Genomic DNA, 144,179 nt, shown 5'->3' on the forward strand with positions numbered 1-144,179 from the left:
GATTTTTTAGAAGTTGTTAAAACTATAAATTTTGATGACCTGACAAATGAATTTGCAAAGTGAGCCAGAAAAATATTATAATAAATCAAGATACCACATCAATAAAATGTTAAATTTTATTATATGAAAGTATGACACCAAATGTTAATAATATGAAATGAAAGCACCAAAATACATTTTTTGTTGTTACTCCTATTATATTTTAGAAGTAAAATATTTTAAAGGAAAAAGATCTAGGTATTTTAGTACCTTTATACTTTTTCCCACTTTTGAACAAGGGGCCTCCTGATTTGACACGGTGTGAAAGGAACCATTAAGTTCAGCAAGGGAAAATGTCATCAAATACACCTTCCCTTAGGTATGCAATGTGCGGGTGACTGGCCGCATGTCAAGCTGGCACATGCAGAATTTCACATCCTCTTCCTCTGGCTGTGTGAGAAGTAGGATTGAGACCCCTGTTCAGTTGAGGAAATCCCTTTTGAGGGGCAAAATAACTTGCCCAATCACCCAGCTTCTCAATGGCAGAGTCTGGAGTTGAAACTCAGCTATAGCTCTAATTGCTACTACATGGTGCCTCCTGAAGAATGTGTTGTTTTTCTTTGATTCCTAAGAAATAGTCACCTTAATTAGACAATGTTGCTCATCAAATAGCCCTCAAGGTCACCCTGAACTGTGGCAATTGAGGAGGTTGGATGTAGTTCCAGTGATGACCAGCAGGTGTCACCATCATTGGTCAGATGCAGCGTGCAGGGTCTGCATTGTTGGACCTGGGACTGCCCCGTATTGTTCTTAGAATGCCTTTCTTTTCAACAATTTAAGGGCAAAAGAAAACATCCCAGACAATGAACACCACTCCTTCTTTCATTATGGTTTCCTCCCCACGTTTGGATAACACTTTAGTCCAGGGGAAGAAATTATATAGACATAGAGCTCATGACCCAAAGGAATATAAAGAATTCCTAGATATCTAAAAGAAGTGCTTTAATTAAAAGGATATTTTTATAGGTAATGACTATAGAGGGAGACACAGAGGGGCAGTGCTGCAGACCTCTTCAGCACTAAGCTGTTCAAACACAGATCTCATTTACCCCTCGTCTTCGCACTCTGGGAAGCAGGCCTGCCAGAGCTGACTTCAGTAAATTTTGAGTAAATGGATAATGATTAACTCATATTCATGTCTTTGCCCTTTCAATTCTCACAGGCATTCCATTTTGACAGAGAGGTAAAGTAACTCACCCAAGTTCCTGTGGCCAGAGTGGTGGAGGTGACCAAACCAGTGTTTGAGGATGGAGACAAGCTTCCCTGTGTTGTGTTCTTTCAGGCCAGGCCTCGTCTGTGAATGGAAAACTGAGCAGAATGGAGGCCACAGAGGAGCAGAGGAAAGGCCATGAGAGCAGAATTTATCTTCCCCGGGTGGGCAGGCCATTGGAGGCCTGGAAAGTATCTGGGGTGTGTAGCTGTGTGCAGCAAGGTGAGGTGGCAAAGCACCACCTTCTCACCCAGAGACTGAGAGCAGCACTCTCAGTGGGAATGGGTGTGTCCAGGCCATCACAGGCCATCAATAGATTAAAGCCATCTCATTTATCAAGGAACATACTTGGGTGAGAAGCGGTGGGGAGACAGCGTGTCCGCCTTTATTACTGAGCAAATCCTGGGTCTAATCTCCCTGTGGTGTGCAAGGAGCAACCACAAAGGGTCTGCCCTGGCAAATCTCCCCTTCCTAGTGCAGAGGGACCCTCAGATGGGCCCCTTTCCTGAATTTGGCATTTCCCTTTTCAGTTAGGGACTCGGGAACTCATTTGTCTTTCTTTTTTTTTGATCCTCACCCAAAGATATGTTTATTGATTATTTTTAGAGAGAGATGAAGGGAAAGAGAGAGAGAGAGAAACATTGATGTGAGAGAGAAACATTGATCGGTTGCCTCCCATATGCACCCTGACCCGGATTGAACCAGCAACCTAGGTATGTGCCCTGGCCAGGAATCAAACCCACGACCTTTTGGTGTACAGGACCACCCTCCAACCAAGTGAGCCACCCAGCCAGGGCCTTTTGTCTCGTTATAGCACCTGGCCAGCAACTAAAATATGTTGCCACGATGAGAAAGGAGAGAGCAGCGCAGTGTCCGCAGGCTCGCCCTGTGTCCATCTCCAGCTGCTCTGCACCCCGAGGCCCCATGTGCCTCTCCTCTGTCTGCACAGCTGGCTTCAGTGGATTCTGGGCCCAATTCCTAGCTGCTTTGTCTCTGAACTCCAGACTGGTCTTCTTTTTCCATCTGGGCCAGAGCATACCATTGAGCTGTTGTACCTGAAGGGAGAGCCACCAAAGCTGGCGTGGGCAGGGGACAGGTGTCTGCATTACAGCATCTGACCCTGAGGTGGTGATCCTGCTCGGGCTGTGAGGACTGCCCTCAACCTCTTCCTCATGACTTCAGGGTGGGACTATGCACCTGCCAGGGAAGCTTGGCAGGAGTCGGAATTGCACCCCTGAGGCTGGTAAGGAAAACAGCAAATCCCAGTCCTGCCCTGGCACTCTGGCTGGTGTGCCAGTCTCAGCTGGCGCTGCCCCTCTCCCCCAGGCTCCTCCCTCCCTGTCTTTTCTGGTCACTGGATCATTACAGATCCTGTTCAGCCCTGCCCTGCCCTGGTCAGCACTGCCTGGCCCTGGGACTGCCCCTTTCTTGATGTGTAGCAGAATCCGCCTTCCTTCGTGTGTAGTCTCCTTCCTGCTCACTCTTCTCCATAAACAGAGGCCATGGCTCCAGATATGAAACCTGGGTGTCTGCTCTTTAAAAATCCCTGCCCTCTCCACCAGCAGGAAATGCAGTTCTGGGCACTGAGCCAGTCTTTGCAATTGTCCCTGCCTTGTCCCAGTCACCCTCTCCGGCACTGGGCCTCTCACTGGCCTCCTGATTCCCTGACCCTGTGCACAGCCTCAGCCCTTCGGCCCCCTGCTGCTCACGGTCTTCATGATTGCTCCCAGGCTTCCCAGTTTTTGGCCAAATCGTTTCCACTTTCAAGTCTGAACCTCACCATAGAGGTGACCTTGAAGGCTACTTTCCTGAAAAGATTGAGGTCACCTGACGTGAGATTTTCCAATTCCTCCCCATTGGCCTTACATTTTCTCTGCCTTTTCACCCATCCTTTCTCCCTCTCTCCCACCTCAAAGAACCACCTTCCCAAGGCTTGCCTTTGTGCAGGCTCTTCAGGTGGAAGGACACAGGTTTTGAAGTTTGTTTGGGGTTCATAGTGGTTTTTTAATTATTATTATTTTTTGAAAACCATTTCAGCACCAGAGACCTTTATTTTTGTTCTCTTGAATGGGTTCACAGGTTTTGAGGTCTGTTTTGGGTTCAAATCTTAACTTTACCATCTGTGATAACCATGTGTCCTTGGGCAAATTATTTGACTTTTCTGGGCCTCAGTTTCCTAACCTGTAAAAGGGGGATGATCCTGTCCATTTCCTAGCGTGTGTGCATAAAGCATCATACACTGTTTTTTTAAAAGCCTTGACAGTATAGACCTTCACTGCAGCAAGTGTTCTTGGTCCTACTGCCATCATACATCACTCCCTGGCACCTGGGACTGCTCCATGGATTTGAGCACCTCATCTGCTTCCTGGCTGGTGAACTTGCCAATTAAGTGAACCTCCCTGAACTCTAATCATCTTCTTTAAAAAATAATTTAAAAAAAATATTGACCTCACAGGGCTGCTATGAGAGACAGTGAGACTCGGCTAAAGAAAGCACATCTCTAGTGCCTTTGTGTGTGTTTTCTGGGCCCTGTGTCTGTATCGTCTGTGGTCTATGGAGGCACAAGTATCCCATCCTCCAATCAGCATGTGTTGACTGAGCACCCGCTCTGAGCCGGGGCCTGTTTTGGGTGCAGCACTGAGGCTGACATCCTTGGTTTTCACCCAATAGGCACACATCCCTTTCTTCCCTGTGGCAGGCTCCAGTTCGTGTTCACATTAGGGAGTAGGTGCTGCAGACACATGGGCTAGTTCTCTCCAGGGGAAACCAGGACTGAGCAGATCCAATCCCCATCACCTTATCCCACTTTTGGTTAGGATGGGCCCCTGGCCTCATCTGGAGAATCATATTAAAGGGAAAGGCTAGGCTTCTGGAAAAGATTCCAAACACACATGAGGGAAAAGTCTTTTCTTTCCCTTCTGACCTGTTAGAGCTGCAGCAGCCAGGCTGCAGTGAGAAAAACCCAGCCAGGCTGCAGTGAGAAGAACCCAGCCAGGCTCAGTGAGAAGAAGCGAGGTGTGGACCCAGGGCTCTGACGCTGGCACATTTGTGTGGAAACATAGATGTCCTGATCATCTAAGTCACTTTCCATTGTTTTATCTGCCACATGCAGCTGAAAACATGCTGCAAGCAGTGATCAGATGGATCCAGTCCCTGCCCTCATAGAGCTCACATCTGTCAGTGGACAAATAGAAAATAAACAAATCAACAAATAAATCTTATTGAATAAAGAGGGAATATGCAAATTGACCACCACACCATAATGGTCAAGACGGCTGCGCCCATGGGAGAGGCAGGGATTCCGTAACACAAGATGGCTGCGCCCCTGGCAGAGGCGGAGTTCCCATAACAAGCCTTAACAAGCAATCAGCAGGGACCTAAGGCTGCACCGCCCACCTGGTGGGGCTTGACAGGGGACCTCAGGCTGCACCCCGCCCCCATCCCAGTACCAGGCCAGGGGACCTCATGCCACACCTCCTGCCCTGGCACCAAGCTGTGGGACCTGAGGTCATGCCCCCCGCCCTAGTGCCAGGCTGGGGGACCTGAGGCCACACCCCCCACCCCAGGGGAACCAAGACTGTTTTCCCCGCCTGTCAGGGCTTGATGGGGGACCTCAGGCTGCACCTCAAGGTGCACCCCCCAGCCTGGGCTGGGGGACCTCAGGCTGTGCCCCTCGCCCTGGTGCTGGGCTGGGGGACCTGAGGTTGTGACCCCCGCCCGGCGGGGCTTGATGGGGGAACTGAGGCTGTGCCTCCACCTGGAAGAGCTTGATGGGGGACCTGAAGCTGTGCCCCCCGCCCCCACACCCAGTGCTGGGCCAGGGGGCCTGAAGCTGTGCCCCCCACCCGGTGGGGTTTGACAAGGGTGGGGTTGGCTGGGTCTGGATCTCTCCCAATGGGTTGGGGCTGGCTGGGTCTTGGTCTTGCATGATTTTGAGGTGCCGCAGGTGTGCAGGGACTTGACTCTGGGTCCCACAGTGCACCCCAGACTCTGACAGGAAGAAGATTTTCATATACATTTTATTAATTTTCTTTCATCTCTGACACTTCTATTATAGAGAAAGGGCAAATAGCAATATTAAAATATTTTCTCTAATTAATCTCCTTTTAATGTGCACGAATTTCGTGCACCAGGCCACTAGTACTTAATATTAAAGTAAAACATGACCATTGATGAGAACTAAAGAAGGCAAGGGGATTCAGACTGATGAAGGCTTGCTATTTAAGGGACAGTCTTTCTAAGAATGTGAATGTGAACAGAGACCTGAATAAAGTGAGGAAGTAAGTACATGAAGACCTAGAACATTCCAGAGAGACAAAACAGCATGCGAAAGGCCTTGGATCAGGAACAAGCTGGGCCTGTTTGAAAAATGGCAAAATACCTATCTGAGTAGAGTGCAGGAAACAAGAGGGAAGTGAGGTGGCCAGGATTGGACAGCGCTCTTTGAGCCATGTAAGATGGTCAGATTCTATGGGATTGGTGTGATGGGAACCCCTGGGGAGATCTCAAACAAGGTAACATCATGATCTGCTCTTGGTTTTAAAAGAACAGCTGAGGTTGAAACGGCCCCTGTGAGGTTGAGGCGGCCCCTGTGAGGCTGGGACGGCCCCTGTGAGGCTGAGATGGCCCCTGTGAGACTGAGATGGCTCCTGGGAAGCTGAGAAAAATACCACATGAACTCACTCATTTATGGATAATGAGGACCATTATAGACTGATGAACAAAAATGGATACAGAGGCAGAGCAGCATTGAGCCGACTGTCAAACTACAGTGGGAACCCTGGGGAGGGTTGAGGGTGGGGTAGGAGATCAACCGAAGGACTTATATGCATGTATATGAGAATAACTAATGGACACAAGACACTGGGGGGTGGGGGAAGCCAGGGGAATGTCAAACGGGGGTAAAAAGGAGACATGTGTAATACTCTTTGTAATACTTTAAGAAAAAAAATAAAAAAAATAAAAGAACAGCTGAGCTGGCTGAGTGGAGACTGCGCTGGGGAGGACCGTTGTTGAAGCAGGATTAGCCAGGAAGGATGTCAGTGGCAGGTGAGAGGTGATGCTGACTCCAGGGAGAGAGCGGGGTGGTGAGGAGGAGCTATCATGTCTGGTTTGGCTCCCAGGCAGAAGAGGACTATGTTTTAAACAGGGCTTGCCAACAGGTTAGATGTGAGGTATGAAGGCCTGGGGGAATCAAAGACAACTCTTGGTGTTTTGGGCTGAGCAATTGGGAGGATGCTGGTGCATTTATTGAGATCAATGAACTGAAAAGGGTGTAGGGTTTATTTTTTCAAAGGAGAGGATTTAGAAATCAACATCCTCTTTCAGATAAACTTACATTTGAGTTGTCTATCAGACCTCAAAGTAGAGATGTGTGGCTTTTAGATATAAGAATTCAGTTTATTGAAGAGGTAGGGGTTCTTTATACCAAATAAGAATATGGAATTCATCAGCCTAGGAATGGATGGCAGCTCAAGCTATGGGAGTTAAGATTTGTGAAGTAGGTACTAGCATCTCCCTTTTACAGCTTAGGAGACACAGCATGGAGAGGGCCAGTGACTTGCTCAGGTAGAGTCAGTATGAGGCAAAGCCAGGATTTGAACCCAGGTGGTCAAGGTTCTGTAACGCTACTTTTAACCACTACACCACCATGTAGCTTATACTCCCACATGCAGGCGAGTGTTTCAGTGAGCGGCTATATTAATGTAACCAATGTGACAAAATGTAATGGCTCAGGAAATATATATATTCTTTTTTAATTAACATCTCAAGGAAAATGTTCTATGTGGGTGGAAGTTTGGGTTCCGGGCTGAAGAGGACTCTGTCATCTATGTTGTGTGCTGCCAGGGTCCCTGAGGTTATCTTCACTGCCAGTCCTGTGGGATGCACATATCCCATTCACTCACATTCCATTGGCTGGACTCTGCCACATGGCTCCACCCACCTGCAAAGGACACTGGGGAGTGGAGTGTGGATGATGCCCATGAGAAAAGGGAAAACAGATTTTGGTGGATGGCTAGCAGGAATTTCTGCCCCATGGATCATAGACTCTAAACTGGATAAAAGGAAGTATAGGGGGTGGGTGGTGAAAATTAAAAAAAAACATGGTAGGGTCCATGGTTGGAAGGTCTTAATGGGCACAAAAATGTGTCAGAGTCAGGCAACTTGAAGGAATAGCAGGCAAAACAGGAGTTGGTGTGATGTCTGTTGTGCCCAGATTTCAAGATTCCCAAGAAACCACATCAGGGGGCCAATTCGATGCAAAAGCATAAGAATCTGTATTTCAAGTTAACTTGGGCTCCCCATCCACAAGGCTTACCGACACCAAAGCAAACCAAGTGGCTGAGCGCGCCAACCCCGCCCAGGGACCGGTTATATGGGGGGGGTTGGAGTAAGGGAGGAGAAAGGACTGTGCTTTGCCGATTGGCCAGGCACAAGTCGATGTCCCGTTCCTGGGTGTGGCTAGCAGTCTTAGACTTCCGTGAAGAAGCTCCTTGCCCAACACGTGGCCAAGGTAAGATGGAGGACGTAGCCCTTACCCTGGGGGAAGGTGGAGGGCGTAGCCTTCGCCCTTTCATTCCCCCCTTTGTCTTGGAACTTCCGGCTCAATCATGAGACGGACTGCACTTTTATTCCACCGTTGCTAGAGGCCCGTACTGGGCATATTTTAACAAATGGTCTGGTGGAAGGAGAAGAAACCATTTTAGCTTTAACAACTTCTATTGAAATATGATTTTTTTTTTAAAATTTCTCCATGGCTATCAAAAAGCCAAATCAAGATTAATTTATCTACTGTCCTGATGTTTGCATAAATACAACAAGAATGGTAACTGACTACCTTTGCTGGAATCTCATGGTTGAATCTTAATGTGCCCCGTAGGGCCAGGAAGCCACGCCACCCAGCTGCCATCAGGCCCGCCTGCAGTATCTGCTGAGTTAGGTGAATCCCTCACCTGTAGCAACTTCACCTGAGCCCACGCTCCAGGTTTTAAGGCCCATCTCAGTAGCCCTCCTACTTGTTGCGGCCCAGAGCATGTGGGGGCTCCGCAGGAATGCAGAGGCATCCCTACTGCTCCCCTTTTACTCTTACCAACCGCCAGTGATGGTAGGGCATCGGCCTGACACTTCAGCGCCAGCCATCTTCAGGGCTTCCAAGCAGAATATCAGGCTTTCTTCGTGGCATTTTTACTGGCTTCGAGTCTTTAGAGCTTAGATAGGGCTCTTTAAAACATGATATTCCAGTCAAAGTTTTCCGTTAATAAAATCACTATTAGGAACCGGTCTTATTGAATCTATGCAAAGAAACGTATTGCCATGTTAGCATTGCCAAATTTTGGAGGAATTACATAAGAAGAAAGACATACTGATCTACTCTAAGATTTTCTGACTTTTCTTGCCAATTCCTTTTAATTGTTGGCATTAAACTTTCTTTCTATGCATAATCATGCCTCAGATCTTCTATTCTAAACAGGCTTTTTTTCAGACTACCCCTGACATGGGCATGGTCACAAAGGCCTGCAAGCAGTATACAGGCTGCCAACTGTTAGCTGTCTCTCAATAGAGACCAAAACCTGATGGGCACCATTCCTGCCCATTTGGGCACCTGTCCTCTTGGCAGCTAGGCACCCTTTACTTTTGGGGGTCAACTCATATAGTACCCTTCCAGGACAGCCAACATACATTCAAACCTGCAAGAGAATTAAAGGTTAATATAATACATCAATACAATGAAACATAATATAGGCATCATGGCCGCTTTAGGTAGCCACATCTTCTGCTACTAAATATGTGATTCTATAAATTGTCCTTGTCTCTTTGGAGCCATGTCCATGAAGATGCAGGCATTATTTAAGTCTATTCAATGTTACCAGCATCAGGCAGGTCGAGCATGCCGTAGCTTGACGAAGTCTTTCCGGATCATGGATGGGTCCGCTGACCGGACGTGGGTGTGATGGACCCAGGTCACGACGCCGTCTATCTTGAGAGCGGTGGGGGTCGTCAGCATCACGGAGTTGGGTGTAGGGATCTTTCCATCGAGGCTCCAGGTGGTGCCTTTTGATGTAGACCCAATCTCCTGGTCTGTGCTGATGAGGAGTTGGGGTTGGGCCAGTCTCCTGGGTGGCGCCGAGGCGCAGCCAAATGTCCTCGTGCGCCCTCTGGAGCCCTCTCAAGAAAAGAGACAATTCTTGCAGCAAGAAAGTCAGGAATGATAGGGGGTGGGGCCTGACCAGCTTCATTCTCGCCTATTTTTATAGATTTCAAGGTCCATTAAGTCTTTGCCTTGAGGAACTGTGAGCCCCATCCTTAAATGTCCCAATCAGACTAGAATTCCAAAATCCCAACCCAGCATAGAATATCACATAGAAAATCAAAGTTCCCAGTAAACAAACAGACAGAGGTGTTTACAAACATATTTACACCTTTTCAGTGAACAAGTATCTTTACAGTCTTGGGCTCTTGAGCAGATAACAGGAACACCGCCCCCAAGTCCCCTGATGGGGACCTGACAGGAACAGATGTGGGGCTCTTTCCCACATCCCAGGACAGGATTCTTGATCTATGTCTTATTTAGATAGAAACGGTTTTTATCACAAATAAACAAACAAATCCAAAACCAAGAAAATCGAGGCCAGAAGTACCCTCTGATGTTTTAGGGGTACCAAGGAAGGAGAAGTTAGGCAGTGTCTAGCTCTTCTCACAATCCACCACCAGTGACCAGTTCCAGCTTACTGGTTTACCATTCATTTAACATTTCTTTCCTCCCATCACACCAAAGCCATGCTTTCCAGTTAAAATTTTTAGCCTTAATTTTTAGGTGACATGTAAATAATTAACATTCCTCAGATTGACAATATATTCAAATTCAATAACAAGGATATATATTTAAGCATTAAGGACAGATCAATTTACAGAAGCAGAGACAGCATGCAATTCAAACCACAGCTGTGGGTAAACACATTATTTAGATCAGTATGAAGCCACAGTTTCTATCTGACTTTAGAAATTGGATTATTACTATCAGTCCCTTTTAAAGACTTTGATTTAATCTTTAATTGTCCTTAGTTTAAGGAAAGCAGAGTTTTTTAGATTTAAGAGATTAGAAAAATGACTTAGCCTTTTTTAAGGAATACGAGCTCTATTGTTGGCCCTTATAAAGCCAACTGCTCAGAAACATTGGTTTATTATACCACTGAAATTATATTAAGACCGTGATTGCTAATTAAGCATTAAAAATATCTTCTTAAAAATAGTATTAAATAAATCCGCGAGGCAAGAACACTTTCTGCCCCATTCACATTTCCGTAGTAAAACTCCGCCTTAAAGCTCCACCCCTGAAATTCCATCCTGCCTCAGTGAGAAGACATTCCTTTTTGGCTAAATCAGAGGGAGGGGCCTTTGCTGTTTCAAGATGGCGGCCCCCAGGGGAGCGGCAGACCATGCGGCCAACATGGCGGCTGTCAAGGCTTGCAGCCCAAAATGGTGGCTGTACCAATAAGCAAAGGTATTTAGTTACCACAATAATATAATTTTTTCCAATTTAATTCAAATATTTCTTTGTCAGGTTCATCTCTGCCATTTTTAAGGCCAAAACAGTCTCGGGTTTTTATTCTGTACTTTCCCTTTACACGTGCACAGAAATCCCAGATGCATTTTAAAACTTTCGTAAAACTTTTACATTTCTAGCTGGGGCGATCTCTATGGGAAGAGACCGGCTCGCATCCAGAGCCGCAGCCGCCCCCGGCCTCCCGGGTGTCCGGCCCTCAGGCTCTGCGGGGGACCTTCCCCCCGGACCCGACGCCGACGGGGGGCCTCGCTGCTCCCGCCTCCCGTGAGCGACACGCCGGCCCCGCTCTCCCGAGCTCCACCTGGCTCACTCATTCGCCACAAGCCGCCGCTCATGGAGCCGAGCGCAGGCCCAAGCTGCGGGGCTCGGGCTGCCCGGGCTGCCGCCGCCTCTCCCGGCCTCCGGCCTCTTCCAGGCTCCGCCGCTCGGGCTCCGGCTCCGGCCCAGCGCCCGCCGCCGACCGGGCCGGAGGCCGAGCCTCCAGGGCCGCAGCCGAGCCACCCGGGCCCGCGGCGCGGCAGGGCTCTGGGGCAGCCGCGCGCCGCTCCTGCACGCCTGCCCCCGACTGCAGAGCAAGCGGCTCCTGCGGTGTGCGCGGGAGGGCGGGGACCCCTCCCCTGCCTTTACATTCACATACTTTCACCAGACATTCATTCAGAGTTTAACAACTTCCCAACTCCTGAGGGAGCTCTAAAGCCTCCCCCAACAGAAAACAGAGAAACAGGCACAGACAAACAGGGCCCAAAACAGCCTTCCACTTCCATGGAAGAGACAGACGATGGTTTACGCCAAACCGGCGGGAACTACCCACCTCGTCTCAGATTGGGGTTTCTACAGACCTTCCGCCTTTTCGGAAGCAAAATTACACCCCTACAGATACAGATGGAGGATCGAGGCGTCCCCCGACTCCTCCCGCCCTTTGACCTCCATGTGCGTCCACGGTCAATGTGGGCGAATACAGATTTCAGAAGTGAGCTCACACAGAACAGATAAAGCACACAGAACAGACAAACACAATACAGAGACACTTACCGCGGCCATGCAGATTCTACGAATTGGGGGAGTCCCTACATGGTCTTGGGAACCCCGGGCGAGCCCCCAAATGTTGTGCCCAGATTTCAAGATTCCCAAGAAACCACATCAGGGGGCCAATTCGATGCAAAAGCATAAGAATCTGTATTTCAAGTTAACTTGGGCTCCCCATCCACAAGGCTTACCGACACCAAAGCAAACCAAGTGGCTGAGCGCGCCAACCCCGCCCAGGGACCGGTTATATGGGGGGGGTTGGAGTAAGGGAGGAGAAAGGACTGTGCTTTGCCGATTGGCCAGGCACAAGTCGATGTCCCGTTCCTGGGTGTGGCTAGCAGTCTTAGACTTCCGTGAAGAAGCTCCTTGCCCAACACGTGGCCAAGGTAAGATGGAGGACGTAGCCCTTACCCTGGGGGAAGGTGGAGGGCGTAGCCTTCGCCCTTTCAGTCTGAGTCTAGGATGTTTGAAATGAACATTTGGAGGTGATGCAGTTACTCGCAATGACGAAGGCTAAGGTGTGAACACAGGAGTGGAGGGCTGCAGCATGGGGAGGCAGGCGCAATGGGTGGAGGATGTGCTGAGGCAGCAGAGGCCGCAGAAAGCCTGAGCTGACTGCCAGTGAAGAGCAGCGGGGCCTGGCTTTTGCAGGGCCCAGGGCAAGATCCAAATGGAGGCCTCAGTCTAATATTTAAGCTATTGGTTAGACCACCAGCTTTAAATACCTGTCTTCTTACTTTGACAGATGTACCTTCATCACCTCCTAGAAGGTTAAGTTTGAAATGAAAGTCTGTCTCTGCATTTTAGGAGAAGGGCTGTCCGGAATTTCTGGCCCCAGGCTGTGGGCCGCTCCTCACCAGCTCCTCCCATACCGTGTGGGGCTCTGTCTTCACATCCATTCTCTAGCCACACCCACAGAGAGACAGAGGCCTGGGAGAGACCATTGCAGGCCTGGCACCAGGCTCAGTGGGGGCTGAGCAGGGCACCCGGACAAAGCCCAGCAGAGGGACACAGGCTGGGTCAGCATGAGCCCTTGCCCAGGGACTTCTCACCCCCTGTGGAGAGGTGTCTTCAGAGGAGGGTGAGGGGTGCCCCCGTCTAGGGTCTAGGTCTCAGTGGGGACTTCTTAGGAGCCAGTGGGGGATGGCAGAAGCGATAGCAGAGTGTCTTGTCCTGTTAAGTATCTCAAAGGGCTCAGGGTTTGGAGGGAGGATGTTGGAGAAATGGTGAGAGGAGTGTGAGGCCGCTGCCTGGACCCTGTGGAGGTAGGTGAGCCAGAGGCAGAGGCAGGTGAGCAGTGCAGGATGGACAAAGCTGCACATCCTTTGCGTAACCCCCACTCACACAGGTGCCGAATTCGTCCAGCACCAGAAGGTCTCCTTCGTGCGGCCCCTGTATCATCATCCCCGTTCCCACCATCCCTAACCTCCGGAAACCGCTATCTGCTTCCCATCTCTATAATTTTGTCATTTCACGAATGTTATATAAATAGTCATATGTAAGTGACCATTTGAATTTGGCTTTTGAAATCAGCATAATGCCCTTAAGATCCATCCTAGGTTGCACGTACCAGCGGCTCATCCGTTTTACTGCCGAGGAGCGTTCCATGGACCAGGCACCACAGCTATGCACTCACCGCGGGCCGTTTGGGTTGTGAACAGCGGACTGTTATAAGTAAAGCTGACAATCACATATACATTTTTGTGTGGACAGAAGTTTTCACCTCTGAGATAAATGCCGAGGAGTTTAATTACTGGCAAAAATATTTTCGTTTTCTAAGAAACTGTCAAACTGTTTGCTGGGGTAGCCGTTCCATTTTTATATTCTCAACAGCAATGTATGAGGGGTCCTGGATTCTGTTTAGAAAAATAGAATTATTGTTTTAGATTTAATTAATTTATAATTTATGGTAATTTAAACATTGGGCATATCCTTGGTATAAAGCAGAAAATAACTGGGAATCAGTTTTAGTGTTGAATTCAACTTGTTTATGTGTCTTGTTCAGGAACTATACGCAGCTATGAATAAATATGGCTCTTGAAAGTGAAACAATTGAATTATTAAAAATATGCAAATTTATTTATTTATTTATTTATTGTTCATCCTCACCCGAGGATATTTTTCCATTGATTTTTAGAGAGAGTGGAAGGGAGAGAGAAAGTGGGGGGGGGGGGGGGGAGGGAGAGAGATGTGAAAGAGACACATCAATTGGCTGCCTCCCACATGGGCCTCATAGGGGTGGGGATCAAATCTGCAACCCAGGTACTTGCCCTTGACTTGGAATCAAACCTGTGACCTTTTGGTGCATGGGCCAAAGCTCTATTCACTGAACAACTTGGCCAAGGCTGAACATACAAAATTAACATTTTTAATACTTAATTATGGGTTTCCTGGCTTTTATTGGGTGAATGAAGTCTTTGCTGTGGTAACTGGCAGGTGCTGCTGAGTGCTAACCTTTGTAAGGGAGGAGGTGAGGGCAGCATGCTCCAAGCTGACAGCTTATGCCTGGCTGCTGGTGACCTGTGTGCTGCTCGCTCTCTCTCTCTCTCTTTTAATTAAAGCAAACTTCATTTATTATGGAGGAGAATCCAAATTCTGTTGCTCTCTGTTCTATAGGGAACCAGCCACATGACGGGGCAGTTTGCTTTCTGCCTCTGGGACTCAGTTTCTTCAGTTGTACGTTGTTAGTCTGAACAGATGATTAAGTAAAAGTTACCTGGGCATGGCCCTCTCTCAGAGATTCCAGTGCAGCAGGCCTGGGTGCTGATGGGGACTCTACATTTTATCAGGTTATAGTTTGAATCTGATGAGCAGACAAGTTGGGGAGAAACAGCACAATTTCTGTAAAATGTAGGCTGAAATCTCTGTAAAATGCTGTACTAGCTAGTGTAGAATGCATGGAGCTCTAAGAAGGAAAAGGATAGGTTGTGTAAAACATCATGTAAGGTTTACTAGTTTTTTAAAAAGGTGATGCAACACAAGTGTGCACAGGATAAAAGCCCCCAATTGGACAGTAATTTCCCTGACTAAATAATCACTAACAACTAAATAATAACAAAACTCTCTCCCCAAAGCAACCACCATTAAGTTTCTAGTGATTACTTACAGATAAATATAATACAGACACATAATATGTGTATGTAATGTAAGCATATATAAAGGACATGTTTGTATCTGTTTGATAGATCTACATTATGAGGAATCATAAGGGCAATTCCACACTTTTTATTTTTAAAAGATTTTCTTGGCAGTTGCCAAATGCCAGCGTGCACAGGTACACCTCCTCCTTCGCGCATCTGTGTGGTTGGCTGACCACTGTGTGAACCACCACTTATTTTTCCGCCCACACTTGGTGGACACTTTGGTGTCTTTGGGTGTTTCACTGTTACAAACATACTGCAGTGAGCATCCTTTTTTATATGCTTGGGTGGACTTTTGCAAGCATGTTCATGGGGTCAGTTCCTCACACTTGGGTTTGCAAACGATATGTGCATTTATAGTTTCTTTTTAATCCTCACCGGAGGATATGCTTATTGATTTTAAAGAGAGAGAAGGGAAGGGAGAGAGAGAGAGAAAAAACACACATCGATGTGAGAAAGAAACATCGATCGGTTACCTCCCATACCCATCCCTACTGGGGATTGAACCCACCATCTCTTGGTGCATGCTATGACACTCCAGCCGAGTCACCTGGCCAAGGCTGTGCAGTTGTGGTGGTTTTTTTAAAAAAAATTGATTTTAGAGAGAGAGAGGAAGGGAGAGGGATATATATAGAGAGAAACATCACAGATCAGCTAGCTCCTGCTAGCTCCTGCTTGATCTCCTACTGGGGATCAAACCTGCAACTGGGCATGTGCCCTGACTGGGTGGGAATCAAACTGGTGACCTCTGCCAAGCCGTGCAGTTACAGTTGTAATGAATATTCCAATGCCCTCCAAGAGGTTGCACTAACCTGCGTTCCCGCTGATGGCACACGGAACTGTCACTCACCATGCCCTCTCCAGCCCTGGGTTTCACCACAGGTCATAATTTTATTTTTTGGTCTGATACATGAAGTAAAATGTATATTTTGTTTTTTTTTAAAAATGCCTCTCTGTTTTGAACTGCTGTTGACTTAAAGGGCTCCGAAGATCTATTTTTTCACTCTCCCTCCACCGAACTCGGATCTGTTGCGGGCTGTGGCCCTCTAACCCTAATTTCCAGAGTGAGAGTTTCTCTTCCTCTTCAACCACGTCTCTCCTTAAAAAAAAAATAAAACACCACACAAGTCTATTGCAGCATTACTGACACTCACAGAGCACACATATATGTACCACCGGATGAGTTTGGAGATAAGTATATGCCTGTAAAGCTATCACCACAATCTATGCCGTGAACAGATTGATCATGTCCGAAAGTTTCCTCCTGTCCTCTGTATTTTTATTACGGCTATTACTTTGTGCGTGCGTGCATGCGTGTGTGCATGTGTGTGCGCGTGCATTCCTCTTGCTCCCATGGCAGCCCAGGCCCTCACTCCTCACTATGACTTTGCATGTCCTCTTCATTAGGTGCGGGTCTAAATCTGACTCAAAGGGCCGGAGGACTGTTGCAGGAATGAAACCAAGGCTCCACTCGTCTCCTTACTGGGCTCTTTCTTTGATGGGACCAGGAGATAAAGTGACGTCAGTGTAAGAGCCCCTCCGAGCTGCATCCCGTTGCTTCTGCGGCTCCTAATCCGGCTGAGCTCTCACGGGCTGTGTCACCATCACAGCTCTGAGGACGGGCTGCCCACCCTGGGAAAGGTGTCCATGGTGAAGGCCTAGCCGAAGCCACGGAAACTTCCAGATTCAGCCATTGACACAGGACACAGGTACTCCTTGACATCATTCACTTTCCTCCTATCAGTCTGGTCAAGAGAGGGGTGACCTCACCCACTGGGTCTGGGTGCCCGAAGGAAGGCTCGCTCGGCTGGGCCAGGCCCTGTGCTCCCCGCTCTTTGGAGGATGACTTGGCCCAGGTGCTGCGACGGCCCGACAGTGCATTTGCTTTGAAGCAGAAAAGAATGGTCTCCGCAGAGACAGCAATTCTTGTCTGAGCCCCTGCTTTGTTACGCAGCATCTGTTCAAATTCAACAAATGTCGCAACTTTCCTCAGACTCCGTTTCCTCCCTGTGAAATGGAGGTAGTAGTGCCCACAGTGCACTGTTGCAGGTACATGGGGTGACATACCAGTGTGTAAGGCACTTACGCATGCTTAGAGCTTAAGAGGAGCCCAATAAACGACAGCTGTCACCACTCTCAGGAATGGTGTTGTGGTTATTGCTTAAAGAAAGTCAGTGGTTAAGGCAGGGTCTCAGGCCATGTATAGTTGACTCCAGAAATCAATGGAAAAAATATCAATCATTCACCTAGTTTTATGCAAATGCTTAGAGGAAAGAAAGAGCTCAGTTGAGTTTTTTAACAGTTTAAACAACTTTTTTAAAGGAACAATTGAATTTAGAGATAAAATGTGTATATACGTATATCCTGCTAAATCCTGTGATTTGCTATCAGCTATAACTGAAACCAATCAATTAGTTTATCCACTCAACAAGCACTTACTAAATATCTCCTGGGTGCCAAGCCAGGTGCGAGGTGCTGGGGCACCTCTCTCTGCTCATCTTCCAGGTGAGTAGGAGCCAGCGAACCCTACCTGCCCAACTCATGGGGTGGCAAGTGCTTAAGGGGCCCAGGCTCCTGGAAGAGGTGATGTTTGAGAATGGTTTGAATGCCGGATGGGAACTAGCAGGAGGTGGAGGGGAGGAGGAGGGGAAAGGCATCCCAGCCTGAGAAAAGCACACACGAAGGCCCAGAGGCATGAATAAGTAAAGCATACTCTGGGACTAGCAGGCAGTTTGAGTATGGGATTGGAGGGAGTGAAGGCTGGAATGATGATGGATTTACTAACCTATGGAAACAACAGTGGGGATGTAGACAGCCACTAAGCAGGTACTGCCAGCACTGTGAAACCCCCAAACATACATACATAAGTTCATTGACATTTCATTGCTATGAAGGATGTGCATTGCATAATCACAATAAGACCTACATTTTATTGAAAATTCCATCTAGCCAGTTGATTCACACAGAATGCATTCATTGATTTTTGCTGAACTCTTGTATTGTTAGTCAGCCTATGTCTGCAGTTGATCAATGAGTGTAGTTCCAGCATGAATGTTCGCTGATACTTTTGTTTACATTTATAAGAAGAAAGTTAAGCAATGAAAGTGAATGTGTTAACTTTACTCATCTATCAATGACACGAGTGATTTCTTTGCTAAACTGGATTTTTTTTTTTTTAGAAATTCCCATCTTGCTTTTTTTTAAAAAAAATTATTCTTTATTGATTAAAGTATTACATATGTCTTTTTTTTTTTAATTCTGGAAGAATATTTCCTCAGTTTTTGTGCTATTCACAATGTAACAGTACAGGCATGACACACTTCTAGGCCTAATCTACACTATTAATGTTTTCTTAAGTCTAAACAATCAACAAAATAACAAACCAAGCCCTGATTTGTAGCTTTTGCCAATTTCTGTGGTGTAAATACTCCCACTATGGCCAATTCCAAGCTCCCAATGTGATATCACTGAATACAATGTTGGAAGAGATATGCTCTAGCAACATTATATAGCATTCTCACCATATACATGCAATTGAGTTAATAAGCTCAAGAGCACAGGCAACCAACAGTAAAATGTAATGAAATAATTACGAAATGGTGAGTTTTGGGTATATTGTTACTATAATTTATTGAATTAGAAGTTTCTGTAACAGTTTTTTTAATGGCTATGTTTAACCACCAGCTTGCAAAATTCTGGAGATTTAATAATTGGCTCTCACTGGATGACAGGGGCCTTCTTCAGTATATCACAGATCCAAGAGGATTTTAAACAGGAGATGGGGATATAATTAGTGGGGATGGGAGAAGGGAGGACAAAGAAGGGAATCCTATCTAATAATAGAGAAACATGGTAATTAGCCGTAACTTCGCTACCCTTCCCATTGGCTAATCAGCGAGATATGCAAATTAATTGCCAGCCAAGATGGCGGCCGGCAGCCAGGCAGCTGAAGTGAACATGAGGCTTGCTTGCTCCAGTGACGGAGGAAGCCAAGGTTCCCAGCCTGCCGCCACCTGGCTCTGAGCTCCTGAAGCAACAGCTCCAAAAGATACAATGTTTCAATTATAGAAGCTAAAAGATGGCGGTTAATTTGCATATACCAGTTGTGAGGGAAGACTGAGGACAACATGGAGGCCAAGTGGTACAGAAGGGAGCTAATTAGAGGCCTCGAGGACAGAAACGGAGCCAAGGCTGCGGAGGTGGGAGGCGGGAGGTGGGAGGGCAAGCCCAGCCACAGCGGCTGCGAGCTGGAGGGGCAGCGGCTTTGGGGGGAAGGGGCAGCGCCTGGGAGCGGGAGGGGAAACCCAGCAGGAGTGGCTGGGAGCGGGAGGGGAAACCCAGCAGGAGTGGCTGGGATCAGGAGGGGAAACCCAGCAGGAGCGGGTGGGAGAGGGAGGGGAAACCGGCCACAGAGCCTGGGAGCAGGAGGGGAAACCCAGCAGGAGCGGGTGGGAGCGGGAGGGGAAACCCGCCACAGAGCCTGGGAGCGGGAGGGGAAACCGGCCACAGAGCCTGGGAGCAGGAGGGGAAACCCAGTAGGAGCGGCTGGGAGCAGGAGGGGGAAACCCAGCAGGAGCGGCTGCGAGCGGGAGGGGAACCCGCCACAGAGCCTGGGAGTGGGAGGGGAAACCCGCCACAGAGCCTGGGAGCGGGAAGGGAAACCCAGCAGGAGCAGGTGGGAGAGGGAGGGGAAACCCAGCAGGAGCGGGTGGGAGCGGGAGGGGAAACCCAGCAGGAGTGGCTGGGAGCGGGAGGGGAAACCCAGCAGGAGCGGGTGGGAGAGGGAGGGGAAACCGGCCACAGAGCCTGGGAGCAGGAGGGGAAACCCAGCAGGAGCGGGTGGGAGCGGGAGGGGAAACCCACCACAGCAGCTTGGAGTGGGAGTGAAGCCCGCCTCAGTGGGTTACACTCCCCTCTCTGCTTCGCTCCAGCCGCTGGAAGCCCTATTCTTGCAGGAATCTTCCTGCAATGGGCCTCTAGTCCTATATAATAAAAGCCTAATATGTTAAGTGTCTGGTCACTGGTCAGCCATTCAACCAATCAAAGCATAATATGCTAATGGCATGCTAAGGCCATTCAACTGCTTGCTATGACTTGCACTGACCCCTAGGGGGCAGACAGTCGACCAGTCGACCAGTTGCTATGATGTGCACTGACCACCATGGGCCAGATGCTCCAACCTGTAGGTTAGCTGGCTGCTGGTGTCCAGCCAATCAGGACTGAGTGAGACGGCCGGACATGCCCTGGAGCCCTCCCACGGTCCCTCCCTGGCTGCCCAACCTCCTGTGTCCCTCCCCGCTCTGATCATGCACTGGTGGGGTCCCTCAGCCTGGCCTGCGCCCTGTCGCATTTGGCCCGACAGTGGAATGACCGGTCGCTATGACAGGCACTGACCATCAGGGGGCAGACACTCAATGCAGGAGCTGCCCCCTGGTGGTCAGTGCACTGCCATAGAGGGAGCACCACTCAGCCAGAAGCTGGGCTCACTGCTGGCGAGTGCAGCGGCAGTGGCGGGAGCCTCTCCTACCTCTGTGGCAGCACTAGGGGTGTCCGACTGAAGGCTTAGGCCTGCTCCCCAGGAGCGGACCTAAGCCATCAGTCGGACATCCCCTGAGGGCTCCTGGACTGCGAGAGGGCACAGGCCAGGCTGAGGATTGCCCCCCCCCCCCCAGTGCATAAATTTCATGCACCAGGTCTCTAGTTAAGTAGAATACCCACTTCTCACTATGGACAAATATTATCACTCACCAAAACTGGACATACAGGAGTGGATTCAGGGATGCAAGTCAAAGTGGACTCTGAAAAGACCATCAGGAAGCAGGACTATCCATTTAAATGCAGAGCAGAGAAGGATGAGGGCCATTTTCAGGCTTGAAGAGAAGTCATGACACTTCTTCAGATGCCTGCAGACACGGTGCTCACTCCTGGTCAGCAAGACCCTGTGGGGTGGAGGTGGGGTCATACTTTTTGAATTCCCAACATCTAAACCTTGAGCCCTGGCACGTTGGCTCTCAATGGAATTTATTTTGGCTAAGTTACTATGCATTAATTCTTTGATTCTTAAAATAATGTTTACTTTGCCCTTCTATAAAAGAAACGTACTGCTACTCTCCACAACAAGCATGACAAATTCAAAGGCTAACACGGGCCAAATAAACGAGGCATGCGGCCCGCGGGCCATGAGTTTGACATACTTGCTCTACAAAGTGTAGTTTGAGCCTAAAGGAATATCTGGAAAGCGATGTAAACCTTCCTGGAGAGACCCTGGGGGCCTGGCCCCTGCTGCCTCTCTATCAGTCCTGCTCACTGACCGGATGTTCTGGAGGAAGCAGAGCACTGCTCAGAGGGGCCTGCGGGGCCAGGGGCGTGCTGCTGGAGGGTCAGGAAAGCGTGGGCCAAGGGCACAGCCTGTGGGAACTCAAAGGAAAACAGCCTGTGACGCTTTCTCTCCTCTCAGCCCTCGAGTCTCTGGCCCTGGTGATTGCCCCTGCCCCTCACATCACCCCCTTTTGCATGCGCTTTCCACTCACCTTGTGTCAGGCCACACAAGCCCGGGCACTGGGCAGCTGTTCTGGCTTACGGCCTCGGCTTATCTTGAGGTAAGTCCTCCATTAAATCCTTCCCTCTGAGCTGAGAGTGTGGTTACCCACATTCCCTGGAGCACTGACCAGCTTCAGTTAGGGGGTCTCCTTGGTTAACTAGCACAGCAATTCTGCCTTTAAAGCGAGGTGGCTGCAGCCATTGCCTGCCTTTGACTGGTTCTTCCCAACCAGCTGATGGGCCCTGGGCAGAGATGTGCTGAGGAACCAGCAGTGATCTCGTTGGAATGCAGATGCTGACTCCCGAGGCCTGGGGGTGCCTTTCCAACAAGTTTCCAGGTGGTGCCAACATGGCTAGTCCGAGGGACCACACTGAGTAGCAAGGACTGGGGTACACAGCCTCGCCAAGGCCACCAGCAGCCCCACTGGTGAAGCCATTTCTGCTCTCAAGCCTAGTTTTGCAGGTTTGTGCTGCCCTGTCCCCTGCCCTCACTGTATCCTCAACATTAATCGTGTGAGTAGCATTTATTGAGAAGCTGTGGTGTGTCAGTCACAATAGATGAATAAAGAGAACAAATAACTCACCCAAGGAGGACAGAGCAGCCCAGCTGAGCTCAGAACCTGCCCTCTCAGCCAGGAGGCTTTGCTATTTCCATTTCCTTCCTGGTTTTGTTGCTTGAGGCGAGTGTTTTCAGCTGCTTTCCGCCCAGACCTCTGCTCCCTGAGGCTGTCTGCTAAGTCCCCTTCCCCATCCTTGGTCTTCCTTTTCTTCTGGCTTCTGGCAGCTCTATTGCTAATTGCCCTTTCCCCTTGTGTGGCTGGAGGTCTCCTTGTTCCTGCATTTCCTTGAGCTAAAATGGCTGTAATAGCCGATGTCCCTGGAAATAGCGCAGGTGGTGAAGGAGAGCAGGATGGAGATGGAAAGGGCCCGCTGGTGGGGAGCTGGTGCTAGCCACACGGTCAATTTTGAGCCTCGCCCATCAGACTTACTTTTCCGTAGATGAGGGGGTGTAAAAATGTGCCTGGCTCGACAGGACACGTGTTAGACATTTTGAACAAGGGTCATTAAAGTATTTCATGCTTTCGGGTGGCAGTGTCATGTTGCATGATAGTGGGCCTCAGGGCGCAGGCAGCCTCTGATGTACGCACTTGTTACCGATTCCAGGCAGGAGTGTGGCCACACAGCGTGGGAAGGACGAGGGGAGAGGGGGCAGTGGCCCTGCAGCATGGAGATCAGTCTGGTGGGTGCAGGGGTGCAGGTCCCATAAGCTCTAAGCCTTGCTCAGGGTTGGGAACCTGAAATGACCCCATGGCACGCAGAAAGCCACTGAAGGCTTTAATGTGGAGGGAATGACACGATCGGGGTTGTGTCTTAGGAAAAGTTCTCTGCAGGATGGAGGAGGGACTGGGCCAGTGGCAAGGCTGGGAGCAAGAAGACTACTTGTTAGAATATGGGTGCTCCGGCTGGGAATGGTGGTTAGGCCAGGCCGGTGGCAGTGTGGCTGGGAGGGTGGATGGAGGGAGATTTTGGAGATGGTGATTCAGAAGGTGGGAAGTTAAGGACAGGAGAAAAGGAAGACCTGAAGGTTTGGCTTCAGCAGCTGGGTAGATGGTCAGTCATTTATTTGGGTAGGGACGAGGAGGAAGAGGAGGAGGAGAAAAGATGGTTTCAGTCCTGGGCACCCATGGGGATTATCTAATAGCACTGGGAACACCAAGCAGGACTCACCAGAGATGCTGGAGTGAAGGTGCACCACCTGGGGGTGATGGGTGGCAGTCAGTGACTTGCATGTCTAAGAGGAGAGAGGCCAGGCAGAAAGACCACCAGCATCTGGCGTTTCATTTTTTCATGTTACAAGTAATGCCACGGCACAGATCTGTCTGAGTGCACACCTTTGTCAATTAAATTCTCAGCATAGCTTCCCGAACAGGAATAACTTGATGGGAAGGGTGGACATCTCTTAGCTCCTGGTAAGTGTTGCCAAATGGCTTTCAAATCGGCTGCACCAGAGTAGGCATCCCAGCGGAACAGCTCACTGCAGCCGCGTCGCACCGAGAGGGCTCAGCACTGCCGCTAGCTTGATGGACGCTTTCCATACGCCTTAATAATGAGTTGCAGTTTCTTTTATTGTTTTTGTTAATCTCACTTCTGTTTATATACTAGTGTTGGGACCCACAGATAGTTCTCTCTCTCTTTTCACAGAAATAGTCACTTTCAGCTTGATCTTCATATCCCAGCCGGTTGTACTCCACCTGTGGGTGTTTCAGCTGGTACTGCACCTGTGGGTGTTCCAGCTGGTACTGCACCTGTGGGTGTTCCAGCTGGTACTGCACCTGTGGGTGTTCCAGCTGGTACTGCACCTGTGGGTGTTCCGCTGGTTCCACTGCACCTGTGGGTGTCCCAGCTGGTTGTGCTGTACTTGTGGGTGTCACAGTGGGAAGCAGCTTCTAAACTCAGGAACCTAGGAAGTGAATCTGGTGACTGAAGCCCAGACAAGGATCTTGACACTGCATTTCTCTCCCTCCAACCAGTCGAATGTCATGTGGGGAAATGCCTTCAGTTCTCCAGCTCTCAGCAACTCGCACAGGTTTCCTTTCAAGTGCTAGAGTGAGGGCCCTTGAATTGGTTAAGCTCCTTACAGAAGTGAAGGACCATCTCTTTTCTAGGCATTCTTTTTATTTTTTTAAAATTTATCTTTATTGTTGAAAGTATTACAGATGTCCCCCTCCCCCTTTTTCCCATTGACCCCCTCCCCTCCCAGGCCTTCACCACACTATTGTCTGTGTCCATGGGCTTTGCATATAAGTTCCCCAGTTAATCCCCCCACCCTCCCCTGTCTTCCCTCTGAAATCTGCCAGCCTGTTCCGTGCTTATGTCTCTGGATCTATGTTGTTCATCAGTTTATTTTGTTCATTGGATTCCACACCTGAGCGAGCCCATGTGATACTTACTTTTAATGATCTGCTTTGGGTGGATAGGTTTGGCTATGAACCTGCTTCACCTCTAGAGGAAACATTTAAACAAAGTGTTCGTTTTGTGCGTTTGTGACCCCTGAGCCACTTCTCAACCTGCATTCAGTTGGGACCCACTAAAGGCCCTACCATGCCTGAGTCCCTCTACCAGAGACTCAGCTCCCAGCTGTCGCTATGGGGGCGGGGAGGGTTGGGGTGGGGGAGAGAGTTCAGCTCTCTGTGGAGAGGGCCCTCCCAGGCCTGTTTGACTCCTGGGAGGAGGTGGTAGAGCCCGTCTTGCTCACTGCATTCACTGATGGTTCCCAGCACACTCACCCGCTTCTTTCACCTTCCCCTCTCCCTTGGGGGGTCCGACCAGTGACACGAATGCATGTTCCGTGGTTGCAGGCAGAAAGGTGCCGTTTAGAAGCGAGGCCCTGTTTAATGTAACAGGCCAAGGGGAGCATCCGGAGGGCCAGGCCAGAAAGCTGGCCTGCCAATGCCACTCCCGAAACTTTAAGTAGGAACAGTTACTTTACTCTTTCATTTTATTTTATTTTATCAATAGGCTTTCCTTTTAGAGCACTCTGTGTATATGCCCTTGAGGCCCATGCAAGTTGTTATATGTATTAATAGTTTGCTTTTCATTGCTGAGTAGTATTCCATGTACAGCTGTACTGCAAACTGTTGAGCCATTCACTAGATAAGGGCTTTTGGTTGCTAACAGTTTTTGGTTATTATGAGTCAAACACAAATATTTGTGTTCAGGTTTTTGTGTGGACATGTTTTCATTGCTCTGGGACAGGTGCGGGAGTGGGACGGCTGGGTCATGAGTAAGAGTTGTTAGTTGTTCTGAGTGGCTGTGTCCCACAGCCCTGCCTGACGCATCAGTTTCCTTCATCCCCACCAGTGTTAGGCGCCATCTCTTCCCCGCTGTGACGGCGGGCAGTGCTGTTGCATCCTCCTGTTACAGTGAGCAACAGTGAACATCTTCATACGCTTACTTCCAAATGTATCTCTACTTCAGCGAAATGTCTCTGTATGCCTTTTCCCCATTAAACTAAAAAAATAACAGAACTTATTCTTTTCAGAGCACATTAAGGGTTATAGCAAAACTGAGTGATAATGGACAGAGATTTCCCATAGCTCCCCACCTGCCCTTGGACGCGCTTCCCCATCACCAGCCTTCTCCATCAGCCTGGGGGATGAACTGCTCCGGCTAATGAGTATCATACAAGGAGTTTTCCTGCCCTAAGAACCCTCTCTGCTCCACCTATTCACCCCCTTCTCCCCTCAACTACTACTCTTGTAAGTGTCTCCACAGTCTTGTCTTTTCAGGAATGTTCTCTAGTTGGAATTACACAGTATGCATCCTCTTTAGCTTGGCTTCTTTCACTTAGTGATATGCAAGGAAGTTTCCTCCATGTCTTCTTATGGTTCGATAGTGCATTTCTTCTTAGCACTGAATAATGTTGCCTTTTCTGCATGTACCAAGTTTACTCACCCATTTGCTTACTGCAGGAAACCTTGGTTACTTGCAGGTTTTGGCGATTAGGAATAAAGCTCCCTGGGACATCTGAATGCAGGTTTCTGTGTAGACACACGTTTTCAACTCCTTTGGGTAGATCCCAAGGACTGCAATTGCTGGATCATATGGTGGGAGGATGTTTAGTTTTGTAAGAAACCACCAAGCTGTCTCGCAGTGTGGCTGCGCCATGTGGCCTTCCCACCAGCAGTTAATGGCAGGTCCCGGGGCTCCACATCTCTGTCAATGTTTAGCGTCAGTGTTCTGAGCGTTGGCCGTGCAACAGGGGTACATGCTTCTCCTGCTGCTGTCACTTGTGCTCCCCTGATGACGTATGACCTCATCTCTTCATGCGCTTCCTTGCCACTTGGATATCTCCTTTGGTGGTGTTATAATCATAGTCCTTTATTAAGTTGGGTTGTTTGTTTTCTTATTGATTTTTAAGGGTTCTTTGTATGTTTTGCATGGCAATTTTTTATCAGACGTGTCTTTTGGAAATATTTTCTACCAGTTTGTGGATTGTCTTCACATTTTCTTCTTTCTTTTTTTCCTTTTAATTGAATTTATTGGGGTGACACTGGTTAACAAAATTATACAGGCTTCAGGTGCACAATTCCACAGCACATCATCTGCACACTCTATTGTGTGTTCACTACCCTAAGTCAGGTCTTTGTCCATCACCATTTACCCCCCTAAACCCTCCTCCACCCCAACCCCTCTCTTCGCAGTCACCCCACTGTTGTCAGTGTCTATGACTTTTTCTTTTTTACTCAATTCCTTCACCTCCCCTCACTCAACCCTGCCACACCCCCAACAGCTGTCAGCCTGCTCTCTATCTATAAATCTGTTTCTATTTTACTTGTTAGTTCATTTTATTCATTAGAATTCATATATCAGTGAAATTGTATGGTACTTGTCAGAAATTCGTCAGCATAATGCTCTCCGGGTTCATCTATGCTGTCCCAAAGGGTTAGATCTCCTTTTATATGGCTGAGTAGTATTCCATTGTGTAAATGTACCACAGCTTTTTTATCCACTCATCTACTGATGGGCACTTGGGCTGCTTCCAAATCTTGGCTATTGTAAGTAACCTTGCAATGAACATGGGGGTGCATATATTCTTTCAAGTTACTGTTTCAGGATTTTTCAGATAAATTTCCAGAAGTGGAATCATTGGGTCATAAGGCAGTTCTATTTTTAAAATTTTTGTGACACCTTCATACTGCTTTCCATGGTGGCTGCACCAGTCCGCATTCCTAGGAAAAGTGCAGCCAGGCTCCCTTTTCTCAACACCCTTGCCAATACTTATTGTTTGTTGTTTTATTGATAGTAGCCATTCTGACAGGTGTGAGGTGATAGCTCACTGTGGTTTTAATTTGCATTTCTCTGGTGATTAGAGCATCTTTTCATATGTCTAAAGGACATTTGTATGTCCTCTTTAGAGAAATGTCTATTCAGGTCATTCATCCATTTCTTAATTGGATTGTTTGTTATTTTGGTGTTGAGTTATATAAGTTCTTTATAAATTTTGGAAGGTCATGTTGTTTACTGTTCTATTCATAGCACAGAGCTTAAAATATAATAGGTCCTTGATAAGCATTTGTTAAATAAGGGATGGCTGAAGCAAGGGTGTGAGGACAGCTTGCCGGATAAGTTCAGGGCCACTGCCCCAGGGCCCATGCCAGGGAGTGGCCCAAGCTGGACACTGGGAAGCCTGGGCCCAGGTGAGGCTCCTAGGCTGGGCCAGGCTCAGGGGAAGGAGGTGGGCACTGGAGGCCAATAGAGAGTCCCCAGGAGGCAGGATGCACCACATTGTGGACTAAGGGGAACCTAAGGAAGCTCTGGGATGGGCCATGGGCCTCAGATGGAAAGGAGACTCTCAGGCAGTAGAGAACCATGGGGGCCTCAGGGAATGAAGTCAGCGCAAAGGACTCCGCCCATGGAGGGTGAGCCCTGGAAAGGCGCATGGAGATGCACCCATGGCTGAGGCTCTTCCCGAGCCTCCCTGGGGGAGGACAGGGCTCACTGTGTGGTGGGACCCATCCATCCTTCAGCAGTTAATGACCCTGTTTAGTCCACGGTGCAGTGGTACCTCAATCACCAGACTGTTATACAAACTGGAAGAGAAGCCCAGAGGCATCGCCATGTGCAGTGAAAGGCTCCGGGTGACAATTTCATAGACAGAGATGAGCACAGGTGAAGCATCCGGAAAAGTGACCGACCCGCAGGCGCGTAGTAAGTACCTGTTGTCCTAGAGCTGTGGTTCTCAAAATTCCTAATGCTGCGACCCTTTAATACAGTTCCTCATGTTGTGGTGACACCCAACCATAAAATTATTTTCGTTGCTACTTCATAACTGTAATTTTGCTACTGTTATGAATCGTAATGTAAATATCTGATATACAGGATGTATTTTCATTATTACAAATTGAATATAATTAAAGCATAGTGATTAATCACAAAAACAATATCCTATCTAATAATAGACAAAGATGGTAATTGACCGTACCTTCACTACACCGCCCATTGGCTAATCAGCAAGATATGCAAATTAACCCAACCAAGATGGCGGCCAGCAGCCACGCAGCTGAAGCAAGCAGGAGGCTTGCTTGCACCAGTGATGGAGAAAGCCAAGGTTCCCTGCCTGTCGCGGCCTGGCTCTGAGCTCCAAAAGCAACAAAGTTTCAATTATAGAAGCTAAACAAACCCCAGATACCTGCTTTCAGCAGGCTGTGGCCACAGAGCTGGAGCAAGCAGGAGCCTGGCTCTCAGCTCCAGTGACGGCAACAAAGTTTCAATTATAGAAGGTAAATAAATCTCAGAATAAAAAGAAAAAGAAAAAAAGGAGAGGCTGGGAGCTTCAGTCGCCGGCCAGCCTGAAAATGGCCCTCAGCCCTTCACCCAGACTGGCCAGGCACCCCAGTGGGGACCCCCACCCTGAAGGGGGTGTGACCAGCTGCAAACAGTCATCAGCCCCTCACCCAGGCTGGCCAGACACCCCAGCGGGAACCCCACCCTGATCCAGGACACCCTTCAGGGCAAACCAGCCGGCCCCCACCCATGCACCAGGCCTCTATCCTATATAGTAAAAAGGTAATATGAAAACTGACCCTAACAGCAGAAGGACTGGGAATGACTGGTCACTATGACACACACTCACCACCAGGGGGCAGACGCTCAATGCAGGAGCTGCCCTCTGGTGGTCAGTGCACTCCCACATGGGGAAGCTCTGCTCAGCCACAAGCCAGTCTGATGGCTGCCAGTACAGCGGTGGTGGTGGGAGCCTCTCCTACCGCCTCAGCAGTGCTAAGGATGTCTGACTGCAGCTTAGGTCTGCTCCCGCTGGCAAGTGGACATCCCCCGAGGGCTGCCGGGCTGCCAGAAGGATGTCTGATTGCCAGTTTAGGTCCAATCCACCGGGGAGCAGTCCTAAGCCAGCAGGTGGTCATCCCTTGAGGGGTCCCAGACTGCAAGAGGGCACAGGCCGGGCTGAGGGACCTCCCCCCCCTCACCGAGTGCACAAATTTTTGTGCACCGGGCCTCTAGTGTAATTATATATCTGTTTTCCAATGGTCTTAGGTGACCCCTGTGAAAGGGTCATTTGACCCCCAAAGGGGTCGCGACCCAGAGGTAGAGAACCATTGTCCTAGAGGAAGTACCAGTTGGCTGTGAAACGGAATTTTCACTAGGACACAGAGATAACAATTTTAATGTGAGGGCGGGGGGTTGAGAGAAGTCCCTGGAGTTTCCCCAGTACTTTGTCTGCATTGAAGTACAGGGGTGTGGCTAGAGCTGCTGGAGAATTCAGAGGCCGGTGGTTTCCAGGCCTCGATGCCAGCCCACCCCTGGGAGCAGGTCCTGACACTCAGCTGTGACACTGGGTGTGGGACAGGGGTCTTGTATACAGAACAGTGAAAGGTACACATTTTCTCCTGCGGTAGATCATGCATGTGCTTTGGAACAAGTGGGACAGTTTTGGTTTGTTTTGCTTAATGGAAAGGATAAGGAATACTTTGCTGGCACTGACTCCTGGGTGCAAGGTTGTGTTTGCTGTGAAAACTGTCATCCTGACACATCCACAACAAGGGTCTGACTGGGGATGGTCAGTTCCGTGGATTTTTAGATGTTAAACTCCCGGTCTCCCTATCTCCCCTAGAGGGGGAGAAAAACATCTTGGGCATTTACCTGGTAAGCATTTGTTAGTGAGGTTTCGGGATAACTCTCTTTAGACAAGTTTAACCAGCTGATGAAAGCTGTTGGATTCAATTTTCAAGAAAGGAGGTGGAAATGTGATACGTTCTTTCTTTGGATTTGCTTTAAAATATTTTTGTAAGGGTGATGGTTGCAACTGTTTTAAGTTTTATTTGTAAAACTAGAGGCCCAGTGCATGAAATTCGTGCACGGGGGGGCGGGGGGGAGTGTCCTTCAGCCCAGCCTGCACCCTCTCCAATCTGGGACCCCTCGGGGGATGTCCGACAACTGGTTTAGGCCCATAATGCCTAAACTGGCAGCCGGACACCCCTCTCACAATCCGGGACTGCTGGCTCCTAACTGCTCACCTGCATGCCTGCCTGATTGCCCCTAACTGCTTCCCTGCTGTCCTGATTGACACCTAACTGCTCCCCCACTGGCCCAATTGCCCCCAACTGCCCTCCCATGCAGTCCTGGTCCCCCCCAACAGCCCTTCCCTGCCAGCCATCTTGTGACAAAGTGGGAGTGGCCATCTTGTGATGACGTGGGGGTGGCCATCTTGTGGCGGCCATCTTGTGATGATGTGGGTGGCCATCTTGTGACACGAGGGCATGAGGGTCAATTTGCATATCACCTCTTTATTATATGGGATAACAGATACAGAGACCCAACAACAAATGTGTAGCTTAGTGAGTCATTATAAGGCAAACACCTTTGTAACCATCATGCAGGCCCAGGAATAGAATTTTGCCACCCATTCCAGAAGCCCCTCACTACCCTCCGTCTCAATCACAGGGCCATTGCGGTCGGCACCTCTGTAGCACATGCTGCTGTGCACGCATGCATCCTGGTCGCATTTGCTCCATTCCGTGTTTGCCTGGGCCAGCCCTCAGCCCATCCCAGCGGGGCTGCTGGAAGGCCTCCCCTGGGCACTCCCCGGCTGGCCAGCCAGGCAGTGGCCCAGTCTCTACACCCCGCTCTGCCTGGCTTTCAGGCTCCGCAGACTACGTGGTCTGCCCCCGGCTGACCTTGCTTTTTGGGTTTGGAAGTCTTCTTTCCTTGGCCATGCATCTCACATAGAGGCCGCTCCTTTCAAGGCCCCTGAACTGCTACGGCGACAGAGCAACAGCGAGCAGCCTGATGTCCCTTAGGTAAGGCACATGGCGTCTCCTCTGGGGGAGGCCGGGCCCTGGTCATCCCTAGCTTTCAGCTCCCAGCTCCCAGCTCCCAGCTCAGCTGGAGGAACTCAGAGGCAGAATGTGTTTAAAGAGTGTTATTCCCAGGCTTTCCTGCCATCAGTTTATTAGCTCTTAGATGAGAATAAGTCAACATTTCTGTGTCCCGATGTCTATATTTGTAAAGTGGGGTTGATGTGACTGAATCCATTCATTTATTACGAATGTTCAAGAAGTCCTGCGCAAGCTGTGGGTGACCGGTCTGCACACTGGAACCACTGCAGCATGTAGCAAACCCTAAGAAGGACCCAGCAAGTAATCAAGGTGGAGCTTATCTAGAGCATAAGTAAAAATTGATTTAGCTGTAAGGTTTATTTTGTACTAGAGGTCCAGTGCAAGAAATTCATGCACTCGGGAGGTGGGGGTGTGTCCCTCAGCCTGGCCTGTGCTCTCTTGCAGTCCAGGAGCCCTTGGGGGATGTCCGACTGATGGCTTAGGCCTGCAGGGAGTGGGCCTAAGCTGTCAGTCGGACATCCTTAGTGCTGCCGCAGAAGTGGGAGAGGTTCCCGCCACCACTGCTATGCTTGCCAGCCGTGAGCCAGCTTCTGGCTGAGCGGTGCTCCCCTTGTGGGAGCGCTGACTACCAGGGGGCAGCTCCTGCATTGAGCGTCTGCCCCCTGGTGGTCAGTGCGTATCATAGCAACCAGTTGTTCCGCCATTGGGCTGTGATGACCTTTGTCTTGCCTTGGATGCATTTCTGCTTCTGAACAACCAGAAGCTCTCGCAGACATCAGTTTTGATTTTAAAAAAGAAGAAAATTCGAGGAGAGCATGATGTGAGGCAGGTGCACTGCACTGAGCAGGGCACAGTGGGTGTTGAATTGAGGGTTTTGTCCCTTTGTCCTGTCCTTTTGTGGGAAAAGGCAGATCTAGATTCTGCTCTTCTTAGGTGCATTCTGAGGGAGGTGCATTCTGGGATCAGAGAATCAGGCCTTGATGGCTCCCAGGGCTGGCGTGTCTGGGCCCACGTGTCTCCAGGTGAGGTCACACAGTGAAAGCATCAGAGTCCCATTGACAGTGGCCCTGGCTCTGTCACCCGCAGGCAGTGCCCATATTCCATGTCCCTACACCCTTTCCTGTACTGCCAGGATCCCTTGGGTGAGTGCCTGGACTCCTGTGTCTATCACAGACATGGGTGCCTCCCAGGTTCCCTCTATTGGGTCTCCTGGGAGGTGCTCCACCCACAGCATGCTACCACCTACCCTCCGGACTCCGCTAAGAGGCTGCATCCTGAGCCGCGGAGCTGGTCTCAGCGGCCACTGCAGGGCCTGCTGATGAAGCCTGAACATGCACGGAGTTAGTTTTCCACAGGTGAACCTTCACCTACAGAAAGTGAGAGGCGGGCAGGCTGCGAAGGGGCACGCTCCCTTCCTGCTGCCCTGCTGGACCGCTCTGAGATGGGCAGGTCGTGCAGGCCTCCCAGAGGAGTCCTGAGTGCCAGGTGGCTGGCGGGATCGCCCTGCACCTCACATCGGTCTTTGTCTTCCTTTCCCTTTTCTTCTCTTTGCCCTGGGTTTACCGCTCCTGAGGGAAATGCCAGCATTTCATCCTTGTCTCAGGCTCTGCTTTCTACAGCACCTGAGCTAAGACCGATCCTGAGTGCTCCTGGGCCTTCCCTGACGAGGAATAGACAGGACTCCCCTGACTGAGTGACTTGTGAAGTCTAGTCACTGCTCAGAGCCTCTTGGAGCTGACCTGAGCTGGAGAAGAGCTGCCCGCTCCCTCCTGCACATGCTCCTCCGGGCAGGGGGCGAGGGCTCCAAGAGTGCCCTGCTACAGGAGGAGGCTGAGCTAAGACTGGGCCAGCACTGAGAGTCAGGCCAGGAAGATGGGGTGTGCTTGAACTGGGGGAGGGTCAGTGTGGGAGGACAGAGTCCTGAATGAACCAAACAGCAATTCTGGTTGGTGGTTTAACTCTCTGGGCTTATGAAACACAGCACATGGTAATGTGGCTTACGGTGGCAGAAGCCACCAGCACCAAACCCTGTTTATTAGGCCAAGAGGCAGGGTTACCTGGTCATCTTCTCTCACAGCTTCCCTACCAGTCAGCTCTGTTAATTGCTGTTCTCCGCCATTCACCTCAGGTTCCTCTCTTCACCCAACTTACCTTGGGTCCTGTGTGTGTGTGGAGGGCAGGGTTGGGGGTGGCCAATGAGGATGGTGGTCCCAGGAGATGCTGTGCCCAGAATCCTCCCCAGTCCTGGGCCCCATTCTGAGGTTGGGAGGATGTACCCTGCCTCCTTCTCTCAGTTCTAACAAGCACATTCCCTCACTGCTTGGAGCATTAGTCCCAGGTGCAGGAAGAAGGTGTGGGCAGGTGTCTAACTATAAGTCACTCATGCCACCCTCACCCCATCCCATGCTCATGGCAGACATCACTAGCTGACTATGGTGCCCTTCCCCAGGACCCAGGACCCTTCAGATCCTCTCCCACCTGCTGCAGGTGGGGTCTACCTGAGGGCTGGGTTTGGGTTTGGGATGAAGTCAGTTGTCATTTGGCCCTTGGCCTTGCCTGGGAAGCTTTAGGCCAGAGCCCCTGGAACCCCAGTGAGGCACCGAGGTGGGCGGTGCCAGACGCTGCTCTGGCATCTGTGCTCAGGATCATTTCTCTGGAAATGAGGTACAGCTTGTGAGCTTCCTGGCAGGTGCTAGTCACACTCATCGGGGGTGTTGGGTGGTGTAAGGGTTTTAAACAAAGTACAGAGCTAATCGGCACATGTGACACTGGACACGTGCCCTTAACCTAGAGGTACCCAAACCCATGTCAAACCCATTTGTATTTAACTCAGTGGATTGTTCAAGTAGCCACGCATTTTACACACCAAGTTTTGTTAATTCAATGTCTCCCTTCCCAGGTCCCAAAAATCACTTCCTTAAAAGAGAGATCTTAAGGGGAATATGCTTTGTCAGTTATACTAGAATCCCAATAATAATCTACACTAATAAAAGAGAAACATGGTAATTGGCGTACGACTGCTACCCTTCCCATTGGCTAATCAGCGTATCCTTATGCAAATTAACTGTCAGCCAAGATGGCGGCCGGCAGCCAGGCACTGAAGTGAGCAGGGAGACTTGCTTCCTCCAGGAACTGCAGACTCCAACGTTCCCCGCCTCACTTGCCGGCCTCTCAACTGCAACTCTAAGCAACTATTACTATGTTGCAAATAAGAAGCTAAACAAAACGAAAGCCCCAGACCGCAACATTGTATCCATGTTTTCAGCAGCGAGGCCTCAGAGCTAAAGCTGGCCCAGAATAAAAAAAAAAAGAAAACAAGGAGCAGTTGGGAGCTTTTAGTCAACTGCCAGCGGGAAAACAGCCCTCAGCTCCCCCTCACCCAGCCTGGCCAGGCACCCCAGTGGGGACCCCCACCCTGATCCAGGACACCCTTCAGGGCAAACCAGCCAGCCCCCACCCATGCACCAGGTCTCTATCCTATCTAATAAAAGGGATCAGCAGAGCAGCGAGGCTCCTGGCACTGGGATCAGCGGAGCAGCAAGGCTCCTGGCACTGGGATCAGCGTGACGGGGCAGCGCCCAAACCTCCTGATCAGCCCTACTCTGTGCCTGATAGGGGGGAGCTCCCCAATCCCCCGATTGCCCTGCGGCTCTGTGTGTGACAGGGTGCAGCGCACCAACCCCCTGATCGGCCCTGCTCTGTGTATGACAGGGTAGAACCATAACCTCTCCATCGGCCCTGCCCTGAGTGTGACAGTGGTGGAGCCCCAACCCCCTGATTGGCCCTGTTCTGTAGGTAATAGAGGGTGGCGCCCCAATCCCCCTCCACGGGCCTTGCTCTATGTGTGACAGGGTAGAGCCATAACCTCCCCATTGGCCCTGCCCTGAGTGTGACAGGGTGCAGCACCCCAACCCCTTGATCCACCCTGCTCTGTGTGTGACAGGGGGCGGTGTCCCAGCTCCCCTATCGGCCCTACTCTGTGAGTGACAGTGGGGAGCTCCTCAACCCCCTAATGGGCCCTGCTCTGTGAGTGACAGGGAGCAGCGCCCCAACCCCCCTGATGGACCCTGCTCTGTGAGTGACAGGGAGCAGCACCCCAACCCCCCTGATGGACCCTGCTCTGTGAGTGACAGGGAGCAGCGCCCCAACCCCCTGATTGGCCCTGCTCTGTGAGTGACAGGGGGCAGCGCCCCAACCCCCTGATCGGCCCTGCTCTGTGCGTGACAGGGGGTGGCGTTGCAACCTCCCCATTGACCCTGCCTTGAGTGTAACAGGGGGCAGTGCCCCAACCCCCCAATCAGTCTATCCTAAGCGTGACTGAGGGTGGCATTGCAACCTCCCAATCCGCCCTGCTCTGTGCATGACAGGGCGGCACCCCAACTCCCCAATCGGCCCTGCTCTGAGCCTGACCAGGGGTTGCACCTAGGGATTGGGAGTGCCCTCTGCCACCCGGGAGCAGGCCTAAGCCAGCAGGTCGTTATCTCCTGAGGGGTCCCAGACTGTGAGAGGGCACAGCCCAGGCTGGGGGACCCCTTCCCCCCCCCAGTGCACAAATTTTTGTGCACCGGGCCTCTAGTCTACACTAATAAAAGAGAAACATGGTAATTGGCGTACAACCGCTACCCTTTTCATTGGCTAATCAGTGAGTATATGCAAATTAACTGTCAGCCAAGATGGCGGCCAGCAGCCAGGCAGTTGGAAGCGAACATGAGGCTTGCTTGCTGCAGACTCCAACATTCCCCGCCCCACTTGCCGGCCTCTGAGCTGCAAGTCTAGGCAAATATGTACTATGTTGCAAATAAGAAGCTAAACAAAACCTCAGAAAACAGCCAGACTGAAAGCGAGCCAGACCAAAACATTGTATCGATGTTTTTAGCAGCGAGGACTCAGAGCTAAAGCTGGCCCAGAATAAAAAAAAAAAGAAAAGAAAACAAGGAGCGGTTGGAAGCTTTAGTCACTCGCCAGCAGGAAAACAGCCCTCAGCCCCTCACCCAGACTGGCCAGGAACCCCAGTGGGGACCCCCACCCTGATCCAGGACACCCTTCAGGGCAAACCAGCCGGCCTCCACCCATGCACCAGGCTTCTATTCTATCTAATAAAAGGGTAATATGCCTCCTGGCACTGGGATCAGTGGAGCAGCGAGGCTCCCGGCACCGGGATCAGCATGACAGGGGGCAGCACCCAAACCCCCTGATCGCCCTGCGGCTCTGTGTGTGACAGGGGGCGGGGCCACAACCTCCCTATCCGCCCTGCTCTATTCGTGACAGGGGAAGACACCCCAACCCCCTGATCAGCCCTGCTCTGTGCCTGATAGGGGGAGCTCCCCAATCCCCTGATTGCCCTGCTGCTCTGTGTTTGACAGGGTGCAGCACACCAACCCTCTGATCGGCCCTGCTCTGTGTGTGACAGGGTGTGGCGCCCCAACCGCCCCCCCCCCCCCCCCCACGGGCCTTGCTCTGTGTGTGACAGGGTAGAGCCATAACCTCCCCATTGGCCCTGCCCTGAGTGTGACAGGGTGCAGCGCCCCAACCCCCTGATCCGCCCTGCTCTGTGTGTGACAGGGGGCAGCGCCCCAACCCCCTGATCGGCCCTGCTCTGTGCATGACAGGGGGTGGCGCTGCAACCTCCCCATCGACCCTGCCTTGAGTGTGACAGGGGGCGGTGCCCCAACTCCCCAATCGGCCCTACTCTGAGCATGACTGAGGGTGGCATCGCAACCTCCCGATCCGCCCTGCTCTGTGCATGAGGGGGTGGCACCCCAACTCCCCAATCGGCTCTGCTCTGAGCCTGACCAGGGGCTGCACCTAGGGATTGGGCCTGCCCTCTGCCACCCGGGAGCAGGCCTAAGCCAGCAGGTCGTTATCTCCCGAGGGGTCCCAGACTGTGAGAGGGCACAGGCCGGGCTGGCGGACCCCCCTCCCTTCACCCCCCGAGTGCACAAATTTTTGTGCACCGGGCCTCTAGTAATAATAATAATAATAATAAGGCACTTATTGAAGACTTAGTATGATCCAGAAGTGACAAGTCGAGTGGCTCAGGACAGGGATTCTGGTCATTGGCTTTAAGTCTAGGCTTTAGGTCTTACTTGGGCAACTCCCCTAACTTGCTTTGCTTTAGTTTCCTTCTGTGCAAAACGGGGACAATGAAAATACTTACCTCACAGGATTGTGGTGAGAACTAAATACGTCGATGTAAATAAAAGACTTAGAGCAAGTGCTCTCTGCCCAACAATAACAATAATTATTATTGCCATCTCCAGGTACTCTTACTCCTCAGGAGTCCCCGGGCAGAATAATCACTTTAAAGACGAGGAAACTGAGGCCCAGAGGAGTCAGGCGATGCTTTTCACTGAACCACGCTGCTTCTGACAACAAATGATGCTTTGAAATCAGGCTGAGTCCAGTGTGTCCTGTACACATGGCGTTGGCTACAAGAAACAGTGGCTGAAGCTCAGATATGGGTGTTTACTTAATGAGACGCCTGGGGATGGGTCAGCAGCTCAGTATGTCTTCAGGAGCCCAGGCTGTGTGTTTCCACTCTATTCTCTGGCTCTCTGTTCTTCTGCTTGTTGCCTCGTGGTCATAAGACGAGGGCAGTGAGTCCATGTATGACACCATCTTCAAGGCAAGGACGTGGAGGAAAGAGTGGGACCAGTCGCTGGTGTTCTATTGTCAGTAAAGCAGAAGGTTTCTCAGAAGCTCTCTAGACTTGCCTTTGTCTTTTGTGAGAATTGGGTGTCATGGTCACTATGGCGTTTAGCCACTAGAGCCGGAGCCCACATTTTAAGAGAGTTGCGGATGGTTGTTGTTTACCCAGTGGAGGTGGAGTTGTTTTTATTGGCCTGTAACATGCCGTCTAAGTAAACCAGTGAGTTTGCTCTGGGGGTTCACCTGGGCTTCCCCCACTGCCCGCTCCCGGTCAGGTGCTGGCCTAGGACCCTCCTATTCAGACATTTGAGAGCCGTTTAGCTGGGCCCTCCTGGGTAAGTCACTCAGAAGTGACCAGTCTGGGGTCTGGACATAAACCCACTTGGGAGGGTTTGCCAGCCAAGCTGTCACCTGGACCTGGCATTCCCTGGGGAAGTGACCCTCAGGGAAGGGTGAGTGGCCGTGGGAGTCCGATTCGGCTGCAAAGATATAGGCACCGGGGCCCAGATGAGGTTGCTTGAGTTTTTTTAGTGTTTGGCACTTCTATATTTCTTTACCAAGGCCTGGTACTTTTTATTATCAAGAGCCTCTTGTGCCCCCTCCCCTGTGTGGGTAGGAAACGTGGTGACAATTAGCTGGCTTATGCCAGTGATGGTGAACCTATGACACGCGTGTCAGAGGTGACATGTGAACTCATTTGTTTGGTTGATTTTTCTTTGTTAAATGGCATTTAAATATATAAAATAAATATCAAAAATATAAGTCTTTGTTTTACTATGGTTGCAAATATCAAAAAATTTCTATATGTGACACGGCACCAGAGTTAAGTTAGGGTTTTTCAAAATGCTGACACGCCGAGCTCAAAAGGTTCGCCATCACTGGCTTATGCTTTAGGAGGCCATTTCTCAAAATCATTATATCGATTTTTGCCTTCTCCCCCCCCTTTTTTTTCCTTGAAGTTGTGCTCCCCTAAAATGTTTTAAGCACTTAATTTTGCTTTTATATTGTTAATTGTTTTTTATTAAATCAAACCATTAATAAAACATTTTGCTAACCTGGAATTAATATGTTTTATCGAAATCAGACACTGGCGCTGGGTGGTGACAGCTGTTTGAACTTCCATGGACACCTCCTTCCCTCTCCCCAGCGATGTCCTACAGGACTCCTGGGCCAGGCAGCTTGCCAGGAGTTCTCAGCTTGAGGGCGGAGCGTGGAGAAAGGGGCTGTAGGAGCAGGCCTGGGCCATCAGCAGGAGGCACTGGGTGAGGGGGAGTGGAAGGGCACCCAGCCAAGGGGAGGTGCCATGAGGAAGCAGGGCTGGAGGCAGTGGCGGCTGGTTCCCCTCCCTCCAGAGGGGCTCCAGTGCAGACTCAACAGGAGCTGAAGTCTTGAGCCTGGCGTGATGGAGTTTTCCAGCTGGCATCATTACTGTCAAAAGGCAAATGAGGCTCCACTTATTCCCTCACAGTCAGCTCAGCTGCCGAAACAAAATACTATTCACAAGCCTGATGCTTATTTCTCACAGTTCTGGAGGTGGCGTCCAAGGCCAGGGCCTGAGCACGACAGGGGAGGGATCACTTCCTGCCAGCAGCCAGTCGCCTTCTCAGTGTGGCCACACACAGCAGAGGGAGCTCTGGTCGCTCCCTCTTCTCCTTACATTAATCCCTCCATGAGGGCCACCCTTAGGATCTTTGCTGGGCTCTGGGGAATATGAAGATGAACTAGTTAAGTGTGTGCATTGCAGTGTGGTTCTAACCTAAGGTCCCTCTTAAAAGCAGTAATATACTGATTTACTGAGTTATCATGATCATCATCAGCAGCAGCAGCAGCAGCCACCTTTATTAAGAGACCATTGTGTACCTGCCATTGACCTAGACATTTCCCAGTGTTAACTCACCTAAGCATCAAACCAAAATGCACGGTTGATACTCACATTTTCTAGGAGAGACTCATGTGGCAAGAAAGTGGTAAAATCTAAATTTGAGCCCAGGTGCATTTGACTCCAAGGCCAGACCCAGATCCAGAGGGAGAGTGAGTCCCTCTGTCCCTGAGGCCACGAAATCCTGCCATTCTGTTGCATTGGTTCTGAAAGGGTCACGGGCCTGCCCTACACCAGTCCCTGTGCAGGGAGAGGCTATGCACTGATTGGCTGGACTTGAGTGGCATGGCCACCCTGGGAGCCAGGGGTAGAGCTTACACTAAGCAAAATGCCTTGCCCTGTGCTGCTACATTGGGGGTCTTGCCCTGTGCTTCTATATTGGGGGGCCTTGCCCTGTGCTGCTACATAGGGGGCCTTGCCCTGTGCTGCTACATAGGGGGCCTTGCCCTGTGCTGCATTGGGGGCCTTGCCCTGTGCTTCTATATTGGGGGGCCTTGCCCTGTGCTCCTATATTGGGGGCCTTGCCCTGTGCTCCTATATTGGGGGCCTTGCCCTGTGCTGCTGCACTGGGGGCCTTGGGAGGAGAAGGGCTCTGACAGTTGGAGAGGCTCTAAGCCAGGGGCCCAGCGAAGCGGTTGACATCCTTGCTGCAGCCTCCGGTCTGGTCCAGTGTGTGGCCACGTGGACAGGGGAGGTGGCTTCCAGCCGCTGTGCTAGTCCATCCTTACAGACTCCACGGAGCAGAATGGGCCGCGTTTTGGAGTCAGACGGAACTGGGTCCCAACCCTGCCTGTTTCGGTTAGTCGCTACGTGCGTGACTTTGGGCACGTTATCTCTCTGAGCTTCAGCTTCTCATCTGCAAAATGGAAACAATAACAGGTCCCTGCAGAGCCCCGTAAGGTGGCAGTGGTTCTGCATGTATGCCCCCGCATGTAGCAACTGCTATTTGCAAACGTCCTTCGCCCCCGGAGTTAGGAGTGCTCTCTACAAAACCACACGAAGGCCCAGCTTTCAGCCTCAGGATTCGGGCGTGGGATGTAAAACTGAGACCTTAACTCTGGAGTTGGTGGACGCTGTGGGCCAGGTCCCCTGCAGGCAGCTGGGAGCCAGAGTAGACTCAGCCCAGGTCCTTCTGATGGGCTCACTTGTCCCAAGGCTCAGCGGCCCAGACCTGTCTGTGGGTGGCCCATTGGTGCCTCCCTGTGCTGTCCAGTTTCTGACTAACCTCACCCAGCCCCTCCCTTATTGATCTCATCCTCCAGCTCTGTCTCCTCTCCCAGGCCCTGCCCAACCTCAACCTCTCCCACTGCCCTGGGGTCAGAGTCGTTCTGAGAGCTCGGATGCTCCCGAGTGGCCCCCAAAGGCAGACCTTTTCCCTGGTGCTGTGTGTGGAAAGGCAGCGGGTCACACCAGCATTCATCTGTGCACCCACTCGCTCATACTGTCTATGGATCTCGATGGCCTGTGTCTTCTGCAGCCACCTGGTGACGGTTTTGGACAGCTCTGTGTGACCCTCAGGGCTGGATCCCACTCGCTCATACTGTCTATGGGGCCCTGCTCTGTGCCCGGCATCCTCTAAGCCTGTGTCAACCCTGCGGAGCCAGTGCAGTTCCCATCTGCAGTCGAGAAACATTCTGCGTGTGAGGGAGGGGAGCTGGTGAGAGCCCCGCGAGGACCCCTTCTCAGCCTGGCTTCCCTGCGCTGCAGCCACTGTGGTAGGCAGGTCAGAGGGCACTGGGAGACTCAGAGGGAGAGCCCCTCCCTGCGAGTGTCAGCGGTGCCTAGACCAGAAGGCTGCCTGTCCAGAGTGCGGCGGGTATTCCCCCGCGGCTGCAGGGGCTGTGGGCAGGGGCACAGACCGTGGGCCCAGGAGGACCTAGTGTGCCCTCCTAAGGGGCTTGCGTTTTGTTTGATAAATGGTTCTGGTGACGGAAAAAAATAATTTGAAAATCACTGTAGTGAAAGATTGGGAGCACGGATGAATTCTAAGCCGGGAAGTGACATGATTACATTTGCATTTTAAAAAGAGACAAAGACAATTTGGTATAAAAATAAATCTTGTAAATCACATCATTGCAGCAGAACAGCCTTCCCCTGGGCGCCTCCCCTGCAGCCGTTTCACGTGCGGAGAGGAGCCGGTGTTGAACACTGCCAGGCTGCATCCTGCTCTCTCACCCGATGGCCCGTGTCTTTGGCAGCAGCCTGGTGACGGTTTTGGACGGCTCTGTGTGACCCTCAGGGCCGGATCCCACTCGCTGGCTGGTAAGAATGCTGAGCATCACCTAGAGGTGCCATCGAAGTGGTAACTGCTATTGTGATTCCAGTTTCTGATCTTCCCTGTTAGTCAATGACATAGAAACCCATGCTGCTGCTGGAGCTGTCTCAGTGCACGCGGACGTCTCCTCTTGGACATGTTCCTGGCAATGAGATGCTGGGCTAAAGGTCATAAATACTTACAAAAAGTTTAATAGTTTTCAGTTCACAGCAATGGAAGGAAGGCACAGAGAGTTCCCAAATGCCGCCTATCCCCCTCCCCCAGGCTCCCCAGTTTCAGCATCCCCCGCAGAGTGGTACATTTGTGACTATGATGGGTCTACACAGACACAGCATAACCACCCTAAAACCATAGTTTACTGTCGGGTTCCCTGTTGCTGTTGCATGTTCTATGGGTTTGGACAAGTTTATAATGACAGCTATCTGGATCCTACAGAGTAGTTTCACGGCCCTGAAAGTCCTCTATGCCCCTCCTATCCGTCCCTCCTCCTCCCACAACCCCTGGTAACCACTGATCTTCTCATGTCTGTATGGTTTTGCCCTTTCCAGAATGTCATATAGTTGGAACCCTGCGGTACTGAGTCTTTTCAGATGGGCTGCTTTTACTTGCTCATATGCATTTACTGTCCTGCATGTCTTTTCATGGCTGGTAGTTCATTTCCTCTTAGCTGGATGGACAGTTTATTTATCCCTCCCCCTGAAGGACATCTTTGCTTCAGGTTTTGGCAATTGTGAATAAAGTGCTCTGCACATCTACATGCAAGTGTCTGTGTGAACAGATGTTGTTACCTCCCGAGGAGCATGATGCTGGATCGTACGGTAAGGGTCTGTTTCGTTTTGTAGAAATCGACACAGTGGTTTGCCTGTTCGTGCGCTGCAGCCTCAGGGGGCTCATCTGGCGCAGGTGGGGCTGTCAGAACCTCCCTTGTTCATGGGGCAACTTCTGATCACCTGCTGTGGACAGTGTCACAGGCAAGAGCTCCCTGTAGGAGGAGGGGACAGTGCGCCGGGAGCACACATGCATAGAAATGCCAGAGGAATAAAGAGAATCAGCGTTTCAGCACCAGGGCTTGCTGTGCCTTGGGGAGTGGTGTGGCGCATGGCATGTGGGAGAGCTTGGTGACCACATCTTGTTTCTGTCACTTACAAGCGGTGTGACCTTGGCCCCGGTGGGCGACGTCCCTCCTTGGCATTGTGCTCATCTTGGCAGTGGCAATATTAATGCCGCCCCTGCAGGATCTCTGTGAGCGCCAGGAGAGCTGTGAGTGCTGACCCACTGGCATACAGAAGGGCTCACCAACGGGTGGTTCCTCTCTTCTCTCCCTTCGATTCCTGTCATGTGATTGGCCCAGCCTCTAGCATAGAAAAAGGTGTGCCGGGGGGCACTCTGAAGGAGCTCCTTGCCCCGGGGGCCTCAGCTGGGTTTGTTTCTTTTTCATGTTTTTATTGATTTTTAGAGAGAGAGGAAGGGAGAGGGATAGAGAGATAGAGAGATAGAAACATTGACGAGAGAAACAGCATCCATCAGCTGCCTCCTGCACACACTCCTACTGGGAATCGAGCCCACAACCCGGGCATGTGCCCTGACCGGGAATAGAACTGGTGACCTCCTGGTTCCTGGATCGATGCTCAACTGCTGAGCCACGCCCGCCGGGCCCTCACCTGGGTTTGACTGCAGCAGACTTCTGTTCCGCCCAGAGTGCCGCAGAAGGCGACCAGCCTATATCCCGTTCCTCAGCATCTTGTTCCCAGCGGGCAGCAACCAAAGCCAACTTCCACACTGAAGATTTCATCCCAGCAAGTCTGATCGAGAAGATGACTGCTTGCGGGACCCAGGTCCCTGTCTCAGCAATGCGCCGCCACGGTCCCCTGCTGGGGAGAGGTGGCCAGGAGTTCCTCAGGGTGAGGCCTTGGCTCCCTTGGAAGGGGTGAGAGTGCTCCAGGGCACGCAGCAATCCCCTCTAAAGCCACCGCTGAGGGCTCATGTGCTCAGAGCCACGAGGAGGTACAAGCGAGGCCGGGAGAAAGGAAGCTCCAATGCCCCCGGGGGCAAACAGAGGCTCCTGGAAGGAGGTGGCATTGGAAATGATCCCAAAGGATGGGCAGGATTTAGTGGCCAGGCTGGGTATGGCAGGACCTTTCTTCAACCTTAGGCTCATAGTCACTGTTCTGGGAGTGTTTCTCGTAGATGACATGTGGGACAACTGAAGTGCAAGGTTGGGGTGTGAGCCCAAAGCAAAGCCATTGGAAGACTCCAAGTTTGCACCGTCCAGAAAACTGTCCTCAGCACAGCAGATAGTGTGGTCCATGCATCCGGGCGCCCCTCTGGTCCGCTCTCTCCTCAGTCCTGAGCAACGGGAGCAGCATTTCAGGCCCCATGTTGTGGGCACAGAGTCTACAAAGAATAGGCTTTGCTCACTCTGAGACTCACGCCTGCTGGAGCCAGGCTCTGCGGGCTGTGGAAGTCCATGCGGCCTGCCCCAGGGAGTGCCCAGAGGCCTACACTGCAGTAACTGCCCAGAGACCAATGACAATAGCGGTTACTCCCCCCTGCGGATGACTCCTAAGGCCCTGGAGATAGAGCTGGCAGCATGTGGGAGGGGCCCCAGGCTCCTCCAGGCCAGGGTACTTGGTGGCCTTTAGAGTTGGAAGCGGTTTCAAAAGGAAGCTCCGAAACTTGCACATTTCTCTGTACAAAGTCTCCTGAGACAGATAGAAATATTCTGTCGTTGTTTTTTGCCTTTGATGGAGACAGGCATCAGGAAGCCAAATGCCAAGGGAGGTCTGGCCTTTCCTTTCTGATGGGTCACTTAGCAGAGCTGTTAGTATCACCCAGCATGTGCGACCTGCAGGGGGTCATTTGAGAAGTCCTGCAGAACCCAGCCTTCACGTGCTCCCTGTCAAGAGGGGGTGGCATCCCCTTGGCAGGGGCAGGTGGGGACTGCCAGGCCATCAGCACACATCTGGGGGAGAGCGGCCACAGAGCCTGAGCCCGTGAGGAGTCCTGCAGGACCGAGGATCCCTGCCCACCTCTGCTCAGGCCCGGCTTGTGGCCGGTCTCACTGTGTCCCTCCCTGCCCTGGTAGAAGAATGAAAATGATCGGAAAGGAAGCCACCATCTTATGAGCAAATCCCTGAACAGGCCTGATTTCTTTTGCAGGGATCAAGGAAGTGGCTTTCCAAGTTCCCTAGGTTGGCTTGATGATACCGTGTACCCGCTGCGGTGCAGAGGCAGGGCCCCGAGGGCGGGCAGCCCAGAGCACATGGTGACCCTCCTTGTTGGAGTGAGTGTTAAACAAAGTCCTTCCCCCCATGATTGTAAAAGCAACCGTTATTTCCGACGATGCCCCCTGTAGATAGCACAGCTACACTGCGGTGTACTGATTCCTCTATGTTCTGGGCATTCACAGGTGTATATGCGTATATATTTGAAATTAGGTTTATACCATATATGCAGTTTTCTGTATTTTCATAATCCCATCTTACTAACATTTTGAAACTATTTTAAGTCAACACATTGTGTAACCTAAATTTTTCTCAATACTCTGTTGTTTAGCATATAAATTGCTTTAAACATGGGGCTATTTTAAACAATACTAATGAGATTAGTCCTTTTTCACATTGGTCTTTAGCTGCACTCTGCTCTGTTCTGTAGGAATAGAAGCTCATGAACAGAATGGCAGGGCGGGAGATGTGAACATTTTGAACATTTGAACATGCCAAGACACCAGGCTGCAGCATCTCTGTGCATTTCTCGGTCCCTCGCCTCAGTTGTAAGTGCCAGAGGCCCTCTGAAGCCCAGATGCTCCATACGCAGGCGCCGGTTATTTAGTTACCGCTCCTCCTGGCTCCCTTCTCCGTGATCGGATGGTGCTGCTGGCCTCTGGCTCCCTGATGACGAATTCTGCCAGTTCATCATCTCGCACTGGGAGACGTGGCAGCAGTCCGGTTTGAGATGCTGAATAACATACTCTGCCTGGAAGAGTCACAACTACATTAGCATGTCAATCCCAGAACTACCTGCTCAAGGTTAGCTCAGTGTGTTCTAAGTCCCCCCACCATGGAGCCATTTCCCACATGACTAGGGGTTCTGATATGCTATTGAAACATCTTTTGTTGTTGAAATCATACTGAATGTATCTTGTGTTTTCCCCCACTTAGCATTATAACATCTGCATTCCTGGGTCATTGCAAACGCTTTGTAAATATCCCGCATTAAACTGCCTGGTAATCCCTTTTAAGGCAGTCCTGCCTTTAGGGAGCCACTGAGCTCTGGGTCCTCCCAACCTGATCTTGCAAGTCTCCACTGAACATGCTATGAGCAGGCTTGGTACTGATTGGATAGCACATTCTCTTAGGATGGATTCCCAGGGGTGGAGTCACAGGGTCAGAGGATATGAATTAGGAATTTCTTGACAAAAATCTGGAAATAATGCATTTGTTCCAACAGTTTTCAATATAGAGAGTGCTGCGTGGGCCGGGAGCCCCGAGAGTCTGAGACCAGTCTCGACCTCGCTGCCCCTTTAAGGGAGAAGGGGAGCTAGTGAGATGGTCCTAAGCACATGGAGAGGAAGGGACCCTGAGAGGAAGGCCGAGAACAGCACCCCTGGGACCCGGAGTGCGGCCGCAGAAGGTTCCCTTGCAGAGCATGGAGATGTGACTTACATTTTTAAGGCTTGAAGATTCCCTTGACCTTACGTATATTCACCATGTTTCCAGACTTTACAGAAATGCTGTACTTGAGCGGGAAGATTCAGAAGCAAATAGACTCGTATTTTCATTCCTGACTCCCGCTGGGAACCTCGGCAGACTACTCAACCCTTCTGTGCCCCATTTTTTCAGCTAAAAAGACATAGTTACAGCTCTCTCTTACGGGAAATACTTAGATGGTGTTTTACCTTTTTAAGAATTTTGTGGCTCTAAATATTTTAGTGTTCTCTCTCTCTCTCCCTAATTAAAAATAAAATTTATACTAAACAATTAAAAATGTAAGCAAGCCTATGAAAGGCATATTTATTGTAATGAAGATGACTTTAATGCCTTAGGGTTATGTTTTATTTTAGAAATATCACATCAAATACTTTAAAATAATTTACCTACTTGCTTTTGGCTTACTTGTTTTGTCATATCTCAAGCACATGCCTATTCAGGCCATGGGTTATTTCCACATCAGAGCTCAATAAATATTGTTTGGATGATGGTGACGATGATGATGATGATAACAAGGTCTCTCCAAAGTTAAAAGAAGGAGGCTCAAGGTCCAGAAACAATCATGATTATATGAAGACTGAAGGCTCTGCAGGTGGCGGAATTTATCTGTAGAATTTATCTGTAGAGATTACTTATGAAACATGGGACCAAACTGAAACGCGTGGTTTCTTCTGAGCAGGATGCACAGGTGCTGTCTTTCCCGGGTTCTTGCCCAGGTGGATTCCAAGAATGAAGCCACGGACAAACGGTGGTGTGTGGAAAGGTGGACATTTATTGGGAAACAAGCACAGACTCCCCGTAGGGAGGGGGTCCCAAAGGGGGTGGCCCACTGAGCCCCTTTTTCCTAAGGTTTATAAAGGCGGCAGTTCTTTGTGTCCCAATACTCCCTTCTGATTGGTCCTATAGCAGCTTCAAAGCTCAAGCCCCAGGTGGGCCCCCTCTTTCTCTCCCCCTTCAGTGGTAGAATTCCCTGTCCCCTGTGAGCACCTGTCTTCCTCTTTCTCCCTTTTGTCTCTCTGCTCCCTGTGGCGTTCCCTGTCTTCTGTGAACGGGTGTCTTCCTCCCCCTTATCCTGTGGCGTCTTTTGTTCTTTGGGAATGTATGCCTTTTGGCAGCTCCAAGTCCCCAGCCAACTATGCCTCCCCCACCCTAGTTCCTAAAACTCCCTAAACCGGCCTGTTTTACCCCTAAACACACCTTTCACTTATCAACAGAAGGAGAGAGGAGCCCGAGAGAAGAGCTCTCAAAAGCCATAATTTGCCCCTATTTTTGTGACCCTGCCTGGGCGTGAGAGAGACTGGACAGGACACAGTGTTTCTGCTGGGGCAGGACAGACGGAAACCGGATTTCGCCCCCGAAACCCTTCTGGGAGGTTGTCAAATACCTGGAGCAAGATGCTGCTGCTGCGAGTCCAGGTGCACCACCCTCTGATGAGGATGGGAGTGGTCCCAGTGAAGATGCGGGGGAGCGGCCACCAGAGACACAACTGAAAGCCTGGTGAGGTGCACACACAGGTTCTTAAGGATGTGACTGGCCTGATGCAGGCCCAGCTTTGGATGAAAGGCCACTGGCAAAATTCAGTCTCCTAACCTGGTGAACCGGTGAACTGAGGACAGACCCTGGGCTGCCACATGGTAAGAAATACCAGGGGTTGGTCATTTTCTCTGCAGATGTTCGTGGCTCATCCTGCTTTAATGGTGATGTTAACCATTTGGACCATTGTTTTCTGTACCTGGGCCTTAACTTCTCCATCTGTAAAAGGAAGGGGTTGGACTTGGTGATATTGCAGTTGACTTTGATTGAAGCAATTATAAAGGAACCCCTTCCTGTGAGATTACCCAGAAGAGTCTGAATTCTAAAAATGTGTCCAGAATATTATCATGCTATTTTCATTTTCATAGCAACTGTATTCCAGGTGTTGTTTTAAAAAAGGAACCCTTGGGTAAAAAAAGAAAAAGAAAACTGCTATCATATTGGAGGTGGAGAGAAGTAGTTAAGTAAGAAGATCTGTTTAGCTCAGTGTTTCCTAAACTTGTTTGGCGAGCCTCCTCTTTCCTCCCTTCTCTCTTTTTGAAGCATCTATTAAGGTGTTTTCACAGAATGGCTTGAAGCCCTTTGTTTAGATCTGTGTGCCTGTCTCTTCCAAACTGGCCTTTTTCTTGCTCCAGGTCACTCAGCAGCTTCCAGAATATGGCATATTGGTTCACCGAGTTCTCCCAGAGAAGACAAGCTCGGAGGGGAGATGGCCTTGGGGATCTGGGCCAAGGGCCTCCTAATATATGAAGTGAAAAACAGCAGCAGAATTGCAACTTTACGATTTCAGTGGAGAGAAATTGGGAAGATTTCAACTTATGTGAGTGCAGCTCAGCTGATAAATGGCCAATGCTTCATTTTCCTTTGATCTGTTGCCTTTTTAAAGGAGCAATGGGCCACGTGATCTCTTGCCCAGATAAGCTCAGCCTGCCAGCTGCCCTGTGCTCAGATGCACAGTGGCACAGTGGGAGGGAGTGTACCAGGGGATCTGAGAGTGATCAGGAGGCCCTTTCTTTCTTCCTTTCTTCCTTTCTTCCTCCCTCCCTTCCTTCCTTCCTTCCTTCCTTCCTTCCTTCCTTCCTTCCTTCCTTCCTTCCTTTTTATTGATTTCTGAGAGGAAGGGAGAGAAGAGAGAGATAGAAACATCAATGATGAGAGAGAATCATTGAATGGCTGCCTCTTGCATACCCTCCACTAGGGATCAAACCCACAACCTCCTGGTTCACAGGTCTAAGCTCAACCACTGAGCTACGCCAGCCGGGCAGATGTTCAGAATTTTAATGACACATTATTTCAATTCAATTGAAGATTATTTGGAGACTTTTTATTATTGAATTAATTTAATACCATTGCATTACTCCCTATTTTGTTTACATAATGCTTAATTGTTTCAAATTTTCAATGTAATTTGTTTTAACACAATTCTGTAAAAATGCAGATAACCTGAAAAGTAATTTTAAAAAATAGAATATTTGAAAACACTACAAGACTACAAGCCTCTTTGGAGTCTTTTCTTTAGGAAATCCTGAGTCTTAAAAGTTCTAAAGGTCGGAGGAATTGAAGATGGCGGCATAGGTAAACACCGGCTATGCCGCCGTAAACAACCACTTCAAAAATACAACTAAAAGTCGGAACGGACATCAACCAGAACCACAGGAAGGCTGGCTGAGGAGAGACTCTTCAACTAGAAGCAAAAACAACAGCATTCCGACGCACAGAGGAGGCGCAGTGTGGAAAATTTAAAGGTACGGTGGTGCGGTGGTGAGGTGGTGCGCGCGCAAAGCGGGCTGGTGGCTGAGGGCGCGGTTGTCGTTTTCAATCAGGAGTGAATCTCAGACTCTGGGCTACAGATCCGGGCGAGTCTCTAGGGACCCAGACTCAAACGGGAGAAGCGGGACTGTCTGGCTACGGCCCCTCCGAGGTTTGCAGCGGTTGCCGGGTTGCCGGGACAGAGAGGCAGAGCCCCTGGGGATGGACTGAGAGCGGCCATAACTGCTCCCTCCCCCCGCCCTGTGGATCCCGCCCCGCCCAAGCTCTGCGCACAGCCATTTGCCGATCGCCTCAGGCAAGGGCTGGACTAGCGCCTCCCCAGAAGACAGACGTTTTCCAAACAGCTGATTCCTACAGCCAGTCGGCCTGGTGGTCAAATCCCTCTAGTGTTAACTACAACAATTAAGGCTTGGCTAGAACAAGACTGCGCACAGAGACCACAAGGGGGTGCACCAAGAAAGCATAAAAGATGAGGAGACAAAAAAAAAAAAAAAAAGATGCGGAGACAAAAAAACATGACAGAAATGGAGGATATGGAGCTAAGAATCGCAATTTTGAGGGCTTGCCATAAATTTGTGCAGAGCCTCACGAAAACTAATGAGACCCTCGATGCTACGATAAAGAAATTAGAAAGTAAGCATACACGGACTGAAATAAAGAATATTATACCCAATAGCAGACCAGAGGAGCACAAGAATCAAACCAAAGATTTGACAAAAAACACCCAATTGGAAAAGCAAAATGAAAAAAGAATCCGAAAGTGTGAAGATAGTGTAAGGAGCCTCTGGGACAGCTTTAAGCGGACTAATATCAGAATTATTGGAGTGCCAGAAGATGAGAGACAGCAAGATATTGAAAATCTATTTCAACAAATAATGGCAGAAAACTTCCCCCATCTGGAGAAAGAAATGGACTTACAGGTCCAAGAAGCGCAGAGAACCCCAAACAAAAGGAATCCAAAGAGGACCACACCAAGACACATCATCATTAAAATGCCAAGAGCAAAAGACAAAGAGAAAATCTTAAAAGCAGCAAGAGAAAGAGGCTCAATTACCTACAAGGGAATACCCATACGACTGTCAGCTGATTTCTCAACAGAAACTTTGCAGGCCAGAAGGGAATGGCAAGAAATATTCAAAGTGCTGAATACCAAGAACCTACAACCAAGATTACTTTATCCAGCAAAGCTATCATTCAGAATTGAAGGTCAGATAAAGAGCTTCACAGATAAGGAAAAGCTAAAGGAGTTCATCACCGCCAAACCAGTATTATATGAAATGCTGAAAGGTATCCTTTAAGAAGAGGAAGAAGAAGAAAAAGGTAAAGATACAAATTATGAACAACAAACATGCATCTATCAACAAATGAATCTAAGAATCAAGTGAATAAATAACCTGATGTACAGAATGAACTGGTGATTATAATAGAATCAGGGACATAGAAAGGGAATAGACTGACTATTCTTGGGGGGAAAAGGGGTGTGGGAGATGCGGGAAGTGACTGGACAAAAATCATGCACCTATGGATGAACACAGTGGGTGGGGAGTGAGGGTGGAGGGTGGGGTGGGAGCTGGAAGGAGGGGAGTTATGGGGGGAAAAAAGAGGAACAAATGTAATAATCTGAACAATAAAGATTTAAAAAAAAAATAGAATATTTTGAAATTGTAAAGAACTCCCTAACTAATGCTATGTACTTTAGTTGGTTTAATTTTTACAGATGTTTATTTTACCCACAACCAAGGATAATTTCTTGGTTACAGCTGAATAGTCATCAGGTTCACAAGACAAACTGAGTAGCTTGAAAACGACATTGTCACAGTTGGGATTTCCATGCCCTCGCGAGCACCCACTTCCTCAGCATGGACGCCTTTTCCACCAGCTGCTTGCCACAAACCAGGTGTCTTACACAGAAGACGACTTGAACTCTTCACGCTTCTACAAACACAGAATGGGGACTGTGAACAATGGAGCATGCACTCAGGAAGCTGGTTTGAAATTTGCTTCATTAATAGTGGAAGCCAAAATGCTTCAAACAATCACAGGTCGTTCATCTCGCCGGCCTGGGAAGTAACAACAGAAATAGAGAAAACTGCCCTTTCCAAAGACGATAACTTTGGGTGTGCTGGCAGCCTGTCTGTACAGAGACAGCACCAGTTCAGAAGTTATTCATTCGAGAACATGTTCATTGTGCGGTGATGCTGGTAACCGACCTTGGTTAACAATAGCCAAAACGCCTGCACAGGAAAATACAGACTCTGTGGGCTTCTCTTGAAGAAAAATAATGCAAAAGTTCAAAATACAAACTATAACATGCAAGTGAGTATTCATTTAGAATGAGAAAGGAAATACCACAATGTGTACATTTTTTTAAAAAAAAAACAACACTGAAAAAATACTGCAAAACCACAAAAGCCAAAAAATAATATTTTTATCAACTCCCTGGAAAACTCTACAATTCTTTTTTTCCTTTCAAATTTTTGTTGGCATACACTCTGATTTTTTACATGATGACGCTTTTATAATATTTCTCCAGAGAAAAAGAGATAATTAGTCGCTCTTCTAGCTTGGCTGATTGAGGGTTGCTTTTCTTCTAGCTTGGCTGATAAGACATGCAGCTTTGCCCGGAGGGTAGTTGCTCTCTGTAGAGCTGCCACAGGTTTCTGTGCTGGTGATACTAGACATCCAATCAATGCAATGCACGTGGTTCCCGTCAGAGGGAAAGCGCTGTGTGGGGCACTGATGATGCAGCATATAAAACCGTAGGGGATAACCCCTGACAGGACAGAGCTCCTACCTGACTCGGTGTTTTTAAGAACTAAACTACAGTTTTTCATTTCTGACAATTGACACGATTTCCTACAGACAGGCCTCTGGCTCTGTACATGTCCAGCCCAGTTCCCCTCCAGCACTGCTGGTGGCCCTGGTGCTGATACGGGAGGGCGGGGGAGAGGGGCAAGGTCAATGACCTGTGGCTGCTGCCTGATACCTGATACCATATTCAGAGACTTTGGGTGAGCTGGCCCAATCAATGGAAGGAGTATTCTGGATGGCTAGCAATGAATCACTGCAGCACAGACTGCAAATACATGAACAAATCCCACGAATCCACACTGCATTGTTCTCATCTCAGCTTCTCCTTGGTGGGCTCTGCTCCACACCACACACCCCTGAGGTGAGGAGCAGTGGGGATGAGCTGGGTGGAAGGAAGGGTCCGTAGTCTTCACTGATTGTGGTGAAAGCATATTATTTTCCACACTTTACAAGAAAACATGAGGACTCTGCCAAGGCCCCTCCTGGGAAGTGGTCCATCCAGGTGAGGGCCCTGGAGCTCCAGCTTCGGAGCTGCCTGGCCAGTCCGCCTGGGCTGATCGTCATTGTTCTGCAAAGGGGTGTCAAAGCCACCAGGGTGTGAGCAAGCAGCACCGGGCGGGACAACTATGGGGAAGAAGTACTTGAAATGATAAACCAGAGCTTGGAAACAAATATGCTGTCACAGAAGCACCGATATGTTTGTACTGCGACCACGGGTGTAAATAAATTCTCCAGGTTTCTGCTGAAAATCCCGAGGGCAGGCTACACATCATCTTGTTTGTTGAGCAGCTAATCCATGGGAAAGTTTGCTTGTAGGTGTGATTTCTCATTAAATGATGTTATCAGATGGAAAAGAATCCAAAACACACAGCCAAGACTTGTCAGCTTTATGCCATTAAATGGCATCCGAATCCCATTCTCTGTGGTGTTTAATATGTTAGAGCAGCGATTTCCAACCTTTTTCATCACATGGCACACATAAATTAATTACTAAAACTCTGCAGCACACCAAAAAATAGGTACAATTTTGATTCATCCACACTGAATGGCTATTGTTGTATTGGCTGTTGTCATTTTTTTTTATTTGAAAATCTGAGGAAAAAGAGGTCAGTGTGCTGATCAAATAGTCATATTTTGCATAATTTAAAAATTCTTGCAACACACTGGGTAAAAATCGCTGCCCAGAGCATTGATGTCCAAAAGGAGAGTTTTGCTGAGAGTTTATGAAAGAAAGACCGAGGTGTGTGTATGTGTGTGAAAATGATTCTTTCTTTCTTTTCAGATTTGTTAAAGAATAGCTATTAGAATAAAAAAATACCATCTAACAATTTTTTAACACCTGAGTGAACTGAATGTAAAATTGTCAGGACTGTAGGGAAGCATATCAATATGTACTGAAAGCAGATGAATTGCAGGCAAATATTCCAGCAAAAGTGAGGATAATATGATCCACTGCTGGAGTTTAGGCATTATTACAATTTGAATACTAAAGAAGAATTCTCAAGGCTAGCAGGACAGCACCTGTAAATATTTGAGAAAATACATTATTTAAAAAATAGCAGACATAATATAGTTCAATTGGATTCAAAATCCATTCACATTAGTGAGGTTCAACATTATGCCTATCAATAAAAGGAAAGATATTTAGAGATTGCTTAATTATCTAAAATTAGGTTAATGGCAAAGCAGAGTTTCTCAGAGAAAATGTGATGACCAATGGTCTGATTTGTGTGAATGGGATTCCTTAGAAATGGTGACTCATGAATAAAAGGATCAACATGAAAGACGATTGGGAGTTTCAGGGAGCCCTTGGAAGCATAAACCTTACAATTATAAGGTTATCTTTATAGGAGCAACTCAAGGTTCTTATGGAAATATCTAGAATATAGATTTCATTTGGAAGCTACATATAAATTTATATTTAATGTCATCTCTATTACTTTGTATTTTATTATCCTTCTTAGAATTACAAGTTGCAAAAAGTTATGGATTTTTTCCATGAAGCTCCACATAGATAACCCCATACAGATAATCCTCTGCAGTGCATCCTGGTGAGCTGTGCCAAGGTTGTCACTTTGTATGTGGGCCTTGGAGGTATACATGCGGGAAGTGTTTCATGGTGATGGGGCCTGAATTCCTGCTGCATTCTAAGAGCTGCTGGTCTGTTCCCTCACCCATAGAATAAGGACAATGTTAGGCTGTCCCTCATCGGGAGCCTTAAGGAGGAAGTGAATTAATACCCAGAAAGCACTTAGAACAGAGCATGGCATATATTGTAAGAATTATGAGGACATATACAGTGCTTTTATCTTTTCTATCACCCTACTAGCTGAGATTTTGTCTGCAACTTCTGGGAGTTTGTACAATGAACACGATGTATATTCAATGGCCTTCAAAACTTGCACTGAAGATCAGTCCTTGCTCTGGGCCAGTTACGTGCACCTGACTCACTTAATATTCTTTTCACCTAGCACACCTTGGCAGGTCACCTGATCAGCAAACATCTGATTCATGAATGATGAAAAAATCAAAGGAGGGATTTCTCTTAATCAGAAAGAAAACATTGAGCCGTAGTCAGATGACATGTGCCATACATTTCTTATGCCTAGAATCTTGACATTGAACTGAGGCCCAGCATTTGATTACTCTCTGGGCAGTCATGCTTTAATGGGTATGGATGGTTGTTGGAGTCCAACCCCAGCAGGTCCAGGGGTCCCCAAAGGTGTGGACGGAGTCGGCGAAGAAGGAATGACACGAAGACAGCCTTTAGTTGATCAGCAGCCTAGTCAGGACCTCTAGCCAGGATCTCCAGCCAAAGTTCTGGTCGGAGTTCTGGTTAGGAACTGGTTAGGAACTGATGAGGATCTGATGTTTATTGTCTTGTTACATGCGTATTTATACCAGCCGATTTTAATCCTGTCAATTTCTATTACAAAGGTTAGGGCGTTTCTTATCTCCATTCCAGGGAGTAAAGATTAAGTAGCTTAACTACCCGCCTGGCACTTAATTAAAGGGTTGTATCCCCTCCCTAACCTCAGGGAAAAATCCCCACCTGGGGAAACAACCTTTCTCAGAGAGGTGACCTTGGTTAAAACACATGGCGCTAAGGAGAGCAAACATATTAAGAACAATATGCTATATAAGCCAGGTCACTTGAAACATGCTGTGCAGATGTTTCTTTCCAGCAGCGACTGTGTCAAGCAGCAAGGATGGACCGGCTTCCGGCAGATGGTCAATATATTAATGTCGGTGTTTGCTTCCTTCAGCGAAAGAAGTTCACTATCACAAGTAGCATTACTGGGATTCGGCCAAGACCTGTAAATATTTGCTGGGCCTCTGCTCTGCCCAGCATGGCTTTCATGCTCATATGAACACTCCCCAAGTTGCAACTGGTGAGTAGGCACCATGTTCTCAACCTGGAGAGATTTGGCTTTGAGTGCTGGATATCACATTTGCTGTTGATCTCTAATCATCATTTCTTCTGTGGTTATGAAAGGAACAATATGTTGTCCCAAAAGGCAGTACATTCTTTCTTAATTGCTGAACAATATTTCATTGTATATATAACCACATTTTCCTTTTCCAATCATCTGTTGATGGACACTTAGTTTGTTTCTATATCTTGGCTATTGTGAGTAATGCTACAGTGAACATGTGAGTGTAGATATCTCTTCAATAGCCTGTTTTCACTTCCTTCAAGTATATACCCAGAAGTAAAATTGCTGAATCATATGGTAGTTCTATTTATAATTTTTTGAGGAATCTTTATGCTCTTTTCCATGGTGACTCTACCAATTTACATTCCCACCAACAGTGCACAAAGCTCCCTTTTGTCCATATCCTCACAAGTTCTTATTATTTTCTGCCTTTTTGATGATAACCATTCTAACAGATGTGAGATGGTATCTCATTGTGGTTTTGATTTGCATTTCCCTGATGATTAGTAAAGTTGAGCATTTTTTCATGTTCCTGTTGGACAGTTGTATGTATTCTTTAGAAAAACTTAAACAATTTTTCTTTGTCTTTTAAAAAATTTCTTTATATTAGAAACTCTCTCTACAGACACCATTTTCAATGATTGCATCTTCATCTGATGGCCCCATAGAGTCCTCGAACGCAGCCTGTCCACAGTTGCCCTCATCCTCCCACATACATTTCCCCACCAGGATCTTTGTCTTGTTCAACTGAGACCACTCATCCACCTTGTAAGAAACTGGGAGGATCTAAATATATATGCACCTTCTCTGCCCACCCATCTGCCACCAAGTGCTGGGAGTCATGCCCTCCAAAGACGTCTTGCTCTCAGCCTTCCAAGTGACAAAAGGACCGATTGATCATGTTCCTCCACACTGAACATTTGTCAGCGGCTCTCTGCTAGCTGTAAGGACAGCCCAGACTTCTTAGGCTGGCATGCCAGACTTGGCATTGGCCCAGCCCTGACACAGCCCTCGCTGTGACTCCTTCACTCGGCTTTCTAGCTGCACTGCTTGCTGCTTGCAGACTGTGAACACACAAGGATGGTTCGGGTCTGAGGCCTGTGTGCTCGCATGGCCTCTGCCCGCAGAGCTGTTCCTGCCCTCTCCCAGACTCAGGTCACCACGGTACGCCCAGTTCTCCAACAATGAGTTCAAGGACAGCCTTGTCTAAAGTTCTGATTGACTGGCCTGTCCTCCCTTGCAGGTGTTGCCCACTCCCTCTTTTGTGCAGACTCCATCTTTTCACCTGTTTCCTCTGCCCCTTATATTTGTGGACCTGTCTGCCTCCAGTCGGCAGGGCAGGGACAGTGGCCCACTGCCTGCACGGCTCCAGCATGGAGCAGAGCTATGCAAGTGGGAGGTGGTCATGCAGGGTTTTTTGAATGAGTGGATGACTTCTGAGTATGGAAATGTAATCATTTAATCACTTCCTTATTTTGATTTTAAGTTGCTTTTCATTCTTCAATATTCTAAGTAATATTGCAATAAACATCACTGAAAGACAATTTGTTCTGTACCTTGCAATACCTTTAAGCTAGGTCTTGGAAGTGTAGTTTTTGGGTACAAAGGCTGGGCATTTTTAAGGCCCTTGCTGTTTCCTGGGCTCCCACGCCCAGTGTCACCCTGCCTGTTGCACCGCATCCTTGCAGAATGGATTTTATCATGTTTACCTTTGTCCATTGATAGGTAAAATGATTTCTCACTGATAATTTATTTGGCATTTCTTTGATTCTTTAGAAGTTGAATATTTCCCAATTGTTTCTTAGTTGTTCTTAAGTGAATTGTCTCAATGAGCATATTACTTTATAGTTAGTTACACTTGGTTCCCTGGGGAGAGAGAGAAAAGTCACCATGATTATACTAGTGCATAATTTCAGGAGTACATCAGGCAGGCTCTGTCATCTGTCCGCTCTGCAGAGCGGGGCCTTGGGCTCTCGCTCTCACAGCTGGTGGCTATAAAACGCTGCGGCTCTTCCGAGGGCTGCCCAGGATCTGGCCCTGGTTCCCTTTCCATTTTCTTCATGGCCCTTGGCCCTGGTGACTCCTGTGCCCGTGAAACACTGTAACTAACTGGACCCCAGCACTTGCCATGCAGGCCAGTTGGGACATTTGTCAGCTGCTTTCCTGGTGCCACGCTCATGCTGTGGATCACCGATGGCGAGTGGGCAGAAACCACCCACTCTCCTTGGCATGCCGGGGTGGCTTTGGAACATTTTTGGCAACACTTCCTCCCATTCCTGAAGTTATCTACTCTTGGCTCTCTTACCTTCCAATCAATTCTTCCTCCACTGTTTGTCTAGCCAATCAAACTCCTAAGCTATGGCCTAGTAATGGTAACATGCTCCCGCCCAGCTCCACCGGCCTAGCTCTGTGCTGAGCGGCTGATGCTAACTGTGTGACATCTGGGCTCCAATTCCCTGACTCTCTGTGGCCTCTGTCCTCCCCAGAGCCCTGAGCTATCGGGCTTGTTGCTGGGGACAACCCTGCCTGGAGCCCACTGGGGCTCTCCCAGCTACCTTCCATGAGACCCTGCCCCTAGGGGACAGCCCCTTCTTTCTGTACCCTCAATCTCTGTGCAAAGGCTTCCTTCAAACCCACTAAACCTCTCTAGCTGAGACCCCGCCACCACCATCTCTCCCTAGTGTCTCCCTGTGGGCATGAGTATCCATCAGGCTTAGCTAAGCTCACAGTCCCCTTGGGCCTGTCGGAGGCTGGGCGGTGCACTGTTCTGTCTCTACATATCCATTTCCTGGTGTGGGTCAGCTGACTTGAGTGAGAGTTAGCTCTGCCACCCACCAGTCCTGAGCTGGAGGAAATTATGAACTCTCTCTGACCTCAAGCTTTCTCATCTATAAAATGGGTCTAATATGTCTACTCCACAGGGTCATTGTGAGGGTTAAATGGTACAACGCAGACACCGTGCTTGCACTGTGCCTGGCACATCAGCACAGGTGAGCGGTTCTGTTGAGGTTACCATTGTGCTATGTGTCTGAACAGGTCCCAGCTCTGGAGTGAGATACTATGCAGTTTGTGAAAGAGCTGCAGGTCACACCTGAATCGCTTCTCTTCCTGGGTTCGTTCTGGTTCACTCCATGGGAGTCATGATACCAATGCCTCATAGGCATCGACAGTTTCCGAACAGCATTTTTTAAAGGCTGCCTGCTCCGGTAGGCAGAGGGCTGGCAATGAGCCAGAGGCCACTGGGGAAGGCGGGGTCTGTCTGAGGAATGAGGGCAAGGACCCCAGTGGAGGCTCTTTCCTTCTGGGCCTTAGCAGGGAGCAGGTGGCTGCAATACAGTCCTTCTTTTCCGTTTTTCAAAATACAACTGGGCTTTGTATAAAGGCTAGTTAACTTACAGGATCTATCAAATCCCAGTTTCTTCTGAACAACATGAATAGTGAAGCGGTGAGAGTCTCCTTTCACTGTCTCAGGTTAGGACTTCATTTATTCCATGAGGGCGGAAGAGGTGGCAAAGCTGGGGGCTCAACACATCAGATATGTCTATATATTTTACAAAATCTGACTTTAATTTAGAGATTATTGTATTACCAGGGAACTAAGCTGTGTAGAGTGAAGACTATATTGCACAGGGCAGAGCCTAATTTGGGAGCCCATTGGTTACAGCAGTGTTTGTGAGGACAGCTTTGTGAAGGCAGCAAGCAGAATGAATGGTGGCAGTGGCGTTTACACAGGGCTCTGCTGGCCCGGTGCCATGGCTCTGGGCGCTGCCGGTTCCCACACATCAGACCTTGGATCAGAGTCCTGTCGGCCACAGGGGGAGGGCAAGCGTCTCTTCTCACCCTTCCTGCATCTCCCAGGTTTCTCTCATCAGCGAGTGCTCTTTAGGGAGACTTGGCATCTCTGGGCCAATAGCAAGAACTCCCCAAGGTCATAGGAGGAAAACAAGCGGGAAAAGAAAACAGAACAGAACGTGGGGCCTGGGAGGAGTTGCTGCCACAAGAGCGATGGGGCCAGCGCCATTCTTGTGTTTATGTCTTTTTATCTTTTTCTGCCAAATTTCAGACTATGGTGGGTGTGAGCAAGTGGCCAATTTGAGTCTTGCCCACCTGGCCCAGCCTGAGCCTGTCACTTGGATTCAGAAAGTGCACTGGTTGCATCCAGCCAGGAGGACCCTGCAGGAGGCCTGCTGGGCACGTCACTGGACAGCTTCACCATGGACACTGGCGAGGAGACGGGGCCACCAGAAATCGGAGGCAGATGGGCTGGACACCCCTGTTCCCTGGGCCCAAACCAGCATGCACTCGGTGCCTCAGAGCCACCTGTGCCTAAAGAAATTGTTTAAAGGATGTCAGATGTCCAAGGGAAGAATGCATTCACTGGGTAACTATCAAAGGTTCCCTGAAGGCTGAGATGGGGAAAGGGTGTGCTCAACACTACAGGGCAGACATCCCGTCTCCCTAGCTTGTTGCTCTATCTTTTGGTAGAGAAAGAACTAGGTGACAATACAAAATTGAAGAGGACAAAATAAATAAGTTGCAGTGAGCCAATTGGGTCTTATCATGAGCTGTTCTAAGCACTTGTATACATCAATAACCCTCATAACCCTCCACGGTAGTTTCCATTGTTCTACCGACTATGTGGGGAAGAAGCAGAGTTTGGGATTTGAACCCACACAGCAGCCCCGTTGCCGTTACTCCTAACCTCTGCTCTAGGCCACTTTCTCTCTTAATGGATTACTTGTAATTTAATTTGTGAGTAAAAATAATGAGCTTATAAACACAACTTGACGTCATAACACAATGATTCATAAATTCAAAAATAGCCTAGAAATTGGATTACACCTACTTGGCAAACTATATAAATAGCGCAGATTCACAGGCAGCAGATGACCAGCAAAGGTCGCTGAAGGAGCTGTGCTTTTGGATGAGTTACACGCGTGCTTCAGCAAGAGGGTATGGATGTTTCATTTGAACTTTGACTCTTAAAGTAATTCTTAAAAATTATTGTCTTACATTTTATTGATGCAAATATGAATCACCATGTACTGCAAACTAAGTCAGTAGTGAAGCAAAACTGTCCATGCATCTGTCACTGGCCCCCAAGCCACTCCAAGGCCCAGTGGCTGAAAACAAACCCCGCTTTGCTGCCCTGTCTCACCATTTCCTGGGTTAGAAAGCCAAGCATATCCAGGCTGGCTGAGCCTTCCGCTTCATGTGGTGGTGACTGGAGTCACCTGACTAGAGTTGGCAGGGCTGTCGCAGGCTTCAGCACAGCTGTGCTCATGTGCCAGCCCCGTGGTGGGCAGGCTGGGACAGCGCGCTCCCGTTCCCCCCTCCCTCCCCGCAGCCTCAGGCCTTCTCCACATAGGGCCTCCAGCACAGTAGTCAGGCTCCCACATGGCAGATCAGGGCTCCACGGGCCACTGTGAGGCTGCCAGTCTTCTTCAAGGCTGGGGTGGAGCTGGCACAGCGCCCCTCTGCCGTTCTCTTTTGGTCAAGTAGTCGCAAATCAATGCAGATTCAAGGGTTGCAGGAACAGACTCGGCCTCTTGATGTAGGAATGTCAAAAAATTTGTGGCCATTTAAAAAAATATATATTTTATTGATTTTTTACAGAGAGGAAGGGAGAGGGATAGAGAGTTAGAAACATCGATGAGAGAGAAACATTGATCAGCTGCCTCCTGCACACCTCCTACTGGGGATGTGCCCACAACCAAGGTACATGTCCTTGACCGGAATCAAATCTGGGACCTTTCAGTCCACAGGCAGATGCTCTATCCACTGAGCCAAACCAGTTAGGGCTGTGGCCATTTTTAATCTGTTATTCAAAGTAATAGTACTTTATAGCACTTCATAGTTTAAGAGTCTGAGGAAGCTACGACTGGCTCAAGGTCATCTTCAGGAGGTGTTGATTGCACAGTATCCTTCCCGAGGATGGTGGGGCTTCTGATGACCTGCCAGTGGGCATGCGCAGTAGGGGCTTTGAGCAGGGCATGGCAGCCAGTCTTCTCAATAGAAAGCTGGATTAATGTCCTTGTAAACTCTGGTACTACTCTAATTTTAGTTTATAAATGCCAGGTTTTCACAACCCTTGCTAGCTCACTATAACCTCGCATGAAAAGGGGACTCTGGGGCCCTTGGCCATCTGGAGGGCCCCCAGTGCACAGCCTGAGACAAAGAGCCGGTGCCTGTGATTTTTGTGTAGATGATTCCAGGAAGTAGGAGTGAGCACAGAGAGTGAGGTGGGGAGGAAGGGAAGGTCAAAAACGGATGGGGACTCAGCGTCATCAAAGTAGTGGTTGTGGGCATCAGGCTTCATTTCAAGTAGAGTTCACAGAGGCCTCCAGAATTGTTCACCTAACGGACAGAGGGTGGACACTGCTCCCACTCCCTGTGGGGGAAGGTGGTCTGGGAGGTATTAACTCTCCTTTACTTTGGGGCAAGGTGGGAGCAGTGGAGGTGGGGGGCACCCAAGATGTACAAGGAATTCTAGGACAGGAGGACCAAATTTGACACAGGATGTTGTCAGCACGAGCTAAGCCTGAGCTCAGTGGAACTGCCCACTGTCACTATGGTCGAAGTCCGGTGGGCCAAGGGCTGACATCCTCCGGCCCTGTTGATCTCTGTGACATGGATGGGACACAGCATTTGTGCGGTGGCTGGTATATAGATGGCTTGGCCATGGATCCCCTTCAGACAGAATTCTGGAGTGAGCCCAGTGTTTTGAAATCCATTACCAATACCTGCTCAGCTGTCTACTGCTCTGTAATCTTGATCAAGTTATTTAACACATCTCTGCCTCAGTTTCCTCATTTTTTCCAGTGACAATAACCCCTCTGGGTGACTGTGGGAATTAAATAGTGTTCTAAAAGAATGAACATGGGCTGACTCAGCAGTGAGTGTCCTAATATTGGTGCCCTTCTCCTTGTTTCTAGGAGAGAAGGTAGGAACACAATCCCTCTAAAGGGGGATAGAATGGGGTTAAGGTCTAAGGCAGACACAGATACAGCAGTGTCATGGCTCCCTTAAGGGTGAGGTTATTTCCAAGCAAGTAGATTCGGGGAGGCATGGGCATGTGACATCAGTAGGATGAGAGGGAGGGAAGATGTGCAGGAATGCCATGAGCTAAGGCTCAAGTAGTCTTGCTAGAAAAATTAGTTGAGCGTCTGCTGTGTGCTTGTCCTGAGCTAGGTGCTGAGGAGTCATCAGCCATCAGAACAGACATAGTCCCTGCCCCATGGTGCTCTCAGAAGTGACAAAACAGGGCCTGTGTGGGCAGGTGTAGTTCGTGCTGTTGGTCTGGAGCCCAGGGCATGAGATGGAGTGGTCCAGAGCCAGAACAAGATGGGTGGGACCACATGTAGGCCTGTACATGGAAGAGGTGGGCTCCATACCCATGGCCATTCCTGAGCAGCTGTTCACTCAGCAACCCATAGAATGGGGGGCAGGGAGGAGGATGGAGGAACGTCAGTCTGCAGGCCATTAAGGACCATGAAGTCATTTGGTCTGGCCCTGCCAAGGCTAGGGATGAGTTAATTAAATGTTTGACGAAATAGAGCAAGCTAATTTTTAAGTTGATAATTTTGTATGGCCCACAAAAATAATGTTATAAATATCCAAATGACCCTCGGCAGAAAAAAGGTTCCCCACCCCTGCCTTAGACTAAGGATACCAGGGGGTGCCAACCTGATATACAACCTCCACCCTGCCCTTCTCCACCAAGGAGCTGGCCACCTGCTTCTCATCGCCTTTGCTGTGAAGCTCTGGCAAAGGGGTGGCTGCTTGACATCACTGGCTCCCTTTAGAACAGCACCCCTACCTCCTGTACCCCAACATCCATAAGCACTATCTATTTGTTGGTTAAAAGTGAACCTCCAGACAGCACAACAGGCCTATTCCCTCACTCTGGCACCCTGTGGAGGCTTTCAGTAAATGGCTTTTTAAAAAAAAAAAAAAATTATTTTATTTTTTACAGAGAGGAAGGGAGAGGGATAGAGAGTCAGAAATATCAATGAGAGAGAAACATTGATCAGCTGCCTCCTGCACACCTCCCACTGGGGATGTGCCCGCAACCAAGGTACATGCCCTTGACCGGAATTGAACCCGGGACCCTTCAGTCTGCAGGCCGACGCTCTAGCCACTGAGCCAAACCAGTTAGGGCTGTAAGTGGCTTTTTTAAGGTTTACATTTAAAAATTTACTTTAACTGCAGTAAAATACATGTGACACAAAATGTACCATCTTAACCATTTAAATTTTTTTAAATTAAATTTATTAGGGTGATCTTGGTTAATAGGAGCATGTAGGCCTCAAGTGCACATTTCTACAACACATTATCTGAATATTGCATTGTGTGTTTCCCACCCAGTCACATCTTTCATCACCACATATTTGACCCCTTCACCCATTACTACTTCTCCCCAATCCCTTTCCCCCTGGTAACCACCATACCATTGTCTGTCTATGAGTTGTTGTTTGTCTTGTTTGTTAATTTGTTGCTTTCAGTTTTATATCTCACATGTGAGTAAAACATATGGTTCTTGACTTTTTCTGTCTGACTTATTTCGTTTATCATGATATTCTCAACAATATTATCCATGTTGTTGCAAAGGGCAGTATTTCATCTTTTCTTATGGCTGAGTATTATATATGTAACTAGAGGCCCGGTGCATGAAATTCGTGCACGGGAAGGGGGTCCTCTCAGCTTGGCCTGCACTCTCTCCAATCTGGGATCTCTCAGAAACTTTGGCTCCTAACCGCTCACCTGCCTGCCAGCCTGATTCCCCTAACTGCTCTCCCCTGCCTGCCTCATCACCTCTAACCACCTCTGCCATGGCCCCTGTGGTTTGTGTCTCCAATCTGGCCCCCAGTAGCCCCACCACTGAGGTGGCGGGGCTTGGTGCTGCTGGGTGCAAGGTCCCCCTGTGGGTTTGTGTTTCCAATCCTGCCCTCAGCAGCCCCACCACTGCAGTGGCTGGCCTTGGGTCTGCTGGATGCCAGGGCTGCTGGGTGCCAGTCCTGCGGGTTTGTGTCTCTGATCCTCCCAGCAGCTCCAAGCACCATGGTGGCGGGGCTTGGGCCTGCTGGGTGCCGGGCTCCCTGCGTGTTTGTGTCTCCAATCAGGCCCCCAGCAGCCCCAGTGCCAGGGTGGTGGGCCTTGTGGTTGCTGGGTGCCAGCCTCCCTGTGTGTTTGTGTCTCTGATCCGGCCCCCAGCATCCCCAAGCACCACCTGGCCGCTATGGCATCACCATCTTTGTTGGGTTAATTTGCATACTCATCCTGATTGGCTGGTGGTTGTAGCAGAGTGATGACCATTTAAATGTTTCTCTTTTTTTTTTTGAATGTTTCTCTTTTATTAGTGTAGATGAGTGGCCAGATTATTATGACCACCTGACATTTATAGGCAAATTAGCTATAATTTCGCACTGAAGTTGCTAGAGGGCCAGACCATTATAAATAGGGAAGCAGGTTGTTTACCACGACAGTAGAAGTGATTTTTTTCTGAAGGTATGGGTAAACAATGCAATTTAATAGCTTTTGAATGGAGCGAGTACTAGCAAAGCAGCCAAAGGTCTGTTCGAACACCTTTGCTGTCTGCAGTTACCAAGAATGTACAGGAACACAAGGATTGGATAGTCGAGCATTGGAAAAAGTCATGTGGTCCAATGAATCACGTTTCCAGTTGCATCATGCAGATGGCAGAGTGAGAAGTTGGCGGAAACAGCATGAAAGCATGCACCCCACATGCATGAGTACAACCCTTCAAGCTGGTGGGGGCAGTGCTATGGTTTGGGGCATGTTTTTCTGGCATGATTTGGGCCCTTTAATTCGTGTGGAACAATGTCTGAAGAGCACAACATACCTAAGTATCATTGCTGATCAGATTCATCCTGTCATGTTGATGGCATATCCCAATGGAGATGGCTTCTTCCAACAAGACAATGTGCCATGCCACGGTGCTCGTATTGTGCAGGAGTGGTTTCAAGAACATGAGGGAGACTTTACCTTGCTTAGGTGGCCCCCATAATCACTGGATCTCAATCCAATTGAGCATTTGTGGGACAAAGTTAAAAGAGCCACCAGGCAGCTGGTTCCACAACCATCAGATCTCACAGAACTGGGCAGTGCTATTCGTTAGGCCTGGTGTCAGATTTCTCGCATCACGCATCACCTTTCAACATCTCGTGGAGTCAATGCCAAGAAGAATCACCGCAGTATTGAAGGCAAAAGGTAGCCCAACAATGTACTGATGGGGTGGTCATAATAATCTGGCCACTCAAGATTATCTACACTAATAAAAGAGAAACATGGTAATTGGCGTACGACCGCTACCCTTCCCATTGGCTAATCAGTGAGTATATACAAAGTAACTGTCAGCCAAGATGGCGGCCGGCAGCCAGGCAGCTGATGCGAACAGGGAGGCTTGCTTCCTTCAATGACAGAGGACTCCAACGTTCCCCGCCGGCCTCTGAGCTTCAGTTGGAAACATAGTAACATTTATAGAAGATAAACAAAAGCCCAGAAAGCTCCTGTCAGTCAGCCGGGATCTCAGAGCTGGAGTCGCAACATTGTTTCGAATACAGAAAACAAAGGCCAGAAACCTGCTTTCAGCCGAGCCTCAGAGAGAAAGCCGGCTCTCAGCTCCAGTGACAGCCATAGAAGGTAAATAAATGCCAGAATAAAAAAAGAGAGAAAAAGGAGAGGTTTGGAGCTTCAGTTGCCCGCCAGCCTGAAAACAGCCCTCAGCCCCTCACCCAGACTGGCCAGGCACCCCAGTGGGGACCCCCACCCTGAAGCAACAAGATGGCGGCGAATTTGCATACTGAAGGCAGGCGGCAGCAGGCAAGGCTGTCCGTGGTCTGGGACCCGGATCTGTGACCCTGCCGGGCGGGATCAGCCGAGCCGCGAGGCCTCCCGGCACCGGGATCAGCGTGACAGGGGGCAGCGCCCAAACCCCCTGATTGCCCTGCGGCTCTGTGGGTGATAGAGGGCGGCGCCCCAACCCCCTGATCAGCCCTGTGGCTCTGTGTGTGACAGGGGGCAGCGCCCCAACCCCCTGATTGCCCTGCAGCTCTGTGTGTGACAGGGGGCAGCGCCCCAACCCTGATCAGCCCTGCTCTGTGGGTGATAGAGGGCGGCGCCCCAACCCCCTGATTGCCCTGCGGCTCTGTGTGTGACAGGGGGCAGCGCCCCAACCCCCCCCCCCCCCCACGGGCCCTGCTCTATGTGAGATGGGGTAGAGCCATACCTCCCCATCGGCCCTGCCCTGAGTGTGACAGTGGCGGCGCCCCAACCTCCTGATCGGCCCTGCTCTGCGTGTGACAGGGTGTGGCGCCCCAACTGCCCCCCCCCCCCCCATGGACCCTGCTCTGTGTGTGACAGGGGGTGGTGCCCCAACTCCCCTATTGGCCCTGCTCTGTGCGTAACAGGGGGGAGCTCCTCAACCCCCTGATCGGCTCTGCTCTGTGCGTGACAGGGGGGAGCTCCCCAAACCCCTGATGGGCCCTGCTCTGTGTGTGACAGGGGGCAGCGCCCCAACCCCCTGATCGGCCCTGCTCTGTGCGTGACAGGGGGTGGCACCACAACCTCCCCATCGACCCTGCCTTGAGTGTGACGGGGCAGTGCCCCAACCCCCCAATCGGCCCTGCTCTGAGCCCAACCAGGCGCTGCACCTAGGGATTGGGCCTGCCCTCTGCCACCCGGGAGCAGGCCTAAGCCAGCAGGTCATTATCTCCCGAGGGGTCCCAGACTGCGAGAGGGCACAGGCCAGGCTGAGGGACCCCCCTTCCCCCCCCCCCCCCCCGAGTGCACAAATTTTTGTGCACCGGGCCTCTAGTATATATATATATCCATTCCACGTTGAAAGGCAGTTAAATCGCGTTGTTTACCCATATCTTCAGGAAAAAATCACTTCTACTGTTGTGGTAAACAACCTGCTTCCCTATTTATAACGGTCTGACCCTCTAGCAACTTCAGTACGAAATTATAGCTAATTTGCCTACAAACGTCAGGTGGTCATAATAATCTGGCCACTCAGTGTGTGTGTATATTGTCTGGTCATCCTTTCAACCAATCAAAGTATAATATGCTAATGATATGCTAAGGCCCCTCAACAGCTCTCTGTGATGTGCCCTGCCCACCAGGGGGCAGACGCTCTGACCAGTAGGTTAGCTTGCAAAGCTGGACCCTCAGCCATGTGCCTTTCATCCTGTGGTTGGAGCAGACTCAGGGCCTGCCCCAGCACTTCCACACAGCAGCCCAGCTCTGTCTGTTGGACTTCCCGACATGTCACAGTTCTTCCCACTGTGTTAGCTCTTCCCCCCACACTTTGCACAGGGGTAGGACTAGAAGGAGTAATAAAACTAGCCTTTTTAAATCAAGAACCATAATGCAGCTGAGCGGGGATCAATTGTGCTGTTCAGGAATGGATTGCTGTGTTAGAGGGTGTCAGTGTATGGACAACCAGGCACCTCATTCTTGGCCTCTGGTTGGTCCTCACGCTGCAAATTGGCTCTTGACAACCACACAAGGAGGAAGAAGACCAGGCTGACTTTGGTGCACAGAGAGCCAGATTTCAGTCCCAAGATTCAAGCCACCATCTCAGATTAGAATTTAGACAATGAGTGTTTCACAATGCCTGTGGGTTAAATGACCTCTCACAGCAGGTCTGTCACTGATAGGTAAAACTGCCTCATCACAGCTGAGGTCTCTTACACAGCTTCTCCCATTGGAGGAAGACCTTTCCATGGGGATGCTTGCTGGGTAACTGTGGGCAGAGTCTTGACAGTCATGAATTTCTACTTGGTTAGGCTGCTGTTGGGGCAGGCAGTGTAGACTGGAGGTTAGGGACAAGATAAAACATTTCCTCATGAGTGGCCATCACGGTCTACAATAGATTGAGTTTTAATTACCTGTAGAAGTTCTCCTAGCTTGTATTTCCATTAGGCAGGACACAGGTTGTAAAGCTTGACTTTTTAATCAGTCATAAGTCCTGTCTTCACTTCTCATGGAGGGAGTAGAAGAAAATGAACAGATGCTTACAACATTGGCAGAAGGGTCAGTGATCTGTGAATGACTGTCCAGAAATATGGCCTTACAGACAGTGGCCCTCCCATTATCTACTGAGTGCCTCTAGTTTGAATAACTTCAATAAAGTAAGTGAATTAAACATGTGAGTTTGGACACTTCTCTGGGTGCTAATGAGTCTGTATCAAAAGCAGCAAATCTACTTGTATGTTTCTATATCCAGATCTAAAGAAAATCTAACTTGTATACCTTCCTCCCACATACATTTGTGGAGCAGCTAATATTAACATATTGGCAATCAACATATTTATTGAGGCTCTACCAGGTTCACAGTGGCTGGGTCTGGGGCCACTTAGTGAGAAGTATGGGACACACTGAGGCCAGATGCTGATTGTTTGAGAGATTTTAGGAAAGTTCACAGCTTGAGCCAAGATAGGCTGTTTGTATGGAAAAGCTACTGGGAAGGGCTTGGGTGGGCCCAAAAGTTGGGTTGGATGGTGCCTCAGGGAATTGATGGGGTACCAAGCTGTAATTTCTCCTCATCTCTCTTTCCATATGTATATATAACCTCTAAGCCTCACCAACCCTATACAGTATCTGATATTATCAGTATTTTAGGTATAAGAAAATTGAGGTCTAGAATAAAGTATCTCCCCCAGGTTTTAACTTTTGATTCTCAACGTCATGTTCTTTCCTCTGTTCTGTGCCAGATCAAGGGTCAGGCATGGGGTAAGTATAAGCCATGGCCCAGCCTTCACCCACAGGGAGCCCACCACATGATTATTATCAAGTCCCCCAAGAGGACCCGATATTTTAAAGTTTGGATCACACGGTGATTGTCCAGAAGAGGCCAGCACTATCACCACCACACGCTGGTTGTGGGATCTTGCGAATGCTGCTTAATCTTTCTGACTCTGCCTTTTCATGATTGAACTGGGATAACAACTTCCTGCTGCAAATGATGAAAAGCTAGAAAGGGGTGTATGCGTGTGTGTGTGTGTGTGTGTGTGTGTTGCTCATCACACCTGGCACGTCAGGGGCAGCTGGCATTATTAACTCTCCGTGGCTCCCATATTTGCACAGTTGTGTCCCAAGGCTCTAAATCACATCCAGCATCTTCCCTTCCTATATTCTAATGCATCATCCTCACAAGGTACTGAATCACATCATTCCCAGCAGATATAAAGGTGTTTCTGCCATTGGTGAAAACGCTGTGCTCCACACAGAGATGCCACCGAGATGTTAGCTTTTCCAAGCTGTTGACTTCTTTCTTGACTTGTTTGTGCAGGTGTTGGTGGAAATACCCCAAGCTAGGAGAAGAATAGCACAGCCAATTCTGGGGTCTTCTCTCCAGACAGCCTGAGCCCTGGGCACCAGAGCAGTTTTTCATCACACACACAAGACCAGAAGAGAAATATTGAAGAACTAGAAATGGCTGGAACTCAGAGCTTACTGTCCAGGTGGAGGCCTCAGCCATGTGCTCTCCCATTAAAGGTAACTGTACTTGTGGTTCATTCTCTAGACTTTGAAGGAAAGAGAACAGTCTGTGGAGCCCATCAACCCTTGCCTCAAAGTCCCTTTTTGCTCTCTGTTTACTGTGTCAGGTGGAGGGAGGTTATTTAATTCCTCTGGCCCTCAGCCTTCTCATTTGCAAAAAGGAAATACATAACTGCACTGCATGGCTGTTGAGAAGAATATAAAGGGGAAAGGCAAAGCCCCCAGCACAGTGCCTGGGCCACAGGCTCAGTGTTTCAGCATCCAGTGTCCTCAGTCACAGATGCTTCCATGTGGTCTGAAGCTGTCAACTGAGTGTGCTGGTTCAGGGGCCTCCTGGGAGGTACAGTCCAAGGTCAGCTACCACCTTTGCCCTGCCCAGGTCCATCTGGCATGAGCTACAAAATATTCTGCAGATGTTTGCTATGTGTGCTGAGCATGGAGGAGCTTAAGAGAGCTCAGGCTGTGAACCAAGGCTGGCTACTGCTAGTGCTGGGTTTGGGGCCACTTAGTGAGAAGTATGGGACACACTGAGGCCAGATGCTGATTGTTTGAGAGATTTTAGGAAAGTTCACAGCTTGAGCCAAGATAGGCTGTTTGTATGGAAAAGCTACTGGGAAGGGCTTGGGTGGACCCAAAAGTTGGGTTGGATGGTGCCTCAGGGAATCACCAGGGCAGGGCTAACGGTGTGAACCAGATTGATGGAGACTCAGATATGTTGCCCACCTGTCGGCTCTGTGGAGGGAGGGCTCAGCAAAGAAACAATGGTTTCTGCCAGCACTACTGCCTGAGAGAAAGCTGCCCCTGCAGCCCTTGCCCTGGTGCCAGACAATTCAGTTCCTCCCGTATGTCCCTGTCACCTTTCCAGCATCTGCCCCAATGCTGGAGCTCAAAGCGAGTGAGTCTGAGTAAGTTTGTGTGTAGGCCTTTTAAGAGGAACACCTGGGACTCCAGCTGCCTCAGTGTCACTCAGCCACAATCCCTGCTGGTTTTCATAGCCAGAAGTTATGGGGACTTCTCTTCTTGTCACTGGAACCCTGGGCTGGGGAGCCTGGTGTGGTGGGGCTGGGACCCCTGACTCCTCAGGATGGAACTCCACAGTCAAGATATCCTCCTGATTTATATCCACCATATGTGGGGGTGGGACCAGCCTGTTCCACTTCTTCACCCCTCCTACCAGTCTAGATGTGGCTTCTTCTTTATATCCTTAGCTATAGGACTTCTATTCAGCTAGATTTTAGGTGGTTCTCAATGATGGCTGATCTACAGTTTAGTTGTAATTCTGATGTGGTTGTGGCAGGTTCCTAGTACTGTGTTTACCTATGCCACCATCTTGACTGGAAGCTCTCAGCCTCATTTTTATCTTTTGTGGTTGTGGTAATGATGCACCTTCACAGAGCTGTAGAGGGAAAAGTGCCCAGGACTGGCTCACAGTAGGATTCTAAGAATATTAGTTCTTTCCTAATCGGCCATGGTGCTCACCTAGACAGTGTGTTGCATGAAGAGCCAGATGTGGAGTCAACAAAAGAATAATACTAACAGTGGACATTTATTGAGTACTTAACCATGGGTCAGGCAGGGTTCTGAGCACATGGATGTCTATCCTATCTAATAAAAGACAAAAGGGTAATTAACCGTACTCCACTATGATTCCCATTGGCTAATCAGGGCAATATGCAAAATAACTGCCAACAAAGATGGCGGCCAGCAGCCACGCAGCTGAAGCAAGCAGGAGGCTTGCTTGCTCCAGTGATGGAGGAAGCCAAGGTTCCCCGCCTGCCGCGGCCTGGCTCTGAGCTCCGGAAGCAACAAATGTTTCAATTATAGAAGCTAAACAAACCCCAGATACCTGCTTTCAGCCTGCCACGGCCTCAGAGCTGGGAGTGCCAGTGACAGCAACAATGTTTCAATTATAGAGGGTAAATAAATCTCAGAATAAAAAAAAAAAAGGAGAGGCTGGGAGCTTCAGTTGCCCGCCAGCCTGAAAATGGCCCTAAGCCCCTCACCCAGACTGGCCAGGCACCCCAGTGGGGACCACCACCCTAAAGGGGGTGTGGTCAGCCTGAAAACAGCCATCAGCTCCTCATCCAGGCTGGCCAGGCACCCCAGTGGGACCCCCACCCTGAAGGGGTGTGACCAGCTGCAAACAGCCATCAGCCCCTCACTCAGGCCGGCCAGGCACCCAAGTGGGACCCCCACCCTGATCCAGGACACCCTTCAAGGCAAACCAGCTGGCCCCCACCCATGCACCAGGCCTCTATCCTATATAGTAAAAGGGTAATATGCAAACTGACCCTAACATCAGAAAGACTGGGAATGACTGGTCACTATGACACATATTGACCACCAGGGGGCAGACACTCAATGCAGGAGCTGCCCTCTGGTGGTCAGTGAGCTCCCACATGGAGGAGCTCTGCTCAGCCACAGCCAGGCTGATGGCTGCCAGTACAGCAGTGGTGGTGGGAGCCTCTCCTGCCTCCTCAGCAGCACTAAGGATGTCTGACTGCAGCTTAGGTCTGCTCCCTGCTGGCAAGTGGACATCCCCCGAGGGCTTCCAGGCTGCCAGAGGGATGTCTGATTGCCATATTAGGCCCAATCCCCTGGGGAGCAGGCCCAAGCCAGCAGGTGGTCATCCCCTGAGGGGTCCCAGACTGTGAGAGGGCACAGGCCGGGCTGCAGGACACCCCCCGCAAGTGCACAAATTTTTGTGCACCGGGCCTCTAGTCTATATATATAAAAGCCTAAGCGACCATTACGGCTGAATGACCAGTCAACCGGTCACTATGATGTGCACTGACCACCAGGCGGCAGATGCTCAATGCAGTAGGTTAGCTGTGGTCAGTGTGCTCCCACAGCTAACCTTTCGTGGCTGGCCAAACTCCCACGGTCCCTCCCCCTGGACTGAGCTAGGCGGCCCTAATCAGCTCTGATGGCCAGCCAGGCTGAGGGACCCCACCCGTGCACGAATTTGTGCACTGGTCCTCTAGTCTCATATAAGGTTGATGATAAGCCTATGAGATAGTTACTCCTTTTATAGGTGGGGTACCTGAGGCACAGAGAGAAAAGGAACATGCCTATGGTCTCTCAGGGAGTAAATGGCAGAGCTGGGATTTGAATCTGAGAAGGAGACTCCAGAGCAGAAACTTTCACCCTGGGCCATACTTTGGAAGGCTCCTTTTGTAGGAAGTGGGTCATAGAGGGCTTCTGTTGAACTGAGAATTTTTTAGCTTATTTTATCCTGTTTAGTTTCCTATGTGTTAATTGTGTTTTCCAGTATGGTGGACTAACAAGCAGCTAACAAACCAAAGGGGGCAGATAGACAGAAAGCTAGTAGTATCTGTGCCCCCATATTCCGGGCACAGTTTAGTAAAAGTCTCTTCCCCACTAGACAGTAGGATGATATGGGCAGGTCTGTCTGATCACTGACATCTCCCTGGCTACTTGCACAGTGCCTGGCACATAATAAGTGTTGTTGCATGATTGGACAAATAAATAAACAATCCTACTTTGTTATTGTCACAATACCAAGCAAATGCCTGGCACATGGTAGACAATTCTTAACTTCTGTTAAGGATTCATCTGCTATAAAGTAGAAACCCAGTGCAGCTGCTCTTCCTGGGGATGATTGGAGGTCCTCCTGAGGTTTTCTTCTGCTCAAGAAGCTGCTGTGATCTGGTATCGAGCATGCCATCACTTTGCTGGTGTCATACATGAACCAACTGGATGACTTCAGTTCTCATAATGATATTTGCATCTTGAGTAGAGACAGGAGGGGACTTTCACTTGTTGAGTCGCTGCTATGTGCTGGGCATCATCCGCTGTCACAGTTAGAAGAGGAGCTCTCATTCCATTTCTGTGGACTGGGAACTAAGAACAGAGAGACTAAGGACTGGTCCAAGGTCATGTAGGGAGGAGTTGATAAAGCTGGGAACAAATCCCCTGTTGGCCCAACCCTGAAGCTAATGCCCCTTTTGATGTGCAATGCTACCAATTCCTGAGAGGTGAGAGCTAAGAGGGGCCATCTGCTTAGGCAGGGCAACTGATCTCATGCTGTTTTTGTTTTTGTTTCTTTGGGTGCCGGTTCTTTTCCTCCATTACTTTCAGAAACCAATGCCAGTGGAATCTACTTTGTGGAACTGGTTAAAGAAGTTGAGTGCTAACTCTGAGGTTATGCTGGGCAAAAGGAGAGGGCAGCAGGGTGGGGCTGGAGAGAAACAAGCCAAAGGTGAGAGGGATAATCCATAGTCATGATAGAACCTGGTGCGCCCAGTCCCAAGCCCAGGATGAAGTTGGGTTGGCAAGACCTCTGTTCAGGATAGATACTTTGCATTTGGTTGGTGAACTCTTTCTGCGGACCCTGGAGGAGGAAGGAGACACCTGGACAGGAATGATGTAACCCCACTGATCTAGGAATCTGTATAGATGTGTGTGTGCATACATGAAGTAATTATAAGAAAAAGATAGAGTTGGGTCTTTATCTAGTGACCTGCAGGGATGTTCGTGATCAACTATTAAGTTTAAAAAAGCAAGTTGCAGAATACCATGTAGTTTAATTCTACTTTTGTATCCACAAACCAAACACAAGCACACAGGACATGCCAGGCACCAGTCAGTGGGTGAGCCAGGTACCAGCCCATCGCCCTGTCCACCTATGTTGGTTATTGCTTGTGGAGAGACAGTGTGGTGCATCGATGAGACTCCAATTTTCCAGCACCTGCCATGGGCCACTGCTGGGGCTGGGTACGGCTCAGCTCCCCCAAGCAACTGGTATCTTATGAGCACCTAACCTTACTGCTCACGCATAACATGGGATTGGCAAGCCAGTGAATATATAAGATGGTGTCACATGGAGATGTGTAAGGGGGGACAGTGGCAGGCAGATGGGGCTCTTTAGAGGTGAGTTTCTCATTGTACTTTCAGGGTATTAGCACCGCATGCTGTGTAGAGGGATCTACATGAAATCCATCCTTCCTGGAGGACCAGCTGCCAAGGAAGGGCTGGTCCTGCAGAGTGAGGCATGGAGCCGTGCTGGGCACCAGGAGTGCTGCCGCTCCCACTGAGACTCTGAGCAAATGACGGCTTCAGCAGTCCTGGCTCCCTTGACTGGAAAAGGGATGAGTTAGCCTGGTCCACCACCCGATAGGTTCCTATCGCAGCCAGGTGTCTATAGGGTCACATTGGGAACCATAAGGTGAGTTAAAAAGATAAGATTTAAAAAGGGGGGGAGAGATCAACCAAAGGACTTGTATGCATGCATATAAGCATAACCAATGTATACAGACACCAGGGGATGAGGGCATCAGTGGGGGGATGGGGGACAATGGGGGGATAAGGACACATTTCTAATATCTTAATCAATAAAGGAAAAAATAAAAAATAAAATAAACATGCTACTGTTTTGCCTTCATGGGAACAAACAGTGCTTGAACAAACATCAAGGACAGAGCGCTGGGTGAGGCCCGCCTGAGCCTCTGCCTCTGGGGGGCCTCTGCCGGGCCTCCTCTCTGCCCTTCCTCGTGTCCACTCCCTGAAGGAAGGGGAATTTACATTGTTCTCCAAAGGCCACAGTGCAGTGAAAAGGGAACTTAGCACCTCACTTCTTCTCCCCTAGAATTCCAGTGTCTCTGGCATCAAACAGGTCTCCCTGACCTTTTTTGAAATAAAAAAAATATATATCCTGGAGATAAATATTATTTTAAAAGGGACTTTTAAAAACTTTACAAAACAGTTTGCCAGGGAACTAGGAGAAAGGATGAGGTTGCACAGAGATGGCTAACCTGTCCATCCAAGGAGTTCTCTGTCCTGGTCTGCGGGGTGTTCAGAGCTCCTGGCCTGTGGGGTGTTCAGAGCGTCGCTGGTGCTCAGGCTCGGCTGCACTCCCGCAGCGTGGCTTCCTGCCTCTCAAGGCTGCATGGCTGCACATGGGCAGGGACTCCCAGAGAGTCCTTCCTGCAGCCTCAGGACCCGTGGGCATGGCATCTGTCTCCCCCCAGGTGACAGGCTCCTGCAGGTAGACAGAAAGAGTCTGAGTGGCCTCATCCACAAGCAGGCCGTGCAGTGCCTCAAGGGCTCTGGGCGGGTAAGGGCACCCTCACTCATTCCTGGGAGAGTCCCTTCCTTCCAGAGTTTCTGCACAACATTAGACACTGCAATTGCCCCTGGGTGGGAGGGGCAGGTAGAAAGCAAAACAAAACTTCCTTCTTCTCTTGCTTCTTCCTTTAGCACAACTTTCCCACGTGGGTGTGAAGGCCAGGAGGAAGCAGACCGATGTCCCCAAGCAGAACACCTACTGTCTATAAATAGCCTTGAACAACTTACTTGCCATTTGCCTAGATTCTGGCATCTCACAGCTGGACAGAGCTGATGGAGTGTGGCCACTGCCCCGCCTGGCTCTGGCTGCCTCTTGCCCTCTGCTCCAGCTCCCACTGACCAGTATTCCACCTGCTCCCAGGCCCTCTCCCTAACCTGCCTTTGCACATGCTGCACCCCACCCAGTTCACACCATTCCCATCCTGCTGCGTGGTTACAAGCCACATTGTCCTGAGAATCCTGTCATTACAATGCGCCAGGAATTCAAGACTGAGCTGGAGGCACTCACCCACTAGGTGCTCTGTATATGGCGCAGTGCCCAGGCGGCACCTGGGTATTGCCATGTTGTGTTCCACCTTCTGCCCAAGGTGGCAGGCTTTGCTCACCCCAGGGTCCTACACTGCAGGGCTAGCATCACTCTCCTGGGAACTGGGGAGCCAGCAGAGACAGAAAGGACTCCTGGGCCCCTTCTGGCAAACGTGGCTTCCTTTCCCAAAGCCATCTCCTGGTGACGGCGATTTACTTATATTGGCAGCCTCAGTTCACATATCTTGGGAACAGAATCATGATTTATTAGGTCTCTGTTCTTTAGACCTTTGCTAATTAACGTGATTACGAAGGCACTGGGCCAGCCTAGCGGTGGTGATGACCGTAGGAACTGTCACTCGGATCGTGGGCTTAGTGCTAAATGATACTGCAGAGGAAGAGTGTTAGTCGGGCCAAGGCCCCTGAATGAAGCTTGGCATTTCTGAAAAGCATCCAGCTGATATCTAGCCACTGGCCCTCAGCCATGCTTTGGGTAATAGGAGTTAGAATGTGTGGGGAAGAGAATGGAAATCGAACCAGAAGGAAGGGGGTCAGGTTGGCATGGGCTTGGTACACCGTGCTAGGGGTGGGACTTTAGCTGATAGGAAACATTGGAGACTCATTATCATTATGTTTTAAAATAGATTTTAGAGAGAAGCAGAGAGAGAGGGAGAGAGAGGGAGAGAGAAAGGGAAACATGGGTTTGTTGTTCCACTTATTTCTGCATTCACTGGTTGATTCTTATATGTGCTCTGACCACGGATCAAACCTGAAACCTTGGCGTATTAGGACAATGCTCTAGCCAGCTGAGCTATCCAGCCAGGTCTGCATTGGAGATTCTTAACCAAAGTGTTGTCTTTTCAATTTGTGTCTTTGATCAATCCCTGGGTAGCCACGAGGAGGGTGGGCCACAGGAGGAGATAGGGTCCAGCAAGCCAAGGAGCCGGCCACAGTCCAGCTGGGCTTGATGGCAAAAGAGGGAGTGGACAAGCTCTGAGGGAAAGCTTCTGATGGAGAACATTCAAGCCTTAGAAGTCAGATGGGAATTTGGAGGGCAGAGGGGAGAGCGGGACCACTGCAAGTGTGGCCCCTGGGAGATTAGAGGGACGGCTCCACGTTCTGGGGGAGCAAATGCACGGGGAGAAATGTTTTAGGCAAAATGAGGGGGAGGAAGTGAGGATGGGTGAGGGAATAAGATGAACGTGACCTTGAATACCCTGAAATAGAGGCACACACATTGCTTTCAGGAGCATTTGTCCAATAGGCAGTGGAAATATGGCTTTGGATCTTATCAAATAGGCTGGCTTGGAGATTTTGATTTGAGATTCAAATGAAGCAGCTACTGAAAGTATCAGAAAATTAAAAAGCATTTTCAGGGTGAAGGGGGAGCCTCCTGGGTGCCATCTGAAGTATAAACCGAGTTTGTTCCCCACCTAGATCGCAAGCCTGGTCTTAGGGAGAAGAGGCCCAGGACTGCACAGAAGTGTCCTTCTGTTAATAGCAGGACGGGAGTTGAATGCATGGCTGTTTCCTTGGCAACAGCCTTGCCTGGCAGGCCTGCAAGCTGTGTCTTGGTGACAGATGGTGAGAGGAGAGAGAATCGAGTGTTACTATTGACATGTCATCCTGGGTTGCTTTCAAATTGTCGGCTGGAAAGGGGAAGCGGGAAGGCTTCCTCTGGGTTCCCCAAAGATAGTGAGCAGTGGTGGCCGTGATGTGGCGGCTTTCCGAAGGCGATCTAACAAAACCTGTTTCCGGAAGAATAATGCATCGTCCCCAAGTGGTTGCCAGGCGTAATTCTGTTCTGAAACCTGCGGTTTCCTGATCAGCTGCTGCTTGAGTATAACATTAGGGGGTGACAGTGAAAGGAAAGGGTCATGCATTTTCTGTCCAAAGTTCCACACTCAAGCCAAGACCTTTGCAGCAGGAGCCGGAGGAAAGATGAGGCAGGCCGGAGAGAAAGGAGCTCAGAAGCAGCCTTTTGTCAGCAGCCTTTAAAAAGCAGACCCACAGTCAGTGTGCGTGGGCATGGCTGCACATCTGCGGGCAGTCTGCCCCTCTGCACATCCCTGTGACTTTGTTTCCTGCTGGGAAAAGGTTTATTTCCTGGGATATCATGATCTGAAGCTTACAATTTTCCTTTTTAAAAATATTTTTTATTGACTTCAGAGTGGAAGGGAGAGGAATAGAGAGATAGAAACATCAATGATGAGAGAGCATCATTGATTGGCTGCCTCCTGCACACCCCACACTGGGGATCGAGCCCGCAACCCAGGCATGTTCCCTTGACCGGAATCGAACCCTGGACCCTTCAGTCCACAGGTCGATGCTCTATCCATGGAGCCAAACTGGCTAGGGCCGTTTTTCGATCCCTTTATAAGGTTTTCTGGAAGGTATAAGACAGGTTGAATGCAGGTAGCCATAGTGAGAGACAGGCTTGGTGGAGGCACACGTGTGCCTGAAACAAGTCTGTCCTCTTTCATTGCTGCTCGTAGACTCCAGTGAGGACTTGGGAAACTGACCACGCAATGAGCTGAAGGGGCCAGATGATGGCAAAGGTGAAATTAGTCTCCACACACTTGAACCTAAGAGCTTCTGGGGCTTTTATTCTTGCCCCAAGTCAGAGTTCACAGGCGCTCTGTCCCTCCTCTGACTGACAGCCAGCTGAGCTGGAGAGAGAAATGAGGGGGCGCTGAGAGGCCCAGTGGCTGCCGGACCACTCAGGCTCCTGGATTGTGTCCCTCTTGGGTGCCCAGAGGCAGTTGTTTTGTCTTATGATCAGCCCACATGGCTAAACAAAACAGCAGCTAAAACATTTCCATGGAATTGTCTCCATAGTCTAATTATGCAAAATTTAGTTTCAGGGAAATTCAAAAGTGATTGAGGCTCTAAAGGAGTCCGAGAAGTGTGTGTGATACTAGTTTTAGTAAAGACCGTGGGCATACTGTGTCTGTCCCTGAATAGGTCTTTACGGCCAGATTTTGTTGATCATCTGTCTGATAAGATAGCCACTCATCACATGTGGCCATTAAGTACTTGAAATGTGACCAATCCAAATTGATAACACATACTCGCAATTCCTGAGGACTTGGTTCATGAGAGGAGTGTAAAATAGCTCATTAATAATTATTTTGTGTTGATTATAAGGTGAACTGGTAATATTTTTAGATATATTTAGATATATATCCTATATAATAAAAGCCTAGGTGGCATTGCCCAACGTTGTCAAAAAATGGCCACTGTGATGTCATCACAAGATGGCTGCCACAAGATGGCTACCCTCACATCGTCACAAGATGCTCAACACAAGATGGCCGGCAGGGGAGGGAAGTTGGGGGCAACCAGGCTTGCAGGGGAGGGCAGTTGGGGGCAACCAAGCCTGCAGAGGAGGGCAGTTGGGTGCAACCAGGCTGGCAGGGGAGGGCAGTTGGGTGCAACAGGCCTGAATGGGAGGGCAGTTAGGATTGACCAGGCCGACAGGGGAGGGCAGTTGGGGGCCATCAGGCCGGCAGGGGAGGGCAGTTGGGGGCAAGATCAGGCAGACAGGGGAGGGCTATTGGGGAGGGCCAGGCCAGCAGGGGAGGGTAGTTGGGGGCCATTAGGCCTGCAGGGGAGGGCAGTTGGGGGAGATATCAGGCCAGCAGGGGAGGGCAGTTGGGGACGAGATCAGAATGGCAGGGGAGGGCTGTTGGGGGCGGGCAGGCCAGCAGGGGAGGGTAGTTGGGGGCCATTAGGCCTGCAAGGGAGGGCAGTTGGGGGTGAGATCAGGCCAGCAGGGGAGGGCAGTTGGGGGTTACCAGGCTGGCAGGGCAGGACATTTGGGGGCAATCGGGCCATCAGGGAGGGCAGTTGGGGGGCAAACTGGCCGGCAGGGGAGGGCAGTTGGGGGTGACAAGGTTGGTAGGGCAGGGCAGTTAGGGGCAATCGGGCTGGCAGGGGAAAGCAGTTGGGGGTGATCAGGGCAGCAGGGGAGCAGTTAGGCATCTATCAGGCCAGCAGGGGAGTTGTTAGGAGGTGATCAGGCTGGCAGGCAGAAACGGTTATGGACAATCAGGCAGGCAGGCAGGTGAGCTGTTAGGAGCCAGTAGTCCTGGATAGTGAGAGGGATGTCCGACTGCTGGTTTAGGTCCAATCCCTGTGAGATTGGGCCTAAACCGGCAGTCAGACATCCCTCAAAGCATCCCAGATTGGAGAGGGCGCAGGCCAGGCTGAGGGATAACCTCCCTGTGCATGAATTTCATGGACCAGGCCTCTAGTTCATAAATAAAACATATGATTAAGTTTACCTGTTTCGTTGTTAAACATGTAGCTATTTGAAAACTTCGACATTACATATGTGGTTTGCATTTGTAGCTCACAATATATTTCCATTGGACAATACTGATCTACAACATGTATGAGACTCTCATAAAAATTAGCAAAATGAAATCTTTTTATGTAAAACACGGAATCCATCTCCTTGACAGTTTGCCTTCTGAGGCTGGTTGATTTATGTGTAATGTGCTGAAGGGCTGATCTCCCTCACACCCTACTATACAGGTGTGAAGTTTGAATTCGAACTGAGGAAGACTGCTGCTGGTGTGGGATTCCCTTTTGTGCAGATGGAGAGAGAGCTGCAGCCACCTCGATAATGATCTTGTGAGGAATAAGCGGCTCTTCCCAGGGCAGCCAGCTGAGGAGAGCAGCCATCGCAGCTGGTGGCATTATCCTGGCTGCAAATGGAAAGCCCACGGACGGCTCCTCTTCCAGGTGGGAGGCCATGAAGGCTGCAGCCTGAGTGCATGCTGGTGTTGGCCATGCTCTCCCAGGCCCACCCACTGTGAGGGATGCTCTCGGCTCTTGTCAATCAGCCCTGGCGCCTGCACTGTGATCACCTAAAGAGAGCAGTCTGCAGCACATTCTCACATTTAATTTTTCATCTTAGTTTTTAAATATCTGACCTTGAATCAGCCTTGCTTTAATTAGGCTCATAATAAAATGGAAGATAAACCCTGACTTTTGTGTTGTCTAAAGGTATAACACATTCTGGGAGGTGAGTGTGAGGGCTGAAGGGACTCCAGTGGGTCCCTTTCTGTCCTCCCCCGCTTTTCTACTAAATTTACAGCTTTTGATGCATAGTGTTGCATTGTTTATCCTGTATCATCAAAAATCCTATATAATGAAAGCCTAATATGCTAAGTGTCTGGTTGGCCATTCAACCAATCAAAGTGTAATATGCTAATGATATGCTAATGATGCTCAACCGCTCACTATGATGTACACTGACTACCAGGGGGCAGACAGTCAACCAGTCAACCAGTTGCTATGATGTACACTGACCACCAGGGGGGGAGATGCTCCGACTGGTAGGTGAGTTTGCTGCTGGGGTCTGGCTAATTGGGACTGAGTGAGATGGGCCGGACACTCCCTGGAGCCCTCCCCATGGTCCCTCCCTGGCCCTGATCATACACTGGTGGGGTCCCTCGGCCTGGCCTGGGCCCTCTCACAATCCAGTATTCCTTAGGGAATGTCGGGGAGCTGGTTTCTTGGCCCGATCCCACAGGCCAGGCCAAGGGACTCCACTGGTGCATGAATTCATGCACTGGACCTCTAGTGTAATTTATGAAAGACAGTGAAAAGTGGATGCTTTTCAATGCTTATAGCACAAAATCTCTATGGAATACTGTACATATCAGTCAGGGTCCTGGCAGAAAATTGAGTCATTTGAGGAGAGTTTAATAAAGGTGTGGGCAAGGGAAATAATGGAGCCCTGGGGCTGGGAACCAGGGTGCAGTGATCCACTCCCCTAAGTCCAAAGGGACATGGGAAGGAGCAATTACCACACCCCAGAAGCTGAGAGAGCTGGTGGAGTGAGCTCACTGAAATGAGCTGTGACACGAACTGAGGGACGCAGTCTCCTGTGACTACCCCATGGGGAGGGAGGCAGGCACACACACACACACACACACACACACGCACTACCCAGCTTCCCTCTCCTCCCACCCTGCAGCCCTCACAGACATGCCCCCAGAGCACAGGGCATGCTGACAAAGCCAGAGGAGGGCCTGGGGTGGGTGAGGAGGGCCCGGGGTAGGTAGGGAGGGCGGAGCGTCCCCAGGACAGTGTATGTATAGGTGGGGATGCCTATCCATCTGCTTCGGATCTCAGAACTGTCCTCTAGAAACTGGGGCAGTAGCACAGGTGAGAGGTTCCGAGGGCCGAGCTGAGTGTTGGCTGGTGATGCTGAGAGGGGGGTCTTGGGAGGAAAGGAGGTTGAGAGAGCAACAGCACCTTGCTTGAGCCACTGTGTCCCTGAAGAGAAGGCATCATCATTGGTGCACTCCCTCGGGGGAGCTCAGGCCCTGCCTTGCCTCCGCCCACTCTGGGAAATCAGCCCCAGTGGTCTTCTCCAGTTTTCGGAACTGAGGAGCTTATCCAGGTGGGATAGGGAGCGGCGCCAGGGCGGTGGTGGAGAGCTCAGAGGAGAGCACAGCCATCCAGCCCCGCACCTAACTGTTTGCCTCCTGTAGGCGGTGCTCCATTTACTGCAAGGGGCCTCTCGGAAGTCACGTTCCTGCTTCGCCGACCCTTCCGGGGGTCTTGCCTGGGATGGACCAGGGCTGGCAGGCAAGATGTGGTGCCCCTGCCCTCTCCATAGGCACCCCATTTCCTGGCTGGTGCGTTTGAGAAGCCCAGCTTTGCCTTAGGTAGGGTTCGACGCCACCTTCTCACTGGGGCCGGAACATAGCTGGCCCCCAAACCTCCATTGGTTGAAACAAATTCCTGAGGTCTTATCTCTGCCATTTCCCTCCCCTCCCTGCTTCTGCCTCTCCTGACGTTTGAATCTCCCTGCACATGGTCACATGTGCAGATCCTGGCCATGAACGCGCTAGAGCCAGGCTCCCCGGCAGCCCAGGCTGATTGCGGGGAAACTGGAAACAAGAGGAGTAGATGCGAAACCAGAGTGTCCATGCTGAGGAGTGGAATGGGAAACAGAATGTGCATCCGCCCTCCTAAAGCATGACTTCCACATGTGGTCCAGGGAAAAGAGAGGCATTGGGATCAGGGAAATTCAGAAGTTTTACCTTGATGCCTGTATTAGGTTCTCTAGAGAAACAGAACCATTAAGATGTGTATGTGTGTAGGTATATATGTGTGCCAATAGCAAGTACATATATATATGCATAGAGGAAGAAGGGAGGGAGGGAGAAACTGAGTAGGGAAGAGAGAGGGAAGGGGTGGGAAGGGGAGGAGAGAGGAGTGAAGAGAAATTTGAAGGAATTGTCGGGGCTGGCTAGTCTAATTCTGCAGGACATGTGGGCAGTCTGGGGGCAGTGTTCATTCTTTCTTGAAGATCTCAGCCTTTTTCTCTTAAAACCTACAACTGATTGATGAGGCCTGAGGGCAATCTGCTTTACTCACAGTCTACTGATTTAAACATTAATCTCACCTGACAAATACCTTCACAGAAACATCTAGACTAGTGTTTGACCAAATACTGGGCACTGTGGCTTGGTCAAGTTAGCACTTAAAATGAACCATCACAATGCCGCGTGTTGGGTGCCTGGGACACAGACCGCAGCAGAGATGTACTGCTCCCGGGAGGATGCGGGAGGCAGGGCGGGGAAGGAATGTGGTACAGCTGCAACAGAGGCCTTGGCTGACCCCACAGAGATCTCTGGAGCTGGGAGGGCCTCTCGGAGCTGTCCTTAAGAGGGGCAAGTGAGCCTGTGTCTTTCATGAGCAGCAACTGGCTCTGGGGCATGGCTGCCCCAAGGGAGGGGCCCGCCTCTGACTTTGGCTGAGGAAGCTCCCTTGAGCAGCAGAAGGGGCTAGCTGAGTGCCATCAGCAGCCGGCACTCCTAGCAGCTGGCAGAGAGGACCTTGGTCCTGGATGGTCTGTGTGGACACCCTGGAATCTTCCGCACCTGCTCCGCACTCGCTCGCTGCATGGGCGTTGGGCAATTGCCTAACTTCTCTAGGGCCCATGATTCCTCATACAAAACGAGGATTAAAATGATCACTTGTCATCATTGAAGGTGACGGTCACTAAAGACAGCACATGGGACTTGGTGACTCAGATCCTCCTGATGCTCAGACTCCAACAGGTTGTTTGATAATGACTTTGGTGGGAAAAGAGCTATGGAAAGGAAATAAGAAAGTTGCCAATTTAGAAAAAAGCTTAGCGGAAAGCAATTGTATTATACATCCGAACAGGGTGAGTGTGGGAAACTGATAGAGGGTTGAGCCTCCGACTGACCTGCTGGCAAAGTCACAGACAAGTCCCAGCTTAGAGGGCTCAGTCCTCTTAGCATAATTAGGCTTGACCTTATAACACTCCCCAGATCTTACCTGGGAAGCTAATGGGCTGAGGGAAGTTCAGGGAGTGTAAACATGATCAAAACAGGTGAAACTCACAAGAACTGTAACTATGGAAACCACGGCATTGTTTACCTCAGACTATAAAAGGTCGGTGCGGACTGAGCACGGGTGGAAGTCCTTCCTCTTGAGTTGGACTTAGCCGCCTGGTCCCCCAATATTTCCAAATTATCTCTTGTCTTTTCTATTTCATTTGTGTGTGGCTCCTCTTCCAGATATTGAACCCTGAACCACGCGGGACATGGAAGGAAACATTTACGACATCTGGCGCCCGAGGGGGACTCTGGAAGTGAAGGTTTCGCTAGAGGGAAAAAACGAAGTTTCACTGGCAAAGTGAGGAACGAAGAATTCACCGTAAAGGTAGGAAAATTCACCGTAAAGGTGAGGGGTTATTTCACCGCACACAAACGCCCACAATCGGCTACAGTGGTCCGGAGCTGTAGGCGGTGTGGGAACGTTTTCTCAACCAGGCTAATGGGGCAGGATTCAGCTTAAAAAAAAAAATAATAGATTTGGCTTAAAAAAAAAAAAAGATTCAGCTTTAAAAAGTAAGAAGAAGATACATTAGATCTTGAAAGTTTGCCAAAAAGTAAGTCAGAACTTGAAAAAAGTTCAGCAAGCAGGGAAAAACTTCTCTTAAAAAACAAAACACACACACACACACACACACAGTTTTTCCATGGGGAACACAATATTGCGTTTGCTAGAGCCTTTTAAAGAGGCTGAGAAGGAGGCTCCTCGCCTGGTTCCCTCCGCTCCTCCTAGAGAGGAGCAGGAAGAAAAATTGGAGGGCTGGCCTTCATGGCGCCCTCCACCTCCACCTCCACCTCCATGTCCTAATCCTGAAATGATTAACTTGCCATTAATGGAATCACCTGTGCAAAAAGCCAACAGAGAAGGATTGGAGGACATGCCGGTGGAAGAAAGGTTTGCATTTCCTAGCATACAGGTAGCTGACCCACAGCTCCCGAATCAGATAACAAGACACCATGAAAAAATTGACTTTAAAATGATAAAGGCCTTACGTCAAAGTGTAGTTCAAAATGGTCCAACCGCTCCTTTTACAGGAGAAACTATGTATAATATTTCTGAAGCATTCTTAATCCCTCATGATTGGTACGCTCTAGCTCGAGCAACTCTGGATGGAGGAGATTATTTACTATGGAAGGGAGAATTTTTGGAGAAATGCCAGGAGCAAGCCCATACAAACCGTGGACTCAATGCTTAAATACCTTATGAAATGCTAGCAGGACTGGGACAATATAATGATGTGCAAACTCAGTTAAATTATGTGCAGCTGGCATATGAGCAAATTAGAGTTTGTGGAAGGAAAGCTTGGTGGGCTTTCCCAGCAAAAGGGGACCCTGAGGGAGCTTTCAGTAAGTGCATGCAGGGGCCTTTAGAATCATTTTCTGATTTTGTGGCTTGTCTCACTCGAGCAGTGAGACGACAGATTCAACATGAGATAGCAGAAGATATTTTAATTCAACAATTAGCTTATGAAAACGCCAATGAGGATTGTAAGAAATGCCTGATGCCTCTGAGAAAAGGTAGCACCATTACAGAAATGATTCGAGCATGTCAGAATTTGGGGTCAGGCACTTTTCTAGCAAATGTACTCGCCGCCGCTGTAACCGTAAAGAATAAGTGTTATAAATGTGGGAAAACAGGACATATTAGAAAAGAATGTAGACAACTAAGAAGGACACAAGGTGGTACTCTAGGGAAAGGCGTGAACATCCCGCCTCTTGAGCCGATCAACACAAATCCAACCTCTCGGTGTCCTAGGTGCCAGAAGGGCTACCATTGGGCCGGCCATTGTAAATTGAGATTCCATAAAAATAGGCAGCCGTTATATCAAGACACAGGGTATGGCCAATCGCAGGGAAACGGCCAGAGGGGCTGCCCCCAGCCCCGTCATTAAAAGGGGAGATCTGCCCTGCAAAGCCCACAGTGGACTCTCTGATCCGGACCACTCCAGGGAGCGCAGGCCTAGATCTTAACAGTACTATAGCGGTCACTTTGACCCCCGATATGGCTCAGCAAGCTGTTCCTACAGGAATCTGGAGACCTGTGCCACCGGGAACTTTAGGATTAATTTTAGGGAGAACTGGAAACACTCTGAAAGGATTAACTGTTTTTCCTGGGATCATAGATTCAGACTATGAGGGAGAGATTAAAGTTATATTAGAATGTAATCTTATTATTCGAATTACTCCAGGACAAAAGATTGCTTGGATACTACTTTTACCTATGTTCAGCAAGGCGAGGCTATAAACAGGAGTAGAGGGGCACAAGGGTTTGGAAGCTCAGACATCTATTGGATACAGGAAATTAGCAAAACCCGTCCTATGATTAATTTGAGAATAGAAGGAAAAGTGTTTAAGGGCTTAGTAGACACGGGGGCAGATGTCAGCATTATCAGCAAAGAATTCTGGCCTCCAAGTTGGTCCGTGGTAGAAGCTATGGACTCAATTAGGGGGTGGGAGTTCCTGATAACACACAACGTAGTGCTGCAGTCTTAAGGTGGCAAGATGAGGAAGGACAGACAGGATGGTTTCAGCCCTACATTGTCTCTGGAATTGCGGTCAATTTGTGGGGCCGACATGTCTTAGAAGGTTTACAAGCTTGTATTATTACCGGCAAAGGACAGCAGTTTATAGCTCAGATGGGACATCAGACTGGTCAAGGTGTAAAAAACCCAGTAAGACCAGGATTAGGATATCAACCTTTTTAGGAATGGTCACTGCTCAGTCTCCTCACCCTCATGCTGATCCTATACAATGGAAAGACGATAAACCTATATGGGTGGATCAGTGGCCATTAACCAAGGAGAAATTAGGTCATATTCATGAATTGATACAGGAACAAATAGGAGCTGGTCACATAGAGCCTTCCAATAGCCCTCGGAATACGCCTATATTTATTATACCTAAGAAGGTGGCAGGAAAATGGCGATTGTTACATGATCTTAGAGCAGTTAATGCTACTATGCATACCATGGGAGCTTTGCAACCTGGACTCCCAGCACCTTCGCAAATCCCTCTTTATTGGTCTCTTATAGTAGTGGATCTTAAGGATTGTTTTTTCACCATTCCCTTGGCACCTCAGGATAAAGAAAGATTTGCCTTTTCAGTGCCATCTGTTAATAATATAGAACCCATGAAAAGATACCAATGGAAGGTTTTGCCTCAAGGAATGGCCAATAGCCCTACCTTGTGCCAAAAATATGTGGCTCAACTATTCAGTCTTTAAGGGACAGATATTCCTGATGTTACATTATTCAATATATGGATGACTTGCTCTTAGCAAGTCCACGGGAAGAGCAGACTTTGGAAATGTTTTTTCCAATTAGAAGAGGAGCTCTCTAAATGGGGCTTAAAAATTGCTCCAGAAAAGGTACAGAAAGAGACACCTTTTAAATATCTGGGAACCATAATTGAAAACCAATGCATTAGGCCGCAAAAGGTGGAACTAAGAAAAGATTGCCTTAAAACTTTAAATGACTTTCAGAAGTTATTAGGGGACATTAACTGGTTAAGACCTTACCTAAAAATCTCTATGGGAGAAATGACAAATTTATTCAATATACTTAGGGGTGACTCTAACCTTTCCTCACCCAGAACACTAACAAATGGAGCCAGAAAGGAGTTACTAAGAATTGAGCAGGCGATATCCTCAGCCCAAGTAGCACGGGTACAGCCTGAATTGCCTTTATTGGGACAGATTAACCATACTGCAAATAGTCCCACTGGAGTCATCTTCCAAAATAAAGACTCTCCCGCTATTATTGAATGGGTCCACCTAGGTCATCAGTCTTCTAAAACTGCTATTACTTATGTAGAACTGATAGCTCAATTGATATTTCAGCTTAGAAAGCGTTGCAGGCAGCTTAGAGAAGAACCAAAATGCATCTATCTTCCCCTCACTGGGAAGCAATTAGAAATGTTATTTCAAACTGACTTAAATTGGCAAATTGGACTAAGTGGATATTCAGGGGAACTTAGCTGTCACCTATTAAAAGGTGAACTACTACAATTTTTATATTATACCCCCATTATTATACCAAAAAATACTAGACAGGAACCTATCCCTGGAGCATTAACTGTTTTTACTGATGGGTCATCTAACGGGAAAGCCGCCTATCATACAATAAATTCAGACCGAGTCATACTGACCAGTCATACTTCTGTGCAAAGAATTGAATTGGAAGCTATTAAGGCTGCATTGCTAGATTTCCAAGAGCCTGCTAACATAATTTCTGACTCCTCTTATGCTTCGGGCCTAGTAAATAGAATTGAAACTGCTCGTTTGAAATGGCTCAGTGACCAAAGTTTATTCTTACTATTTCAACAAGTCCAGCAGATTGTGCAGTAGAGACAATACCCCTTCCATATCACTCATATCAGGGCTCACAGTGTATTACCTGGCCCATTAACGAAAGGCACATGCTGATCAATTGGTTGCTTTATTAAAAGAGGCCTCAGAGTCTCATCAGCTTTTACGTCAGCCTGCCAAAATGTTGTCCAAACAATTCTCAATCTCTCAACGTTAGGCAAAACAGATTATCAAGGAATGTCCCACTTGCATGTTACATCTACCTCAAGGGCCTAATACAGGAGTCAACCCTAGAGGTTTGCTGAGGGACCATATCTGGCAAATGGATGTAACACATTATACTCCTTTTGGACGTCTTGTGGCATTGCATGTCTCTGTAGATACCTTTTCAAAAGTCCTATGGGCTACTGCATCAACAGGAGAAATGGCAAAACAGGTTATTAATCATTGCCTAGCTGCTTTTGCCGTCATGGGAATTCCAAGAATTATTAAAACTGATAATGGACCTGCTTATACAAGCTGTCAATTCCAGGAATTTTGTAAAAGGTGGAAAATTCAGCACATTACAGGAATACCATATAATTCCCAAGGACAGGCCATTATTGAACGACAGCATCAGCGGCTAAAATCCCAACTTGAAAAACAACAAGGAGGAATGGTGGAAAAATCACTTATGGGTAGGCTGCACCAAGCCTTAATTACTTTAAATTTTTTCACTTGTGATGCTGATGGAAAGACACCTATGGAGCTACATTGGTGTCAGAATAAAACAAAAGAAAATGGTCTAGTTAAATGGAAGGATCAGGAATCTGGTTTATGGAAGGGACCTGACCCATTATTAACCTTTGGCAGAGGGTATGCTTGTATATTCCCAGAGAATTTTTCCAAACCCGTGTGGATTCCTGCTCGAAATATTAAACTGCAACAGGGATCCAAGAGAGAAACTACCCAGACTAATGAGGACCTTGCGCCTGGAGCCACACCATGCAGCTGCAGACAATCCACTACCTCAGCCACAGAGAGCAGCGACTCCAAGCAGTCTACTGAAGATGAGCAGCAGGAGGAGGACAACAAACAGCCTGGAGACCACCTGAGGCATGGTAAAGAAGATGGTACAGACACCTGACGCCTGAGAGCGTCTTTCCTGCCATGCTAGCAGTGATCATCTGTACGGTAATATTACCTAGGGAAACTCCCCCCAAAGCATGTGGGGAAGAGAAGAAGGGAGCACATGGCGATCCAATATGGACGCCCCCCTACCCAAGTGTTCTAATTTAAAGTCTTCTTCTTGTAGTTGAAAAGTTTACATTAATTATGAATGTCCAGTGGCCCAGGGAGAAACTAGCTTAGCTCTTTGACATTTAAATGGACCAGGTTAGACCAGGGGAAAACAGTTTTTTCCTGAGGCTGCGATCTTGTGGTCAATTTTGAAATTTCCCGCTGGCAAGCAACCGGCAGGAAATAATGTAGCTATAAGTTTGCTTCTTGACTTTCCCCAGAGAAAAAATTATGGTCGTTTTAAAGTCAAGGGCTGGGCCAGGCATGTCTGCCAGCCTCAAGTGTGGTTTTCCAGAGCCACTGGGAACTTGGGACCTTGTAGTTTACAGAATCAAATGATAAAAGCTTATACCTAGATATTTTGAAGTGAAATAGTATGAAATCTAGAGGACAGAATTAAATATAATCTTTAAATCTTATATACACCTATGTATTTGATGGTCTTTCAAGTCTAATTTCAAAACTATAACCAAGGAATAACTTTGGGACATTTCACAGGCCCTGAAATGTTTTCAAAAGTTTATTCTCTCTTTTCAAAGGATTTAAATAATTTGGGTTTTTGCCTTCCTGAATATAGCTAGAGTAAAGTTATTCAAAGGCTAGATGAAGAAATTTAATTAATGTTATTTCCAGTTTAAAATTGAATTGCCATGACCTAGAGCAAAGAATATCCTTACATGATATTGTTCTACAATGTCATCAATGATTTTTGATATTTCACAACAGTATATTGTACATTTATCCCAAACAAACTTACAAACTAATTCTTTTAATGTTTGGAAGGACATGAAAGGATTTAATCCTTTCCACTGTGTGGAAGGCCCCCTGAGAAGGCACTTGAGCATTCTGTATTGACCTCTCTTGCCCTTTTTGCCAAGAGGGTCCCTCTTCTTATAATCCAATTGCCCACAGCTGTTGCCTGAGCTCTGTTCATGCTGAGGTTGAAGCCTCATGGTGGCTGGTACCATGGATCTGTCACTCGCCCAATGGCATGAGCTGGGCCCTCTCTGGAGAAGAAACCTGGGTTCCCCAAGATATGTGATCAATGCTGGGGCCCCACCAGCAGGTGAGGGGATCCCAAGGCAGTTGCTGGGCATGGAGGCCACAGGGGCATAGGCTACCAAGGAGACAGAACTGAACCTCACATCACCCTGCTTGGCCCGGGAGGATGGCTGGTTAGTCAAAGACGGGTAAGATTCCTCAGGGAAGGAACGACCTAAGACAGGCACAGTCGCAGAGGGGCCACCAGGAGAGAACTTGGGGGTCAACAGAGGTGGGGCACTGATCCTCACCTCCCCCAACTATGCAGGGGCTTGAACACCCACCCCTTCTGAGGGAGGTCTCCTGCCCCCATGGCTGCTGCGCTTCCCATGCCCAGCTCAGATCAGGACCCAGATAACAGAAAGAGACTTGGCCCAGCTGAGATCAGTACCCAGAAAACAGAGACTTGGCTAACAACAGCTACCCTATATCTAAATCCAGACTAACACCAGGAATGCTCAGGGCCTCCTCAAGGATGCAAAATAATCCTTTCCATTAATACTTACAGTGTAAACGAAGATTGTTGTTAGAGTATTAAATTTGACAGTAACGAGTTTAATTGAAATAAGTAGTATTAACCAAAATTTTCATTTCATGGTAAGATTGCTTAACATGCAATGAACTTAAAGCAGTCATATTTTTGTGCAAAAAATTAAAAATTTAAAGTTATCTAGACTGTATTATAAAAATTTTTCCAAAAGCCTCCTAATAATTAAATCAAAAAAGGGGGGATAGTGGAAAAATACCATGTAAGGAAAAATATCCTGTAACTAATTTACATCTGGGAAACATTTTTTTTCATTTGTAATGGTAACAGCAAGACACCCATGAAAAACATACATGGTGTCAAAATAAGCCAAAGGAAAATCATTTGGACAAATATAAAAAGGGCCCCAAGTAAAATTCCCTTTATTAACCTTCAGTCGAGAATAGGTTTGTATATTTTCAGAAAACAACTTCAAGACCATGTGGATTCCTGCAACAGAGAGGAATTCTCAGGAATGCTCCAGCCATGAAGACAAGAGGAAAAACAATACAGGGATGGAAGACACTGACGACGCTTTGCCATGCTAGCAGTCAGCAGCTGTGCGTCACTGCAGATTGCCCAGGATCAAACCAGAGAAGTTTGGACCTGCATTGCCACCATTCGTCCACCATCCAGAACTGAAATATCATTGCTGACATGTACACATAAGGAACTGTCAGACATTGAAACTTGGACTCAGAACTGTTGGACATTGAAATTGGGATTTAAACATTCTTTGTTCTTAAAATGTTATGTTTAAGTTTTAAAATGTTTTGGGTTATGGATTGGCATTGTTTTGTTATTGGTTTAATAGCCAGAGTTTTGTTCTTGATGTTTAAGTTTTATTTTCATTATAGTAGCTAATAATAAAAAGAAAAGGGTGAGATGTGGGAAACTGATAGAGGGTTGAGCCTCGGACTGACCTGCTGTCAAAGTCACAGACAAGTCCCAGCTTAGAGGGCTCAGTCCTCTTAGCATAATTAGGCTTGACCTTATAACACTCCCCAGATCTTACCTGGGAAGCTAATGGGCTGAGGGAAGTGCAGGAAGTATAAACATGATCAAAACAGGTGAAACTCACAAGAACTGTAACTATGGAAACCACTGCATTGTTTACCTCAGACTATAAAAGGTCGGTGCGGACTGAGCACGGGTGGAAGTCCTTCCTCTTGAGTTGGACTTACCCGCCTGGTCCCCCAATATTTCCAAATTATCTCTTGTTTTTTCTATTTCATTTGTGTGTGGCTCCTCTTCCAGATATTGAACCCTGAACCACGCAGGACGTGGAAGGAAACATTTACGACAGGTGAGAGAGGATCAAGTTTTGCACACACAAAGGTCAGGCTGAGGGGGTTTGTATCATGGGGTTTTGTTGAGATACCTAGGAAGTGCCAGGGGAAAAGTTGTCTTTCTGTCCTTGAGAATAGTTCCCCCCAGGAGAACCCAGCAGAGCGTGGAGGGATGGCTTGGGGTAAGGTATGGTGGGGCATGCTTTCTTTCTCCTGCCTGGGGCCACGTGGAGAGGAATTTTAATTCATTTGTGTGACTCCAGAGGTCAAATTGAAGATCAAGAAAGGGAGCATTGAATTCATAGCTAGAATAAAGTAATTATGAAAAGAGGCAGCTGTACAAACATTTTGAGTAAGGTTATTCCAGGCAGAAAGGATACCAAGTGCAAAGGCTCTGGGACAGGAATGACCTGGATGTTTGAGGGACAAAAGGTAGCAGTTGGTGTCTGGACTGGAGATAATGAAGGGGAGAACGGAAGGAGACGTGTAGAGGCCGTTGGGCCAATTGTAGGTTTTGGAAATGTGCTGAGTCCACACTGTCTGCAATGGACGCCACTGGAGGGGGTGGTGCGAGGATGAGGGTTCAGCAGGAGCCTAGCCTCATCTGGTCTGTGCTCTAGGAAGACCCCTCAGGTTGCTGGTGGGAATGGACTGCAGGAGGTAAGCCAGCAGTCATTCAGGGAAGATATTACTGTGGCTTGGACTCAGGTTGAAGCCGAATAGTTGGTAAGAAGTAGTGAGGTTTGGAAAAGGTTTGGGAGGTAGAGCCCATAGGATTGCTTTTCCATTAGATCTCGGTATGAGGAAAGAAAACAAAATTTGGCTTGAGAAACTGGATGAATGGTGCACACTTTCCAAGACAGGTGCTCAGATGGAGCAGTTTACATGAGAAGTAGCAACAGTTGTTGATAGCACTAAACGGAAAGATCTATGGAACAGCCAAGTGGACATGTCTATTAGGCAGTTATTTGTGGAGAATTGGCATGAGGTCAGGGATGGAAGAAGTGGATTTGGGAATTTTCAGCAAACAATGCCATTTAAAGCCATGACATGGATGATACCACCTTTGAAAAGATATAGAAAAAGTCAAGAAAAGGGCTGAAAAGTAGGCCATGGGCCACTCCATCAGTGAGAGGTCCGGTTCAAAGAAATGAGACAGCAAATGGGACTGAGAGGAGGTGGCCTGGAAGGTGGTAGGAAAGCCAGGTAAGGATAGAGTTCAAGGTCAACTTGACATTTAACTGGAGTAAATGAGTGAGGAGCCAATTATGTTGACTATTGCTGAGCAGTAGAGTGAGATGAGGACAGAGAGTTGTCCTTTAGCTATAGAAAGAGGTAGTTCAACAGAGACCCTGATTAGAGCAATTTCAGGTGGGACCTGAATAATGGGGACAGAAACCTGGTTAGTGGGGATGCAAGAAAGAAGGCCCAGAAATAGTGCGTACAGGTACTCACTTGAAGAGCAGAGATTCAAAGTGGCTGGAAGATAAGAAGCAATTTAGAGAATAGAGACTCACCACATTTGCAGATAATTAGTAAGCTGTATGCCCTTCATTGCTAGAAATTCCAACCGAGCAGCCAATAACTGCTCAGACACCAACTAGGCCCAGCATGTCCTTGGCATTTGGAGGGGAGGAAAAATCCAGAGAAGCACAAGATCTGGAGCCGCTGTAACCACAGCTTGGGAGCTTTCCGGAAAGCCAGCCTCACCCAGTGGTACCCTGGGGGCTAGAGATGGCAGGCCTGGGGCTCTTTGCAGCTCACAGCTCTGTCCCGCCTCTCTGTGGCCTCCGAAGCACTGAGGTAAAGAGTTCCCCCCTATAGGAATTCCCCCCTATGTGCATCATCATTCCTATGCTAATACGATGCTTCACAATCAACGTTTCTTAAGAAAGCAGATCTACATTTTCAATCTGGACTGAAACATTCATTTTAATAGCCCTTTTAAACTTAGTTTTATTTTTGTGCCCTTCCACTCCAGGTTTCAGTCCTGGTCCTGGCCCGATGGATAACATACTATTGGATTCAGTTTGACAGTATTTATTACAGATAGAGAGACAGTACAAATACTGAGAAAGGGTGGAGTACTGTGCCTAGGCGTATGTGAGAGAGAAGCATGTGCACAGACAGACAGTAATGAGGAAGGATGGTTTTTGTTGGAACCATGCAAACCCACTGAGATTACATGGCTTGATTTTATTGATCATATTAGAAGACTGACAAGGGCAGATCTCTAGGGACTGGTAGGTGACCTGAAGTATGAGGTAGCTGACGTCCTGCATTAGGCAGGTGAGATTTGTGACCAACGGGAGCCAGGCATATGTTCCCTGAAAGTATTCAGACACATTTTTTAGAGAATTCTGTGCCAGACAAACAAAAACTAACGAGTCTGAAAAGCAGAAGAAGTGGGTAAGCACATTCATCAGTGGCATTCTTTTCATTGTCTGAAAATGCACAAACACAAGTGTATTCTAGGCTGCAACTGGAATATTTGCCTAAATGATCAAAGAAATAATGTACAGAGATTAATCTAAGAACCATTGATATGATCTTATAGGAAACATACAAGGAACTGTACTTCCCTATAAGTGGGGCCTCTCTTGGGTTTTAACGGTGTTACTGCCAGCTAGTTCGGGGTGATGAGACCGTGAGAGCTGGATTAAAAAGAGACTCTGGATTTAGGTGCAAGCCTGGAGTTTGGCCATGTGCCTTTCATCTAACATGGTTATCAGTTAATATTACTACTTTTTTTTCTAATTATTAGTATAGGTGGTCACTGTCCCATTCATTGACTCACAGAAGCTCGGGGGTTTTCAGTATAAAAACGATCCAGTCCAACTCCTAGCCCATGCTGGAATCTGCCATGGACGTCCCTGAAGGAGGGGACTTGCTTTTGCTTAAATATCGCCAGGGGTGCAGGATTCGTTCCTTCTTGAGGTGACCCACTTTATCATCATGTTTCCAAAGTTAGGAACACGGTGGAAATCACACCAAGCCATGTTACCCCTGCGCGTCACTGTGGAAGATGCAACGCTCCCCATGGTGTCGGAGCAGGTCAGGTTTTCTCCGGTTGAGCCTCAGATGAAGTGTGGTGACGCGCTGTGGGCTCTGCAGAATGCGATCTGTGAGTGCTGGCTTGTCGGGATGAAGGTGCGGCAGGTGCACTTTGCACCCACGCTCCCTTCAGGGCTGACTCTCACTGAGTCGGAAGTTGTCACTGAAGAATGTTTGGTTCTCTCTCTCTCTCCCTCTCTCTCTTGCTCCAACCCCCCAGCACATATATTTAAGTTCATGGAATTGAAACATGCAGCTTCAGCAGCCATCACTTAGTGGAAGAGGTGACGGAAGGCTTCAGAGTCACTTAAGAATGTAAAGTGAGAGCCCTAATTGGTTTGGCTCAGTGGATAGAGCATCGGCCTGTGGACTGAAGGGTCCCGGGTTCGATTCTGGTCAAGGGCATGTGCCTTAGTTGCGGGCACATACCCAGTGGCGGGTGTGCAGGAGGCAGCTGATCGATGTTTCTCTCTCATCGATGTTTCTGACTCTATCTCTCTCTCTTCTTCTCTGTAAAAAATCAATAAAATATATATTTTTAAAAAGAATGTAAAGTGAGGCCAAGGCCTTGAAATAAACGGAGTGAGGGCCTGGCCTCTGGGAGGGAGCACTGTGTCCCTGGAGTAATAAGGAGGCGAAGGGTCTAACACTGCAGCTGACCTGCCAGGTGCGTCATCAGAGCAGCTGGCTGAGCCTCGAATGAGGCTGCCAGGTGAGGGCTGTTGGTCAGATGGGAGGGCTCAGGGGACCCTGTGAGCTGAGGGGAGCCAGTGGGGCAGGTGCCTGGCTAGAGACCGGATGGCCTAACAGTGGAGCAGAGCCCTCCGTAGGCTGGGCTTGGCGCTGCCTTCAGCAGGTTCTTTCCCAGACAGGCTCCCAGGGGACCGCCCCACCACCCGCTCGCCCCGATACGCACTGTGACAACTCCCAAATCCTGAGCTCCGGCTCACGATCATTGTTGGAGCTTCAAGCCCAGCCGTCCTAGAGACCATGCAAACCCCGGACTCGCGGGGGCTGGCCCTGAGCTCCCCGCACTAACCAGGCTGACGGGACGTCGGCGGGGCCTGTCCCTGGGGAACTGGAGAAGGCTCAGCCTCACAGGAAGACGCAGGACCTGAGCTTGGCTGTGAGTCTAACCACAGCGATTAGGGCGATCACAAAGCCGTGGTATTGCAGCCTAGAGATGCCGTCTGCTCACCTGAATTGTCTTCCTGGAAGGGGACGTGACTTCAGTGACGAGTGTCTCAGGAGCCTGTCCAGGGAGCACACACCCTCTACAAGCAAACGCCTCACAGCGACTGCACTGGCTCGGAGCCGGGCGGGGCGCCTCCTCGGAAGCAGCTCCGAGGAGGGGCTGCATTTGGGTTCCAGGGCCCTGCCAGCTCGTGTGGGGAGGATGGCGGGGCCGGGAGCTCACCCGGGGTCTCCCGGTCCTTCTCTAGGATGTGTCTATAAAAGGCTTCTTTAGTCAGACAGTTTGGGGGGTGGGGGTGGGGAGGGCGGGAGTAACTAGGACTAGGTCATTGACTGTACCTGGAGGTCAGCAGAGAGCTCTGGGACCTTGGGCCCCTCAGGCTCCAGGTGGGAGTCCTGCTGCATTATCCCGGGTGCCCTGAGCTGGCTGCGAGCCCTGATGAAGGACTCTGCCTCTTCACCTTCCCAGACATCTGGCCTTGCTCTGCAGCGATGCCACCATCCTTATTCACTCCCAAAGTCTCCAGGTCCTGCCCTTCCATGAATGGGCTGTGCCTTGGGGCTCTCACAGGCCCATTGCTCACCGTTCCTCACACGCATAATCAAACTCCAGGCCACAGCTCCAGGGCAGCCTGGGGGTGTGAGGAAGGGCAAGAGGAAAGGCAGCTGCTCCCTGACTTGTATGGGATGATGGCCAGGGCTTTTCACCTTGGGAGCCACCAAGTCGTCTCTGGACACTTGGGCCTCTTGCCCTTGCCTTCCAGGCTGATGCCTCCCTGGCTCTCTCTTTAGGCGGGGCCCGTAGCTGAGCCCCAAATCAAAGCAGGAGAATAAGCGGTTTGTTAGAAAGGTGGGCGCATTGTGGTGGCGGCAGTGGACAGTCCCTCACTGCTGTGGCTGATGGACATGTCCGCAGAGCACTGCTGCTGGGGGGCGGGGGGGGGGGTGCTGGGCAACAGACTGGCTTTCCCGTTCTTTATCAAACCTCCATGGTTTTCAGCACAATTTCTATACAATTAAGAAACCACATATTCTATACAATCCAGCCAAGTATCTTAAGGTTTAAAACCAATTTTCCCTTGAAGTGCTGAGTGATTTTTAAATAGTTTCCTTTTAAATGAATGTTCCTCTTTAGTCTGTTGCATAGTCTCCTTATATACACAGGAATGAGTGTATATCTACAAGAAGTGCACATTTACACACACCCTGCGGCTCTCACGAGCAGAAGTGAGCTCTCTTGACCGCAAAACTGAGGTTGGAGCAGACACTCGACTCTGCTGGGGAGGAAGACGCCCTGTGGCAGTCTGGGGCTTGTAGCTGCTGGGAGGTGCCAGAGCTGATTTTAAGGGCAGGAGACCTCACACCCCATAATGTAACAAAGCCAGCCCATTGGTTTGGGAGGAGGCTGATTTACAAAGAAGTGTGTATTTAGTGAAAAACTAGGTCTGGGTGCATTGTTTTAGATTCTCCTACTCATCATTCCGCACCAGACCTTCGACAGACACTTTCTGAGCACCTTCTCTGCATGTGCAAAATGTTCTGCTGGCTGCAGGGGCTGCTCTTTGCAATGAACAGCATGCGTGCTGCCTCAGGCAGCCTCTAGGAGCTGCTCTTTCACTGTGTGTCTGTGTCTTTGCTGCCAGACACTGTCCCAGCATTCATCTGCCTCCTGTGTCGCACAAGGAGGAAATGTCCTTGTAGTGGCTGCCTCCCAACGACCACCTCTTCATGCTCAGGAAAGGACCTGATATTAGCACAAAGTGCTTTGCAGGTCACCTGTTCGAGTTGCACCCAACCCCCTGCTTTCTCCTTTTCCACCGAATTCCTCTGTTGAAGTAACACTCGCAGTCAGTGTGGTAACAGCATCTCCTACTTTCTGAGACCTTGTTTTGTAACAGGAACCACGGAGGGCTGTATCAGAATTATTTAATGTAAGCATCCCAACATCCTATACTTTGCTTGATCTTCCCATTTTTCAGATGAGAAAACTGAGGTTCCAGAGGAGTTAATAAACTTGCCCAAGGTCTGACTGACTCCCATGTGAAGAGTTATTCCTGGAACTGGGTCATAGCTCTACTTTCAATGCTTGCCCTTTAGCAATTCCCCATGGTCTCCTGGGCTTGGTCAGGGAATTCCCCTGCACCCATAATGCTTTGTGCTGCCTCTACCATAGCACTCATTACCTGCATTGTGATATTTCCTGCTCACTATTCCCATTAAATTGGGGGCTCCTCCAGGGGTCATGCCTTACTCAGTTTACCTCATGGCCCCAGAGCAGCTTCTGGCAAGGACTGTTTGAACCCTGGCTGGCTTTCCTGTGATGTGCCATGATGAGAATCCTAAAAAGCAAGGGAAGACAGGGATCGATGCCAGAAGACACTGGGTTTCTGTTTTCTAGTCCTGAACTGGATGGCGCGGCAGCTGACACGTGCCATCCACCTGAAGTCCCTTCTCCCTCCGCGGAGGAAGAAGTGAATTTTCCCATCCACTGTGCATCCAGAGGCTGGCTGCCTGTGAGGAATGTTTGGAGGCGAATTCAGGGAGCTTCCCTTGCCGCAGTTCTGTTCTTGGGATGCTCTCAGAGTCCTTGCCCCCGGAAGAGTCCCCTGATAGTGAGCGCAAATGGGAGGACGGAGAGGAGCTCACAGACCCAGGTGATGGCGCCCTCAGGTGGGGATCACTTTGGGCAGATGGGGCTGGACCGAGTTCTCCCATGTGGCTCACTGTTTCAGCCACTCTGGTTACCTGATGGCCTGTGGGCAGCACCGTGCTCCCACCACCGCCCCTCTGGTCACATGTCACCACGCAGGTGTTTTCACTGAGCACCTACCATGGTCCATTTCCACGACAACCACCCAAAGGAAAAGGTTATTGTTGTTCACATTTTACAGAGGACACATTGGGGACGTTCCCAGCATCTTACAGTGAGTAAGTAACAGAGTCCCAGTGCCCCCAGGCTCCTACTCCGCGCAGGACGATTCAGTGCTATCCTGCAGCCTCGCGCTCGCTGGTGTGCTGCCTGTAAAGTACTGGCTCCTGCTTCCTTGGCTCCTGCCTGCCTCTGGGTTCCGTATTGAAATTTTCAGAAAGCAAGTCTTGGTCTCATGTAATGTGGCCCTTCTTGTTGAGCCACCGTGGCTCAGCACAGCAAGCTCCTTCTTGATCAAGAAAGCCACTAGAAGCTGGGACTGGGTCACCAGGCTGGGGTCCGATCGTGCTGTTGAGGTCACAGGAGGAGGAAGAACAATGTGAGACTGGGAGTAGAGCGGGTTGACATCTTGACAGGTCGCTAAAGCACCTTCCAGCTGTTAAAGTGCCTCCACATATGTAGTTCTAGTCTTAAAGGAATGCTGAATGTTCAAGAAACTTCCACATGAGCACACTCTCAGGGTGCACTGAGACGTGCTGGGGCACTGGCTCCCGGATTTGGGCTGTAATTGAAACACACCCGTTCACGCTCATCCTTGGGGCCCAGGACACACTCAGCACAAATGATGGTACTGGATGCTTAGAGGACGGTGGCAGGTAAGCTGATCACGTGGGTGGGTATTGGAAATTCAACCACGACAAGAGGGTTCGTTCTTCCCTGAAATAGAAAACAAGTGAACAGAGGGGATGACATGGAAGCTTTGAAGACCGCACATGCCATTTATGGGGAAGTCGGACAGCTGACAACTGTGGGAATGAAACATGGATTCACAGAGTGTGGAGCAAGTAGGGAGCAGCTGCCCTGTGGAGGGCAGTCTTGTGGAGAGAGCTCCTCAGGGCTGGGGCTACGGGAAGAGCCAGCAGTGCTTTGTGGACTCAGGAGGCACCATGAGTGCTGGGCGTGTGAAATGCCCAGGAGCTCTCCGTGCCCTGGAGGGAGGCTGTGGAGCACAGAGAGGTGAGAGCGGGGCTTCAAGATGAGCAGCTCAGGCTCTGAACCTAGCTCCACCCTCACGAGCGGGTGACTTGCAGCAAAATGGCTCTTCAACCATCCAAGACTCAGCTACCGATTGCCAAATGGGGATAACAAATCCCACCGCATGCTCTCATTGTAAGAGTCTGGGGACAATCTGAGCCAGGCATTTGGCACACTGCCTGGCATGTAGTAAGGGCTTAAAAGGTGTTAGCTATTTTTATTATAAATCAAAAAGGAGGAAAAAACATCAGCGAGATGATGCAGCCTTGTGAATACATTCAATCCTGTTGGGTTTCCCCCATGTAGACAAAGGAACTGGCAGTCAGACTTATGCCCTAACGTGAGGTGTGGAGTGGGGTGGGGAGAAGTCCTGGTTTATGGAAAGACTGTCAGGGTCTGGGATGGACTGAATAGCCCTCAGCTGTGGACAGTGGCTTAGGATGTAATTAGGCTGAGTCTTGTCACCGTCACTCATCCTTTCCTGCTGCTGAAAGGTGGGCATGCAGGTGGGACTGCTCAAGGCCCGCGGGCTTAGCCTGGGCTCCACGGAGCAGCCCACGGATGCGCTTCAAGGTGTCCATCGACGTCTGCACCTGGAATGCTGATTGTGTAGTTCTTTGGGAAAAAGCGGCTCTTCACATTCTTTAAATTTTCTCAGAGATCTATGACCTAAAAGGCTGAGGACCTACCTCTGTTGCAAATATTTCCACTGTCACCTCGGCGAGGGGAGAAGTCCTGGAGGGCACAGAGAACTGTGCTTACGGATGGAGCAGTGCATCTTTGAACCCATATAACGAATTGTTTTCCTTTGTCCTCTCAGACAGGAATAGTGCAAAGGGAGTTTCTATCAATGATTTAATTTAACCCTCACATTAATTTTGAATGATATCCTCATTCCTCTTTAATAAATGGGATTTAAAATGTTTATTTAATTATTTCAACATTGTGCAGCTAGGAGAGGCAGATCCACACGGCATCTCTCTGATTCTACTTTTGGCACATTCTTGCACTTCCCTTGAATGTGTCTTTCGGTGTGAATTTAATATAACATAGAGGCCTTTCCATCACGTGTCATGAGTCCTGCTTTTCCCTTACAGAACATTTCTCTCTAATGAGGCTAAAACAGGCCCTGCTATCCAGTGGGATTGGAGTCAATGCAAATGTTCTGTTTAGAAAAGGCTGCTGGCCAAATGGCAGAGGCCACCCAGTAAGAGCGAGGCATTGTTTAGGTGAGCACAGTCTCCCGAGGGAGAACCTGAAGTTTCCGTGTGGATGTCTTTTTGACTATGGTCACATGGAAGAGCCCTCAGATGCCCTTGGTCCAGAGACTGTGCCCACAAGCTCCGCCACCAGGAAAAAGAAGGTGCCTGAGAAGATGACCTGTGATGGAGGGTCTGGCCCAGTTTTTAAGAACTAAGGTTGAAAAGATCATGCCTGTCACCTCTGAGGCTCATTTGGGTAGTGTCTGTGACCTCTCTTCAGGTCTGGGATGTATGTCAAGTGTGTGTGTGTGTGTGTGTGTGTGTGTGTGTGTGTACCCTTGCACTCATGTCTAGGGGTGAGGACTTCCATTTGTGAAGGATGTTGAGAACCAACTTCCTACATTGAGATAAACTTGCCCAACCTTGGGACAAGGCAAGGCACTGGTGCCCACTTTCTGGGGCAGATGCAGTGTTCTGGTTTGCACTATCTAGTTCCCCATTAATTGAAGCAGTTCTTGTGGTTTTCAACATGTCCCTAGTTACCGCAAAGGAATCGGCTCAAGGTGTTGGCTCAAAGGCCATGAGAGTCATGTGTTTTGACATCTTTCTGTGTTCTATGCAACTTCCTATGGGTATAAATTCTTTTGAAAGTGTTTTCTTTTGGGATTCAGCTGCACCTCCGATCAGCCCTGCCCTGACCAGGCCCCGATCAGGGCGGGCCGGCTGGCCAACCTCTTGCCATCTCCTCCTCCTGACAGAGGTTGTTATGGTGCTTTGGTTGCTGGCTTTATATATATATATGTAGATTAATAAAAGATTTCAATAGGCAAGAATCAACCTGATTCTAAAGATTATATTAAAGAAATGTAAGATGGGAACATATAACACAAAAGGAAGAATGGAGAGGTAGATCCAGCATTACCAGGTGTTGGACATACAGCCATGACAAAATCTAAACCAGGTGGGAATAGCAGATGCTCAAAAGAAATAGATCTGTTGGACCCCAGAGTGAGCAGGGGGCACACTTAGGTCTACATGATAGAGACACATGACAGTCAGCGTCTTTGTGTGGGAGTGGGAGGGCACCTCACAGAGAACAAGGATGGCTGACCCATGATTAGACTCAAAGGTATTTCATCTACTAAAAGTACGTATAGATAGATTAAATGCACAGGAACACGTCAGAAAAAAGCTGGTAGAAAACAGACTTTCATCATATCAGATCTACAGAGTCATGTGTTTTGATATCTTTTTATCCTGGCTTACAGTAATATATAAATTTAATTCTGGCTTATAGTATACAGTAATATATAAAAAGCATAACAAAAAAAAACTATAAAGTTGATGATATTAAAATAATGACAAAATTAATAAAAAAATAGCAATGGATTGAGAAATAATTTACATAATTGTGAATAAAGATTGATTTCTATAATGTTTGTAAAGCCCACTATCTATAATAATAAATGTGTAATATGCTAATTAGACCAGACAGCTGAACAACCATCTGGACGTCATTCCGGACTTCCTTCTGGATGAAGCCGTGGTGGCAGGGGCCAAGGCAGAGGCAGTTAGGGGCAATCAGGCAGGCAGGCAGAGTGGTTAGGGGTGATGAGGCAAGCAGGCGAGTGGTTAGGAGAGATCAGGCAGGCAGGAGAGTAGTTAGGGGTGAACAGGCAGGCAGGTGAATGGTTAGGGGTAAACAGGCAGGCAGGCAGAGGGGTTAGGGACAATGAGGCAGGCAGGCAGAGTAGTTAGGGGTGATCAGGAAGGCAGGCAAGTGGTTAGGGGCAATGAGGCAGGCAGGCAGAGTGGTTAGGGGTGATCAGGCAGGCAGGCAGAGTAGTTAGGGGTGATTAGGCAGGCAGGCAGAGTGGTTAGGGGCAATCAGGCAGGCAGGCAGAGTGGTTAGAGGCAATCAATTAGGCAGGCAGGCAGGCAGGCAGGCAGGCGAGCAGTTAGAAACTAGCAGTCCCAGATTGCGAGAGGGTTGTCCGAATGCAGGTATAGGGATGGCTACATGCAGGATCAGGCCTAAACTGGCAGTCGGACATCCCCTGAGGGGTACCGGATTGCAAGAGGATACAGGCCGGGCTGAGAGATACCCCACCCCCATGCACAAATTTTGTGCACTGAGCCTCTAGTCTATAATTATAAAAGCATAATTTGCAAATCGACCGAATGACCAAACAGCAGAACAACCATCTGGACGACTGGCCATGCTATGACACACACTGGTGCCAGGCCAGACAAGGCGGGTGCGATGCAATTGGTTGTGGGGGGCTTGCCATTGCCCCACTATCACCCTGCAGGCCTCCCTCTGCGGGGCAATTGATGGGGGCCTCTGTGATCAATCACCCCAAAGATGGAGGCCCAGGCCACCCTCTGCACAGCAATCGATCACAGAGTCCTGGCTGGGTGGGAAGAGCCTCCCTCTGCTGGGCGATCAATTGCCTCAAGAGGGAGGCCCAGGCCACCTGGCTGGTGATGCTGCGGTGGGTGGGCGGGGCCTCCCTCTACAGGGCAATCGATCTGGGGGCCCCGCAATCAATCACCCCACAGAGGGAGGCCCAGACCACCAGCCAGTGATGCTGTGGCAGGTGTGCAGGGCTGGCCAGTGATCGCCCCACAGAAGGAGGCCCAGGCCAGCCAAATGATCATACCCCACGCCTGTCGCCCACAGAGGTAGGTGACCGGCTGGTGGGTGAGGGAGGGTAGTGCCGCACAGATGGCAAGCAGTGCCAATGGCAGGGGCAGGGCCAGCTGCCAGGAGCCAGGGGAAGGAAAGCCCTGATAGGCCCTGATTGCTGGGCAGGCCTCAGGACCCTACCTGAGGGGTCCCAGATTGTGAGAGGGCACAGTTCGGGTTGAGGGACACACCCATTCATGAATTTCATGCACTGGGCCTCTACTAATTTATAATAGTCTAGAGGCCCAGTGCATGAATTTGTGCATGGGTGGGGTCTGGCCAGCCTGGCCCCAATCGGGCAGATTGGGGCCGGGCCTGTCAGGAGGAGGAGATGGCAAGAGGTTGGCTAGCTGGCCCGCCCTGATCTGGGCCTGGTCAGGGCAGGGCTGATCAGAGGTGGAGCTGGCTGTGGTCAGTGGGCCAGCTGGCCCTGGCCCTGAATGGGGTGAGGGGGCCGATCGGGGGCTAGTTGCCTGGGGGAGGGGCCATGGGCCAATTGGAATGGTGGGGACCCATGGAGGTGGGGATGGCTGGGTGGAGGGGCTGCAGGCAGTTGGCCATCCAGCCCTGTCCCTGATTGGAGTGGGGGGCCAACTTGGGGTGGGGCCGGCCAGGGGGAGGGGCTGAAGGCCGATCAGGGTGGTGAGGGACCATCATGAGCGGGTTGGCCAAGGGGAGGAGATGCAGAAGGTTGACCGATCAGCCCTGCCCCCTATTGTGGTGGTGGTGGGGCAATCAGGGGCGGGGCTGGCCTGGGGTAGGGGCTGCAGGCCAATTGGGGTGGGGTGGGCCAATCAGGGGTGGGGCAAACCAAGGGGTGGGGAAGGTTCGTGGGGGGGTTGGCTGGCCAGCCCCACCCCCGATCAGGCTGGTTCATTGGCTGCAGTGGGCGTCATAGTGACCAGTCATTCTGGTTGTTATGGTGTTTTGGTTGCTGGCTTTTTATATATATAGATTAATAAAAGATTTCAATAGGCAAGGTATGCAATGAAACACAAATGGTGGACAATCACATATTCCAATCAAATAATGTTCATGTATTTATTCTCATTCAACCATATTTGCAATTTTAAAAATAGTAAAATCCAATTTTGACAAAATTTTGAAGCTGATAGACTCAGAAATATTAAAAGCCATAAATATGCTTATGTCCAATGACTTAACAATGCCATTCCTGCGAATTTATCCCAAAGAAATTTGAAATCAGAAATAAAATCTGTATATTTTAAGATGTTTATTGCAGTGCTTTTGGTAAAAACAACAGATTGAAAATGGCTAAAATGCCTTAGAATATGGTAATATTAAAGACAATGATGTCAACATGATGAAAAGAGTAGAAATGGTGATAGAATAAAATGCAGTAATATTAGTGTGATGGGAAAACAAAGAGACAGGGTATAGTAGCATAAAGGAACTTTATGCAGCCAAGAAAATAATAAAATAAATACAAAAAGTGACAACTTAGAAAGGTGTTTGGAATAGTAATGCCAGCTAGAGAAGAGCATGTACTCACACAGGTGCAGAGAATAGAAGGCACGTGCAGCAGCAAAATCAAAATCACGTAGTGCCTGGGTAATGGAATTATGAGACTGTACTTCATCTTGTTAAACATTTCTTTACTTTTATATATGTATTACTTATGTAATGAAACTTACATTAAAAATAAAGCAAGCAGCAAATAAACCAGAACAAAGGTTTGAAATGGCTGTGCTCTAACACCTAACTTATGCTCTCTCTTCTGTGAGCTTTTCCTTCTCAGTTCTTTCCAATTGGCTTGTTCTGCTGTCTATGAAAAAGAAGTTTCCAGGCTCTGAAAAGTCCTTTGTGAGAGGCTCCCAGTGTAACTCCCTCAGTGCAGGGTGCTGTCTTCCAGAGTTTGTCAGCCTCATGCCAGAGAGTTGATCAAGCCCGCAGAGCAGTGAATGGACAGCATTGCTTGGAACTGTTTGCCCTCTGCTGAACTCAGGCTGCTCAGTTCCTATTTGGAAAAAAAATATGGGTAGGTACAGGTTCAAAATGGACCTAGCCTCCCCTTTCCCCAGGCCTTTTCACTCATTTTGAGTCCTATCTCATGAAGAACTTGTTCATTTGTCTTGTGCAAACTTGATTGCAGTTGCCACTCACTTTGTTTCAGGGCAAATGTCAGAAGAGTGCAGTTTCGAGGGACTCATCTCATCACCGGAAAACTGCTGCCGTGTCTGGCTTCTCCATCGTACATTCTCAAACCCTGCTCACCTGAGAATCAACTCTTGCCAGTTTTAAAAACAATGGGTAAAAGGGGGTCAAATATGAAAACAGATGGAAACTGGACTTTTGACGGTGAGCACACGATAGAACGTGCAGATATTGAATTATAATTTTGTATACCTAAAATTTATATGATGTTACTGACCAATGTTACCTCAATTACAAAAATTAATAATAAAAAAAGAAAAACAATCAGATTCATGGCATCATCCCTGGGGACTCTGAATCAGCAGGCCTTGGGTAAAACCAGAAATCGGTACTTTTATGAAGGTAAGAAGAGGGTGTGGGCCTGGCCAGGTTTGGGAACCAATGACCCACACACACTTCAAGAATTTGCTTGGCCTTCCCATCTTCCATCCTGGCCACAAACATTTACTAAACTTCAATTATGTGCCAGCACACCATTTGTATAAGGTTGCTCAAACATATGTATGTTTACCACTAAGTTTTAAAGCAAAAGTGGGCTTTTCAATTGAATACAGTAAAGATTAAGTTAGAGGCCTAGTGCAATTTCTATCAAATTCCCAGCAAGGTATTTTGTAAAAAGAGACATGCTTATTCCAAAATTCATTTTATATATTTTATTTTATGTTTTTAACATAATTTACATCATAGAAACAAAACACTATGTCCTGAAATTTATAGGAAAAGGCACAGCCCTAGATGACAAAAATATCTTGAAATCATCTACACTAATAAAAGAGAAACATGGTAATTGGCGTACGACCGCTACCCTTCCCATTGGCTAATCAGCGTATCCTTATGCAAATTAACTGTCAGCCAAGATGGCGGCCGGCAGCCAGGCAGCTGGAAGCGAACAGGAGGCTTGCTTGCTGTGGACTCCAACGTTCCCCGCCGGCCTCTGAGCTTCAGTTGGAAACATAGTAACATTTAAAGAAGATAAACAAAACTCCAGAAACCTCCTGTCAGTCAGCCGGGATCTCAGAGCTGGAGTCGCAACATTGTTTCGAATACAGAAAACAAAGGCCAGAAACCTGCTTTCAGCCGAGCCTCAAAGAGAAAGCCGGCTCTCAGCTCCAGTGACAGCCATAGACGGTAAATAAATGCCAGAATAAAAAAAAAAAAGAAAAAAAGGAGAGGTTTGGAGCTCCAGTCGCCCGCCAGCCTGAAAACGGCCCTCAGCCCCTCACCCAGACTGGCCAGGCACCCCAGTGGGGACCCCACCCTGAAGCAACAAGATGGCGGCTAATTTGCATACTGAAGGCAGGCGGCAGCAGGCAGGGCTGTCTGCGGTCTGGGACCCGGATCTGTGACCCTGCCGGGCGGGATCAGGGGAGCCGCGAGGCCTCCCGGCACCGGGATCAGCGTGACAGGGGGCAGCGCCCAAACCCCTGATTGCCCTGTGGCTCTGTGTGTGACAGGGGGCAGCGCCCCAACCCCCTGATTGGCCCTGCTCTGTGGGTGATAGAGGGCGGCGCCCCAACCCCCTGATCAGCCCTGCGGCTCTGTGTGTGACAGGGGGCAGCGCCCCAACCCCCTGATCGGCCCTGCTCTGTGTGTGATAGAGGGCGGCGCCCCAACCCCCTGATTGCCCTGCGGTTCTGTGTGTGACAGTGGCGGCACCCCAACCCCCCCACAGGCCCTGCTCTATGTGAGACGGGGTAGAGCCATACCTCCCCATCGGCCCTGCCCTGAGTGTGACAGGGTGTGGCGCCTCAACTACCGCTCCCCCCCCCCACGGGCCCTGCTCTGTATGTGACAGGGGGCAGTGCCCCAGCTCCCCTATTGGCCCTACTCTGTGCGTGACGGGGGGAGCTCCTCAACCCCCTGATTGGCCCTGCTCTGTGTGTGACAGGGGGCAGCTCCCCAACCCCCTGATCAGCCCTGCTCTGTGTGTGACAGGGGGCAGCTCCCCAACCCCCTGATCAGCCCTGCTCTGTGCATGACAGGGGGGAGCTCCCAAAACCCCTGATTGACCCTGCTCTGTGCATGACAAGGGGGAGCTCCCCAAACCCCTGATGGGCCCTGCTCTGTGTGTGACAGAGTACGGACCCCAACCCCCTATAGTCCCTGATCTGTGTGTGACAGGGGGCAGTGCCCCAACCCCCTGATCGGCCCTGCTCTGGTCATGACAGGGGGTGGCGCCGCAACTTCCCTATCGACCCTGCCTTGAGTGTGACAGAGGGCGGTGCCCCAACCCCCCAATCGGCCCTACCCTGAGCGTGACTGAGGGTGGCATCACAACCTCCCCATCCGCCCTGCTCTGTGCATGACAGGGGGCGGCACCCCAACTCCCCAATCGGCCCTGCTCTGAGCCCGACCAGGGGCTGCACCTAGGGATTGGGCCTGCCCTCTGCCACCCGGGAGCAGGCCTAAGCCAGCAGGTCATTATCTCCTGAGGGGTCCCAGACTGCGAGAGGGCACAGGATGGGCTGAGGGACCCCCTCTCCCCCCCGAGTGCACAAATTTTTGTGCACCGGGCCTCTAGTCCTATATAATAAAAGGATAATATGTAAACTGACCCTAACAGCAGAAAGACTGGGAATGACTGGTCACTATGACACACACTGACGACCAGGGGGCAGACGCTCAATGGAGGAGCTGCCCCCTGGTAGTCAGTGTGCTCCCACAAGGGGAGCTCTGCTCAGCTACAAGCCAGGCTGACGGCTGTCAGTACAGCGGTGGTGGTGGGAGCCTCTCCCGCCTCCTCAGCAGTGCTAAGGATGTCCAACTGCAGCTTAGGCCTGCTCCCCGCTGGCAAGTGGACATCCCCCGAGGGCTGCCGGGCTGCCAGAGGGATGTCTAACTGCCAGCTTAGGCCCATCCCCCAGGGGAGTGGGCCTAAGCCAGCAGGTGGACATCCCCTGAGGGTTCCCAGACTGCGAGAAGGCACAGGCCGGGCTGAGGGACCCCCCTGACTGCACAAATTTTTGTGCACTGGGCCTCTAGTATCTAATAAAAGGGTAATATGCCAATTAACTGTCACTCTGTCACAAAGATGGCGGTGCCCATAGCCACAAGATGGTGACACTCAGTCCCCTCAGCCCCGCTGGAGTCCCCCAGTCCTTGGGTTGGGGGCGGCTGCTGAGAGCGGGCAGCATGAGCAGCCCGGTGGAATGCTTGCTTCATCTCTGTGGTAACGAAGCAAATGTCCCACTCTGACCGTGGAGGACCTCTGGGCAGTGTGCATGTGCATGGAGCGGCCTCTGGGCCACGGAGAGCCTTTGGGCAGCGGGTGCGGAGCAGACAGGGCCCACAGAGATTAGAGAACCACGGGGAGTGGGCCTAAGTCGTCACGGCTCCCCGATTGGAGAGGGCTCCCCTGAGGGCTCCCAGATTGGAGAAGGTGCAGGTTGGGCTGAAGGATCCACCCTCATGCAAGAATTTTGTGCACTGGGCCTCTAGTAGTAGAATAAAGTGGGAAGAATCACTGTACCCTCTATAAGTCTTATTATATAGCAAATGCACTCAGAACATTATAGTATAAGCAGATGGACAGGCATATAGATCAATGGAATAGAATAAAAAACCTGGCCTGGGGGAGGGGCTGGAAATAGACCTACACAGATATTTCCTACTGATCTTTGACAAAGACGCAGAAGAAATTTAATTATTCTAAATTAATAAAAAGTTGTCTTTTAACAAATAGTGCTAGAACAATTGGATATCCATAGGAAAAAAAAAAAAAAAAAAAGAACATTGACATAAACTTCACATCTTGTGCAAAATTGAACTCAAAATGGATCATATATTTAAAAGTCAATGTAAAACTATAAGATTTTTAGAAAAAATCTTTGGGATTTAGGGAAAGGCAAAGAGTTCTTAGGCTCAACATCTAAGCATGATCCATTAAAAAAAAAAAGGATAAATAGGTCTTTCCCCATATCCAACAAAGGAACAGTATCTGGAATATATAAAAGAACTCTTGAAACTAAACAGTAAAAAAAAAACCCAAAAAATCCAATTAGAAAATAGGTAATAGGCATTTCACTGTGGATGATAAGAAGATGGCAAATAAGAGTGTGAAAAGATGTTCAACATCATCAGTTATTAGAGAATTGCAAACTCAAACCTTAATAAGATATCTCTATATATGTATCAGAATGGTCAAATTAAAAAAATAGCGACAATACCAAATGCTGGTGAGGATGAAGTGGGTCCCTCATTCATTACTGGTGGGAATGTAAAATGGTTCAGGCACCCCAGAAAAAGGGTTTGGTGGTTTCCTATAAAAAAAGTGAACATGCAATTACCCTAAGACCCAGAAATTGGATATGAGGTATTTATCTCAGAGAAATGGCAAACATGTTCACACAAAAACCTGTACATGAATGTTCGTAGTAGCTTTATTTGTAGTAGCCAGAAATTGGAAGCAATCCTGATGCCTTCAACTAGATGAATGGTTAAATGAACTGTGGTACATTCACACGAAAAGAAGTGAACTAAAGGGACATGCTTGGATGGATGTGCAGAGAATGAGGTTGAAAAAGCCAATTTCACATGTTTGTACAGTATGAATCCATTTGTATGATCTTCTTAAAGTGACAAATTATGGAAATGGAGAGCGGATCTGTGGTTACAGTAGGTTCAGGAGGGAGCAGGGCGGCAGGGTCAGGTAAGAGGGAAGTGGGTGTGGCTGTAACAGGGCACTGGGAGGGATCCTGGTGTGAGGGACTGTTCTGTGTCTTGACAGTGGTGATGGATACATAGATCTGCCCAGGTGATAAAGTCGCATAGAACTTAATATGCGCGCGCACACACACACACACACACACACACACACACACACACACGAGTATAAGTAAAACAATAGAAATGGACAAAGGACCTAAACAGACACTTCTCCAAAGTGGACATACAGAAGGCCAAGAGACATATGAAAAAAACTAGAGGCCTGGTGCATGAAAATTCATGCACTGGAGGGGGTTCCCTCAGCCTGGCCTGCCCCCTTTCACCGTCCAGGAGTCCTCAGGGGCAGGAGGTGACCCAGCGATCAGGGGAAGGTGACGCCCCATCACACCTCTGCTGCTGCCACTGACACTGCTGGCAGCGCAAGACTCGGCTGGCCCTGGTTACCTGCGCCTTGGGCAGCCCTGGGCAGCTGGGCAGCCACCATCTGAGGCTTGCCTGTGCCTTGGGCCAGCCCTGGACAGCTGAGGGGCTGTGGGGTCTGGGGGACTCTGGAGGCAGGCGTGTGGAGTGGCCGGGCCCGCCTGGGGGCAGGCCTGTCCTTATCGTGCACCTGCCACCCTGGCAGGGCTGAGGGGACTGGATGCTGTCATCTTTGAGGGCGGGGCAGTCAATTAGCATATTCCCTCCTTATTGGCCGTGGACACTACCATCTTTGAGGGCGGGGCAGCAATTAGCATTTTCCCTCTTTATTGGCTGTGGAAGCCACCATCTTTGAGGGTGGGGCAGTCAATTAGCATATTTCCTCCTTATTGGCTGTGGGTGCCACCATCTTTGCAATGGCATGAGGGTCAATTAGCATATTTCCTCTTTAATAGATAGGAAGCTCAAATTCCCTAATCATCTGAGAGATGCAAATTAAAATGACAATGAGGTTATCACCTCACACCAGTCCAAATGGCTACCATCAACAAGTCAACAAACAACAAGTGCTGGTGAGGATGTGGAGAAAAGGGAACCCTAGTGCACTGCTGGTGGGAATGCAGACTGGTGCAGCCATTATGGAAAACAGTATAGAGTTTCCTCAAAAAATTAAAGATGGAACTTCCATTTGACCCAGTGATCCCACTTTTAGGAATGTATCCCAAGAAACAAGAAACACCAATCAGAAAGGATATATGCACCTCTATGTTCATAGCAGCAAAATTTCCAATAGCTAAGACCCTAAGATATAGAAACAATGCAAGTGTCCATCAGCAGATGAGTGGATGAAAAGCTGTGGTACATTTACACAATGGAATACTATGCAGATGTAAAAAAGAAAGAACTCTTACCATTTGTAGCAGCATGGACAGACTTGGAGAGTATCATGCTAAGTGAAAGAAGCCGGTCAGAGAAAGAAGTATCACATGCTCTCACTCATATATGGAATCTAATGAACAAAATAAATTGATGAACGAAATAGATCCAGAAGAGTAGAAGCATAGAACAGAGTGCGGAATCTCAGAGGTAAGGAGGGGAGGGAGAGTGGGGAGTGATTAACCAGGCAACTTATATGCATATGTGGACACAGACTATAGAGTAGTGAAGGCCTTGGAGGGGTGGGTGTCGGGGGGAGGAAGTCAATGGGACAAACAAACAGACAGGGGACACCTGCATTCCTTTCAACAATAATAAAAAAAAAAGAAACAGCAACAAAAAAAGAAACTTGAACGAGAGGGATGGCTTGTCTCCATGTCAATATCCTGATTGTGTTATTGTACTATAGTTTTGTAAGATATTACCATTGGGGAAAAGTGGGTAAAGGGTAAAGGGTAAAGGGAATCATCTTAATTATTTCTTCTAATTGTGTGATAATCTATAATTATCTCAAAAAAAGTTTAATGTAAAGAATGGTCTTCCCCGTCTGCTTTAACCATGACTACTGATTGGAAGATCCTCAGAATATTGCTTACTAAAGTTCTTAGAAGTCTCCACTTTCACCATAACTTTCTTTTTTAAAAATATATTTTATTGATATTTTACAGAGAGGAAGGGAGAGGGATAGAGAGTTAGAAACATCGATGAGAGAGAAACATCCATCAGCTGCCTCTTGCACACCTCCCACTGGGTATGTGCCCGCAACCAAGGTACATGCCCTTGACCTGAATCAAACCTGGGACCTTTCAGTCTGTATGCCGCCGCTCTACCCACTGAGCCAAACCAGTTAGGGCACTTTCTTTTTTTAAAAAAATATTTTTATTGATGTCAGAAAGAAGAAAGAAGATAGAGAGAAACATCAATGATGAGAGAGAATCATTGATCGCTGCCTCCTGCACGCCCCCTACTGGGGATCAAGCCCACAACCCGGCATGGGCATGCGCCCTGACCAGGAATCAAACTGTGACCTCCTGACTCTTAGCCACTGAACCACACTGACCTGGCCACTATAACTTTCCACACTACACCCGAAGAAAGCATGCTAAGAGGAAAACAAAACATGTACTATCTCTTTAAATATACTTTGGTGGCTAATCCCATAGGACAGTATTCAAAGTTTTTAGACCAGTATGCAAATCACTCCAGGATCTGGTACAACTCAGTTCTCCAAATTTCAGTTCCATCTCCTTGGCCATCCTCAAGGTCTTTCTCATGCATCATATGGAGCTTGTGGAATATGCTATGCTCCCTCAGACTCCTTCCTGTGCTGCTATGGGCTTGACACAACCACATGGCACATTCACCCTTCTTCATCCAATTAACACCTACTCGTGCTCTAAGGCAGTGGTTCTCAACCTTCCTAATGCCACGACCCTTTAATACAGTTCCTCATGTTGTGGTGACCCCCAATTTCATTGTTACAAATTGAACATAATTAAAGCATAGTGATTAATCACAAAAACAATATGTAATTATATATGTGTTTTCTGATGGCCTTAGGCAACCCCTGTGAAAGGGTCATTCAACCCCCAAAGGGGTCGTGACCCACAGATTGCGAACCACTGCTTTAAAGTCACTGCCTCCAGCAAGCCAGTAGCACTGGGCATCATCCATCCGTAGCCTATGAGGGTTTAGAGCAGGGGTCCTCAAACTTTTTAAACAGGGGGCCAGTTCACTGTCCCTCAGACTGTTGGAGGGCCAGACTATAGTTTAAAAAAACAACAACTATGAACAAATTCCTATGCACACTGCACATATCTTATTTTGAAGTAAAAAAACAAAACGGGAACAAATACAATATTTGTATTTGTATTTGCATGTGGCCCGCGGGCCATAGTTTGAGGACCCCTGGTTTAGAGGGTCTGGAGGCCAGGAATAGAAAAGTTCTCTGAAAAGAGTTGTTGGAACACTATAGCTTTTCCATACCTGTTTCTTTTTTGGGGGGAGGAAAGGAGAGAGAGAGAGAGAGATGCTTCCCCTGCCCCTCTGCTTTCATTAGAGCAACTTTAAGAGAATAATTTGTGAGGCTTGACATGTGCCTCCTGCAATTTGGGGGGGACACAAGGGCTTGGTGTCTAACCCATGCCTGAGCAACCCAAAGGTGAGGCGATGGCTGAAACAACACTCCTGGTGGGAGAGCAGGAGCAAGAGAACTGGCCCAGAAGTGAACTGCCAACACCCTTGCTAGGGTAGGGATGCACCAGCCCTTTTTATAGCCAAGTGGACCTACGGGCAGGGCCCAGCCTGGAGCAGCTGCAAAATAAGCAGGAGGGATGTGGACCCAAACAGCTCACACAGGGGCTGCCCAGGGGAGAATCACAGAAAAGCACCTCCTGTGGCTGAGGAGCTATGAGGCGTGGCCCTTCCTCCCTTTGAGAGGCCCTCATTGGGACACAAAACCTTTTAGTGTCTTTATTGTGGCACAGACTTTGGTGTCCAGGAGAGAGCCCACAGAAGACAGGAGCCCGGGGAGGGCGTTGTGAACAGTGGGCCGGAGGCAGCCTCACCCAGGCAGAGGAGCTGCACTGGGACACATCTCCAGGAGGATTCTTAGGGAAACTGCAGATTCGCTCTCAGAACATCAGCCCGTTCAAAATAGCTGCCAAGCTCAGAGGGTCAGCTGGGTGCCAGCAGCAGAGATATCAGAAGGGGAGTCTGGGGGGTGTGAAGTGGTGAGAAAAGAGAGACTGACATTCCAGTTTCCCATGCCTGTTTCCAACCCAAAGCAGTCCTGGCTGCAAGGCAGAGAGAACCTAACACCTAGGTCAGAGTCAGAATTTGGCAGTTTGCAGTGCACTTTCTGCCACATCATTGTTTTATGTAGTAAGTAGAGTTTGCAGTGATAGGCACGGGCATTTACGACTTGACTTCGTGGCAGGCTCGCCTGCCAATGTAGCAGCTCTCCCAGCAAAGCCTAAGGATTATCTCTCCTTGTGGCGTGTGCATGCAGAGCTGTGGACTGGGTCAGCTCTGAAAGTGGGTGAGCAGCCAACTAACGGACCACCCAGTTAATGTATACAAGCGTCTACCATGTCCCAGGCTCAGAGACTGGGCAGCTGGGAATTCACAGCAAGGTCAGTGCATGTGCTTCTGCCCTTAAATAAAATAGTTTCCAGGATTTTTATTGGCATTGTAGTCTCCACAGTGGATTTTTATAGTCTCTTATGTGAAGCCCCTCAAAGCTGAGCAGAGAGAAACACACAGAACATACTCCACAGCTTCTCCCAAGCCCACAGTCCTCATAGACTCAGGCTTGGTGGTGGTGGCATAAAGAACACCATCCACAAATAAACCGGAAGCCCTGGCCAGGTGGCTCAGATGGCTGGAGCATCACCCTGTACACTAAAAAGGTTGTGGGTTCGATTCCTGGTCAGGGCAAACATCTAGGTTGCAGGTTTGATCCCTGGTTGGGGCACATATGGGAGGCAACCAATTGTTTCTCTCTCACATCAATGCCTCTCTCTTTCTCTATCCCTCCCTCTTTTGCTCTCTCTCTAATATCAATAAACATATCTTTGGGGGAGGATTAAAAAAATATATAAAAATAAACTGGGCTGCAAAGCTGAGGCCTGTACCGCAGTGAAACCTGTGGAGATGTATTGTCACCCAAATGATTCGTTTTTCTCGGTCCTGTTTCTTATCCGTAGTTCTCTGCCCTTCTCTGGACCCATGTCAGGTTAAAAAACCCTGAACTTGAGCCATGGGTCTTGGAGACTGTCTGGGGGCTCTCAAGCATGGGGTCCTCTCTGATTGTGCCCGGAGACCCATGGCTTGGGATGAGGGGTCATTTTGGTAGTAAATTCTCACACTTGAGTAGCAGATGGACCCTAGCAGAGAACAGACATTTGCCTGGCCCCCAGGGTCCATCCCAGAGGGAGTCTGGATGCCCAGACCAGGGGCGAAGATGAGACAGTGACAGTCTGCAGTCAGCGCGGCCTCTCTGTGCTGGTCACTGCTGCTCCCCCATTTGAGCTTCCCAGGGATCTTCAGTGAGCCCATGGCTGTCAGAAGCCGGTCCATCCTTGCTGCTTGACACAGTCGCTGCAGGGAAGAAACATCTGCACAGCGTATGTTTCAAGGGACCTGGCGTATATGGCATACTGTTCTTAAATATGTTTGCTCCCCTTCTTAGCGCTATGTGTTTTAACCAAGGTCACCTCTCCGAGAAAGGCTGTTTCCCCAGGTGGGGACTTTTCCCTGGAGTTAGGGATTAACAGGACTAAGGAAGGGAATAAATCAGTAAAACCCCTTAACTAAGTGCCAGGCGGGTAGTTAATCACTTTAACTACGAACAATCACGCTTAAGCTACATAATCTTTACTTAGGATAATCTCCTTCAGTTACTTCCTTATAGCTTAACAGAACAATAGAGTAGTGACCTTGGAATGGAGATAACAAATTCCCTAACCTTTGGAATAGAATGGATAGGATTAAAATCAACTGGTATAAGTACAGATGTAACAGGAGAATAAAGGTAGAACATGGCTAGAGAACCTGGCTAGAACCTGGCTGGAGAACCTGGCTATGCTGATCATCTGAACGCTGTCTCCGTGTCATTCATTCTTCACCAACTCTATCCACACCTTTGGGAACCCCTGGACCCACTTGGGCTGGACCCCAGCACAGGGTCACGCAGGACATTCAGAAATGGTATCTGGGGGCAGGGAGCAGCAGAGAGGGCAAAACCAGGAGGCTTCTCAGCCAGGCTAGAAAGGGACCTGGAGGAAAGGACTGGGAGAGGCAGAGCTGAGGCCTGGGCTGGGACCAGAGTGGGGCCAGGCCTGCAGGGAGGACCAAGGGCTGTGGTTGTGCAGTAGAATGTCCTGTACGATTGAGTCCTGAGCCAAGAGGAAAGGAAACATTAGCAATTTGGTCTTCTGGCCTCTGCTTCTTTGTAAAATATGTTTTTACTGATTTCAGAGAGAGGAAGGGAGAGGGAGAGGGAGAGAGAGAGACAGAAACATCAATGATGAGAATCATCAATGGCTGCCTCCTGCAGCACCCCCCTCCCCTTGGGGATCAAGCCCACAACCCCAGGCATGTGCTCTGACCGGGAATTAAACAGTGACCTCCTGGTCCATAGGTTGACACAACCACTGAGCCATGCCGGCCTGGCAGGCTTCTGCTTTTGCAATAACTGTCAGATGCAGGAATACATCTGGCCTGATTTGTCAAGGGTATCCAACTTCACCCGCACAGAACAGAGACGTGACTGTGGCGGGTACCCTGCTTGGAGAGAAACTGAGAGATGGGCACAGTGAGCACAGAGATTCCAGGAGCCAAGACTTGGGAACGTGTGGCTCTAACCTCCCGGGCAGGGAAGCAGCACTTAGCACCAGGCACGGTGCGGGACGCCCCACCCCCTGTCTCAGTAAACGCTGGTTACCTATGTCCCCTTTTTAATAAAGAGAACGTTAGCAGAAGTTGGGAAGTTAACTTGCCCGAGGTCACCAGCTACCCCGCAGCAGAGCAGGGCTCAGTCCAGGCCGGTAGACCCTTGCACTACCGATAACTGGCAGACACAGGGATTTGAAACGGCCTCCAGAGTGGTAGCCACCTGGTGAACGCACTGAACTTTATAGTTCTTTGATTTTTTTCTCTAATAAAAAGTGAAACAGCCAAGAAGAATCTTCTGGTGCAGTGGTTTCTGGGAGTACTGTGGGTTAGGAGGACGCTAGGAGGGGAGGAGGAGACTTCAGAGCCCACCCCCACCAAGTGCTCATTTGCTCCCCATTCACCGGGGTCCTGACACGGGGCTCGGGCATCTCCCCGTCCCACGTCCCCATCCCTGTGGGGACACAGCTGTGTCTGCAACATTCAGATCCCGTCATGCTGCTCACGTCTGTGAAGTGGTGACCACCTGCAGTTCTGGTGCCTCGGGAGGGTGCCTGGGGAGGGTGCCTGGGGAGGGTGCCCGGGGAGGGTGCCTGAGGAGGGTGCCCGGGGAGGGTGCCCGGGGAGGGAGGGCGGGGCTCCAGGTGGAAGGACGCCTCCACCTCCCGGGACTCACAGAACAGGAGGCTGCTCCTTCCAGGCCGGGACAGAGGTGCCTGCTGCTCAGCCCAGTTCAGCTCAAGGACATGGTTCTCTCCTCGGACCCACACTGAATGCCATGGGCTGAGTCAGGAACCTGGCCAGGCCTTCACGGGACACGGCACCGCCGGAGGGCTCTTCTGGGACCAAACGGAGCGCGGCAGAGAGTCTGGCTCCGCGTGTCGAGGGATGTCTGCGCCTGAATCCCCCTCCACTGACCACTCCAGCGGTCACTCTCCACAAACCAGGACCTCACCTTCTGGTTCAGGCGAGTGACCCCTGCAGTAATCTTCGTCCAAAGCGCCTAAACACTCCACCTGCCCCGCTCCCACACTCCAAGCCGGCCCCGCAGCCTGCCCCTCTGAGGGCCCGCATTGCGCTCAGGACAGGTGTGAACAGGGCCACTCCTGGGAAGGCAGAGCGTTCAGGTCCAGGAAGCGGCGCACCGGAAGAGCCCAGCCATGGGCGTTGTATATCCCGCGAGGGCCAGCAGGGGGCGCTGCGGGCTCTGACGCAGCCAGGTCAGCGAAGGCCGCGCGGGGGGGGGGAGGGGGGGGGCTGCTCTGTGCGCAGGCTCGCGGGCACAGCTCGGATTGGACTGCACCGATCCCGCGGGATGTGCTCCCGCGAGAACCCAACTGGCTGGGCGTCGTGGGAGCAGGCAGGGCAGTTGGGGCCAGGTGAGCAGAGTTGGCGCATCAGGTGGGCCGAGGGGAGCACCACTCGGCGTCAGGAGAGGGCGGAGTCCGGCCACCCAGGGGTCCCGAGTGGGAGCTGCCATTGACGGAGGGGGCTCCCAGACCCCCGGAGGCCTTCCTGGGCTGGATTCGGGGGGCTTAGCCGAGGGGCGGGGTGGGACCGGGCCTGCCCGTGGGATGCGCGGCGGCCCTGCGACAGCTGTTCCTGTGTGCAGGTTGGGACCGGAAACTGGCTGTCGGGTACCGGGAGGCCTGAGCTCTCGCTGAAGAGCATGCAGCTGATGTGACCTGACCGGTAAGAAGCCATAACCACGTCTAGGTCGCGGTTTGGCCGGCCGGGGCTGGACAGTTTTGGAGGCCAAAACATTCCCCCTACAGGACCGGCTCGAGGGCCGTAGACACAGCGTAATTCGTCAGTTAATTTTACAGCTGTTTTTGAACACCTCGTATGTGCTGTTCTAGACGTTGGGAATATTGATGAACAAGATAGTCAAGGTTCCTGATTTTTTGGAAGGGATAGAATCAAGAATTATGTTTTGAATATGTTAGGTTTGAGTTGCCTAGTAGGATTTTTCATACATAAAACATTGAAACAGTATAGGTTGAAAAAATTTTCCAGTGAACTCTGTATACCCACCACCTCCATCCCACCATTAACATTCAGCTACTCTTACTTTTTTCACACATCTATTCTTATCTCCAGCCCTCTCCCATCTGCCAATCACCTGATTGATTTAGTTTTTATTGTGATAAAATATATATAGCAAAATTCACCTAGTACTTAAGTTGAGAGGTCACATAAGCCATTGGAAATTTGAGTCTGAAGTCCTGGGGGAATGTCAGGGTTAGAATGGATCTTTGGAATCATCACCATATACCTGGTATTTAAGGATGAAACCATCTAGGACGGTGGAGCATGTGCTCTATCTAGGGAAGCCAAAAACGGGGGAAGGTGGTGGTCAACTGGTGAATCCTGTGTAAGATGGCCTTGGCAATTAGGAGGATTTTAATTTAACAAGAACAACTTTAGTGGAGTAAAGGGCCTTACAATTAAGGGAGATTTTTTTCTTTTTAAGATAGGAAAAAAAGAATATGTTTATATGGCAGTGGGCTCAAACTCATAGAGAAGGAAACATGATACATATGAGAGGGTAACATTGCAGGGAAAGCTCCTTGAATACCTGAGAGTACCTGAGAAATCATAGAGCAGGTGAACAGTTGGCTTTGAAATGAGCAGGAACACATATTTTACACTAACTGGAGGGGGCACCAAGATAACGGGTGCAGATGCAGTAGTGTAGAAGCAAGGTCTGTGAAGGCGGTCATTGGCTGAGAGTAAGGGCAGCAGAAGAGAGGGGAAGAGATGCTGGAACTTGGAGGAGAGACAAGTGACACAGTCCTTCTGGAGAGTGGGAAAGTGAACTAACCAGGGAAATGGAGTTGGATTGTTAGGCAGTGTTGAGTACCCGTTTGAGATGTGTAGTCATGAATTTAAAGTGAGATTAACCACTGGGGCTTGTGTGGTTTTCTGTGGGAATGTTCCACCCTGGGAGGGTGCTATGAGGATTAAATGAGATAATGCATGGGTACCAGTACAGTGAGAAGTATAGGATGAATGTTACATATTTTTGAGTTCTCATTTTTTCTTTTGTTTATATAAATGGGACTGAGGAGGGATGACATTTATAATCTGATGGGATCTTCTTTCACATGTTTTCCAGCCAAACTAGAGACCACTGCAGTTTGCAGCTTCTTGGAGTCTGACTTCTTATGAAGTTGCATTTATATAGCTTGAAAATTGAGGATGTTTGCTAAAAATAAGCAAAATAGAGCTCTCCATTGTCGGACTAATTCATAGTCTTGGACTGGATGCACTACAGATTTGTCACAGTGGCAGTGCATAAGTTTTTGTGAAAATCTTTTATTTGGTATTTCATATTGGATCTGATGTACTTGGAGTCTATGGAATCCACAGCTCTAAGATCACCAGGGCGAATTTCATTTTAATAGTTTGTCATTTCTCCCTGACCACTTGGGATGTATTATGATAACTGTACAAATAACAATAGTGGCTGATATTGACAACTCTTAAAAGTGCCAAGCACTGTCTAAGCACATCATATAGATAATCTTGGGACCTCGACTCTGTGAGGCGAGTACTATTATTTTATCTAAACTTCAGATGCAAAAATAGGTTCAGAGAAGTAACTCATCCAAGGTACATATAGCTTGATCTCCATTTTCTGCTGCAGATTTTAATTTTTTGAAAAATGACTACTTGGCCATCACTTATCTACATTGTGGTGCAGTAAAGGTAATGCTGCCACTTACTAGTTATGTGACTAGGAGCAAATTTAACCTTTGTTTCTTTATCTATGAAATGGGAATAATAATAGTCCTGTCTAAAGGATGACATGACTTAATGCATGTAATAAGCCTTGTTGTTTAAATGCTGCTATTATCATTTGCCTGGTCCTGCAACCATGGTGGTATGTGTGCTGATTGATTGACTTTCTTATAAGTAACTAGTGGCCCAGTGCACGAATTCGTGCACTGGTGGGGTCCAGCTGGCCTGCCCCTGATGAGATCTGTCAGAGGCCGGCTGGCTGGGGCAAAGGGCCCTGGGAGGTTTGCCAGCTGGCCCTGCCCCTGATCAGGGAGGGGGGTGATGGGGTCGGGGCTGGGCCAGGCAAGTGGCCACAGGTGTTTTGGTTGTTCTGCCGTTTGGTCTATTTGCATATTACCCTTTTATTATATAGGACTAGAGGCCCGGTGCACGAAATTCATGCACTGGGAGGGTGTCCCTCAGCCTAGCCTGCACCCTCTGTAATCCGGGACTGCTGGCTCCCAACCGCTCACCTGCCTGCCTGCCTGATTGCCCCTAATCGCTTCTGCCTGATCACCCCCTAACCACTCCCCTGCCAACCTGATGGACGCCTAACTGCTTCCCTGCCAGCCCAATTGCCCCCAACTGCCCTCCCCTGCCGGCCTGGTCCCCCCCAGCTGCCCTCCCCTGCCAGCCTGGTTGCCTCCAACTACCCTCCCCTGCTGGTCTGGTCACCCCTAATTTCCCTCCCCTCCTGGCCTGATCGCCCACAACTGCCCTCCTCTGCCAGGCATCTTGTGGCTGTGGGCGCCGCCATCTTTGAGGGCGTGGCAGTCAGTTAGCCTATTCCCTCCTATTGGCTTTGGGCTCCGCAATCTTTTGACGGTGGAGGGTCAATTAGCATATTTCCTCTTTATTAGATAGGATGTGTCCTGTGACTGTGTCTAGAGTGAATTTAAAAATTGCAGGGCATTCAGCTAATGCTCCCAACTCAGGCATCAGCTTTGTTTCCTTTGATTTTATTATCTCTCTGATGGAAGCAAACATAGCAGTATGCTTCTTGGTGAAGTTAACAACTCAGACTTCATTCAGATGCATCTGACCAATGATGTTCATTTCATTAGTCTAGGCATTGCATGCCACTTATAAATAAGGCTTAATGTGATACCATTTTGTCTTTCCCAAATGGGCAGCCTATGGGAGGGATTTTTAGAAAGGCCAATGGACTACACAGCTGGTGCTGGGCACAGCGTATGGTGAATGTTGTCATTGGACTGTATATAAAAGTGTTCTGAAAAGATCTGTAAAATTTAGACTTGCTGTGATGTGTGGCATCACTTACTGCTTAAAAGTAAGTAGAAAGGCATGGCATGGGAGGCCAGTGAAAACTCACAAAAGGGAGAGTAAGTGCATGAAATGAAGCAGGGTTCCCAGTGGGTTTGCATCAGAATCACCAGGGGGAGTTTTATGAAACTTTGTAAAATATAGGCTCCACGTCCACAGATTCTAAATCAGTAAGTCATGACAGGGTTGTGGAATCAATCTACTTTTTAAAAAATATACTTTTGTTGATTTCAGAGAGGAAGGGCAAGGGAGAGAGAAACATGAATGATGAGAGAGAATTATTGGTTGACTGCCTCCTACATGCCTCACACTGGGGATTGAGCCCACAACCTGGGCATGTGCACTGACCTGGGAATTAAACCATGACCTTCTGGTTCACAGATTGATGCTCAACCACTGAACCATGCAGGCCGGGATCAATCAACTTTTTAAGAGCGCCCCAAGTGACTCGGATATGCAGTGAGCATCGTTTATCAGTACAGAGCAACATTTTTCAGCCCTGAAGCTGTTTTAGAATCACTATTCAATTAGCATTAAAAAAATAACAATGATGTTCCAGACCACCTCTCCCCCCTAGGGATTCTGGTTTAATTGACCTGGATGAGGTTTGAACATTTCATGTTGGCATTTTGAAAAAAAACTTCTTAGGTAATTCTAACTTGCAGCCAGGTTTGAGAATCATTGATTTAAATGATTAGCTAGAGTTCCCTCCAGAGTTTAGTCACTCATAGATTTTTAAAAAATATATATTTTATTGATTTTTTACAGAGAGAAAGGGAGAGGAATAGAGAGTTAGAAACATCAATGAGAGAGAAACATCAATCAGCTGCCTCCTGCACACCTCCCACTGGGGATGTGCCTGCAACCAAGGTACATGCCCTTGACCGGAATCGAACCTGGTACCTTTCAGTCCTCAGGCTGAGCCAAACCGGTTAGGGCAGTCACTCATAGATTTAAAATAAACTTAACTTCAGGCAGCATCTTACCAGAAAAGTGAAAAAAATTAGCATTTCTAAACTTGTCCATGAAAATGTTCAATCTAATAATAAGGCAAACAATGAATGAAATGAATTGGTAACTGAATTAGCATTTATCACACAATAAAGATTTCATCAAGATTACCCTGGAAATGAGGTTAACATTTACTGAGAGCTTTATATATAATCTCAATCTAACAGCAACTAGGAGGTGTGCATTATTCTTATTTGTAGATGAGAATTTTAGGGCTGAGGGAAGTTAAGTAGCTTGCCCAAGATTTACATTCAGGTGTTTATAGCTCCAAAGCCAAGGTTCCATTTCCTCAGTGCTTCTCAACCTAGACTACACATTTGGATCACCTGGGGAATTTAAATGACTAGTGCTTGGGTCCCATACTCAGAGATTCTGATTTTATTGGTTTGGTGTGGCCTGAACATGGGATTTTGCAAAGTTCTCTAGTGTGCAGCCCCTGTGGTCTAAATTAGTGGTCGCCAACCGGTGGTACCTGGAGCACTGGTGGTCCGTGAGGTCCGAAAGGTTGGCAACCACTGGTTTAAGGAAACCTTTGGAGCAGTGGTCTCCAACCAATGGTCCACAGACCACTGGTAGTCCATGAGGTCTGTAGGGTTGGCAACCACTGATCTAAATTCATTTTCTCTCACACCAGCAGGTTGTTCCTCCTCAGACTGCTGTGACTGGGCTCCACACCCCTACACATTTACTTAGCTCAGTGTCCTTTCTTTTTACTCCTTCCTGCTTTTAATGAATATGTATTGAGTGCCCACTTTGTGTGTTGAGGTGACACAGTGGTGACCAGAGACTGAGTCAACAACCTCATTGTTCTTATATTGAGGGAGATAGATAGTAAACATGTGATCAGATTCATATGGACTTACATACATAAGTATACTTTAAGCCTTCGGACCTCATGGGCCACCAGTGGTCCGTGGACCACCAGTTGACGACTGGTGTTCCAAAGGTTTCCTTAAACCAGCGGTCGCCAACCTTTCAGACCTCATGGACCACCAGTGATCCTTGGACCACCGGTTGGCGACCACTGTTTTAAGGCAATTGAAAAGTGTTTTTAAGAAATAAAGCAGGGAAAAAGATCCAAAATGGTGGACGACAGGAAGGCAGTGAGAGAGTGTGAGTGAGCGAGCGAGCGAAAGGGGATTGTGTGGACATGTGGTGTGTGTGTGTGAGTGAGTGTCAGTTATATTCTGCAGGACTGTTGGGGACTGGTGGACCAGGCTCCCCTAGCCAGGCAGCCTCTACTACTGCTGAAATCTCTCACGGGGCAGCCAGCTCTGCCACAGAAACCGTGCCATCTTGAAGGGGAGAGCGGCTGTGTCTGGGAACCCAGCCTCACCTTTACCCGGGGAGACCTCGGACACAACCTGGGACCCTACCGCAACACTGGCCATGAACCAGCTGCCTCAGCTGTGAACCCATGGACACCAAGAAATCAACCTCCCTGGCTGTGGGCTCCTAAAATGTTTGTCCAGGGGGAGACACAATGGTGGGTGAATAGGTGGAGACGTCTGGTGCCTTCTCACGGAACAGATATCAGAAACAGCTGAATCAAATAATATCCACCCTGAACTGGTGAATTAAACACAGCTGGAGAGATAATCCATGGACAGAAATGTCAGAGGCAGCCTGGAGACCAGTGGGATCGGGGATCTGGGCTGGAGGGAGAAATGCCCTCAGTTGGGTACTACAGTGTCAGAGGGAGATTGTGCTGCATGAAGTCCGCGTGCATTGGGAACACGTGTAGCGCTCATCTGTGGAAGGGTGTCCACAGGGCTGCTGGCAGCAGGGGACTCTAGGTCTAAGCCCACAGCTGTGGGAGGCTGTGCCCAGAAAGGCAGCCTGAAGTTCTGCACCAGCTGCACAGTGCCTGGTGGGGAGAGAGGCATGGAGCGGCGTGGTTGCTCTGTCTTTATAATTCCCTTGCTTTTACTCGCTAAACCCAGGATCTTTCAATTACAAACACTCACTGAGGCTGCAATGCAGAGGAAGGTGGTTTTGTGGAAGCTGGGGAACAAAATAGGGAGAGGCGATCAGGAAGCCAGCTCTAGGACATTCCAATCCCTCCAACCCTGAACAGACAGTTTTCTCCTGGAGACTAGGCCCCTCCTAGCAGCATAGCCACACCCAGCCTTGAGCTCAGCAGGGAAACAAAGATTCAAAATACCCCCAGGGAGCCCTTGAGTTGTGGGGCCATTTGGTTCCAGAAACTAATACAGAAACACTGCCACCTAGAAGCTGTGTCAGAAATATAGATGCTTGTGTAAATACGACTGAAAGCAGGCAGAAAAACGAAGTGTGCAGATTGGTCCTGCCTGACTGAAACCAAGGCTGTGGCATCTGACACAGAAGCAGTGGATCGCTGGGAGCTTCAACACGGTGCTGACTATCTAGCAGGAAGCTGAGACGTGGCAGACAGAACAGTGGAGAGGGGTCTTACACCAGCCCCCATGGGACATTAAATATTCAGCTGAAGCGAACAAACTTCACTTTAAAAAAAAATCTTTACATAAGAAACTAAATTGTTTTTCTTTTCTTTATTTTTAAAAATTATTATTATTTAACCTTTTTAAACCTTTTTTTGGATTAGTGTTCTACATTCTATTTTTTATCATTATTTCACTCTATCTCATTTTTTCCTTTATGCCAATCCTTTCTTCCTCACTTCCCCCTTTTTCATCCTGTTTCTCTTCTATTCCTGCTTCAGTTTTTCTCCTTTCTTTTTACTCCTTGTTAAACATTTATCTTCTTTTTTTTTTTTTTTTAAATATATTTTATTGATTTTTTACAGAGAGGAAGGGAGAGAGATAGAGAGTCAGAAACATCGATGAGAGAGAAACATCGATCAGCTGCCTCCTGCACATCTCCCACTGGGGATGTGCCCGCAACCCAGGTACATGCCCTTGACCGGAATCGAACCTGGGACCTTTCAGTCCGCAGGCTGACGCTCTATCCACTGAGCCAAACCGGTTTCGGCAACATTTATCTTCTTTATCTGCTCTAGTGACACGTTACTATTATTGTAGTCTCTGTTGGCTTACTCATATATCGAATTTCCTCTCCCCTTCTCCAAGTCCATGCACCCTTCTCTTTTCACTTTGCTAGCCAATTTTTTTTCTTGTTGTCATTGTTTGTTTGTTTGTTTTTTATTATATGCTTTTGTATTTCTTCTCCTCGCTTGTTTTGTTCTTCTATTAATAGCTTATTTAGTTTCATTCGCCAAACTCAGGCCTATCTGCTCCCCATTCTATTCTCCTCTTCCAAAAATAGATGAATATATAGATAGGTAGATTAAAGAAAGGAAGGGGAACATTTTAAAAAAATATTTTTATTTTTATATATGTAAATTTTAATATATATATTTTAATTATTTTTTCTTTTTTTTATTGAGTATTTTGTTTCTTTACTTTTCTTTGTATATACTCATTCTCTTTCTACCGCCTCTATACTGAATCATGGCCATTCCTCCATTCATTCAATTCCTTTACCTTACCTTGTGGAAATAAGTTATGCCTCTTCAGATTCAGCTCCCCTCCTTTTTGTCCTGGGTGTTGGTTGTTTGCATTTTTTGGTTTAGTTGCTGGTTTTGAGGAGTCCCCCCCCCCCCCCATATACGTATATATATTTTTTTACCCTTCTTTTTTCTTCTTCTTTTCTCTCTTACTTTTTTTTTCTTTTCTCGATATCATTTTTGCACTGCTTTCTCTCCCCTAATTCTTTTTTCTCTGGTGGTCACCTTTATTTGGGGTTATTGGTGTCATGAATACATATGTATTTTGTTCCCTCTGTGTCGTGTCTTGTTGAGTTGTATTTTATGCCTTTTGGTCAATGTGGCAGAGAGTGAGCCACATAACCATACACCCTGAGAAGAGTGAAAATGGGGGGACAAAGAAATAACCCCCATGTGAAAGAAAAGGAGGGGTCACCAGAAAAGGAAGTAAATGAAATGGAGGCAAGGGATTTGTCAGAAAAAGAATTCAGAGCAGTGGTCATAAGGATGCTGAAAAGGATGGAAGACAAATTCAACAACATGTGGAAGAATTGGGAAATCAAGAAGAACCAGGAAGAAATGAAGAATGACATAGCTGCAATAACAGTAGACTAGAAGAAGCTGAGGACCGCATCATTGAGCTAGAAGACAAGTTAGGATAAAACACCCAAGCAGAGCAGCAACTGGAAAAAAAACACACCTAAAAAACAGGAAGAGAGCCTAAGGGAGCTTTGGGACAACATGAAATGAAACAGCATTCACATAATAGGGGTGCCAGAAGCAGAAGAAACTGAGGAAGGAATAGAAAACCTGTTTGAAGAAATAATTACAGAAAACTTCCTTGATATTGGGAAGAAAAAACTCCCAAGTCCAAGAAGTTCAAAGATTCCCACACAAGATGAACCCAAAAAGACTGACACCAAGACACATCATAATTAAATTGGCAAACACCAATGACAAAGGAAGAATCTTAAAAGCTGACAGAGACAGAAAGTTTCCTACATGGGATCTCCCATTAGATTATTGACTGATTTCTCAACAGAAACACACCAGGCAAGAAGGGAATGGAATGAAATATACAAAGTGATGCAAAGCAAGGGACAGAATCCAAGAGTACTATACCCAGCAAGGCTATCATTCAAAATTGAAGGTGAAATCAGGAGCTTCACAGACAAAAAAGGGCTAACAGAGTTTAGTACCACCAAACCAGCAATGCAAGAAATGCTAAAGGGACCGCTTTAAAAGAAGAAATAGGAAGGGAAGTTGGAACACAGGCATAAAGAATAAAAAAATGGTGACAAACAAGTACCTATCAATAATAACTTTAAATATAAATGGATTAAATGCTCCAATCAAAAGATAAAGGGTAGCTGAATGGATAAGAAAACACAACCCACATATTTGCTGTCTACAAGAGACCAACCTGAGAACAAAGGATTCACACAGAATGATAGTGAAGGGATGGAAAAATTTTTTTCAGGCGAATGGAAATGCAGAAAGAAAACAAAAACAACCAAAAAACCCCCTGGCATAGCAATACTTATATCTGGCAAATTAGACTTCAAAGTGAAGGCCATGCAAGAGATAAGGAAGGCCACTTCATAATTCTAAAGGGAATAATTACTCTAATTCCAAAACCTGATAAAGACACCACAAAGAAAGAGAATTACTGGCCTATATTCCTGATGAACATAGATACTAAAATTCTCAACAAAATAGTAGCAAATAAAATCCAGCAATACATTGAAAAGATCATACACCATGACCAAGTAGGGATTATTCCAGGAATGAAAGGCTGGTACAATAGCTGCAATTCAATAAATGTGATAGATCACATAAACAAATTGAGAGACAAAAATCACATAATCATATCAATTAATGCAGAAAAAGCATTTGACAAAATCCAACATCCTTTCTTGATAAAAACTCTCAGCAAAGTTGGAATAGAGGGATCATAGCTCAACATAATAAAAGCCTTATATGATAAACCTACAGCCAACATCATACTCAATGGGAAAAAAATAATTTCCCCTAAGGACAGGAACAAGACTGGGATGTCTGCTTGCACCACTCCTGTTTGACATAGTGCTGGAAGTCCTAGCCATAGTGATCAGACAAGAAGAAGAAATAAAAGGCATTCAAATTGGAAAGAAGTAAAATTGTCATTATTCACAGATGACATGATATCGTACATAAGAAACCCTAAAGACTTCACAAAAAAACTAGAATTGAATTTGGCATTTGACAGTGTAGTAGAATACATCATGAACACCCATAATTGATGACTTTTTTTATACACCGATAATGAATTCTCAGAGAAACTAAATGAAAAAATCCCATTTACCATTGTAACAAAAAATTAAGAAACTTAGGAATAAACTTAACCAAGTAGGTAAAAGTCTTGTACTTGGAAGGTTAAAGACATTGAAAAAAGAGAGAGAATGATATAAACAAGTGGAAGAATATACCATGTTCATGGGTCTGTAGCATCAACATCATTAATATGTTTGTATGACCAAAGGCATTCTATAGAGTCAATGCAAACTCTATTAAAATACCAACAGCATTTTTCACAGATCTAGAATAAATACTCCACAGATTTACTAGTATATGCACTAAACAAAGACCCCTAATAGCTGCAGCAAGCTTGAGAAAGAAGAACAACGTTGGAGCAATAACAATACCAGATACCAAGTTATACTACAAAGCCACCATAATGAAAACAGCCTGGTACTGGCACAAGAACAGGCATATAGATCAATGCAACAGAACAGAGACCCCAGAAATTGACCCAAGCTATTATGCTCAATTAATATTTGACTGAGGAGTCAAGAAAAATAAAATGAAGTCAAAACATTCTCTTTAGTAAATGGTATTGTGAAAATTGGACAGATACATGCAAAAAAATGAAACTAGACCATCAACTTACACCATACACAAAAATAAACTTAAATTGAATAAAAGACTTAAATGTAATTCAGTAAACCATAAAAATCCTAGAAGAAACCATAGGCAGCAAAATCTCACATCTCTCATAGCAATATGTTTACAGATACATCTCCTAGGGCAAAAGAAACTAAGGAGAAAATAAACAAATGTGAGTACATCAAAATAAAAAGTTTCATCCCAGCGAAAGAAACCATCAACAAAACAAAAAGGGAGCTCACTGTATGGGAGAACATATTTAGTAATGATACACCTGATAAAGGTTTAATATCATATATATATAATATATATATTTAATATCATATATATATTTATATATATATATAAATCATACAATTTAAGACAGATAATCTAATTAAAAGTTGGCAAAGGACCCAGATAGACACTTCTCTAAAGTGTACACACAGATGGCTAAGAGACATGAAAAAATGCTCAGTCACTAATCATCAGAGAGATGCAAACAGATTCTGTCACACCTGTCAGAATGAGGTGTCACACCTGTCAGAATAGCTACCATCAACAAATCAACAAATGACAAGTGCTGGCGAGGATGTGGAGAAAAGGGAACCCTAGTGCACTGCTGTTGGGAATGCAGACTGGTGCAGACACTGTGGAAAACAGTATAGAGTTTCCTCAAAAAATTATATATATAAAATGGCCATTTGACCCAGTGATCCCACTTGTAGGAATATATCCTAAGAAACCAGAAACACCATCAGAAAGAATGTATGCACCCCTATGTTCATAGCAGCACAATTTACAATAGCGAAGACCTGGAAATAGTCCAAGTGTCCATGAGGGGATAAAAAAGCGGTGGTTCATTTATACCATGGAATACTATGCAGCAGTAAAAAAACAAACAAAAAAAAGGATCTCTTACCCTTTGAGACAGCATGGAGGCACCTGAAGAATATTATGCTACGTGAAATGAGCCAGTCAGAGAAAGAAAAGTATCACATGATCTCACTCATATTGGAATCTAATGAACAAAATAAACTGATGAACAAAATAGATCCAGAGGAATAGAAGCATAGAAGAGACCGTGGAATATCAGAGGCTAGGTGGGGGAAGTTGGGTGCGTGGGGAGTGATCAACCAAAGAACTTGTATGCATATATGCATAACCGATGGACACAGATAATAGGGTGGTGAAGGCCTGGGATGAGTTCGGGCTGGGCTAGAAGTTGTCACTGGGGGAAAGAAGGGGACATATGTAATACTTTCAACAATAAAGATAAAAAAATAAAGTAGGGTAATGAGTAGAATAAATATAACTGCATTGCATGAGAGTTCCAATTGTTTCATTACCTCACCAGAACTGCTGTGTATTATTTGTGTGTTTCATTTTAGCCATTTTAGCAGGTACATAGTGGTATCTCATTTTTTATTGACCAGTGGTGTTGAATATCTTCTCATATATTACTCTTTGTATTTCTTTGGTGAAGTATCTGTTCAAATTTTTGCCCATTTAAAAAACTTGGGTTGCCCTGGCCGGTTTGGCTCACTGGATAGAGCATCCGCCTGGGTACTGAAGGGTCCTCGGGTTCGATTCCAGTCAAGTGCATGTACCTTGGTTGCAGGCACATCCCTGGTGGCGGGTGTGCAGGAGGCAGCTGATCAATGCTTCTCTCTCATTGATGTTTCTAACTTTCTATCCCTCTCCCTTCCTCTCTGTAAAAAATCAATAAAATATATTTAAAAAAACAAACAAAAAAACCCCCCAAAACTTGAGTTGTCTTTTTTAGTTACAAAGATCTTCATATGTTTGGATACAAGTCTATTTTTAGATACTGTGGTTCATATTTGTATTTTCAGTTTTTAATATTTTTTATTAATATTTAGAGAGAGGAAAGGAGATGGAGAGAGCAACATTGATTTGATGCCTAGTGAGATTGAGCTGGAAACTGGGAATCAAACCTTGCCACCTTTTGGTGCACAGGACAAGACCCAACTCACGGAGCCACACCAGCCAGGGCTGTCTTTGTATTTTCTTAATGGTATCATTTAAAGAGCAGAAACTTTTAATTCTAATTATCAGTTTTTTTCCTTTGTGGTTTGTGCTCTTAGTGCGGCGGTTCTCAACCTGTGGGTTACGACCCCTTTGGGGGTCGAATGACCCTTTCACAGGGGTCGCCTAAGACCATCGGAAAACACATATATAATTGCATATTGTTTTTGTGATTAATCATTATGCTTTAATTATGTTCAATGTGTAACAATGAAAATACATCCTACACATCAGATATTCACATTACGATTCATAACAGTAGCAAAATTACAAGTAGCAACGAAAATAATTTCATGCTTGGGAGTCACCACAACATGAGGAACTGTATTAAAGGGTCGCGGCATTAGGAAGGTTGAGAACCACATTTCTACAGAAATGTATTCTCACAGTTCTGGAAGCTTAAAGTCTGAAATCAAGGTGTCAGCAGGGCCATGCTCTCTGAAGGCTCCAGGGGAGGATCCTTCTGAATTTATTCAGGTGACATTGATTGATAAAATTTATAGGTTTCTAATGTGCAATTCTGTAATATATCATCTGTACATTGTATTTGTGTTCCCTTCCCAAGGTCAAGTCTCCTTTCATCACCATTTATCTCCCATTGCTATCTGCCTCAAGCCCCCTTATTCTCTGATAATCAACATACTGTTGTTTGTGTCTGAGTGTTTTTTCTTAATCCCGTCACCTATTTCACCCAGCCCCTCCCTTCTCTCAGCTTGCAGTCTGTTCTCTATATTTATGGTCTGTTTCTATTTTGTTTGTTTATTTTGTTCATTAGATTCCACATATAAGTGAAATGATATAATATTTGTCTTTCTCTGACTGGCTTAATGCACTTAGAATAATATCTACCCTCTAGGAGTAATCTATGCTGTTGCAAAAGGTAAGATTTATTTTTTTTTAAGACAGAGTAGTATTCCATTTTGTAAATGTACCACAGCTTTATTTCAAATTATAATTTTTATTGTTGGAAGTATTACATATGCTCCCCTTTCTCCCCACTAACCCCCTCTAGCCCACCGTCACCTCCTGCCCCAGGCTTTCATCACTTAATTGTCCGTATCCATGGGTTATGCATAGATATACAAGGTCTTTGGTTGATTACCTCCCACCGACCCATCCTTTCCTGCCTTCCCTCTGAGATCCCGCAGTCTGTTCTATCCTTCTATGCCTCTGAATCTGTTTTGTTCATCAGTTTATTTTGTTCATTAGATTCCACATATGAGTGAGATCAGGTGGTACTTGTCTTTCTCTGACTGACTTATTTCACTTAGCATGATACTCTCCAGGTCCCTTCATGCTGTCTCAAAGGGTAAGAGATTGTTCTTTTTTGCTGCTGCATAGTATTCCATGGTGTACATGTACCACAGTTTTTTTCATCCGCTCATCTACTGATGGGTACTTGGGCTATTTCTAGATCTTAGCTATTGTAAATTGTGGTGCTATGAACATAGGGGTGCATACATTCTTTTTGTTTGGTGTTTCTGGTTTCTTAGGATATATTCCTAGAAGTGGGATCACTGGGTCAAATGGCAGTTTAATAGTTTTTTGGGAAAAGTCCATACCGTTTTCCACAGTGTCTGTACCAGTCTGCATTCCCACCAGCAGTATACTAACTAGGGTTCCCTTTTCTCCACATCCTCACACTTGTCATTTGTTGATTTGTTGATGGAAGCCATTCTGACAGGTATGAGGTGATAGCTCAGTTGTGGGGAAGCATGAGACTTGGTTGGAAAGTTTGTAAGGAGGACATTCCAAGAAAAGGGAAGTGTGTGTAAGGCCACCCACCTGTTTATTGGAATTCTGACTTAGGGGAGTGCTGAAGACGGTGCCCCTAATTATTCCTTGACCTTTCCATACAAGTCTGTGCATGTACAGACCCCCGAGTGTTTACTGGAATCCTTATGCTTAATCTTTGGGTGTCCTTGCTTAAAGGATACTACAAACACATGTGTCCCCCCCCCAATATTTTTTACCCTACTGATTATATCTAAAAGAGAAGCTTTATCTCAAACTGCTGCTACAATAAAAGCCTAATGAGGCAGGCAATCGAGGCTGTTTGGTTCCTTTAGCCAGGCAGTACCTTAGCCCTCTTTCACAGCAAAAGTTGTGTTGGAGTAATCCATTCATCCATTGCTCAGGGTTGGCTTGTCAGCCCCAACACTCAGTGTCGTTTTAATTTGCATCTCTCTGATGATAGTAACTCTGAGCATTTTTTCATATGTCTCTTGACCATCTGTATGTCCTCTTTGGAGAAGTGTCTATTTAGGTCGCTTGCCCTTTTTTAAATTGGATTGTTTGTCTTCCTTTTGTTAAGTTGTATGAGTTCACTATATATTTTAGATATTAAACCTTTATCAGATGTATCATTGGCAAATATGTTCTCCCATATATTGGACTCCCTTTTCATTTTGTTGATGGTTTCTTTTGCTGTGCAGGAGCTTTTTATTTTGATGTAGTCCCATTTGTTTATTTTTTACTTAGTTTCCTTTACCCTACAGCGTTTGGCAAACTGTGGCTCGCGAGCCACATGCGGCTCTTTGGCCCCTTGAGTGTGGCTCTTCCACAAAATACCTTGTGCGGGTGCACATGTACAGTGCAATTGAAACTTTGTGGCCCATGCGCAGAAGTCAGTATTTTGTGGAAGAGCCACACTCAAGGGGCCAAAGAGCCGCATGTGGCTCGGGAGCCGCAGTTTGCTGACCACTGCCCTAGGAGATGTATCTGTAAACATGTTGCTATGAGAGATGTGTGAGATTTTGCTGCCTATGGTTTCTTCTAGGATTTTTATGGTTTACTGAATTACATTTAAGTCTTTTATTCAATTTAAGTTTATTTTTGTGTATGGTGTCAGTTGGTGGTCTAGTTTCATTTTTTTTTGCATGTATCTGTCCAATTTTCACAACACCATTTATTGAAGAGACTGTCTTGACTCCATTATATGTTCTTGCCTCCTTTATCAAATATTGGTTGAGCATAATGGCCTTACTCAATTTCTGGGGTCTCTGTTCTGTTGCATTGATCTATATGCCTGTTCTTGTGCCAGTACCAGGCTGTTTTCATTATGGTGGCTTTGTAGTATAACTTGATATCTGGTGTTATAATTTCTCCAACTTTTTTCTTCTTTTTGAAGCTTGCTCAGCTATTTGGGGTCTTTTTTTAGTCCATATAAATTTTTGGAGTATTTTTTCTAGATCTGTAAAATATGCTGTTGGTATTTTAATAAGGTTTGCATTGAATCTGCAGATTGCCTTGGGTAGTATGAACATATTAATTACGTTGATTCTACCAGTCCATGAACATGGTATATTCTTCCACTTGTTTATATCTTCCTCTATCTCTTTTTTCAAAGTCTTTAGATTTCCAAGTACCAGTCTTTTACCTGTTTGGTTAAGTTTATCCCTAAGTTTTTATTTTTTTGTTGCAATGATAAATGAGATGATTTGTTTAGTTTCTCTTTCTGAGAATTCATTATTGGTGTATAAAAAAGACACCAATTTTTGGGTGTTGATTTTGTGTCCTGCTGCATTGCCAAATTTATTTATTAAATCTAGTAGTTTTTTGGTGGAGTCTTTAGGGTTTTTTATGTACAATATCATGTCATCTGTGAATAATGAGAATTTTACTTCCTCCTTTCCAATTTGAATGCCTTTTATTTCTTCTTGTCTGATTGCTATGTCTAGAACTTCCAGTACTATGTTGGATAAGACTGGTGAAAGTGGTATCCCTATCTTGTTCCTGTTCTTAGGAGAGATGGTTTTAGTTTTTGCCTGTTGAGTATGATGTTGGCTGTAGGTTTGTCACATATGGCATTTATTATGTTGAGATATGCTCCCTTTATTCTCACTTTGCTGTAAGTTTTTATCAAAAATGGGTGTTGGATTTTGCTGAATGCTTTTTCTGCATCTATTGATATAATCATGTGGTTTTTGTCTTTCAGTTTGTTTAGGTGATATATCACGTTTCTTGATTTGCAAATATTGTACTAGCTTTTCATCTCTGGAATAAATCCCACTTGGTCATGGTGTATGATGTTTTTGACATATTTCTGGATTTGCTAATATATTTTTTAAAATAAATCTTTATTGTTCAGATTATTACAGTTGTTCCTCTTCCCCGCCCCCCGCCATAGCTCCCCTCCACCCAGTTCCCATCCCACCCTCTGCCCTTACCCCCCACTCTCCTCATCCATAGGTGTACGATTTTTGTCCAGTCTCTCCCCACACCCCCCACAATCCTCTCCCCCCTGAGAATTGTCAGTCCACTCCCTTTTTATGGATTCTATTATATTCTATTATATTCACCAGTTTACTCTGATCATCAGATTTTTTATTCACTTGATTTTTAGATTCACTTGTTGATAGATATGTATTTGTTGTTCATGATTTTTATCTTTACCGTTACTTCTTCTTCCTCTTCTTAAAGAATACTTTTCAGCATTTCATATAATACTGGTTTGGTGGTGATGACCTCCTTTAGCTTTTACTTATCTGTGAAGCTCTTTATCTGACCTTCAATTCTGAATGATAGCTTTGCTGGATAAAGTAATCTTGGTTGTAGGTTCTTGCTATTCATCACTTTGAGTATTTCTTGCCACTCTCTTCTGGTGTGTATAGTTTCTGTTGAGAAATCAGCTGACAGTTGTATGGGTACTCCCTCGTAGGTAACTGACTGTCTTTCTCTTGCTACTTTTAAGATTCTCTCTTCGTCTTTTGCTCTTGGCATTTTAATTATGATGTGTCTTGGTGTGGCCCTCTTTTGATTCCTTTTGTTTGGGGTTCTCTGTGCTTCCTGGACCTGTATCTATTTCTTTCAGCAGGTAGGGGAAGTTTTCTGTCATTATTTCTTCAAATAGGTTTTTTTTTTTTTTAAAATATATTTTATTGAATTTTCACAGAGAGGAAGGGAGAGAGACAGAGAGCTAGAAACATCGATGAGAGAGAAACATCAATCAACTGCCTCCTGCACATCTCCCACTGGGGATGTGCCGGCAACCCGGGCACATGCCCTTGACCGGAATCGAACCCGGGACCCCTGAGTCCTCAGGCCGACGCTCCATCCACTGAGCCAAACCGGCTTCAGCCTTCAAATAGGTTTTTAATTTCTTGCTCTCTCTCTTCTTCTGGCACCCCTATAATTTGGATATTGGTACACTTGAAGTTGTTCCAGAGGCTCCTTACACTATCTTCATATTTTTGGATTCTTTTTTTTTTTTTTTTTTTTTTTTTGCTTTTCTGGTTGGGTATTTTTTGTTTCTTCGTATTTCAAATCTTTGACTTGATTCTTGGGATCCTCTTTTCTGCTGTTTGATCTCTGTATATTATTTTTTATTTCAGTCAGTGTATGCTTAATTTCTAGTTGGTCCTTTTTCATATCCTCGAGGGTCTCACTAAATTTTTCGGCGGTTTCTAGAAAATTCTTGAAAAACCTTACAACTGTGGTTTTGAACTCTATATCCAGTAGTATGCTTTCCTCCATTTCTGTCATTTGTGACCTGTTTCTTTGTCTCCGCATTTTTTATGCTTCCCTGTGTTGGTAGAGTGGCTTTGTGTGCTAGGTGTCCTATAGGGCCCAGTGGCTCAACCTCCCCAATACCTGAGGTGGACACTCTTGTTTGAAATGCTCTAAAAATATCAATTAAATACATGTTATCTCATTTGTCCTTGAAGGCCAGTGTTTCCTTGTTTATTTTCTGTCTCTATGTCTGTTCATTGATGTCAAGGGTGTTATTCCCCCTTCTGTTACTGTATTAATACTGCCAATCTCTCCCTTTGTTTGTCAGTATTTGCTTTATGTATTTAGGTGCTCCTACATTGGATGAATAAATGTTTAGAAGAGTTATATTCTCTTGTTTGATTGAACTTTTTATCATTATGAAATGTTATTTTTTGTCATTTGTTATAGCCTTTGTTTTAAAGTCTTTTTGTCTGATATAAGTAGTGCTACCTTAGCTTTACATATTTTTAAATTTGCATTTAATATATTTTCCCATACATTTAGTTTTTGTGTGTCTTTTAATCTGAAGTGGATCTCTTGTAGGAAGCATATATATGGGTTTTCCAATCTTCTCAGCCACCTTATGTCTTTTGATAGGAGCATTTAGTCCATATACATTTAAAGTAATTATTGATAAGTGTACAGTTATTGCCATTTTATTGTTTTCTGATTGTTTTTATCATTCTCTTTCTTTCTTAATCTTTTCTCTTGTATATTAATGGTTTCTGTAGTGTTGTGTTTGGGTAACTTTCATTTTTTGCATATCACTTGTAGATTTTTGGTTTGTGGTTACTATGTGCTTCATATATAACAAGCTATTTTTGTAGCAATCTACTTTAAGTTGATGGTCACTTAATTTGATACACATTCTAAAATCATTATAGTTTTTACTCACTCCCTTCATGTTTATGTTTTTGTTAGTAGTTTTCACTTCTTTTGTGTTTATATGTGTGTGTCCCCCTTAATTTAATATTATAATTTCACATGATCTTCCTACTTTTATTATTATTTTTTATGAGGTGGTTGTTTGTTTTTTTTGTGTGAGAGAATATTTATTGGATAAATTACAGAGATAGAAAAATTAATTCCTAAAAGAAATGGGCTTAGAAAACAAGTTATGTTATGAGGTGTTTTTAAACATGTAATTTTTAAATATTTATTTATTTATTTATTTATTTATTTTAGAGAGAGAGGAAGGGAGAGGGATACAGAGATAGAAGCATCAATGAGAGAGAAATGTTATTGATTGGCTGCCTCCTGCACCCCCTGCCCTCACTGGGAATCGAGCCATGACCAAGAATCAAAACATGATCTCTTGGTTCATGGGTTGAAGCTCAACCATGGAGCCACACTGGCCAGGTATCTACTTTTTGCTTTCTAATTTTTGTACTAGCCTTATTGTTGGTTAATTCACTGCTTTTATTAAGTGTTTGCCTTTTCAGTGAGAATTTTTTACCTTTTCATATTTTCTTATTTATCATTTTGATATTTTCCTTTTTTATTAAAGAAGTTTTTTTTAACATTTCTTGTAATACTAGTTTAGTGATGATGAATTCTTTCAGCTTTTTCTTTCTGTGACACTATCTCTCCTTCACTTCTAAATGATAACCTTTGCTAAGTAGAGCAATCTTGGTTGTAGGTCTTAGCTCTTTATCACTTTAAATACTTTCTCTCTCTTTTCTTTCTCTTCTCTTTTCTCTCTTCTCTTCTCTTCCCTTTTCTTGCTTCCTTTCTTCATTTCTTTCTTTCTTCCCTCCCTCTCTCTTTCCCTTCCTCCCTCCCTCCCTTCCTTCTGTCTCTCCTTTCTCTCCTAGATACCCCTAGGATGAGATTGTTGGTATACTTTGATGTTGTCCAAGACTATCCTATTTTATTTTATTATTTTATTTATTATTTATTTTAGTTTATTTTATTTATTTAATTTAATTTATTTTATTTTAATTTTATTTCTGTTTCTTTTGGGTGTTTTTTACTATTTTGTCTTCCAGATTACTGATTTGATCCTCTGCTTCATCTAATCTGATTTAATTCCCTCTAATATTTTCTTCATTTCAGTTATTGTACAGGGGTTGGCAAAAGTAGGTTTGCAGTTGTAATACAAATAAATAATACAATAATAAATAAATCCTATATAATAAAAGCCTAATATGCTAAGTGTCCAGTCGTCCGGTCATCTGTTCAACCAATCGAGGCACAATATGCTAATGATATGCTAAGGCCACTCAACCACTTGCTATAATGTGCACTGCCCACCAGGGGACAGATAGTTGATCGGTCACTATGACGTGCACTGACCAACAGGGGGCACACACTCCGACTAGTAGGTTAGCTTGCTGCTGGGGTCCTGCTCATCAGGGCTGATTGAGACAGGCTGGACATGCCCTGGAGCCCTCTTGCAGTCCCTCCCTGGCTGGCCAACCTCCTATTCCCTCCCCACCCCCAGTCGTGCACCGGTGGGATCCCTCCGTCTGGCCTGCACCCTCTCGCAATCTGGGGCCCCTTGGGGGATGTCAGAGAGCCAATTTTGGTCTGATCTCGCAGGCCATGCTGAGGGACCCTACTGGTGCACGAATTCATGCATCGGGCCTCTAGTAATAAGAATAAAGTTGTGCGTACTCACAACTATAAACCTTCTTTACCCACCCCTTTTATTTCTATTTTTATGGTCTTTATCTCTTTATGGAAGTTCTCAGGGATTTTATCTATTCTTTCCTTATGTTCATTGAGCATTCCTGTAACCAATGTTTTGAACTTTGTATCTGGTAGATTGCTTGTCACCATTTTGTTTTGTTCTTTCTCTGGATTTTTGTCATGTTTCTTTGTGTCCTCATTGTGGTTAACTCCCTGTGTTTGTTTATATGTTAGGTCAGTGGTTCTCAAACTTCCTAATGCCATGACCCTTTAATACAGTTCCTCATGTTGTGGTGACCCCCAACCATAAAATTATTGTCGTTGCTACTTCATAACTAATTTTGCTACTATTATGAATTGTAATGTAAATATCTGATATGCAGGATGTATTTTCATTGTTACAAATGGAACATAATTAAAGCATAGTGATTAATCACAAAAACAATATGTAATTATATATGTGTTTTCCGATGGTCTTAGGCGACCCCTTTGAAAGAGTCGTTCAACCCCCAAAGGGGTCGTGACCCACAGGTTGAGAACTGCTGTGTTAGGTAGATCTGCTATATCTCCAAGTCTTACAGATGGCCTTATTTAATAAGTCTCCTCTGGGGTTCAGTGGCACATTCTCCTTGGTCATCTGATCCAGGTGCTCCACGGATGTCCCTTGTGTTGGTTGTGGGTGTGTCCTCTGGTTGAGTTGAGTCTTTATTGCTGTCAGCACATTGGTGGGATTGATCCTCAATCTGACTGGCTGTGAGGGCTATTTGTGACAGTGTATGAGCTGTTGTGTGAGGGCTGACTCCATGGAGTGGGATTTGCTTTAGTGGGCATCTGGTGGCTGCCAAAACTGTTTTTGGTTTGTCATTTATGAAGCTATTTTGGTGATGCTCTGGTGTTGTCTGAAGCTGCCTCCAGGTGTGTTGGTTCTGGGGCCTATTTATAGGGACCAGTGTAGGCCAACATCACCACTGCCTGTGACTGGCCCAGGGCCACATGGTAGCACTAACAATCTATGGTTGGTTGCCACCTGTGCTGGGCTTAGGTACCTGGAAGAGGCTATGCTGTGAACTAAGGCTAGCTGCCAATAGTGCTCTGCTTAGGACCACGTAGCAAGAGCTACAATGCATTCTGAGACCAGCTGCTGTTTGTTTGGGATTCGTGTAGGAGGAAGGTAAACAGCATGAACCAAGGCAAGCTGCTTATGTGGAAATGCTATTGAAAGTGGTGTGGGCTGTGAGATGACTTGGCTACGGCGTGAGTTGGCTGTAAGTATGAGGTTCTCAGGGAATCATCAAGGTGGGGTGGACGATGTTAGCAAGGTTTATGGTGAGCCAGGTACCTGTCTGCATCTGCTGGCAAAGTAGGGAGAAGGTTCAACAAAGGGACACTGACATTTGCTAGAACTTCCATCATGAAGAGAACTGCTTTGACGCCTTCCCCTCAGCCCTCATTCTGAAGCTAGTCAATTTAGTTTCTTCCTGTATGTCCCTGGAGCTTTTT

The 144,179-nt window shown here is 47.9% G+C and overlaps 1 protein-coding gene across 1 annotated transcript; it reads left to right on the top strand.

The window, feature by feature from the left end:
• Positions 1-22,745: 22,745 nt before the first annotated feature.
• Positions 22,746-91,396, top strand: FRMPD2 (FERM and PDZ domain containing 2). The gene is given in 22 exon segments (XM_070431942.1): positions 22,746-22,760; positions 23,788-23,911; positions 31,182-31,235; positions 31,238-31,329; positions 43,877-44,080; positions 49,057-49,123; positions 49,126-49,241; positions 56,269-56,299; positions 56,302-56,394; positions 60,503-60,634; positions 70,754-70,925; positions 75,905-75,969; positions 76,953-77,068; positions 79,035-79,158; positions 82,114-82,180; positions 82,182-82,256; positions 82,258-82,310; positions 82,313-82,323; positions 84,084-84,108; positions 84,111-84,140; positions 84,143-84,230; positions 91,261-91,396. Coding segments are annotated over 22 exon segments (1,890 nt in total).
• The last annotated feature ends 52,783 nt before the right edge of the window (positions 91,397-144,179 follow it).

Source organism: Myotis yumanensis, unplaced genomic scaffold (genome assembly GCF_028538775.1).
Source record: "Myotis yumanensis isolate MYYU_CA2020_CCGP unplaced genomic scaffold, mMyoYum1.0.hap1 SCAF_13, whole genome shotgun sequence".
Taxonomy (NCBI): domain Eukaryota; kingdom Metazoa; phylum Chordata; class Mammalia; order Chiroptera; family Vespertilionidae; genus Myotis; species Myotis yumanensis.